The sequence below is a fragment of the Pleurodeles waltl genome, chromosome 2_2, assembly GCF_031143425.1.
Source record: "Pleurodeles waltl isolate 20211129_DDA chromosome 2_2, aPleWal1.hap1.20221129, whole genome shotgun sequence".
Taxonomy (NCBI): domain Eukaryota; kingdom Metazoa; phylum Chordata; class Amphibia; order Caudata; family Salamandridae; genus Pleurodeles; species Pleurodeles waltl.
In genome coordinates, this window is record NC_090439.1 from 855,750,059 (window position 1) to 855,894,237 (window position 144,179).

The 144,179-nt window shown below is 44.9% G+C and overlaps 1 protein-coding gene and 1 non-coding gene across 2 annotated transcripts; both read right to left on the bottom strand.

The window, feature by feature from the left end:
• Positions 1-21,960: 21,960 nt before the first annotated feature.
• CFAP418 (cilia and flagella associated protein 418) lies at positions 21,961-116,003 on the bottom strand. The gene is made up of 6 exons (XM_069220507.1): positions 115,839-116,003; positions 54,771-54,867; positions 33,573-33,631; positions 31,891-31,956; positions 27,270-27,365; positions 21,961-23,350 (listed from the first exon to the last, which is right to left on the bottom strand). Exons 1-6 carry the CDS (start codon positions 115,946-115,948, stop codon positions 23,191-23,193), a joined length of 588 nt encoding a protein of 195 aa, XP_069076608.1. The 5' UTR covers positions 115,949-116,003; the 3' UTR covers positions 21,961-23,190.
• A 549-nt stretch (positions 116,004-116,552) lies between these two features.
• On the bottom strand, positions 116,553-116,634 carry TRNAS-AGA (transfer RNA serine (anticodon AGA)). The gene has a single exon. It is a non-coding gene; the product is annotated as a tRNA-Ser (tRNA).
• Positions 116,635-144,179: the final 27,545 nt, after the last annotated feature.

Here is a 144,179-nt window from a genome sequence, read left to right on the forward strand (position 1 = left end):
TTAACCTGCAGATCAGATTCGACAGGCACAAAAAGGCCAGCAGCAAAGAAGACCCAAGACTCGCAAACTAAAGTTGTGCTGCACCAAGAGAAAGGCACCAAACCCTGTCTGCTGCACCCGGACTCGACAATCGCCACTACAGGGTTGACTGGACACTGGACGGGCTCTACACAAACCCAGAGGACCTCCATTCTCCTGAAAATCGTCAAAGATCTCCCTCCAGAGTGAAAGCATCACTCTCTGCAACCAAGAAGCAGAAACCAGTGAAGTCCATTTCCCTGACCGGCCATTGACCAAGGAACCAAACACAGCACCAGACCAAAATCCAACTGACCGACACGGAGGACAAACCCTGCAAGTCTGGTGGCACTGAAACCTTCAGTGGCTGAACCATGCAGTAGCTTGGGGTGCTGGACCCCCAATGTCTGACACCAGGAAGGAAAGTCCACTCTGGACTCTCCGCGGACCGGAAGGAAGGACAGGTCAAGGGACAAGTCGAGGGACAAGTCGAGGGACTTCAATAAACATAAGGACCACCCCCAGAGTGGCCCTGCTGACCTGCAATCCACCCTCCAAATGATCTGCCTCCTGCTGTCAAGGGAACCTTTGTGCACAGCTCTTGGGTGACCTATCTGCTCTGCACCCGGCCTTCCTGGCCCCCTCGTCCTAGAACTAGCTGTGCTCCAAGGATCCCCCATCCCTTGAGACCGCTACAGTTTCCCCCCCATCCCCCTCCCTGTTTTTCTCCTCCCCTCCCCCCACCCATAGCACATCTTAAGACAGGTATTTCATCCCCAGTAGACGCCCCCAGGCGACACTCTTTCCCTCTCTATCCCCCTCTCTCCTTTTCTGCCTGTGACAGGCTGAACAGTATAAACCAGAATGAAACTGAGTAGTGCAGTAAAGAAGGCTTTTTATTATTGTTCTTTTCCTAGTTTGTTTTGTTCAAAGGATTAGTGTAACTATATAGTCTTGGGTTATGGTTCTTCTCTTCGTTAAAGCTGTCGTTCTCCTTCCTCTCGCCTTCCAAGTATGTGGCTTCTGGGAAATGCGGGTGGCTCCAGTGGAATACCGGCAAGAGAAATATGAGAACGCCAAGGTAAGTAAAGGGGTTATTTCTGGGGTTTCTTTTCAGATAGGAAAAAGGGGAAGGGTAAGTAGGGATATAGAGGTAGAGTGTAGATACACCCGTGCAATGTACTAAAGGATTGTGATGTGGTCTATTTTACACACGGTGCTCCCGGGTAAGATGCGATAGTCAGACTCCTTTCTTAGTTCTGGAGTCTGCCCCTCCTTTCTTTTCCCCCTCCCTCCTCTCACTTCTCCCCAGTTCCCTTCCCCTGTGGGGTTTTCCCTTTACGGTCTATTGCCCCTAGCAGGGACCGTACCTTTGTAAGCCACGACCCTCCGGGGTCGTGGCTGGTTCCTGGGTTCCGTGACTCCGGCGCTCCTTGGTGGGGGTTCTCCTTCTCCTCTCCTCCGTCTTCGGTTTCCTCCTCCGGACTTTCGGCGCGCTGCTCCGTTTCTAACCGACTCGTCTCCGTCTCTCCTCCGACTCCCTCTCGCCTCCATTCGTGCACTGCCTCCTTTTCACCGCTGGCGGCCCGGAAGACCTTGAGCGTTTCCCTGGAAACAGGGAAACGCGACCGTGACTCCGCGAGCGTTCTCATGGGAACGTGGCAACGCGGATCTGACGTGTCGGGTTCACCCGACACGGAGTAGGCTGACTCTTCAGGCGTTGCGATCGGGGCTGCCCGATCACACACCCCATCCCAAGAACGGTCCTGATCGAGGACCGGAGAAGAGCAGGGAAACCGCGACAAGTAATCCGCAGGGCCCTGCTGCGACCCAGGGATATGGCGGACCTGGAAGGAAAAAGGTTGTAGCTCAAGGAACCAGCGCAAGATCCTAGAGTTGGAATCTTTGTGGGAGGCAAGCCAGGTAAGAGGAGCGTGATCTGTATACAGAATAAAAGGCCTACCCAAAAGGTAATACTGCAAGTTCTCCACCGCCCATTTAATGGCCAAACACTCTTTCTCTATGATGGGGTAATAACATTCTCGGGGAAGAAGTTTCCTACTGATGAATACAATCGGGTGATCCCTACCCTCAGAGTCAGGCTGAGCGAGCACCCCCCCAAGGCCCACATTAGACGCATCTGTATACAGATGGAAAGGTTTAGAGAAATCCGGACATTGTAAAACAGGTTCTGATGTAAGAGTGGATTTTAAATGTTCAAAACTAGCCATCTGACCCTTGTTAAAAGGCACTAACTTGTGAGGGTGATGTTTGGATAACAGATCAGTGAGGGGGGCCGCGATAGTGGAATATCCTGGTATAAATCTACAGTAGTAGCCCACTAAACCAAGGAAGGAACGCAGATCTTTTTTTGTTTTTGGGGTGGGGGTGTTTTTAATGGCTTCAACCTTCGTAGTTTGTGGTTGTAGCGTACCATTGCCTATCGTATAGCCCAGGTACGATATGTCAGTTTTCCCTAAGATACACTTCTTAGGATTAGCCGTCAAACCGGCATCGGCCAGTGTGGTCAAAATTTGGTTGAGATGGTGTAGATGGTCTACCCAGGTGTTACTAAAAATAACGACATCATCTAGATAAGCAGCAGAGAATGAGTGGAAGGGTTTAAGTAACCTATCCATTAATCTCTGGAAGGTTGCCGGAGCTCCATGGAGACCAAAGGGTAGCACTGTAAATTGATAAAGACCAGATTGAGTAGAGAAGGCTGTTTTCTCTTTATCTTCGGGGAAAAGAGGAATCTGCCAATAACCTTTAGTGAGATCCAACGTAGACAAATATTTAGCTCTACCTAGCTTCTCTAGGAAATCATCCACTCTGGGAATGGGATAAGTGTCGAACAAGGATATCGCATTGAGTTTGCGGAAGTCAATACAAAATCGAACTGATCCGTCAGGTTTTGGGACCAGGACTACTGGAGAGCACCAGGGACTAACAGAAGGCTCAATTACTCCTAAGTCTATCATTTTGTTTATTTCTTCTTCTATGATATGTTTCCTAGCCTCGGGAATGCGATAAGGTCGTAGTCGGATAGTTTGTCCTGGTGGTGTTCTGATTTGGTGACAGATCAGGGAGGTTCTTCCAGGTATGTCAGAAAAGACATGCGGATACTGGTTTAACAGGGAGTACAGTTGACCCTTCTCTGACATTGTCAGAGAAGCGTTGACACATGGCATTTTCTCCTTTTGTTGTTTTCCAAAGGGAAACACTTCTATGTCTAATTCTGTGCAGGGAGATACAAAACGGCTCATCTCTATTGTGCCGCTACCCTCGTCTACTGGTTCCCATTTCTTGAGGAGATTCACATGGTAAATTTGTTTTTTTTGGGGGTTGAAACTTAGTTCTATAAGGTAGGTGACAGGGGAGACTGCTTTAATCACCTTATAGGGCCCTTGCCATCTAGCCAATAATTTTTGTTCAGACGTGGGCCGCAGGATCAAGACTTGATCATTTGGAAGAAATGTGCGCAATTTACTTCCCTTATCATAATAATGTTTTTCGGTCTCTTGGGCCCTTTCCAGATGCTGTCGTACATTCTCCCATAGTTCTTGTAAGTGTGATTTAAGTTTTTGGACATACTCTAGCAATGGTCTTCCTTCCTCGTCCTCCTCTTCCTCCCAGGTCTCAACGGCCATATCCAATAGAGAACGGGGTTGCCTTCCGAACACCAGTTCGAACGGGCTATGTCCCGTTGAAGCCTGTTCCTGGGTTCTAATGGCATAAAGAACCAAAGGCAATTTCTGGTCCCAATCCCTCCCCGTCTCATCGACTATCTTCCTTAACAGTGTTTTAATGGTCCGATTATAGCGTTCAACTAGTCCGTCTGTCTGGGGATGATAAACTGCAGTTTTTATTTGAGTAATTCCTAGTACCCTACATATCTGTTTCATGAGGTTTGACATGAATGGTGTAACCTGGTCAGTGAGGATCTCTCGGGGAAACCCTGTCCGAGTGAATACCGTTATCATTGCCTGTGCTACTGTTTTAGTCGTCATGCTTGCAAGTGGAAGAGCCTCGGGGTATCTTGTCGCATAGTCTACGATAACCAAGATATAGGTGTGGCCTCTAGATGAGGGAAGTAGGGGTCCGATTAAATCCATTCCCACCCTGCTAAACGGAATATCAATGATGGGAAGAGGTAGGAGAGGTGCTTTTCTGGGTCGGCCGGGTTCTGTGAGTTGACATCTAGGGCATTGCAGGCAATATTTCCTAATGTGGGCAAAAACGCCTGGCCAGTAGAACTTCCTGAGGAGATATTCCTCTGTTTTTTCCCTGCCGAAATGTCCCCCTCCCGGTTGATTATGTGCTAGGAGGAGTACTTGGTCCCTATGGGATTCTGGAACTACTAATTGGTGTTTGCGTTCCCCTGACCGGGTAGTGGTCACCCTATAAAGAAGGTTTCTTTGTACTAGAAAATAGGGACCCACCTCGTCGGTTTCTTCAGTTTTTGCTGTTCTCCAAGCATGAGTGAGTGTAGGGTCTTCTCTCTGATGTTGACGGAAGCTGATGGGTGCTCTACAAGTCTCTGCTATAACTCTTGTGGGGTGGTTGTTTCCCTTGACCGCCCGAAACTTTAACTTCTCGTCTCTTTTCTCCCGACGGAACAGTTTCCTGCGGGATGGGGGACACTCAATGGGACTGCAAAAGAAGGGAGCCTCGTTCCACCATTCGAGGTTCTCCCTCTGGGTCTGGGTACCATTTAAGAGTTGCTGAAAATGTACGTAGTCTGTGCCTATAATACATTCTTCAATCAGTTGGTCCATAATGCCCACGGGAAGAAAGTCTCTGTGTTTACCCCATTCTATCTCTACTGTCTTAAGAGGGTATTGTTCCTTGTCGCCGTGTATGCAGCAGATGGTAACCCATCGATTGGCATTCCTGTCAACCAGGTCTACAAGATCTTGTCGAATGACGGACTGACTACAGCCTGAATCTATGAGGGCAAAGAGGAGGCGTCCATCGACTTTTATGGTCTGTTTAAATTTGGCGTTCCCCCCTCCTGTACATAGGACTCTGCGTCGGGTCACTCCTATCTCCATAGGTTCAACCCCCTCTGTTTTCCTGGGGCACCCACGAGCTATATGTCCCCATTCTCCACAGTTAAAACATTGAGGTCCCTGCATTGGATGGCCCTCCCCTTGTTTACGTGGAAACGGGTCTTCTAAGGGATATTTTTGTATGGGTTTTGGTGGTGGTGCGAGGGGTTTTATGTTGGGTCTGGGTTGTAGTGATCTCACATCGGTGGACCTGTGGTAAGCACAGGCCAGGTCTATAGCCAGGTCTGTATCCACATTTGGATGTTGCCTTATCCAAGTTTTGGTACTGGTGGGTAGGGAGTCCAAGTATTGTTCAAGGATGATTGTCTTTATAACATCCTCTCTGCTAGTTCCTATCGGTCCCAACCATTTTAATGCCAAATCTTTGACTCTAAAGTAAAAGGTTCGGGGGTCCTCACTCTGTCCCCACTTTACTTTTCAGAACTTTACTCTATAGTACTCGATATCGTGGCCAACCCGTTCCAAAATGCTCCTTTTTATGTCCCTGTAAGGTGTGGTCCCACCTGGGTTAGCCGCTTGATAAGCTGTCTGCATAAATCCTGTGAGTAGGGGAGCGATGTATTGTCCCCATCTTTCTTCCGGCCATTGGGCGGAGGAAGCTACCCTTTCAAAGTTGGTAAAGAAAGAGTCCGGGTCTTCCCCCTCCTGGTATCTTTGTAGGACCGAACTGGGGACATTAGGGTGAACTTTACTGGAGGCTATTGTCTCTGTTAACTTTTTCATCGCGGTTTCATGAACAAGTTGGTTATTCGCCAAGATAGTGGCTTGACTTTTTAGTGCGGACTGTAAGGCCTCCCTATCTTCCTTGGCCTCTCGCTGGTGAGCTTCCCACACCAACTGTAAATGGCGCTGGGCTTCGGCCAGTTGTTTGATCATGTCTTCCAGAGTAGGATTTTCACTCATGGTTTATACTGTTCCTTAGCCTTTGGGATAAAATCCCACTTCTGACACCACTGTGACAGGCTGAACAGTATAAACCAGACGGAAACGGAGTAGTGCGGTAAACAAGGCTTTTTATTATTGTTCTTTCCCTTGTTTGTTTTGTTCAAAGGATTAGTGTAACTATATAGTCTTGGGTTATGGTTCTTCTCTTCGTTAAAGCTGTCGTTCTCCTTCCTCTCGCCTTCCAAGTATGGGGCTTCTGGGAAATGCGGGTGGCACCAGTGGAATACCGGCAAGAGAAATATGAGAACGCCAAGGTAAGTAAAGGGGTTATTTCTGGGGTTTCTTTTCAGATAGGAAAAAGGGGAATGGTAAGTAGGGATATAGAGGTAGAGTGTAGATACACCCGTGCAATGTACTAAAGGATTGTGATGTGCTCTATTTTACACACGGTGCTCCCGGGTAAGATGCGATAGTCAGACTCCTTTCTTAGTTCTGGAGTCTGCCCCTCCTTTCTTTTCCCCCTCCCTCCTCTCACTTCTCCCCAGTTCCCTTCCCCTGTGGGGTTTTCCCTTTACGGTCTATTGCCCCTAGCAGGGACCGTACCTTTGTAAGCCACGACCCTCCGGGGTCGTGGCTGGCTCCTGTGTTCCGTGACTCCGGCGCTCCTTCGTGGGGGTTCTCCTTCTCCTCTCCTCCGTCTTCGGTTTCCTCCTCCGGAATTTTGACGCGCTGCTCCGTTTCTTCCCGACTCGTCTCCGTCTCTCCTCCGACTCCCTCTCGCCTCCATTCGTGTACTGCCTCTTTTTCACCGCCGGCGGCCCGGAAGACCTTGAGCGTTTCCCTGGAAACAGGGAAACGCGACCGTGACGCCGCGAGCGTTCCCATGGGAACGTGGCAACGCGGATCTGACGTGTCGGGTTCACCCGACACGGAGTAGGCTGACTCTTCAGGCGTTGCAATCGGGGCTGCCCGATCACACTGCCTCTTCTCTTTCTTTCTTCTTCCTCCCTCCCCTTTCCCTCTCCCAGTCTCTCCACTTCCTTCCCTCTCTCCTCCCCTCCCTACCACTCTATCTCCCCTACTTCACTCCCCCGCTTTCTCTTCCCTTCTATCACCTCTCCCCACTTTCTCCCCTCTTTATCTATCTCTTTCTCCCTACTTATCCATTACCCCCTCCCCCTTTCGGCCTCCGACCTCTCATGGATCTATCCCTCTATTTCCCTCCCCCCTCCGCACTTTCCTTCAAAACCCACCCCCTCATAGTCTATGGTATAACCGTATACATACCAAAATTAAACGTCCTATATAACACACACCTTCGTTCATACGATTTTACCAACATTGAGACGGCCGACCTGTAAGCAACCACGTTCTACAATGCTTCATGACACGACCTGCAGGTTTCCCCAATCTGCCCCGGTTCCATCCCTCCCTCCATCCCCCCCCCCTTACCACTACCCCCACGACTTTCCTCAGACTGGTTACCTCCTGAGAACATGATGGATGGTGTGATACTAAGATTATAGTCAACACCAGTTGAGTTATTCTTCTAAATGCTTCGAGATAAGAGTTAAGTATATGTATAAATATACACCATCTCCTTTTCTGTACAAAATGTTGAATAAGACTGCAAAGGATGACTCGTACTCATCCCCCCTTTCTGTATTGTTCTCTCTCTTTCGTGGATAATATAATAAATAAAAAAAATAAAAAAAAAAGAGACCTCTACAGTCCAAGGGGACCCACCGGACTCACCTTGAAGTCCACCTGTGTAGTGCTTTCCCAAGTGGTCCTCCTTGTCTGCCCTGCACCAGCTCCAAGACTTGCAGCAGCTGCTCCTGCTCGAACTGGGAACCGCCCGAACTTGTCCAGCTGGCCCACAGGACTCCTCAATGACCTCGACCTAAAAACAGAAGGAGACATTAATAAACGCATAGCCTGATTTTGTATGCATTTTTACATTTTTCTCCCATTGATTCCAATGGTGCGTAATTACGCACAAAAACATAATTTTTGCTAAACTTTGAAAATTCATAACTTAAAAAGTACTTATCCGATTTTGATAATCTTGGTCTTAAACAATTTATAAAAATCTCAAGAATATTTGTAAGTTGGTCTTGAGTTATTCTTTCAAGTATGTGTCCACCTTTACTGCTACTGTGAGTATGACTAATTCTTAGCACATCTCCAAGATTAGCCTAACTGCTTGACCAAGCTACCATAAAAATTAGAGCATTAGGTGGTCTAGTTTTTACATCTGTAAACCAAGATGTGGTTGCCTGGATTCTCTGCGCAGTGTGCATCATTTTTGCCCGCTATATAGAGAGCCAGCCTCTGACAGCAGTTTCTGACCCGAGTTGAAGTAAACCACTGGTGCCAAAAGGTCCTCCAGCCCCCCAGAGTCCAAGCACATCATAGTTTCAGCCCTTCTGGACTCCCCAACGACACATGCAGCCTCTGCATGCAGCCACCCTTTAACGTGACCGCTCTGGCCACAAAAACCTGATGCTTGCACACGTCTCCCATGAGCCGTGGAGAAGAGGCCCTAAGGTGCCTACCTGTGTCAGAGCTTCATAGGCCTGAGCCCTGCTGTTGGTTAATCCCAACTTGCCTTCTGGCCAGAGCCTACAGTCTCTTTCCACAGTGACCGATCTCCACTGAAACACATTGGGCATCCGATGTGGTTTTGCACACTGCACCCGGCCGCTCCTGCAAAGCTGGTGGTGTACTGATGGTGCTTCCGTGGACCTTACCCACCACTCACTTTAACTCCTGGAGATTGGTCTTGTAAGTCGTTGAACTCTACCTGGTTGTAGAACTTGTTTTTCTCTGATAGGATAACTTTGCAGAATTCGAATGGCAGTCCTGGAAACAGAAGTTTGTGACCTGAGGAGAGCCACAGACGACAATAGGGAGGCAATCCAACAAGTGAAACTGGGGGAGAAAACGATACTATTAAAACCTGAAATAATGGAGAATAATCTGAGGAGGAACAACTTGATTTTCCTAAAAGTCCCTGAAGGATTGGAAGGCAGTGATCTGAAGCATTTAGTGGTCCGCCTGATTAAACAAGGGGTGCAGGTCGAGGATGAAGAAGAAGACTTGGTAAAAGATATTCAGAGAGTGCATAGGGATCCTTTTAGAAAACCTCTGAATAGAGAGAAACCTAGACAGATTCTCGTTTGCTTCCATACTTATGCCATCAAGGAGTGTATCTTAGCGGCTGCATTAAAAAAAAAGACTCTAAGAGGTGGGGGGATTAGTTTTGAGATCAGATCTGACTTATCTAGTGTGACTTTAAAGAAACAATGGGAGCTAGGGAAAATAATTGATATTTTGAAGCGGTTAGGGGCCACGGCCCAATTGAAATTCCCCGCTTTCTTGAGAGTGATGGCAAATAATAAAATGTATACCTTTAGTGACGTCAGAGAGGTAGATGGTCTGATTAAGACGATGGATAGAGGATTATCAGTCATCGGGTTAAGGAGCACGGTAACCCCATTGTTGATTCTTATATACCGGGAGGAGCCTCCTAGGGCGGCTTAGCCTAGTGAGGAGACAGGGTGGGTTCTCTCAGGGGAATGGAGGTGGGGATGAGGGATTGTAGAGGGAGATGGAGGACTGGGAGGGTGGAAGGGTGCACAGGGTGGGAAGCATGGGGAGAAAAAAAGAAGAAAAAAAAAATCTGTCCTCATTCATTTGTACCTGATATAATTTGTGTTTTTTCCCCAACCTCAAGGGATTGTCGGCAGACTGTGTGTGTAGCTAGAAATGAAGATGAAGGGTAATGAATTGAGGCTTCTATCTTGGAATGTTAATGTTTTAAGGGTAAGTGGCATGCAGAAGAGGTTAATACAGTATTGTATGGATGTCGATGCAATGGTGATCATTTTGCAAGAAACGCACCTATCTAATGAGGTGTGTATTAAGTTGTTTAAGCCACATCGATAGATTCAGCATACTCTAAGTTCCACACAGGCCAGGGGTAGTAAAGGAGTGGCTATAATAGTTAAAAATCACCCAGAAATGTCTTTCCAGGAAGGACCAGAGGATAAAGCTGGTAGGTGGGCAATAGGGAAGTTGTGGGCTTTTAATCAGGTGTTTATTTTAGTGGGTTACTATGGTCCGAACAGGGATGATTTCAGCCCTTGTGAGACTTGCACCTGCTACAATATACGGACCCCATAATATGGGTAGGAGATTTTAATATAGTCGTAAACTACGATTTAGATAGGTCAAAAGGGAGTAGGTGAAAAATGAACGAGAAGATGCAATCTCAGCTGATTAATATGATGTCCCGTTTTGGGTTGCATGACATTTGGAGGGAGCGGATGGGATCAAGGCGGGGGTACACATATAATAATAAGAAGTATAGACATCAATCTAGGATTGACTATGTGTTAGTGGATGGGAGGTTGAGAGAGAGTGTCGAAAAGATTTCTCATGTTGGAGTGCACTTATCAGACCACTCAGCAATGAGGGTGAGCTTTAAGCTCAGAGGGAATAATGTGCAGAGCAGGTGGATGTTAGATAGAACTCTCCTTTTAGATGAAGCTTTTGTGGTAGGTTTGAAAAAGGATATAGAAGAATTCTTTAAGTTAAATGTCGGCTCGTCATCACCAGAGATGGTTTTGGATGTTTTTAAAGCCTTCTGGAGAGGTTGACTGATTAGAGCAGCTTCTTTTAAGAGGAAGATATATTAAAATAAGATTAGCGTCCTGGAAGAACATATACAATCAGTGGAAAACGAGCTGATTGGTAAAAAAGGGTCAGGAAGAAGAAATGGAAAGATTAGCTAGGGTTCTCCAAGACCTTCGAAATGAGCTCGTAGCTGAATTAGATAAGAAAGACAAGGAAATATGTGAAGCTATTGGGATGACTCTCTTTTTTTTTTGGATATTGGGAGAATTGTGGGAAAATATTAGCTTGGCAAATAAAATCAAAGCAGGTGAGAAATAAGGTGGTGGAAATTCAGGGAAAGAACTTAGGGGTAATCTACAGAGGGAATGAGGAAATAGGAGAGTCCTTTCGAGATTACTTTCAGGATCTCTATACAGAGAAGGTAGATATACCTCCAGGGATGGTTCAGAATTGGTTGCAAGGAGAAGATCTTATATTGCCCTGGGGGATGAGGATAGAGAGATTCTGAACAAAAGAATTAGCCGAGGTGAAGTGATCTGCTCTGGAAAATCAGGGAAGGCGCCAGGTCCAGATGGGTTACCCCCTTGAAGTCTATAAAAGTTTAGGTGACAGCATAACCAATGTTTTCTGGAGGGAGGCAACGATTACCTTAATATTAAAGCCTGAAAAGATCCCACAGGTTGTGACTCATATAGGCCAATCTCCTTGTTGAATAGTGATTATAACATTTTTGCTAACATTTTGGCAAAAAGATTGGGTATGGTGTTGGAGAAATTGACTCATGCAGATCAAAAGGGGTTTATAAAAGGTACAGATCTACATGAGCTAACTCAAGTTCTGATAGGTGCAATAGATCTGGCAAGTACATGTAAAGTACCTTTAGCAGTGGTGATGATCAATGCTGCTAAGGCATTTGATATGGTTAATTGATCTTACTTGATCATTCTTTGCGAGTCTCTCAATTTGGTGAGAAGGTTTGGAAGGATATTACGGCTGATAAATAACCCAGTGGCAAGAACATTGGTTAATGGCTCCTTAACCCGTCCCTTCAAGATTGGGAGAGGAACTAGACCGGGATGCCTGTTATCCCCCCTATTATTTAACCTATATAAAGAACCCCAGGCTTGTAAAATTAGAAGTGAGTTGTTGATACTCCCATTTCAATGTGGGAGTTGGTATAGGAAAGTAGCCATATACACAGATGACTTGATAGTCTACACAAGTAATTTAAAGCAATTGTTGCCTGTTTTGGAAGACCTGATAATGGAATTTGGGGGAATTGCGGGATATGTGGTGAATAAAGGTAAAACAGAAGTTGTGTTTTGGAATATGCCCGTGGATATGCCTGAGGGGAGTGTTAAGATTAGCAGAGAGTTGAAATATTTGGGCATCATGATAACACGTGATGTGGGGGAGATCGCAGAAAGAAATTTTGAGAGAGTTATGATTGAGTCCTGTAAGCAGATGAAGAGTTGGGCCAATCTACCTCTAACTATTCTAGGAAGGGCCAATTTAGTCAAAATGATGATTCTACCGAAAACGCTTTTTATTTTTAATGCACTTCCTTTGAGATTTGACAAAGAAAAGATTAATAAATTTCAAGGCAAGATCTGTAGTTTTATATGGGCCAATAGGGGAGCATGTATAGAATGGAAGAAGTTGAGGCAGAGGAGAGAGAAAGGTGGATTAGCATTACCAGATTTACAATCCTTTATAAAAAATATGAGGAGGGCTTTTGTTGGGTCAACAACCTCGGAATTGGGGCGGATTCTAAAAGTAATGATGAAATTTGAGAAGGTCGTGGAGGTGGGTTTCTTGTATAAATTTGGAGATCCAAAATTTTATAAGAAAGGGAGGCTCAGAGTATTGTTTGATACAGCAAAAGTTTGGTATGAGGTTAGCAGGGTCACAAATTTAGCGTATTATAGTAAATACGCCCCTATATGGTACTCACCGGGTTCGCCAGAATGGACTAAAGAAGTCCTAGCTGTATCTCTGAGGGAGGCCAGGTTTTTGCAATGGGGACAATTGTGTACAGTAGAGGGTTTGGCTGCCTATGAAGATCTTTTTAGAGACATAGGAGGAAACTTATCTAAATTTAAATATCTCCAAATAAAGGAGTTGGGTGAAAGAGATCAAAGGGGGAGTGGGCGATTCTAATGCGGTGGAAAGGCTACTTCAGAAGGGCGATATGAACAAAAAAGAACTATCAAGTTGGTATTGGACACTCCTGGATACGATAGACGGCCAATTTCTTATGCCAGAAGACATCTGGAAAGATCATCTCCCAGGAGTACAGATAAAAGAGCTATGGCAAGTATCTATAGCATTGTTGTGTCCTACAGTCAAACCGACGTGTTTAAGAAGGAATCATCTGTTTTTAATCCACAGGGTTTTTTGGACCCCTGAAAAGTTAACAAGAGTGAAGTCCGGTAATAAGGTTAGCTGTTGGAAATGTGGTGTGGAATCTGCAGGTGATTTGCATGTTCATGCAATGTCCTCGTCTTGGCTGGTTTTGGACAGAGTTTGGTGACTGTATTAATAAGATACTATCCATTAAATACAAGATAACTCCCTCTCTGATTATCTTTGGTTGTATATAGGAAGTTAATAGGGTAAATAAAGACAGTGCCAAGTTGCTGTTTTACATGTTACTGTTGGCCAGAAGATATGCAGGAAATGGACCAGCCCGTCTCCCCCAACGTTTGTGGAACGGAAAGACTCCTTAATGTATAATTTAGTGTGTGCCACTAAGGAGACGGAGATTAGTGAGAATAGGTTTGAGTTCTGGGGCCCACTAATCAACTGGTTTGCGGGGATATAGTGCCTGTCCTATGATTATACATTTATGAGTCCAAATGAACGAGGTGACACAGCGTTCCAGAGGGCTAACCCAGCCCAGAGACATTGGACTGCCCCCCGATCTGATAGTCTCATATGGCGAATGAATCGGAAGGAATTTATTCCTGGTGGTTCGTTCGATAGACGTTTCAGACTATGGGGTTAAGTAAATGAGGACAAAAAAAATAAAAAAATTGCAGAATTCAGAAATTTCACTGTGTCCACTTTTTAAAGTGAAAAGAATTCCTATTTAAAAACGTACTTACCTGAACGATTTTTCTCAAATGCCTAAACATATAACAAGATACTTGCTATTTTTATAAATTGGTGTGGATCTCTTTTTTGAGTCAAGTGTCTCATTTGTCGACTGTGTGTATTTGCAGCTGTCTTGCACTCCTCTGTGTTAAGGCTAAGGCTGCTCAACCACGCTAACCCCCTAAATAGACCACTTTGGGATTGCCTAGCAAGCCCTGTCCACTCAATGGGGACCTCTGGACTCTTTACATGGTATTGACCTACCAAATAAAGGGCCAGCTTCCTACATTTATCTATAGATGTATTACTGTAAACAAGGAAAAAAAATGACTCCAATGCACTACTCAGTCTCACCCTAGACGTCTCTCAATCTATCCTCTATCTCCACTCTCCGACTCATCCAAAACCTCATTCTACTACGATCTCCAATATAATCCTTCCTAGACTTTTCTCTCCTCTATCCCTCCTGCTCACCCCAAACCTGTTTACTATGATCTCCCAAACAACCCTACTAAATTCTCCCTCATTTATCTCTCCTTTGACTCATCCCAAACCTATTTTACTGATTTCTCTAATCCATTTTTACAGACTCTTCCCTCCTCCATTTCTCGTTTTATTAATCCCAAACCTAGTCTTACTACTATGATCCCCCAATTAACACTTTCTAGATTCTTCCCTCGTCTATCCCTCCTTTATTATAATCAATACAACTATCAGACTCATATGTCCACCGCTGATATTAAATCGTACTTCCCTGTAGTAATCCAATACTAATCCTTTTGGCTTCCACAGTAGTGTGCTGCACCAGAAAACGCTTCATAGTAAGTGCTATATAAATATAATTTCAATACAATACAATATAATTGTATCTGAAAGAAAATCAGCAGCAGGTGACATCTGAAAGAAAGTGGACTTTTATAATGATATATAACTACTTTCTAAGCCTTACCATGCATTTTAATGTTCAGGATTGTCGCATTCGTTTATATTGGGAGAGCCAATTACTTTGTTGTTTTTTGGATTATGTGCATGTTGATATTTGCAGCCATACAAACCAGTAGAATTTAGGACAACACATGTTAGTGTAGTTGCTACGACTGCCTGCACAGCTTTAAAAGTTGAAAAATCTAAGAAGTTGCAAAATAGAAGCATGTAATGCTTCCGCTGTATTTGGGAGTAGGATTTCCAGGTTTGTGTTGGCAACCTGTTGTTGGCTGTTCAATGCTTTGTTTTATTCTAATGTGGATTAACAAAAGCCCTGTGCTTTTGGTGGGTTGAGGGTTACCCTGTGCAGTTTTTTCAGGTTACTTGGGGGGGTTTACCTTGCTTTTATTTTATCCATATGGTACAATGTGGCTGTTCCTATGCTGGGGTGTCTGAATTGTCAAGCTGCCCTGTGGCAACGGGTTCATACCTAATGCATATTTCTTGTTACAAGGGTTTCACCCTGGTTGCAGTTGCATGATTCTTGTTCTCAATATTGCTAGGGTTTTACCAGTTTACTGTTCCAAGGGTCTAACTGTACCCCTGTTCTCAAAGTTGCAAGAGGTGCTGTTTCATGTCCCATTTTATTTTGCAAAATGTTAACCTTTTTTCAGGTGGAGGGGGGTCTAGATACTTCTTTCATTAGTGCACAGAGGTTTGGAAGTTATCAACTTTTCTTCCACCTGTTTGAAAAAATAATTTATGAGGTGTTGCAAGGCTCAATTTTCACCCTAGTTTCTGTATGGCAAAGACTGGAAACGTTACCGTTCCTGTGTCTCAAGGGTTGAAAGACACCCTTCTTTCTACTTTGGAATCATTCACCCATGGGGCCGATCAAGAATCCAAGTCAGTCCTGTATGGCTATGGAGGAATGGTACCTGATTTTTCGCACTATGTAGATTTTATATATATGAACGGCTTTTGTGTGCATGTTATATTTCTGAGTTAATCTTCTTGGTTCTCATGTGTACTATCCATCTCTGTTTCCTGGCATTCTTTTACTCAATTCTTCATCAAGCCAGTCAGGCCAACTGTCACGTTGGGTGTTATGTAAGTTGGCATTTTGGTTCATTTGCAGATGTTTGAGTGTGTGTTGGGTGGTTTTATGTGCTGTTCATGTTGGTTGTGTGTAGGTAGTAGTATAACTTTCACATGTTTTTTTTGTTAGTTTGCATTCCACTTCTGTGCAGTTGCAGGAGCTTCTTTTTTGTGGTTCATTTCGCCGGTCTTCTCAAGAGTGTGCATGTTTCTGGGTGTTTGGTTCTAATGAAAGGGGAGATGCGTGGTGACTTACAATGCAGGTCTCCCACGATGCCATTGAACACTAATGGATGGAGAGGTCACTAGGCAGATAGAGCTGGGCTGCAGTTCTTTTAATATCTTATCCAGGTGGGGTCTTTCCATATGTATATACTACTTATTATAACTGCCTGCATGAAATTAAATAACTCTTCCAGTTGTACTATAAGGTGTAAGCCTGCGTTCATGTATCCAATCACCACTTCTTTTCTGTCATAACAGCTCGCTGCGTAGTATTTCTTCTTCTGCTTAAGAAAGACTTTACAATACTCAAAATCAAAAATCACTGTCTTTGTCAATGTGCATTTGCCTTTCGTGTGGCCCTGGGCAGATACTCTAGCTAATCATCTGGTGTGGCACACGAAGAACAATCTCTTAATCTGTAAAGGAAACTTGTTGTTTTTCCACTCCCTGTTACAGTGTGTGTAGCAATGGATGGCTTATTTTATAATATCTTGTTTTTGTTTTCATATACTTTAGAGGTGTAAAGTACGCTGTAAAGAGGTAATTTGATTACATAATACCACCCAATTGCAATTCTTGCTGTACTATGGATGAACTGTGTTGGAAATTACCCTTCCTGCAGGGTCATCCCCAGACTTTTTGCCTTCCTCCTCCTCTTTTTCGGACCCTGTTTGTATTGGCTTTAGGACTCCGGGCACTTTACCACTGCTATCCAGTGCTAAAGTGCATGTGCTGTGTCTCTAACACACGGTAACACTGGAGTCTTCAGGATTGGCATATTTGATTTACTGGTAGGTCCCTAGTAGAGTGCACTATGCATGCCTAGGGTCTGTAAGTCAAATGCCACTAGTGGGCCTGCAGCACTGGTTGTGCCGCCCCTGCAGCAGCCTTTAAAACATGCCTCAGACTGCCACTACAGAGCCTCCCTGGTCAGTTTAAACTGACATTTTGACCTGGCAAGCGTACCCACTTGCAGGCCCAAACCTTCCTTTTCAATACATGTAAGTCACCCCTAAGGTAGGCCCTATTTAGCCTCAAGGGCAGGGTGCAGCGTATTTAAAAGGTTGGACATGTTCTTTTAAGTTTAACATGTCCAGGTAGTGAAAACACTTAAATTAGTTACAATTACACTTTTAAATGTGTTACTATTGCAAGGACTATCTCTCCCACAGGCTACCATTGGGTTGCCTTAAAACATCGTTGAAGTGTAATTTCCAATTGAGTAATGATAGAAATACAGAGTTTGGTGTCTCCGGGCTCACAGTTAAAAAATACATCTTTTAGTAAAGGTAATTTTTTAATTGCAGGTCTGAAAATACCACTTTTAGAAAATTGGCATTTTCTAACTTTAACCATTCTGTGCCATAGTCTATTCCTGAATATTCGTCTGGCTTTAGGTGACAGCTACATTTGTGCATTCTCTCCATACAGCCACAAATGGGAAGGGCTGGGTGTAACAGGAGATACTTCTGAATTCATCTGCATACGGATAGTCATCCTGGGCAGGGAGAGGCAGTTCACACTTATATCTGAATGCCTGTGTCCTGCCCACACAGAAAGGGCTGATTATCCCCTACTGGTAGTCTGGAGCCAGGGCTGGGTAGAAAGGGAGCCTTGTGTACTTTAGAGACTTTTTTAGAAGATATCCCTAATTCGGACTGAGGACACTCTACCAGAAAGAAGGACCGCTGTGCTGTCAGGAGGAACCACATCTTTGCTGTTCGCTCTGCTGTGTTGGCCTGCTGCTTTTTGCCTGGAGTGAGATGACTGAATAACTTGATAAGCCAAGGGGATGCCTTGAGACATTTCGACCTTTAGGAAGGTAAATACATAGTTATCCACCCTTCCCTTTCTCCATTCTTAACCATGCCAACTAGAGGCCAGAATAAATAATAGTTTCCCTACTAGGAAGGTATTTTTAAAGCTTTCTTTCCACATATAAGAACCCCCCACTCCTATTGTCATTATTTTACATCACCTTTGTCATTATATAAATGCTCCCTCATAATCCATGGGTTGGAGCATGTCTCGTTCCACAATGGAACAGGATGGGCCCAATGATGGAGCGTGGCACCAAGGGGCAACCCTGGTGGGTGAGGGTTATATAAGAAAACAAGTGTTTTGTCACTTTGTGGAGGGTTATTATTCGTTTTGTAGCAAACTGACTGGCTCTTGGTGTATGGTTAAATTTTGGATCTAACTCTCTACATCCTGCAATCTAAAGTGTCTCCAAGGGCATGACTGAGATTGCCTCCTGTTTCTGAAGTCTCAGGGATATCAAAGACTTCGCCTGCATCTTGCTTCCAGCACCTGGGCTCCTCTGAAGTGAGTCCTGCTCTGCCAAGTGGTGCTAAATCCAATCCTGGTCCCTTGGAGCGGAGTGTGGTGCTGCAACATAAGAAATGAGGAAATTACACTGGCGCGTCACTTCGAACTGATGCATTCCACTGCAGAAACGCTGCTTTGCCGCTGCCTGCACCAAAGCCGTGGACACCACTCACCGACTACGTGATTTACAACCCCGACTTACAAAGTCGCCCCAGCTTGGCCGACACAGCACAGTTGCATCAGAACCATGGACATCCATGCATCAACAACATTGCCGATCAGGAAACGATACATTGCCTGCCAGTGCAACGCTTCCCTTCCTCTGGATCAAAGTATCGTCACCCAGCATTAACACAACAAAGATACTGTCAGCGGGCCGTGTGACTCCTGTACCCAGCCCGCACTCCATCGCAATAAGATTGCGCTTTTGGATTTGTCCCAGTCCAGTGTGCTCAGATAGCCCCATTTGGAGCTATTGTCTTCTAAGCACTGCATTTTGATTTAATCTTTGAAAATTCATAACTTCTGTATGTTGGAATATTGTTGTTTTGGTCTTGTTTGACTCAGATAAATATTGACTATTTTTCTAAGTGTGTGTGTGTGCACAAATACTTTACACATTGGCACAGAGCAGTCAGGCTAAACAAAAGAGGCAAACTGCCAGAAGGTGAGCACAGCTAAACTTTTGTGTGTGTCTCACTTGCCCTGACTAGGATTGTGGTCACTACTTGGACAGAGTGCAAACCTCTGCCAACCAGAGACCCGATTTCTAACATACTGCTATTCCAATAATCAGTTTCCAAGTGCCATGTTGTGAAGCGCAACTTTACCCTGCGGAACAATCCCCAGGGCCAGTGTTTGGCATTTTTGTGGTGTTTTAGTTTTTGAGCAGTGACTAGCAGAGGTTGGATGGTGTTACAACCCATTCTCATTCAGAAAGGTTTTCTGTGGTCATACATATGCTAAACATTGTTACATCTTTTTCCCATTTCACGTCCATATAAAACTTTTCTTAAAGGTTTCCTCTCGTATCTTAAGACCGGAGGCTGATGCACTTTGATGTCCTTCCGATGGGATTAAATCAATTAAATATTTCCCACCATGGTCGATTTGGATGTAAGTCTTAGTTATTGATTAATATGTTTTTTAAAATATATCCTGCAGGTAGGGTGAAATTATATTTTTATTTTTTGGTACTGATAACACTTCATTTCTTGTTCTCCAAACAGTGTGTCAATTATGAAGGTGCATCCATTGTTTCCAAGTTAGCCCTCTCCATTAATTGTGATTTTCGTATTATGCTTAAAAGATGTGAGATGAGGTCTTATAGTCTTGTTCAATAAACTCAGCCATCAGATTGAAAATACAAGATTATTGAACAAAGGCTAAACATCAATGGGACAGCCAAGAGTGAGTAGGGTTTACATAAAGCTCTTTAATCCATACCCATATTGGTTGTGCTTTTCTATTCGTGAATCAGAGCAGTATCCCAACTAGTGCATTCTAAACGGAGTTTATTTCCTGAAATCTGAGAAATCGCCATTGACTTTATTTCTTTAAGTTTCCTTGCAGAAACTCTGGTTTCAGTAAGTGATATTGTTAGCGATTTGTAGACTTTCGCAGGGATGGGAAGCACGTTCACTAGCTATATTGATATGGAGAGCAACATTTTAACTGAGACAATATTAGAAGCCAAAGTGGTGATGGAAATTATATTTTTTGCTTTGTCAACTCATTTTTATCAGGTTTGATTAGGGACTATAAATGTTTACAGGTCTTAATGCCAAGAATCTTACAAAACTCTTACGATTCACATTTGCTAATGAAAAATAACATGCAATATTTGGGCAATGGTTTATCGGAGTTCAAGATTACAGTGATCACAGACCCTGTCTCATACCGACAAGGCAAAAGATAGAAAAGTTCAAATAATTGAAGCTTGCATTTTTCACTGAAGGTTTATTACAAATCACTGGGAATATAGTAAGGACCTGGGGTTTCAGTATTTTAAATATTCATATTGTACTGTGCAGCTTTGCAAGTGCTCCGTTTGAATACAACTTGAAGAGACAGGGGCCACAGTAGCACAGATTTTGATAGAACTCAGCCAAGAGACATAAGAGGTTTCAGAGTCTTTTGGCAACACAACGCTTGCTTTTTCTTTTATGAATGGTAAATATTTGCAAACATTTTGTCACCCTTTTGCACCCAATGACACTTTGCACATTTAATCTAACCTGGCATTTGTTAAATTTGAAACAGTTTTGAGTTTAAATATAAACATGACAATTTCCTTCAAATTTCTAAGAGAGCTACTTCCTATTGCCCAAATTCACTAAATGTTTTTAAAGTTGAGTACCTTTTAGGTGAGTAAAAAGTAAAATCTTGAGATGGAAATCCCAAATTCTGGTTTCCCATTTCACGTGTGAGCAGGGGAAATATTGAAGTTTGACAGATTATCCACAGTCATAGTGGTATTCTTGTTCTTTTCAAAAAATTAAATCAGCAAGTGTATGTAACCCTTAGTTGAACTGTGCCTGCCTGAAGTACATGAATACATTCAAGCATAAATGTGTGCATGCATTCACCCAGATAGACAGGCTTTCTCATCCTTGTGCCCCACTCAGCCAGTCCCTGGGAGCAAATATTCCAAGAGAACTAGAGGAGCTGCAGAGGTTAGTGGGGTGTAAGGAAGTGAGGTCCTGATCTGAAGGCTTCACTGCCACTGTCCTACCTCCTAGCTCCTGGCCAGAGCTGCCTCTTGGTGGACAAGTCTACCCCAACAATCATCACACATTATATGATTTACTGTCATTCACAGTGTAGAATCTGTTTAAAAAAAAAAAAAAAAAAAACATACCTACAGACTCATTGGAAGGAGCTCAGTTCAACGAATTGCAGTGGGGTCTGATTTCAAACTTGGCCAATCAATACTTCCAAGTATGATAATTAAGATCCTTATCCATTTTGATCAGAAATGAACAGATACAGAATTTTAATAACTTGTGCAACACTAACAAAATACTTACCTGATAATAAAATACTAATACAACTTCAATTTGATATGGACAGAAATATAGTCTATTAATGTATGTTTATCCATACCAATATTTTAAATACCAACAATATAAACATTTTACTTGATAATAAAATCTTACCTTAAGAACCACACCCTTTCTACATAGATTACGTTCTCTCTGTGGTAGTATTTGAACACCTGACACTGATGTCTGCAAGAGCAAGCCTCAAAGCAAACGCATGGCGTTAAAAAAAATCAAATGTGAACATAGCCAGTCCAATTCACGTGATGGAAATGTATAAAACAGAGCATCCATTTTTCCAACCTTAATTTAAGATAATGCAAACATCTTAGCCTACATCTCTCTCTAATGTATGGTATTAGAAATTGCTCTTCAGTAACATTGTACAATGCCCTCAAAACACAAGTTGCATTTTGGTTCTTTCACTTGAAAATCCCATCTGCTTAACTGTTAAAACATTAAAGCCAGCTATTGTACACATCGGGAAGGGGTATTAAAATCACATTTCTGATTTACATTTAATGATGTGCAGCACCTTAAAAAGTGGGAACATAAAAAAATTGTTGGGACCTACAGAGTCATTGGACTTCATACTTATAACAGAACATGTAAATTAAAAGCAGTCAACTTCATTGCAGATATAAAATATACTTTAATCTATAATATAAAATATGTGATTGTTTGTATATGAATGTTACAGTTTGGGGTTTCTCAGCCAAGGGTGATTTCCAGTCTGACTCAAACCAACATGCAGTATGTATGCACTGTCACCGACAACGAACTGCAAGGAAAGAATTATATGCAAATGCAGTCCAAGAACTTGCAAACACCTCTCCCCCCTGGAAATACCCTCTAATAGATATAACATAGGCCTATTACACTAGTAATTAATTCTAATTACATTTCTAAATTAACAAGCAAAACAGATATGTAAATCACATACTGCTCAGGTCCTTTGGTTGGCTCCATCGTTTGGAGAACTTTGTTAATTTAACAAGAAAGAAATAATCCTTACAGAAAAAGAGCATAGTGTGTGTCATCACATTAGAAAAACAAATAACTTGAAAATATTATTTTTACGTATTATCACACGTTACAATAACATTGTTGTTTCTGCATGACTTGCAGAAATACGTATAAAAAACAGAAAACCTAACAATTAAAAGTACAAACAAAATCTATAAAAGCCTATATAGAATCAACTATACAATATAATAAGGTACATTTTTAGTACACGCAGATACTGTTGGATATATGCGATTGCTCCAGATCATGATACAACACTGATGAAATGACTGAAAAATAATTCTACATGTCTGGTTTTTAAATTTTATAATTTGTGAGATAAGTTTCCTTTAAAAAAATACTGATTAAAGACAATCAAGCCATCTAATGGAGGCTAGTTTAGAAACCCCTGGCAGTATAGGACATGCAATTTCTTGATATCTGTTTTGCAGCAGCTACGCGTTGTCAGTTTCAGGACTTTCTGGGGTGTTTCTCTGGCATTCTTTGTATGTGCAATAAAGAGAGATCCCCAGTGAACCCTTCGAAATGTGGCTAACAAAAAGTCTTAAACAATTATAGTACTTACACCATGTGTCATATATAAATATTAGCTTAACTCAATGTGTCATTTTCTCAAGCAAAGTACAGTCATCCAGCCATGATAATTGTTACAACACAATTAGTTGGATATTAGGGATACATTTTGCCATTACCATTCTGTCACAATAATTTATGCTTGCAATTAATGTACCACCTTAATTCTGGTACACCACATATTTAATTGGTTTTCTTCCATGACATATTGCTGTATGGATTCTGGTAGAAATTTAAAGTGAAAGTCCACTAAATAAATGACTTCACTCGATATGCTTGCCACACACCCAGCGAAGCTGTTGATCTAGTTGGAGCTCAGTTAGCTGTTGAATGGACCTCCAGCTACACTGACAAGCATATGCACGGGATCCTCTTTTCCTGATCATTTTGCTTTTTAATTTGTCAAGCTCGGGCATGCTGTTCCTGCAAAGACAAATAAAAGTGTTAGCAAGATGCTAAAAGTGACGATTTCTAAAACATTACAAGATTAGCTGTCCACAAAAATCTACAAGAGAAGTGTGTTGTTTCAGATTCAAAAGATTCAAAAGATTGCAAGATGGTGGAATGGTGAAAGGAACTACCATATTAAAATAGAAGATCAATAACAGTAAAGGGGATATATCCAGGAAATAAGAGTAGTTACATCAAGATAAGGAACTCGCAAACATGATCTGCTCACATGGAACACCTACCAGACAGGTATCCCAGGGAGGGTCCACCAGAAAAAGTTGGTGCCTTCACCACTTCTTGGTGCTGTAGACTAAATTCCAATGCCAGAACAACTTTGGGTACTAGTCCACTTTTTAAAATTAATGAATTTCTCTTGAAATTGATGTGAGCAATTCACTGCTGATGGAAATTATTGCAAGCAGAAATTGGCAAATATTAAATGGCGTTTTTAGACTCTGTCATGATGAAGTAGGTTGATGGAAGATACTCTCATGGTGTTGAGTACCTCTGAAGTGTGAGTGAAGGTGTAGCAGGTGTAGACAGTCCTAAATAGTTGGACCTGCTGGAGTTTTAAATAATCTTAATGGATTAAGTAGGTCTCCAAGTCCACCAGTCAGGTTTCTGTACTCACCGAAATAGAGGTTTGATCCTCTTCAATAGCACAATATTGATTTCCAAAAGTACACAAAACTGTAGCGAATGCTGAGATGCATCAGAGAATCAGTATACCAACAGTACACTTGAGTTATCCAGCCCTCTTCCTTAACACAGCATCTGTAGTATGAGGTCCTAGATATGATCGGATATAGGTAGAAAAGGCTGACAGGCTATGGGAGTGGTTTAACTGAGTCAGCAGCTAGTGGTGATAGCTACATGTAGGCTAGTCAGGAAAAATATGAAAAGCTTGAGTCACATGGCATGAGGAACTCTGTGTTTAGGGCATTGTTACAGCCTGTGCGAAGTCTACTGAGGCAGAGCACCACTCCTCTATCTCACTGCGGTCCCTGATGCCAAAAACTTTCGTGCGCGTGCATGCGTGTGTGTTATATGCACAGCCAAGTTATAATATTTTCTTAATTCTATTGGGATTATGATGAAAAGAGCAGAGCAGATGTCATCTTTTGGGAGGCTCTCAGCACGAGTGAAGGGCTATGAATGTTGGTTAATACTCCCTTCCCTGCATCTAAAACATCCTGATTGGGGACCGCAACTGTTCCCATTATTGAAACTGTAGATTAGGAACTTTGAGGAGCGTTCCATTATTTTGTACTAGAAATTAAGGAATACAGCGCCACGGTTAGCTTACAAATATCAAGCTCATCCAGATGGTTCCTACATTGTTATTAGAACTTAGGAATTTGTGGTATTTGGTAGCCCCTGTTGAGGCATCCACAAGACATGGTCATCCCATCTGATACTGCAAGGATGTAGAACACTCTGTAATGCAAATGCAGAAAGGCAGTTGACAAGATCACATGGACTTTTCTGTGTTCACTTCTGCGTTTGCTCTGACTGACTTTTTTATTCAAATGATTCTGGCTTTATAAACTTATCCATCTGCCAGGGTAACTGGAACCCTGTCCTTCTGCTTTCAATTAGAACAAGGAACACAACAGGGATGTCCTCTAGTCCCACAGCTCCTAGCGATCTACCACCTACTGACAACGATCAGGAATGACCCAGAAATTATAGGAATATACTTAAATTTGGCACTTGCAAAACTGCAGGATATGTGTATGATATTATACCTTTTGCCTTAGAGACCCATAATTATTTACCAGCTTTACTGTGCACAAATTATATGCAGATGCTTTGGGTTAATCCCAGAGTAAGAATAACAAGTGGAAGTGAGAATTAACAGACTGTATTTCAGCATTGTTTTGTCCTATAGGTCTACAGTGACAGTCATCATATATAAAGTATCTTTGATGACCTACAGTGTTTAACTAGCCAAATAATAATTTGGTGGGAAATAATGAAACACTAAAAATTATGATAATCCACATGGTTACTTTTTATTTTTTGATTTCCAACAGGTTCTCTCAAGAATGCTTTGTAATCTACACACACTACTATGTTTGACTTTTTATGACTCTTGAAAAAGCCCAGGATCTTGCTAGTAAGCATCCAATTTAAGAAACAATAGGGTGCTCCAAATGTGGCCAACTGTTCTATATCAAATACTATTCTTCAATCTCTAAGGTACCCTCAGGTTGTATTATATGCACCCCTATTCAGAAAGAAGTGATGTAACCAATGATAATCTTGCTATTGACCATTAACAATATAGTTTTGATACTCTTTTTTTTTTATATTCATTTACTCATTTGTTTTACTTCGCCGACGCTGACATACTATTGTACTACACATTTAAAATACTATGTTTAACTGTCAGATCTGCAAAGGTATTTTCTAAAGCTCATTTCTCATCTTCTCTATGTATGGTAAGTGTCACATATTGCAAGTGCACCTTTGCATCATATTTGCATATTAGAAAAAATGCACCCATTACAATTCTCTGTGTGGAAAATGTTACACACGCTAATATCGCTGGGTCTCGGCAACAGTTACAGAATATTAGTACTCCTGGAATTCTTAGAGAATTAAAAAAAAAAGTCTATCTCCAAAATGTAGGCACATATTTACAGGTGGCAGTAACCAGCTTTTCTCCAGAGGTTTTTGTGATTCGGGCACTCTTTATGTGGGCGTAAGAAAAGGAGTGGCTTGATGTGTCATAAGGGTGCAGTAGCACAACATGACAACAGCATTATATGTAATCATGCTAAAGACCACGGACCAAACACAGATTTTGTATCTTAGCACAAGATAACAAGATGGTGGAGTCTGGACAATGGTCTGTCCCGGATTCAATATTAATTTATAAGTAAATACTTTCAAATTAACATGTTTTAGCTCCATTTACAAACCAAGACTCAATAAAATAAAAGGCAACAGACAAAAATACAATTGCATAAATGAAACACGGATGACAGGAAAGATGATGAATTTTTGGTAAGGCATACCTCTGGAGTAGGCCATTTGCCAAAGTGACGGGTCTTATTATGTACAATGACACATTTTAGGCAGTTTACAAAAAAACTAGGTGATCTTTGTGGTACACCCATGAATCCTGTTGTCTCTATAAAACTGTGCACAAGATCACCTCTCCCTTTAAGAGATTCAGGGCTTGGTCTTTCAAAGAAACGAATGGCACAGCTGCAAAAGATCCACAATGGCGCAGCCAGATTTTCTGCAAATACACTGAAGACAACTCTTGCCATTAATAATTAGTGGCAACATGATGAAAACTCTGAAAAACCAAACTTCATGGTAGTTCTTACAATGGAGACAATGCTCAACAGCTCAGTGAAGCATAGCAGCTTTGCAAACACATCCATAAAAGGAAGGGCTATCCTAAAATAATCAAGTACAGAATGATTGCTAAGCGTTGGCACCTCCTTTCTATTTAGCATTTCTACAAAACCTTATCACCAGTCCCAAACATGCTAACACTTACATTCATAGAATATGCAAACTTTACTAGTTAAAGTTCTTTATGACGAATTCACTACATAACATAGGGAAGAAGTTGCAGTGCTGTGGTTAGGTAGGTTATCAATCAATAGTATCATTGCCACCACTGTCCCCAAATCTCCACCGTGCACCACCAGAGCCTCTCAAGGCCATCACTGGGAAAAACATGAGATTCTCTTCAATTAAGTGAGCTTTCCTATGTGGAGAAAGGAACGTCCTTTCCGCGAGTCGATATAGAGGTGACGACTGCAAGTGAGCTTCTGACTAACAGCATCTAATAATAATTCAGCACTCAGAGGAAGGATGCCTCTTGGTTTCTTTTGCAATACAGTTCAATGCAAGTCTTTTTGCAACATACCTGAAGAATAAATAATCACACGATTTGTCCCACTGATAGTCATCGTAGGTTGCAACTGAGAAATCGCAGGCTGTGCAACGCAGACGGTTACATGTTCTGGACAAGGTAAAAGAAAAGGCAATTTACTCTCCAGCTTTCAAATGTACGCACAAAATCTCAAGTTGTTTTTTATTAAATGATTTAAGTAATCAAATTAATGTAGGTTAATAGTAAATATGATTGCACTATGATATGAATAGGATCAACTGACCAAAGATAATAAATAACTCAGTCAGGGGCGTAAACATGATGGGCCCCCCAGCAGAATGTGGCTCTGCCTCTGTGAGGCGCCCATTTCTAGATTGGGGTCGAAAAGGTACTCTCTGAAGTGTGTTACGCCTCTGACCTAAGTACTCAACAGCATAACTTGAAACAAGGACTAGTAATCAAATGAAGCAAGGGACAATAGAATGTTTGCTATTTATAAATTACATACAGAAAACTGCCTACAAAGCTATTTGCTGAGTGCATATATCACACTGGAGGTGAACAAAAACAATGAAATATAAATAGCAATGTGCGTGAAAAAGTATCGATTTAATAGATGGTTCAGTATTGCATACTACTACCTTTCCAGTTTTAATTCCAGGAAAGAGGGCAACCACCCTTACGGCACATAAAGCTGCTAACTTATTATTAAACATAAAAGTGTTCACATATGCAAGGTAAGTATCCATAACATCCATCTCATTACTACTTTAACTCACTATTGCAGCGATCTTTCCACCGACAAAGCAGCTGCCCTGGTGCATTCTTTACAAGTTGGACTGGACTACAGTCGGCAGCAATTACCACTGACTGCGATTGATTCGAGCATTCCATCCATCCTTCTATGCATCCATCAATTGTCTGCATTTTTCAGCTGCTACCAGCTTCACAAGTTGGTAAAAAAACTCTTCTGCCCTTTTCATACTCATCAGCAAAGTGTTGGGGTAAAACACCCCATGCTTAGCCAAGGCGGGGAAAGGAAATATCCACTCTCCCTCACTACTGGGAAAGATGTGGGGTTTAAACACCTCAGATCATTCCCTCCTTTCCTGTTGGGCAGGGTGGCAGAAAATAAAACACTCACCACCACACTTGGGCAAGGTGTGGTTGAGAAATAAATCTATCCCTGAGCACTTGGTCAAGAAGGGGAGATTCAGACACTAAGGGCCTCATGTAAAGCCATTTTTAGCAGTCGCAAATGGAGATTTGGCCCATTTGACACCGCTACAATGGCCTCTGGCATGTACAAACCCTAGTTTGTGAGTCTGTACCCTATTACCGACACGCAAAACAGGGTCTGCAAGTCACTATTAGGAATAAGCATGCCAAGGGCTTCCCTTCCTAATAGCGAGTCGCAGGGGGATGTACGACTGTTTTGTGACTGGAATGCAATTACAAAACAATTGTAGTTTATTGCCTACTTCAAGTAGGTGGTAAGCCAGTCGCAAATAGGAAGAGGTCCCAACGGACCCCTTCTCCTTTGTGAATGGTAGCGAAAATGTTTTTTTAAGAGCGGGCAGTTGTCCCACAGAGCACTGCCTACCCTTAAAAAATTAAAACATATTTTTGTTTTTGAAACGCTGCATTACAAAAATAGGTGCTTTATTTAAAAGCAAACACAGACATGGTGGTGTGCTGTGCCCAGCAGGACACCATCTCCGTTACTTCCCATTCCCAAAGGGTTGCAAATTGCGACCTGCCTTATGAATCATGAGGAGGCAGACCAATAGCAACCCCATTGGGAAATCGCTAAATGTGTCTGTAACACAGTAGTACATTTCCTTTTGTGACTCGCAAATTGCAAGCTGCAAAAGGAAACGGCTGTACATCTGACCCTAAATGCCACACTTCCCAGGTACAAAGGACTGGTGGGTGCTGTCCCAGAGTCCTGCTCGTAAATTGTAAATGACCCTGGACCAGCTGTAAACTGATCCCAACCTCCATCTCTGAAAAGCCCGGGACAATTGCCCATCTTCGTCTCTACCATAACATAACATGAGGAATACATTTATTGAACCCTCCCCCACACACACAAAATTCTCTGATAATCTAAAGGTGGAGCGAAGGTTGAGATTAGTGCTTATAGACCGGTCAGCACAAATGATAACAGAATCTAACACAGGACCATAACTTTATGTAAAACCCCTTGCCCTAAGCTCTTTCCAACAAGAAACAGACTGACAGGCGTGCAATAACACTTTACACAATATCCCACAACAGAATTATATAGATATAATTATTACACATGAAAATGTACAATACACAAAACACTACCACACTATCATATATGGAGGATGGTATAACATACGATAACATCTCCTACACATAAAACAACCAGTTGTGCCCCCAACATCCACCAAATGACAATAAATTTCTAGGAAAACAAATAATTACATAATCACCAATTCAAGTCCCAGTCATTGCACTTATTTAGTCACGCAGACCTTCTTATACACTCCTCTTCATATATAATTTGCCTTTAATTCACAATTCCTTTACACCTTACACAAGCAATAGCGGGGTGGGACGATAAAGCTGAGAGCAGGTAGGGGTGGGACATAAAGTTAAGGTACTACTTTAATTTGTGAATATCTTCTCATTTTAGATGTTTCTCTAAACGCTATTAACAATTCACCATAACTTCATATTAAAACCTTAGCTTTTGCATATACATTTGTGTGTATGATTGTGGTAGCCAAAATAAAGCAGTGTGTTGTTTAAAATTAACAAATATGCATTCTATTACATGAATTACATGATCTTTGTAGGAAAGAGCTTTTGGCACACCTTTAAAGACAACTACATCGTCATGCAACGCCAGACATATCATATGATGTAGTACTACCAGATGGTTGTTCCTTACTGGAACAAATTTGTGTTGAGTTTGGCGCAAACAGATCAGTCATCTTTGCTTAACCTGAAGACTTGTTTGTTGGTCTGTCCCTTACCATCCAAAAAAAGGATTAAATGGCAATAGATTCTTAAATATGGCCATCGTTCAAGCAAAAATAACTATTGCCACAGTCTGGAAGTTCCCCAGGGGCCCGAACACACAGAAATGGATTTGGCTAGTCGTACAATTGACCAAGGGTGAGTTGAAAGGCCTTATCAAGGTTCCCTGGTCCATAATACCACTCTTATCAGGCTCGCCCTCTCCCTGATAATGATCCCAGACCCCTCTGATGAGTAACTCTTGCTGAAATCAGAGACATTTGGTATGCACAGAGGATGCCCCGCTTTCCTTCGTTAAGTGTGTGTCTTCCCGCCTCAGCAATCAGGAATGCCAGAAATTCATATCTCTTGCCTGGGGGTTGCAGTCCTCACCTGCACTAGTCTTTCTAGGCCCTCTGTTTCCAAAATAGAACCCACAGACCTACATGTCATGTACCATCCACAGGCACAGATGCAGCACATGCTGTCGGGCATTACACACAATCCAGGCAGGCCTAGGGTGAATTAAGTACACAGCCACTGAACTTCAAGCGGGCCAGTAGGTACCACTCCAGTGACCCAGGGAAAAAGGCCTGTTCACACTACTGCTTTATACTGAACACAAATATGGTGTGCTGCCGCCGCCATGCATGTGTCACTTAACTCCCAGAAGGGCAGTAGCACCTTTACTATTATGAGGGTAGGACTTGGTGCACCTTCCCAGTCTAACAAGACTGCATTACTATGAGACAAGCCTAAGCGATGGCACACATGCGGGATCCGTTTTTGTTCATGACCAAAAATCATTAAGGGTCCAGAATTCCAGGCTGCTGGGGCACTCATGGCAGGCATGCATGTTCATCGTCATGCAGGGAATGTTTCCATCCCAACACACATGCATATCACCGCAGTTAATGTTAGACTTAGTTGCCTCATCAGCAAATACAAGTCACAAACTGAATTTTCCTTTTAGATGGGAATATCTGTGGTTGTTAATCAACTCTAAAACACTCACCTTGCCAATATCAGAAGAACAAAAAGCTAATTTGGCCCGTTGGGATTCAAACCTGGAACTCTCAAGGCAGATATCCATCTCAGTGAACTATCTAGTTGGTTTGTCTGCAAGTCTTCATTACTGCCCATAAAGCAAATATAAACATATGTAAGCAGAAAGGCTTTATTTTATGGTTGATTGGGCTCTAAGGATTGCCAAAGGCTTTCACACAACAATTTTAAAGAAAAATAGGAAAGCTAGAAATTAACTACATAGTTCAAGGGCTGTGACTTCCTTGTTGAAATACCTCTTACACAAACTATAAACTGTGTACTACATATGAAACACTAGTTTCACAATCAGTTTTCAATGTTTGCGCAATACAGACTTTAGCAAAATCTGTCCCAATCCATATCACACAAGCTGCAAAAAGTTTGAAAATGGACATGCCCATGTTTGTTTCCCCACACATGCTTACGTGGCCTCAGATGCAAAAGCAATGCATAAAGAGTGCATTGTTCACTATTCCAGTTTCACCTGAAGTTTTTGTCTAAATTTGTAGTTTTACTTGTCCGAGGTAAAACAATGGTAAACAGTTACAACCTAAGCATCTCTTCTAGTAGAAAGGTGCATGCCATAAAAAATGTATTTATACTTCAGATTTCATACCTCTGTGAAATATTTGTTCCAAGACCAAAAGGTGCAGAGCTTCCGCCAAGGTATGCTGGACAACACCTGAAATGATTCAACAAGACAAATTTAATAGAGGTAGGCCCAAACAGCTATTCTGTGGCTACGTTCTTATGGCGCTCCTCAATACAGTGAGGGTATGTCCTTCTCAGCCCTGTGAAGTCTAAGCTTTCGTCTCGGGTAACTTTTCATGTTCTTGATATAATCCCATAGCGGTAACGAACTACGGAGTGGGGAAAGTGGTTTTGGACTTCTAGGAAGATGGGTTGAAGGTCTACGAGTGTTAGACTCACTATGCTGAATTCCTTGGAATGCCTCCTACATACTACGCCTGCACCACCATACTAATGAGAAGATTTCCAAGACAGACACAATGTATGTACGAAGAATGTGAAGGAGAAACACAATACTCAAGAGTAAGTATTTCTCACAATGGCTTGCCAATTAGAGCTTCTACTCTTGGACTGATGTCCAAAGTGTATTTGCTACAAAACAATAGGAGGGAAAGTACGAATTCAAACAGAACTGTCCTCTAAGATGGACGACTTAGCCCAGCAGGCGATGGAAATTTTCAATACCAGCTACCTGGAATAGTATATTCATAGATTACAGTACAATTCTGCACAATCTAAACACAATTAACTACTATTATCTGATATGTATAAATATGTTTATTGGAGACATCAAAAAGGTGTTAACAGGGTCGATCCAGTTCAGGAATAGGGTGCAGGGGCCTACTGTGCAGCACTTCGGCAAACAGTGCAGCATAGCGCGTTAGCCAGGTACTCTTTCCGCATACACATGGACTTGACCAACTACAAATCCCATTAAGTCACATGATCTCAATCAATTACAAGCCCGGAAAAAATAAAGCGGAGTTGAAGGAAGCTCTCAAGAGTGTACATGGGAGAGTAAGTAAAAGTAAGCTGAATCAAGTAACTGGTTACATATACACGTTTAAGAAGAATTTAGAGAGCAGAGGGTTTACCTGAAACACATTTTCTATTCCTTATAATAAAGAAAAAGGAGTTTGGCCTCAATCTCTGTAGTTCCTAGTTTTGTTCCCCACAAAACATTACAACCACTAACCAAATCAATAGCTAAGTGGCTTGTTTATGGTGAACAAATTGCATGCATATTCATGTACAACGTGAACAGCCTAGGTGGAAGCAGTGCAAGTTTCAATAATGCACAGAGCAGGAACGTCTCTGTAAGGAGGAGGGCATGCTACTCGAGTCAAAACAAAACACAGTATAGACAGCAGTACAGGCTCCCTTCACACACAACACGTGCACACATACCTAATGCACAGGATATGTATGGCTCAAACAGTAGCTTTGCATGCTTCCCCCAGGCCTTACAAGTGTAATAAAACTAAAATCACATTTACCACGACTAAATATACTTGATGGACGTTGAACTATCTATTCTAGCTTGATGCATTTCTCTTCTTCCGTTCTCTGTTGTCGTTCCACTACGTGTATGGCAACATGTTTCCAACTAAGTGCTTAGTAAGTACAAACAAAAGGACAGTATAAAATATATAAATAAAATGCATAAATACAAATTATTTTGATACAGAAGATACCATCTCCAAGTATCAACTAATAGAACATTAGCAACTGACAGACATTTGTTAAGAGAAATAACCGTAAGTTTACTTTTTACTAGGAGTGTGAGTGAAACTTCCAACAGATGACTTATGCGATGCTCTTGGGTTCTGTAAAAAAAAAAAAAAAAGAGAGAATAATAATAAAAACACAAGAAAAAGACCACAGCTTACAAATTGCATCATGAGACTAAGATACAAGTTATTTTCTCTAATTAATTAGGTTTGGTACATTTGCAGCAAGCAGGTCCTTTCACAATCATTTTGATATGAAAGAATATAAGCATTCAAGGTCACTTGGCTTACACTGAACCCTTGACATCCAGCCAAATACATCACAATTTAACAAAATAGGGTCTAAAACATGGCTTAATAAAAGTAATTGATGCAAGAAAAAGGAGACATGAACGCCAGCCATTTCTAACAATGTTACTGCAAATGCCAGGTTTATCTTGCGATTTAAAATTTTAAACATTCATAAAAACAGGAAGTGACTTTCAAAATCAAGGCACTGGCACGGCTCAGACTGGGATTGCTCCTTTCCTAAAATACTGCAATTCAAGCCACGGCTATGATCATAAGAACATTAGATGCCATTCTGAGAGCTTCAACTGGTTGTGCACCCAGTCCTCACTGCTCTGCCTTGTGACCTGCGAGTCCACCGGCCATGTACCAGGAGTAAAACATCAGCTTAGGGTTCTTAATTACCACCTGTGAGTGAAAGTAGATCGTTTTGCATGTTGAGTGGATTCCTCCATGGTAAATTTTTGCCAAAACGGTTTCACTCACTCATGCAACCATGTCACTGTACCTAGCTGTATTTGTTTTGTTTTTTCCTGGGCTGCAACAGATACCAGACTCTGCGAAGGCATGGGCAAAGCAGGGCTGCATTATAATGCATCACACAACTGGGCCCAACCGCCTGCTCCTCACAGCTACACCTTGCTCTCAATACTTCCCTGGTTCCATATCAAGACATCTGGTCAATCCTTTCATCCATCCGATTGTTCTCAACCTCTCTCCTAAGGCATACAGGAAAGGGCTGAGGGGTTACGGGTACCTATCCTTTTATGGGCTATTAGGGCCAGATACGTCTTAGGTCAAAACACCTACCCGTGACCAATAGTCCACACTGTTCTTTAACAATACTATACAGCTTTGGAATTTTAGTTTGAGAGCTGACAAATGATACTTCTTCAGGTAAGTTGATGTACTAGGCATCCTATCCTTGCACAACTCATATCTGCCCTTTTAGTCGATCCCTCACAGCTCACAGTGGCTACCTTCTCCTGCTAACGAGTAGACACTATTTAGTCCTCAGTGGGCTATCCTTCTCCTGCTCCCGGGGTGACTCCATGTACCCCTAAGTGGGTTGTTGTCTTCTGCTCCTGGGTGCACCTTGCGTAGTCATCAGTAAACTGTGCATACCATGGTTGGAACCCATGCAGCTCTCAGTGGGTCCTACTTCTACTGATACAGAGTGCACTCGCTAAGTTGTACTGCCAGTCCGAGGGTGGAGCAACCAACCGTCTGAATGGGCTGTTCGACCCAAAAGGAAGCAATTTCTCCCAGCCCTAATTACTCATCAGCTGGTTGCTGTATTCCTTTTTGGCTATATTTCACAAAATGTCTCAATCCAGGAAAAAGCCATTAAAAATCGATTCAATGCTTTCACCAACACCTTCCTGTCAGACACATTTCCCACTTATTCCATACCTAGACAAGATATCTGAACAGAGCTATCCTTCCCTTTCCTGAGGTGCTAACCTTAGGACTGCCACCTGTCCACATAAAGGACATTAGGTCCGCCTGACTAGCCTTTATTTCATTTTTGGGAAGTGCTATGTGGGGCGTCTGGATAGCTAAAAGAGGCATGAATATACAGTCCTCTTGAGAACATTCGTGTGATCCAACCAAAAGATGTATTATGAGTTCCACCTAGATAGGTGTCTCTTCACTTGTTTCCTGTTGGCCTTAATCCATTTTGCTATGTTATTAGTTAAATGTGAGTCCAGATTTTTAGTTGAGGTTTTAGCACATCAAAAAGGGCATGTGATTCAGATGCAGCAATGAATCAGATCTTAAGTTACTCCTGTCCGAATGAGATTCCCTGAATTGTATCTTGCTTGAGAATTTCAATTGCTAAGGATTCCACTGCTACACAGATAAGAAAAAGTGGACTTCCTCGCCTAGTCCCCCCCCCCCTCTAGAGGGCAAACATGTGGGACGCCAGTCCACTGAGCTTTACCGTGGCACATAGACCCAGTAGTTTGCCATGATCCACCCTCTCATCTTTGGACCTAGTCCTACTTTCTTTAGGACTGCCTCCAGGTCCTTCTAACTTACTTTAGGGAATGCCTTTTCACTGTCATGACTCGATAGGAAAGACATAATTTTTCAGCGGAGGACCTTTGCAATAAGATTAGCCACTCATCTCACACAGTTTCTTCCTCCACTGCTTTCACATTGCCCTCTCCTTGTCTGCATTTCCCCAACATGTGATAGAGAGTGATATTGGCTCCTTTCATAAAAGACCCTGGCGCCAGAGTCGCTTGTCAAATGAATTGACGAGAAAAGCCAAATATTTTAGCAAGTTGAAGCAAAAAGATTTTAGAAAACAAAACCATAAAGCTGTATGGGCATGGGGATTTGTCTGTATTAATTTTACTTAACAGCCTTTTGAATTTCAGGGATCTCAATACCATGGTCCAGCTCCTCTCTCCAGATCTGCAGAAATTTCACAATTCTTCACAAAGCTACTGATTTCATTTATGTCCGACTGATCCTTAGAGTACAGCCCCCAAAAGAAAGTTTGAAAGATCTCCTGGATCTTTTCCTGTTTTAAGGCAATGTTCTCCTAGTTACCTTAATTTTCTTAGTATATCTCCAGGACTTCTGGAGTATAAACGTTTGGGCAATCAGGTTTCTACTTAATTACCCTTTTCATAACATGTATGTGCTAGTTTTAGAACAATCATTTCAATTTGTCCTGAGGAGATTTGGCTGACCACAAAGTATAGTACATTTATACATGTCCACTGTGAGTGTTTTTGTTATCTAGTCTTTCAAGATCTCAAGATGTCTCATTCAGACGTCTGGGAAAAGCCTCCTGAACTACTTTGGAAGAATTATGTGATTTTTGGGGGTCATTTCATTCTCTTGAACTATATATCTAAATAGTTTTGTACTGATTTGCATTGGTTTCTCTACCTGACTGTCCCACAATATTTTCTCATGTGCGTGATCTGCGATAGATATAACTGCTAAATGAAGCTTGCGTATCATGTTTTGTGACATATATATGAGGATGTAACCTTAAAAGGAGTATGTTTGTGTGAGCAAAAGGAAAACTCCCTTGTGTCAGGGTGCAAGGATCTTCTAGCTGAAATTAGCTCAACATCCTGTGTACACTCTTTCAAACCACTTCTGAAATTGACTCTTCCATGGATATTCTATCAGGGTTGGGGTCGCAGGCAAAGTGAAAATGTCCCCCTAATATTACCTCATCTGATACTACTTTCCATTTGCTTCCCTATTGTGCTTTAAAAACACCCATTTTGGGAACTGTTGGGTGAATAGATATTTAGGGTGAGTGACAAATGCACTTTTTATATCTGGACCTTAATTTATCGGCCCCCAGAATCTTTACCCCTTCCAGGATTCACTGCTCCTACATATGTGTTTTACATAGTATTACCGCCTCTACAGTTTTAAATGAGGCAAGGCCCAGTATTGTACACAATATCATCTGTATTTCATTCTGAATTGGTACTTATGTTACAAAGGGGACTACTGTAAGAATATGATGCCAGTATCATGCCCACACACACAATCCCAAATGTTTTGCATCTTGTTGAGGGTGGGTGGTCCCTCAACAATAAATGATAATAGTTAGAACAATATAGCTGACTGCAAAACATTGTGTTGTATTGCCTGTAGGACTCTTTACAGTGGTTGGTGAGAATAGTTTTCATGAGGTCTTGTTCGAACTACAAAAATAGAGAATTTTTTAAACCCGGTTCTAGGACCATTATAGCAATAACAATAAAGATAAAATAACAATTGAAGTTCAACCAATGGAAATAGTCACCTAAAAGGGTGAAATACATATTGAGTGTTACTCTTGCGTTAATCTAATCCAGCAATTGCTCCTAGAGAAATCTGGATGACTGCTCATGTCTTAACCCCTTTAGCAGACCACTGATTTGCTAGTTCGTCATTCAGACCCTTCCTTAATCTCTGTGTGGGGAGTCCCCATCTCCCTCCCACTTAACCACCGTAGGCCTTTAATTTGAAGGCATCCACCATTGAATGCCACATAAGGATTCCAAACCTCTTTCCTCTCACCTTCCACAGATAAGAGAGTCCTCTTAAGGGTAGTGTCTATGAGATTATAATCTTTCCTCTCACAGATCTGTCTCTGGGACTCTTTGGCAGATTTATATGTTTCAATCTTGCAGTGTCCTGGAGTCTTCCTTATTTTGTTTCCGTTTGATCTTTTCTTTGTGCTGATTCGTTGTCTGGCCTGAAAATTTTTATACCCTCTTCTAGAACATCATTCACTTTCTGTGCACCACCAGGTGAAGTGCTGAGCTGTTGGAAAGGACCATTTGAACATGATTTGTTTCACCTTTAGGAATTGGGTTATTGGCCTGTACTTTTCTCTTCTGGAGAGTGGCTGTTGCCAGGGCATGGCAGAAGAAAACCTTAGAACATTTGTATACTACCTGCCACACCTCCCTGGCATTTGTCATGATTTCTTCTACGGTTTTGAAGTCAGACAATTTTGCTACATTGTCTCTGGGACATGAAGTGGAGTCCTTAGATCATCTCCTGAGGTTGTTGGCTCTCACTACACTGACTTTGGCTGATAACCACTGATTAATTGATCATGATCATGCCTTATATCCCTCTCGTCTTTACACAGATAATTTCCTAAGGCCATTAATCAATCTGCAACAAAAAAAAATCCCCAGATCTGATTTCAAATCAGCTAGACATGATATTAGGTTCTCTTTAGTCAAAGGGATTGTGCTATGTTGCACAGGTTGAACTGACTTTGCACCTACTTATTGTCAAGTGTTTTGTATGTCTTTGCACCTACTTATTGTCAAGTATTTTGTATGTCTTTGACTTATGTATTTTGCTCTGTTTAGGCATGGGGTTTTGGACTAGTCAGTGCCCACTACAGTTCTTATTGGGCTTGGCTCAACTTTGTCCCACAAGATGATCTTTTTAACGCCTGCTTGGAGAGGCAGTCCTTTAGAGAGAGATTCTTCCATCCCTCCTAATTTTTGCTATGTTGTAAAATGCCTTTGTATTGGCATAGGCTAGCATTCTTGCATCTGACTTCCTTTAACAATCTTGTGGAGTATAGTCACAGAGTACTGCCCCTTCTGGGTTCACAACTGCCAATGATTTTTTTTATTTCAGGCCAGGTACCACAGCAGGATAGGGTCAGGCTCATTATATCACTATGTGTTCCTGCCCCTGTTGTGTCCCTTCATTAGTGCTCCAATATTACACTAAGACTTTTGGAATGTGTGTTAGCTTTACTCGATCAAGCCCCTGCCCCCCGAACCCGCTCACATTCTCTCCCGTAGGAGGCTTTGGCCTTCTCATTCACAAATCATGCCCCTCACACAACCTCGGGACTGAGCCTAGTCATGCCAAGTGTCTCAGGACACACTTCTAGGAGCAGCACTTAGCTGACTCCGTGTGGGCCCTTCGGTCTCCTCACTAGAGCTGTTGCTGAGGACCGTGTGGACCTCTCGCTCGCAGATAGGGGGCTTTTTGCTCTGAGGTTGCAGGGGTGTTGATGCAATGCCGGCAAGGAGCACCAGAGTAAACTGCACAGCATAAGTCAGTGCATTGAGCACTAGAGTAACAGAAGATACCCACCCTCCAAGCCCAACACATGTTGGCAACTTAAGAACAGAAAAAAATAATTATAGCATATCTTTAGAGTTATTTTCCGCAGTGGAGGATATTACTGCATTGTGCAAGCCATAAAGTGACGAATTTCTGCAAAACTTTTACTTACACAGCTTAGAGAGGAGGAGGTATTTTGCCTTGTGCTCATCTCTGCAGGCAAGTGCTGTGAAGCAGAAACATACACGGGGGTCTTTCAACATATCTCCCAAAAACGTAAGTGAAAAAGGTCCATTGAATTAGAGTAAAATATTGTCAACCTCACATAATCTTGTGTGGCTCTTTGAGCAAGTCTTTCCTCCTGAAATATACCGCTAGTAATCTTAAACTGATTTCTAACAGCTATGAATCAAAAGGAAAATGGTGCTCGACATTCGTTAAGCACAAAAAGGATCTTAACAGATCACTTATTTATCTCAATATTTAATAAAGATAATTATCTTGCAGTGCGCAAAAACAATGTGCTCAAAAAGGAATATAAGATACTAGTATTGGACTATCTATCACAGTAGGAAATTTCAGGAAACCAAGATTCTGGGAATTCATCAGGGTCTTGGATTCACCCAACAAACGTAATTTAAGTCTGTGAAGTGTCTCCATCTGATTTGATCAGGCGCATATATCTTTTTTTATATGTGGATGGAAAAGCGCCCTGGTCCTAGCTCCATCTCAGAATCCTCACCGGGGTTTCTCATACAGTAACCATCCCATAAGTGCTAACGATATTTATACAGGGACTGAAGTGGCCTTCCGGCAGCAATTTTTAAACCAGGTGTGGATTTTTGGGACGTTTGACTCAACTTTTTATACTCTGTGTTTTACGATTCCATCCTGTACTCATGAAAGAGACAGTTAGAGATTTATAGCCCTCTTGAGTGTTGAGGCAAACGATTACGGAACAAATTGACTGTCTGGCTTACACACTGGGCCAACAAGTGCAAATTGTCTCAGACAGACATTTGTCCTACTTTCCTCAGTACTTGGCATTACATTAGACATGCCGCTGAAGCTAGCATAAAAAACTGGCATTAAAGGAAATGCAGATCAACTCAGCTGACTGCAACTCAAGTTGGTATACTCACATACTACCAGTAACAAGCATTTGCAATGCAATAGGTCTCTCATTTTAGAGTTATTGGTGCTGCAAATGCATAACTGGACTTTTCTTGCCACATAAATTTGTCAACCCTGCCACATAATTTGGTCATCTCTGCCACATAATTCCAGTGGCCGTCAATATAACTAAAGCACTTCCATTTACATTCTTCCTCTGTCTGCAGCAAAAAATGAAAATATTGCTATTTCGCATCCTAATTTAAATTTGCCATGCTAATTAGAATGCCACTTTCACAGGCTTCAAATGTAAAAAAAATAATTAATTAAAAAAATAACAATCGAATTTAGGCCTTGAGATTTCAGGATTTAGGAAACACTTGTTTATGTATATGGCCACAGCAGTGTGGAATTCTCTGCCAGTGTCTCCGAGATTGGAATTTTTTCTAATGATTGTTCATAAAAAGTTGAAAACACAGCATTTACTGGTTTCCTATGATGATTTTTCTTGGTGATTTTTTTATTTCTTTAAATAATTTTGTAATGTGTTGTTTTTATGCGTTATTAGTGCTTATCAATAGGTTTTTGTTCCTTCCTGTTGTGCTTTATGGTACACGGCTACCGTGCCGTTAAGGCCATCCAACACTAATAAAAGTATTTATATTGAAAGAAACCATGCAACTTGTCACATCTGCAGAACTACCATTCATTGCCGACCGCATATAGTGTCATGCGTGCCCTGCACATGGTCTCCTGGTTCTGCATATATTTAACAAGCAAGCAGACCACAATTAACACACCACACCCACTCTTTGGAACACCAGTTATGAAGAACGAGTTGGAATTTACACCGAGATAGCCGCATTCCCATCAGAAGGGCTCACATCCTTCCTCTCTGGAAGAACCCAAAGAGTCCGCCTCCCCCCGTTCCTGTCTAAAGCCACCAAGACCATCTGCGGAGTCCCCCAGGGATCCTCACTCAGCCCCACCCTCTTCAATGTCTACAGGGCACCGCTTTCCAACATCGTCCGATCCCACGGCCTCAACATTATCTCCTATGCAGACGACACTCAGCTCATCCCCTCCCTCACGAAGGACCCCGCAACCGCTAAGACCAACCTCCAGAGTGGACTTCATGCCATCGCCAACTGGATGGAAGCAAGCCGCCTCAAACTGAACTCGGAGAAGACCGAGATCATCATCCTCGGCTCCAACAGATCAGCATGGGACAACTCGTGTTGGCCTGCCACTCTGGGGTCTGCCCCAACGCCCACCATCCACGCACGCAACGTCGGCTTCATACTGGACTCATCGCTCTCTATGACCCAGCAAGTCAACGCCATCTTATCCTCATGTTTTAACACCCTTTGCATGCTTCGCAAGGCCTTCAGATTGATCCCAGTTGAAACCAGAAGAACGGTCACCCACGCCCTCGTCAGCAACAGACTGGACTATGGCAATGCTCTCTACGTGGGAACAATGGCCAAGCTCCAGAGGAAACTCCAGCGCATCCAGAACGCCTCAGCACGACTCATCCTCAGCCCCCTCGCCTCGAACACATCTCACATGGAATAGCAGGAAAGAGGCAGTAGGGAGCAGTGAAGGGGCGTGGGACACTTCAAGTGCACCTCCTAACCTGCCCTGAAGTGGATAGTAAAAGCCAGCTGCCTACTGGATACCAGCTCAACAGGTCACAGAAAGGTCCTCTTTAAAAAAAAAAAAAAAAAAGAAAGCCACAACATATAAACGACATTGCAGAAACCAGACAGAAGCTATATCATGTCCAGCCTGCATCTGAGGGCCAGAAATTAAACAAACTGACAATGTCAGACTTCTGTCGGCTGTCAGGGGTGTGTGAACACCCTGGTTCTTAAATCCACACATGTTTCAAAGAAAGGGTAGCATCAAGGAACTGTGAAAGCTTGGGGGGGAGAGGGGGTCAGTCACATCAAGAGAAAAGTTGGCTGAAGTGGGTACAGGTTCTCCCTTTCAATATTGTTCCAGATGAACGAGTTACTTACCTTCGGTAACGACTTTTCTGGTGGATACATTAGCTACCTGTGGATTCCTCACCTCATGAATACTCCCATGGCGCCAGCATTCGACGGAAATCTTCTTACTAGTCTCTGCACGTCGACGAGGACGTCACTGTCTCGCACGCGACGCCGTCTGACGTCATACAGGCAATAAGAGGTCCTCGACGACGTGCGGACGTCAGTACCAATCATTTTTTACGTGCATGAGAACAACCAGGCAATGCAATGAAAGAACAAAGCAACATCCATTATATTGTAAAAATACACCACATTGTATGAATAACTGTAAATCTTTTTTATGTACATATATATATATATATATATATATATATATAAAACTCTTTCTTTTAAAAATATATACACACACCAAGTATATACATAAAGATATATACACATATACCCATATATATATAAATATATTATATATATACATCTATTGCACCCTCAAAGATCAAGAGGAGCGCACTCAAGGATTACTTGGCAAGACCATAAAGGCAACGGGGAGGCGGGTGGGACCGTGAGGAATCCACAGGTAGCTAATGTATCCACCAGAAAAGTTGTTACCGAAGGTAAGTAACTCGTTCTTCTGATGGATACAACTACCTGTGGATTCCTCACCTCATGAATAGAGTCCCAAAGCAGTACCACGCCCGGCGGTGGGTGCCTAAATGGTCAAACCAAGAAATCCTGCAGCACTGACCGTGCAAAATGGCCGTCCCTTCTAACCTCAGAATCTAAACAGTAATGTTTTGCAAAAGTGTGAAGGGACGACCAAGTTGCGGCCTTGCAGATGTCGACCACAGGAACACCTCTGGCTAAGGCCGAAGTGGCCGACTTAGCTCTGGTGGAATGAGCTCTAATGCCCTCAGGAGGATCCTTCTTTGCCAAAGAGTAACATATTTTAATGCAAAGAACAACCCACCTGGATAGTGTTCTCTTGTGGACTGCCTTTCCTCTCCTCTTGCCCACGTATCCAATAAACAGCTGATCCTCCAGCCTGAAATCCTTTGTTCTATCGATAAAGAAGCTCAACGCTCTCTTTGGATCCAGACGGTGCAGTCTTTCTTCCTCTTTGGAAGGATGAGGCGGAGGATAGAACGTGGACAAAGTAATTGCCTGAGCCAAATGGAAGGGTGAAACAACCTTCGGGAGGAAAGCAGCCTTGGTCCTCAACACCACCTTATCCCCATAAAAAGTTGTATAAGGGGGTTTTACTGATAAGGCCTGCAACTCACTCACTCTCCTTGCTGATGTTATAGCTATCAGGAAGACTGTTTTTAAAAACAAATACCTCAAGGGGCAAGAATGCATAGGTTCAAAAGGGGACCCCATAAGGAAAGTCAGGACTAAGGACAAATCCCATTGCGGCATAACGAATGGCTTTGGAGGATATTGATTTAGAAGACCTTTCAAGAATCTGATAACAATAGGGGATTTAAATAAAGATGGTTGGTCTGGAAGACATATGAAGGCTGACAAGGCCGATAAATAACCTTTAATGGTAGCCACTGCACAACCTTTCTGCGCCAGAGATAGAGCAAAAGACAAAACGTCCGATAGATGAGCTTGTAAAGGATCAATCTGCCTCTCTCCACACCACGCAACAAATTTAGACCACCTATTAGCGTAGATAGATTTAGTGGAGTGTCGCCTGGCCGCTAATATAACATCCACTACCTCAGGCGGGAGAGAGAAGGAACTCAGGTTGCCCCGTTCAATCTCCAGGCATGTAGGTGCAGACTCTGGAGGTTGGGGTGTAGAACCTGCCCCTGCGACTGCGAGAGGAGGTCTGCCCTGAAAGGGAGACGGAGCGGCGGGCACGTTGAGAGTTGGAGAAGGTCGGAGTACCACACCCTCCTTGGCCAATCCGGAGCTATTACGATTACTAGAGCCCGGTCTTGGCGAATCTTCCTCAATACTCGAGGAATCAAGGGTATGGGAGGAAACGCGTAAAGCAACTGGCCGCACCAGGTCATTTGAAACGCGTCCCCCAACGCTTCCTGCATCGGATACTGAAGGCTGCAGAACAACGGACAATGCGCGTTCTCTCGAGTGGGGAACAGATCTACCCGAGGAAACCCCCACTTCTGGAAGATTAAACGGACTTGATCTGGATGGAGACGCCACTCGTGGTCTGCCGAGAAGTGGCGACTGAGACTGTCCGCACGCACGTTCAAGACTCCGGCCAGATGGTTTGCTATCAAGCAAATCCGATGGTCCTTTGCCCAGGACCATAGTCGAAGAGCTTCTCTGCAGAGAAGGTACGACCCCACTCCTCCCTGCTTGTTTATGTACCACATCGTGGTAGTATTGTCCGTTAGGACCTGTACCGACTGACCACGAAGGGAAGGGAGGAAGGCCTTGAGAGCCAGACGTACAGCCCGTAACTCTAACAGATTGATGTGAAAAATCTGTTCCTCTGGAGACCAAAGACCTTTGATCTCCAGATCCCCCAGATGAGCTCCCCACCCTAGAGTGGAAGCATCCGTTATGACTGTGGCCACTGGTGGCGACTGCTGGAACGGTTTTCCTTGTGAAAGATTGTTGCTTGCAATCCACCACTTCAAATCCACAGCAGCATCTCTGGAGATCTTGACAGTACCCTCTAGATCCCCTCTGTGTTGAGACCACTGCCTTCGGAGGCACCACTGAAGAGCCCTCATGTGCCAGCGAGCATGCGTGACCAACAGAATGCAGGAGGCAAAAAGACCGAGCAGACGAAGGACCTTGAGGACTGGAACTACCGCTCCATTTCGAAACATTGGAACCAAATCCTGAATATCTTGAATCCGCTGAGGCGGAGGAAAGGCCCGACCCAATGTTGTATCCAGTACTGCCCCTATGAACAGGAGGCGCTGAGAGGGCTCTAGGTGAGATTTGGGCTCGTTCACCGAAAAGCCCAGGTCGAACAACAACTGGGTTGTTGACTGCAGATGACGCAACACAAGCTCCGGGGACTTGGCTTTGATTAACCAATCGTCCAAGTAAGGGAATACTGCTATCCCCTTCCTTCTGAGCTCTGCCGCAACCACCGACATCACCTTCGTGAAGACTCGAGGTGCTGAAGTAAGACCAAACGGAAGGACCGCAAACTGGTAGTGTTGCGATCCCACCACAAACCGGAGATACTTCCTGTGTGACTTGAGTATCGGGATATGAAAGTAAGCATCCTGCAAGTCGACAGACACCATCCAGTCTTCCATGTTCAACGCCAAAAGCACCTGTGCTAGGGTCAGCATCTTGAACTTTTCCTGCTTGAGGAACCAATTCAAGATCCTCAGGTCCAGAATTGGTCTCAAACGACCATCCTTCTTGGGAATCAGGAAATACCTTGAGTAAACTCCTTGACCCCTTTCCTGCTCCGGGACCAACTCCACCGCGCCCTTTAAAAGGAGGACTTCTACCTCCTGTTCTAGCAACAGGAGGTGTTCTTGTGAACAATACGAAGGGCGGGGCGGGATGAGGGGCGGAAACTCCCGAAAGGGAAGGGTGTAGCCTTTTCCCACAACACTGAGAACCCAAGTGTCCGACGTAACAGTCTCCCATTTGGTGAGAAAATGCTGTAATCTTCCCCCTACAGGAGAGGAGTGAGTGGGAAATGGTGGAAGCCTAAGGCTGCTTCCCCTGCTGCACCCCGCCAGAGGATGAGGAAGAGGCAGAGTGCTGCTGAGAGGCTCCCCTGGTGCGGACCCTACCCCTCCCCCTAAAAGATCTATAGGGGTGGGAAGAGGCAGGTTGCTGATATCTTCCCCGAAAGGAAGAGGAGGAAGAGCCACGCCCAAATCCACGAAACCTCCTGAAGAATCTGGAAGAGGCCGTGGAAGAAGGAGCTTGGAGTCCCAACGACTTAGCCGTGGCCCTGCTCTCCTTAAAACGTTCCAAGGCCGAATCAGCCTTAGCCCCAAACAGTTTGTCCCCATCAAACGGGAGATCCAACAATGTGGACTGTACATCTGCCGAAAAGCCCGAGTTACGTAGCCAGGCCTGTCTCCTTTCCACCACAGTTGTGCCCATTGCTCTGGCTACCGAGTCGGTGGTATCCAGTCCCGTCTGGATAATTTGGGTCGCAGCAGCCTGGGCATCAGAGACAAGATCCAAAAGACCCTGGGGAAGCTCTGTAAACGAAGAGGAGATGTCATCCATCAGAGCATGAATATACCTCCCCAGGATACAGGTCGCATTAGTGGCTTTTAACGCCAGACTGCAGGACGAAAAAATCTTCTTCGACTGCGCCTCTAGCTTTTTTGAGTCTCTGTCCCCAGGCACCGTCGGGAAAGAACCAGGCGCTGATTTGGACGAACAGGAGGCCTGCACAACCAAGCTCTCCGGCGTAGGGTGCCTAGATAGGAAACCAGGATCAGTTGGAGCCGTCCGATACCTCCTGGCCACGGCTCTGTGAACTGCTGGGGAAGATGCCGGCTTCTTCCACACCTCTAAAACCGGATCCAGCAGAGCGTCATTAAAAGGTAATAGAGGCTCCGCCGCGGCTGAGGCCGGATGCAACACCTCTGTCAAAAGGTTTTGTTTCGCCTCCACCACCGGCAAAGGCAGGTCCAAAAAACTAGCTGCCTTCCGTACCACTGTATGAAAGGAAGCAGCTTCCTCGGTATATTCCCCCGGGGACGAAAGGTCCCACTCAGGGGAAGTGTCCAGCCCACTGGCCGACTCCAGTCCACGCAGCCCATCACCCGAGTCCTCTAGCTCTCCTTCCTCTAGGGCTCGTTGGTACTCCTGCTCCTCTAGTACCCGGAGAGCACGCCTCCTTGAATGCAGTCGTTGCTCAATCCGCGGAGTCGACAACACCTCCGCCGAAGTCGGAGATCGGCGCCGATCTTCCAAAGCCACCGACGCCGCATCCGGCGCCACAGGTAACTTCGGCGCCGACTGAAGAGCAGATGAAACGGATGGACCCACCGGAGTCACAGGCCGAAATCTCGACGTCGACGGGATGGAAATCCCTGGGGCCAATCCCTCCGAAGCCATCGGAGCGGCCACCGGCGCCGACACTGGCGCCGAGCCCACGTTCCCAAACGGGAGAAAGGGCATAAAGGGTGCCGGCCGAAGAGGCGCAGGATCACCCAAAGAAAAGGCCAAAGGCCCAGCCGGAGCACCCCCTGGAGCCATCTGTTGGAAGATGGCATACATCGCATTCAAGAATGCGGAACTATCGGCTCCAGGGGTGGGAAAAGCCGGATACTGGGGTGCCTGACTCGGAGGCGACCCCGACGCCGGCCTCGGCGTCTGCGCCGGAGAAAACACCTGAGGCTCCAATACCTCAATCACCGACGCCTGTCCAGGCGAAGTTGGAGACGTCGGAGAGAGCAACGGCGTCGAAGGATGCGGCGTCACCGTGGGGCTGACCTCCCATGTCCTCCGGCGCCGATCCGGAGACCTGGAACGAGCCTCCCTTGAATGACGCCGAGATTCTCTACGGCGCCGGGAGTCTCGATGACGCCGATGTCTTGGAGAAGACTTTTTCTTGTGATGCTTCTCCTTTGACTTGGCCATAAACAGCTTCGCCTCGCGTTCTTTAATGGCCTTCGGATTCATGTGCTGACACGAATCACAAGTCGAGACGTCGTGGTCGGAGCTCAAACACCAAAGGCAATCGGAATGAGGATCCGTCACCGACATCTTGCCTCCACACTCACGACAAGGCTTAAATCCAGACTTTCTCTGCGACATTATTTCCACAGAGAAGAAGTACGCAGCAAGATATACACTGTAACCGCAAGAGTAACAGTTGCTCCCTCGAAGATAACCGTTTCGAATGCACGGAAAAAAGGGAACTGACGTCCGCACGTCGTCGAGGACCTCTTATTGCCTGTATGACGTCAGACGGCGTCGCGTGCGAGACAGTGACGTCCTCGTCGACGTGCAGAGACTAGTAAGAAGATTTCCGTCGAATGCTGGCGCCATGGGAGTATTCATGAGGTGAGGAATCCACAGGTAGTTGTATCCATCAGAAATCCCAGGTTAATCGAGATTATTTTGAGAGATTAACTTCCTCAACACCCCAAAACACCATGAAAGCTCCAGATCAAAATACGCAAAAGTATATTAAATTAATTATCCTTTCAAAATGGCTTACTACTTTCCTTTCTGCATGACAATGACAAGACAGCAGAAGTAAACGTGATCCAACATGTTCAGTATCAATACTTGATTGATATTTTTTTAAATAAGGAAGGTGGCACACCTTTTAGTCACTTTCCTGCAATCTCGTATCATAGTCTGCCAGTAAACCATTTTGGCAATTATTCCATAACGTCTTTATTGGTAAAACAATTTCAACTGTGCTATTAAATATTAGGTATGTAATGTAATACTGGATTTGATGCAGACGGATGTGTCTGCTACATCAAAATTAACTAGCATGGGAAAATAGCTTTAAAACCCTTTATGAAACAGGACGACTAGAGTGCTTCCAGAAAACAATATTGTGTGAATTAGGTGTACAAGAAGAGTAGTGACGAGGTTGATGACTGTAAACACATAAAACTGGTCTAAACCAAGCAAAAACAAAACTGCAGACCACTAAAGGCCTAAGGATTAAAACTAGCGTGGGCAAAGTTACTACAACACAATCTCACGTATACACCCCTCCATGCAGATTACTTCCATGCAGATTATCGCTTTAACGTTTATACTTCATTGGGAAAGAAAAACACATGTACCATATTTGGCAAAAAAAATCCACATTCTGCCCTCAGGCAGGTCGTCATCCTTATCTGCATAAAGTACAATTATTTACTCCCTCACAGGCCACTAATCTGTAGCCCCCATTCAGCCTCTTGCACATACGAATTAGTGGTGTGCTGGGATCCAGACAAACTACTCTTATAAACCGAGGCCTTTCACTTAAGAGTGCAATGCCACTGCAAGCTCCTCTACACCAGCTCCGCCACTTTGAAGTGCATGGATGGTAAATGCGTACAAGGCCTTAGACACTGATCAATCGCATGTTACTTCCCAAAAACCAAAGAGGATTGTGGCAAGGAACACTCCCCATCGCCCATTATACAGTAGTGCACACAGCTAAGGCATGCACAATGGAAAAAATACTAGTAAAACGGTTGTAGTTGTTTTCGTTACGTTCGGGCTCAGCCAGAACATGTCCATTTACAAGATGCCTATTATTTCATTAACACTTTCTCTGGAGCTAGTCCTTTCTATGTGTCTATCAAATGTAAGTTCTTTGAATGCGTCAAAGAACGTTCAGCGTGAATGATGAGGTCACTGACTTGATTTGCTTATCCATGACCTCGGAGATTTTCCTAAAACTGAGACAGTAATTTTATTCTACAGCATTTTTTCTCTTTCTGATACAAAAAATTACTTTGTGAAAAGTAGCAAAGAGGAAGTTCATAAACTGCCATTTTTGAAATTCCAAAAGCACTCTAACTTTAAAATCATGTGATATTCATCCTTTATATACCAGCATGCCACCATTGTATATCATGCGCGCTTTGCAGCAAATATACTAAAATTGGAAGGATACATGCAAATTTGTGAAGTGCCCCGAGCTGGAATTCCAAAGGCAGGGGGAGCAGCTGTGCAAATGAGAGCCTTTCCATGATGTGAGCACATTAGTGGGGTAACAATCCAGCTCAGGCAGGAAGCATTTAAAAAAAAAAAAAAAAAAAAAAAAAAAGGAGTTCCTGAAAACTACAGATAAACAATTCAAAGTGTAAGGAAACTATACTTGGCTTGTGTTCCTCTGCCAAGAACAGAAGTGAGGTGCTGGCTTTACAAACCTGCTAGGAGGCAGCAAAGAAGAGCGACAAGGCCTTTATTCAATACAACAAGTCTACCAGAAGGCAGCGCATGTGCCTAGGCTCGACCTAAAAATCCATCATTTACAAAAGTCTGAAATCAGTCACTGCCGCATTTGACTTTTACAAAGGTGGTGTCTGAACAGTTCAGAATCCATTCAAGACAAGCTGACCTGATTCTAATCCTGGAACATTATCCAAATATCACACCCCAGAAAATAATTTGCCCACAAAGTTTCACGCGCCCATTGTGCTCTCGAGCAATGTGGACTATCTTATGTTCGGATTGGGGCTATTACCACTAAGGAAATCTTTCTTGGGAATATCTGGACCTAGGTTTAGGCTGTAGGTTTTGTAACTGTATGGCACATATTCTCTGCTGTTGCCTGCCTTTTCCCACTGATCCATAAATGGTTGCTGAAACACTCATTCTCAAGACAACACATCCGCAGCTGTATTCCAACTGGCTCCTTTGATAGCAGTGATATGCTGCTACCCTGCGGCTTTACCAGGTTTACAGCTGTGGTCAATAATAAACTCAGTCTATTTACAATGTTCATTTTTAATACTTCCTCTTTGTACTTTCACATGTGAACATGGAAAATTTGCTTGAGCATTGTTTGCTAGATGAAGAGCTCACCTCTGCTGTGGCCTGCACTGCAGTTACGATCCTTTTAAGCGTACTGAATTTTTTATTGCATCAAGATTTTATTGTGCCTTTTCGTGTTATCATGATTGTTTGCTTTTATATTTGTTTTTTTCTACTACCTATTCAACAAGAAGAATTCTGATGAGAGAAGTAAACGATTCATGCAGTGTTTCTGATAGTAAATAGTTTTCTTATTTTTATTATTTGTATAACAACCTTGATGATGTGCAGATGACCACAGCTAAGTTGATGAATAAAGGTGACTATGGTATGGTATATTGCTGCAAGGTAGGTGGCTGTCCACCTCCCTTGGTGACCGATATAATCAAGTTGAGAGTGGTGAGGCACTATCATCCGTAAAGCAGATGTGTTTGGGCTCTTGTTTGTCATCGTCATTTAGTAGCTATGTCCAGCAACTACACCAATCAAATGGGGCGCATCAATGCACATATATGCTATCAATACCCAAATTAAGTTTCAATTAACAGGGGTTTTGAAAGAAGATGGATGCGATACTTAACACATTTCTGAGAATCCACTAAAGACTCACCTTAAAGACAAGGAAAATAGAGGTCTACTCGTCTCAAAAAGTCTGCAACATCCACAAGAGCGTTCACATTGGTGAAATAAACATCTCAGTGATAACTAAGGAATGGGGGCCAGAAGTACTTACATGGGATTCTCTAAAACTAACTGCAGTTTGTTCAAAGATTTTTAGCGAATTCAATGCTATTTTGCCATACGTGCCAAGTGTACACATTTCTATCATTCACTACTCGTCTTTGATTAGGTTTTCTGGTCAGCAGATAGGTAGCATTACTTATCCAGAGAGCAAGAGCAATTGTTTACAATTTGGGCTTGGAGATCGCCTATGACTAACCATTTGTTGGATTGTCACTCAAATGTTCTGCCTTGTAATTGAGCAGGACGTGCCAGCTTGAGTTCTGCTTCTTTCAGATGGAGCAAGTACAGATTGCTTCGGGTTGATTGCCATTGTTCCGCTGATCGTGTTTTGATTCAGGTATTATTTTTTCCGTGCTGTTTCTTCCCCCTCTCACCCAGCTTGTTTTCATATCATCCAGCTTTCACATCAGGGTGATTTCAGCAGAATGTTTAACTTATTTCAATGTTTAGCTGAAATTTCCTGGGAAGTGTTTGACACATGTAAGCACTGCTGCCAGTGGCGACTCGACGGAGGGAAAAGGGGCGTGAGCGTTGGGGGCGATGGGGCTTCTATTCATAATGTGGGAGGGGCTTAGTTGACAGTTAAGTCATAAACAGTGTTACCGATACTGCTTTTGGCACTCTGGTCCTTCAGGCAGGGAATATGTTGTACCTCCTCGCCCCCCCACTTTGGTTCATTAATTCCTTGCTAGTGTGGATTGGCTCAGGGGTTCTATTTCTGTTACATTGAGAGGTGTCCTGTGGTCGCTTTGTTGGCTATGGTAAAGTTGTAAGGTTGGGTAGTAGTGTGAGCTTCTTTTGTCGCACAATTAGGACAGGTGGGAGATAGTTAAAGGGCTCAGGCACTGATCCTGAAGGGCGGGTGCCATGCTTGACAAGGGGCAGGGCAGGGGGAGGCGAGGAGAGGTTTGAAAGATCGTAATTGTGAAGAAACGGGTTGTGCAGAAGGTTGAATTATTTACGTGGGGGGGGGGAAGGGGGAATTCTTGACAGGTTGTTCCATTTATTAGTGAGGTGGGGATTTTATGTTATGTAATGTTAAAAAGTTCAATTGCTCGCCTGTCCTAATAAAGCGCCCCTTTTACGCTACTTGGGGATCCTGTTTCTAATCGCATTACTGGCCTCCTCTCTGAGGATTTTTAGTTTGAAAGCCAGAAGGGCCAACCTCATCACTTAGAAGCAAGTTCAAAACAAACATCTATTGCACCTCAGGCCCGTGCAGCCCTCCGGCCCATAGACGGCGGTTTCACCTGGTTCAGGAGCTACTGTTTTATCTGCTTCTTAGTTACACAAAACACAGAAAATTAGGTTTACCAAACAGGGGCACTAATAATTCCAACAGACAATAGCCAAAACATACCTTACTTTGCAATACGGTTGGAACCACTGTAGTGGGGGTTGGTGACGAGGCCACTGTAAACACTGATCCCATGTCATTTGTGGCACCCTCAATCCACAGCTTTTACACAATAGCAGATACCATGCTAGCATGTTCCGCTACAACTTTCAATGTGAAAAGCGACAGTACAAGGCCCGGAATGCAATTTGCTATCGCCTGAAAAACAGGCAATACAAATGTACAGGAGGGCTGCCGGTGTCACCAAAGTAAAATTGCAGTCAACAGCCACTTAATGAGAGGCCAGGTCCTGACTGGCCAATAATAGCAGCTCAGTGAGAGGCATTTAGGGCAGTAGTTCCCAACCTGTGGCCTGGGGAACCATGGAGGTCCGTGGAAGCCTCCTCCGGGGAATCCGTGAATGATTAGAATTGAAATTGGAGGCTAAAAATTAAACAAGTATCCTCAAATTGATTCGTGGGAGCAGTGCAGGTGCATCAAACAGAATATAGTTTGGACGATATGTGCCTTCAACTGCATTTAGAAAAGCTCAATCCTTCCTACTAATTTTAAATTGATTTTATTTCATTTGTTTGCAAATTTTAAAATCTATGTTCTCATTTATGTATATATGTTTGATGAAATGCTTGTTTTTTTGTGTATTGTTTTGAGGTTCAAATCATCAACAATGTATAGGCCTGGGGCCCTGGCTTCCAGTATTGACTCAGTGAGGGGTCCCCTGAGTCCAATAATGATTCAGATGGGTCCCTGGGTTCCAGTAATGATAAAGTGGTTCCACAGAAGTCAAAAGGCTCTGAACCATTGATTTAGGGAGCCTTTGGTAGCAGGGGCAACAAGCTGTTGTTCATCTTCCCCTTCCAAAGATTTCTAGAACATACCACTTCACAGACAGGTAAGTGCCAGCAAATAAAGAGTTGCTGCAGAACAACAGGAACAATGCCAGAAACAGCAGAGGGGATGGACTGAACAAGCTTTAGCTGGGTATATCTTCTCTGTAAAAGCTTGACAAATGTACAGGAAGGCTCTTTGAGCCACCAGGCAGGAATTTCAAGATGACAGACCAACCATGACACACACTGGGGCAAATATACCGACTCACAAAGGACAGCAATGCGTTTTTCTAGGAAACCAAAGTTTCCACAAACACAGCACACAGCTTCTTAAAATGCAGCTGTCAAAATGTAACACATAGTTTGTGTGAGAGCTGCATAGTTGCTAAAGGAAGGAAGCAAGACAGAGGAGCGAGAGAGATGCCTTGTGGGAGACATCAAACCATCGATATGGACAACTGTATAGCAAACCCATTAAATCATTAAAGTACTTTTGCACATAAAGAAAAACACTTTTGCGGTTGCAAGCCATATGATTTTGCAAACTTCTGGTTTGTGATCGCAAACATGCTTCATGCATGAGGCTCAGAGTTGTGCATTTCTTCTAGAATTAGCTGCTAGCTAAAGAGGGGTGATGCATAAAATCTGCAGCAAGCGCTTTTTACAAATAATTCTTATTACAATTTAGATACAACGGTCAGGTTTGAACAAAAAGGATAAATAAATATTCTGTTTGCCTGCGCACAGCAAAATATTGGGTCATTGATCAGAAGATATTTGAAACTATTGCTAAAGGTATTCCTTAAGTACAAAGGAGCTGGAATTGTAAGACTATTTTAAAGTGCACACACAGGAATGTCTACATTTACTGATGCAAATCTGCGGTTCAGACATAAGCATAATCAATAAGTAGAGTGCACATTCAGTGTACTCACCACCAGTTCATCATCGAAGCTCGCATCTTCAAAAATATCTTTGATTAGGCCTTCTATATCATCATGTTTAGAAAGCTCTACACTTGCGTTGCTGGTTCTGCAAAACCAAAATATTAATTTTATTAAAGGAAAATATAAAAGGAGGTCAATCATAAATTTTATTTACCATTTAAAATAAAACGTGCATTATGACACCAATATCTGTTGTGGTAAGATTAGTGAATACAAGGAATGCTCACTTTAACAAATGGTGGCGATTACAAAATAAATTAAAAAAGCAATGTAAATCGAAAGAAGTTGGGCTATAGCGGCAAAAATCTGAACCGCAGTGGGGATGGACTCCTTTGTCTCTCCAGAGATGAAAATAATGTGACACTCCATCTTGAGCAGCTGACCTACTGCCTGAATTGGAGTGATGTGACCTTGCATGGATAGATAGTTTATCTCCCAACGTGGTATGTTCAGCTGAAGTAGTCTGCAATAACTGACAGGCTCAACAAAAAGCTTCATGACTGAGAAAAGCCAAGTTGTCCTAGTTTTGTAGTAGTTGTGCAGTTGTATTAACTTCGGTTCGAGACAAATGTAATGCAGACAGGCTTTTATTGACTAAGCCAAAGTATACCAATGCAGTGCTCCCTTCACCAGTCATCCAGTAACTGCTGGTGAATGGAACGCCACCAAAAGACGACAAAGCAGAAGGAATGCTTATGGTCATAGGCATTCTAAATATTAAAGCAACAGGTGAGTGCATTATTGCACAACACAAGCAAGTAAATTACAACACATCCTCCTTCGTTGCAAAACTAAGATAAACAATTGATGGACATATCATAAACTAGAGTCCTAAATAAACAAGCATTTGCAATGTAATAGGTCTTGCATTTTCTTGAGTTAGAGCTATTGGTATTGTACTTTCAGAACTGGACTTTTCTTGCGAGATAAATTTGTCAGCCCTGTGCTCATAATTTCATCTTTTCCTGCCATGTTTTGGTGGTCACTAGCAGCGACTGACATCAGAAGTCACAAGTCCTGGAGGAGAGACGAGATGACGACTGCTCTATCTCGCGTTGTGTAAACGTCTGAACAGAAATTAAAAATAAGGCTGGAAAATTATTTTCTTTTTATTATAACAGAATGAGAAGTCTTGTAAGCATTCTTGCCTCGCATTTCAATGTGCAGAGCAGCCTGAGAAGATTTATGGCCCCAATAAAGGTGATAATCAATGCCCTGTATGTGATGTTGTGAGTGCTGGCAGGGAAGGGACCTGGAGAGAGAGACTACAGATGCGAGGCTAAGCAAGTTTCACATCATTGCTTCTAGGGTCAGCCAAATTCTACCATGAAGGTCATATTGTGGCTTTCGTGGGCAGTGAGCTAAATGACTGGATGTCGAGGACAGTACTGGTATAAAGCCAAAACAAATGTCAGCTACATGAGGAGGAGATGGGAGGAACGGAATGCTGCAATAAAACTCAGGCAGCTTACAGCCTAAAACACTCACAGTGAAAAGGGAGTACCAATGAAATAACAAAAATAGTCCATCACAGCAACAGATAAAGAAGCCATAGTGGAATAATACAGTAGTTGGTCACTGCTCTGAAACAGAAAAAGGAGGGAGAAAAAGGCAGACCTGTCCACTAGCAAGTAAGATTTTTAAAGGACACTCCAACCAACAAACTAAATCGCTTTAAGCCATAAGAAGTATTCTAAAAGTATACACGAGGACAAGGTCCAAACACTTACACTCAACCGAAAAATGGAACAGTGTTACTCTATATTTGTAAAGCTATTAATACAAAAATTAAATTTATTTCACATAATCTCCTAGGTAACTAGGGGATCTTCTCAGTCCTGGAATTCTGCTAACCATTGTGCTACTTCTGTTAGACGTTGCGCTAATCATTGTGGAACTTCTGTTAGAAGTCACGTTAGTACCAATTTGACTGTGATCGCCATCATCCACCCTGATACTGTTTGAATAAGTATCACTTTGTGCATTGTGCATTGTTCATCAACATCTAACAGCTGCACCTCTCATTGACACTTCTCACATCCTTAAACTGCCCATACTTAGGAACTCTCCTCAAATTCCAATGCTCTCCATTTCTCGAGACTACATGCCACCTATGTACTTCTTTTACTTCAGATGGACCACAAAATGTTGATAGCCGCTTCTTCAGGAGTCCTGCCTTTACTTTTACAGGATCACCTGATACAACTTTTTTCTGGTAATCTAATGGCAAACGCTCTGCACTGGCCTGAACACTCCCTTCCTCTATCAAATTTTGTATCCATGAGGGATTGAGTTTGGTAATAGGTTTCCTTCCTCTCATCATCTTGAATGGAATTTACCCTGGAACAGAGTTTTTGGTGGTGCGATATGTCCAAACCAGATAATTAATTATGTTTTCCGTATCTAGTTTGTTTTCTACAGCCAATTGTGACACACCTTTAATAATGTGGTTAGCTCTTTCCACAATTCCATTGGCCTGGGGACGGTTTAAGGCTGTACGAGAATGTCTTATACCACACAGAACTAAAAATTCCTTTACATCATTTGATGTCAATTGAGTCCCATTATCTGGGATCAACACTACTGGAAAGCCCTCTTCATGGAACACCTCAAACAAAACATTTATGGTCTTTTTTGTGGAAATCTCAGCTAAAACGTTCACCACCATCCGTCTGGAATTAACATCTACCAACACCATGGCAAATCTCTTTATGCAGTTAAAATTTTACACTGGTCATATAAAGTCCATACACTATGCCAAGGAGTTCCTGGGTCATGTATACTACCAAAGTCTGACCTTGCTCCAATCCTCAATCTTTTCTCACTCTCTCTACACTCAGAGCATCTCTCCACCTACTGTACAATGTCGTTATCTATAGCTGGCCACCAAAACTCCATTTTCAACCTTTTCTTTGTGACAGTTTGTCCCAAGTGTCCTTAATGGGCTACCTCAAATTAAGTTTATGCTGTACTTCTGCTGGTGGCACTATTTTGTCACCTCGCCTTACCACTCTCCCTTCTACATCAGACAGCTCATCAATTATTTTACAGAATGGCCTTAGAGCCACAGGTAACATACTTTCTCTCCTTAATCCCTTTCCTATAATTTTCACAACACTTAAGCACAACATCATTGTCCACAGCCTCTTACCATTTTGCCTCACTTACAGCACCTTGCATCCAAGATGTTATATCTTCCACACTGGCTACAATACCCTATTGGTCACTACTAATGATTCCTCTCTACACATTTCCAGTTTACTGGCATACGAGACAATCTGCTTCAACATTTTTCCACCCAGAAATGTGATCAGTTCTGTGATTATGCTCTTGTAATCATGAAGCCAGTGCAGCCACTCTGGCTGAACCTTTGCCTGCCCCTCCTGGAGGTAATATCTTCTTGACTGGGTTCTGACCTGTACGTAAAATTATGTTGCTACCCCAAATATATGTTCTAAAGATTTCCAAATGTCGCACAGCTGCTACAGCCTCTTTTTCAATCATCACATAATGACGTTCAGTTGTTGTCAATGTACCTGAAGCAAAAGCTACTGTTTTCTCAGGAGGTCCATGCATTTGTTACAGCACTGCCCCTATACCTGCAGCACTGGCATCAACTGTAACAGTCATTTTTTTTGTGTGTTAAAAAGGAGCAAGTATGTCAGCTCTACACACTTTTCTCGAAACAGTCTTGTCTTCACTCCATACAAAATGTGCTCCTTTATGCATACTTTTTTTCTTCTTTTTTTTTTTTTTTAAACACTACGTTTTGCTAGCGAAGCTTCTGACAAATTTTGAGTAGAATTCTATTAAGCCGAGAAAGGAGCGAAGCTGACCTTTATTGCTGGGTGCGAATTTTATAGCAAGTAACAAATCTCTCTTGGGTTTTACACCATCAGCAGGCAAGGTATGTCCTAAATATTCTACCCCCAAGATCTCACATTTATCTTTGCGCAGTGTCATGCCTGCCTCAGATAACTTATCAAATGCCAATTTTAATGTAAACTTGGGGCTTTCCAAACCATCTCGAAAAAACAATACATCATCCTGGAAATAGATGGCCTTGTCCAAACCTCGAACTTCTTAATTTATCATCCTCTGGAAAACACTTGCCGCTGATGAAAACCCAAACTGCATTCTTGTGAACTGATATGTGCTTCCATTGTGATGAATGCTGTTAAGGGTATGGATTTTTCGTGAAGGCATATCTAGCAATATGCATGTTTTTATCTAATTTCGAAAATAATTTTGTCCCTTCGGCAGCAATATGAATTTATTGATGTTTGGTAATGGAAAATTGTTTGTCACAAAGTTCTGATTTAAACTTCTAAGGTCCACACAGAACCTCAATTTTCCATTACTCTTTTTCGTGATAACCACAGGAGCGATCCAGTCTGATGTTTCAATTGGTTCAATCACCCCACTATCAAGCATATTCCGTAATACTTTTTTAACCTCCTCTCTTACAAGAATGGGCACTCTCCTCGCTTTGCGTTGAGGGAACAGCTCCTTTTTTTTAACTTAATCTCATGAACATACCCCTTCTATGCTCCCAACTCTCCCATCTCTTCTCTGAAAATACTTTTTTGCTCTCGTAAAATGTTCTCACATGTGGTATCTTCCATCACTTGAGTGGGTGCCAATGGATTTATAATAATGTGTAGATCATATTGATGAAACTACCCTAAAATGGGGGGTGCGGACTCTGCTACTTACACCTTTCCCTTAATCTGTCCATCTTTAAAAACAATATCTGTTATCATGTACCCAATAATGACATTTTTTTTTTCTCCTTGGTATCCACCTGGGTTGATGTCTTTGTAAACTACCGAACCCTAGGCCGCTCACTTGTAAACAATTATTTTGGAATAATGGTATACAGGGACCCCAAGTCAACCATTGAGTCCACCGTCTTATTCCTGATGGTGATCTGCATTTTTGGTCTGTTCACCCATACAGTCATCTCATGCGGATTACTTATACGCAATACTTTATCTGTCACCATACCATATGCATCTGTAATATCTTCTGTTAACATAGCTACTTTTCCTTTCTTTGTGTCTCTGTCTCTACACATTTTGGCAAAATGTCCCTTACGACTGCACTTCCTGCATTCTTTTCCTATGGCATAAAATTTTTTTACTTCTGAATTGTGTTAACTACTTCCACATCTACTGCACATTTTGTTAAATGGTTTGCTATAGTTTTAGTTTTTTGTATTTTTAAAAACCCCTTTGTTGACCCTGTTGAAGCAACCTCTCAATCTATGGATGAAACTTCGCTTTCTCCTTTTAAGTCTTTTATCCTTTCTCCCCATTTCTCATGTACAGTATTCTTATTCCTCTATTACTTTCGCTATTTCTATGGCAGCTTTTAGAGAAGGATCTTTTGTGCCCCATAATCTTTCTTGTATTTTTCTGCTCCTGTACTGTGCTACGAGTTGATTTCTAATCATCTTGTCTGTCATAGCTCCAAATTTGCATTTGCTAGAAAACTCTTGTAATTATATCACAAACTCATCTATAGACTCACTTTTGCGATTGCGTGTAAAATCTAATAACTACATTTGTACTTTTTGCAAATCTTATTTCCAGTCTTTTCCCTGCTTCAACATATACCTTTTCTATTCCTTGTCATCCCTCACCTACTGCCACTGATAAATATTTAAACACATGCTGCCCTTCCTTTCCTCATGAGTTAATAATATAGCTTTCTTTTCTTTTTGAACTACATTTCTGACCATTCAAAGCTTCTAAGTAGTTATCAAAAAAGTCCACCCACACTTCAAACACTATACAGGAAATACCTGGCTGTGCTAAAAATTGTGGAGGTGGTGTTATTTCCATATTAGATTTGAATATCTCTGTACAAACGTATAACACAAATAAAATTCACAATAAGAGTAATAATGTGTAATTGTGTCCAATAATGTCCGATGTCCTTCTGTAAATAGCGATGGGAAAAAAAGCAAAAGAAAACAAGGTTTTGTACAAATTACACAGATCATCACTTTTCTCCCTTTTTGTTCCTAGAATATGCACACAATGTGTAATTTATGTTCACTTTGCATGAAAAGCTGTATCCAGTAGGTTGCTTGTAATTCAGTCCTCCCACTATGATTTCTGTAAGTCACTGTGGAGAGGAAACAACCAATAACTCGGAGATTGCTGGACTGTGATGTGCGTTGCAGGTGTGGCGATCGGTTACTATGGTAAGCACACTTGCCGACGCTGCCCAACAATAGTTTTGCTCCTTCCACACCTAATGTTTGATAGCTCTTTGTCCATCTTGCCATTTTTTATGCTGTGAAGATCTCTTCATTTCCACAGTAACCATACATGCAATTCCCAGCTTGCCAGACAGTGACGTCGAAGAGTATGAAAAGCCGCGCCCGCCCGTAAGTTCAATTTTCAAATAAAAGTAGCTTGCTTTCCTAGTACTCTTTACCAAAGCTTGCCGGGTCCATAAGCGCTTAATCCTCAAGCAGCATGCGCACTTAATCAAAGCAGGAGTTGCTCATAGAAAAGCATAGAAAGCTCCACTTAAACATAGCACAGTTTTTCCTTTTTTTAATGGGGTTCATCACATCCATGTTGGGTTAAAGGATGACTGCATGGATGAATTGTTGCCAAAATCTGTAATAACTTCAGTCAGAGACAAACGTAATGTGGAAAGACTTTTATTGAATAAGCCAAGGTAACCCAAGGCCATTCAACTGCCGGTGAATGGAATGCTACCAAAAGATCACAAAGCACAAAGAATGCCTGTAGTAATATACATTCTAGATATTAAAGCAACAGGTAAGTACACTATTTCACAGCCCAAGCAAGTACATTACAAAAGTAGTCTACAGAATATTACACCACAATAAGGCTAATCACACCTACATCTTCAGCAATGTGGCATTTGCATTTGCAGGTACTACAAGTACCCCAGGTTTGATATCTTTCCTACCCTGAGAGTTTCTGTGCCTCCACCGCTCCTCTTTGAGGTCAATGTTCTGTGCAAACTGTGGATCACCCCTCTAGGCAACTGAGACAATGCTGACACAGTCTGAGCAGAGAAATAAGAGACAACTTCCTGTACACGGATTACGTGGACCAGATCCATGCGGGCTCCCCACAAGCTGATCATGGACACTGGGAATGCACTGCCTACTCAAAACTAGACCATTCCTAGCACACAAACAGATGTAATCTTATTCCCCTCTCCTGTAGCTTTGGGTTTATCAAGACGTTGCTGGAAAAATCAAGGAACCTAAAGAGGAACATGACTTAAGAAGCATCTACCCAAGGGTCCGCAATAGATGGATAATCTTTCCAATGACTGAAATTGAAATCAACCCTAAAAAATGAGGAAGCAGAAGTGGAAGCTACATCGAACACTGTTACTCCAAAGGGAGCCACAGAAACATCATTTAACCCCTTCACTGCCAGGCCTTTTCCCCTCCTGTGCTGAGCCTTTTTTTTGGCTATTTGGGGCAGTTCGTGCTTAGGCCCTCATAACTTATTCTCCACATAAGCTACCCACACCAAATTGGTGTCCCCACCCCCACATCCTAGGGATTCTACAGGTACCCAGAGTTTTTGAGTTCCCTGGAGAAGACCAAGAAATTAGCCAAAATACAGCTACATTTTTGTTTAAAAAAATAAATTAGAAAAAAGGGCTGCAGGAGAAAGCTTGTATTTTCTTCCCTGAAAATGGCATCAACAAAGGGTTTGCGGTGCTAAGATCACCATCTTCCCAGCTTTCAGGAACTGACAGACTTGAATCGGAAAAGCACATTTATCAACACAATTTTGGCATTTTACTGGGAAACCAATGCTGGATCCTGGACAGCTACAATTTCTGAAAAGTAGACAAATTTCTGAATTCAGCAAGGGGTCATTTGCGTAGACCCTTCAAGGCTTTCCTAGAGAAAGTAACAGCTAAAATAAAACAATATTGAAATTGAAGTGAAAAAAGAGCCGTTTCTGTCCACGTTTTCTTCTATCACTTTTTCCAGCTATGGCAGATTTTTTAAAGCAATATACCATTACGTCTGCTGGACTGTTCTGGTTGCAGGGATGTATAGGGCTTGTAGGTTCATCAAGAACCCTGGGTACCCAGAGCCAATAAAGGAGCTGCACCTTGCAATGGGTTTTCATTGTATACAGCAATTCATTTGGTGGAATATAAAGAGTGAAAAATAAGACACCTTTGTATTTCCAATATGGGCACAAGATAAGGTGTTGAGAAGCAGTGGTTATTTGAACAGCTCTGAATTCCGGGGTCCCCATACTACTATGCGAATTACAGGGCATTTCTAAAATAAATGTCTTTTTTACACAATGTCTTACATTTGGAAGGAAAAAATTTAGAGAAAGAGAAGGGGCAATAACACTTGTTCTTCTATTCTGTGTTCACCCAACTGTCCCGATAAAAATGGTACCTCACTTGTGTGGGTGGCCTAATGCCCGCAACAGGAAACGCAATATGGACACATCACATCTTTACAATGAAATCTGACGTGTTTAATGGAAAGTGCCTAGCTGCGGATTTTGGCCTCTAGCTCAGCCGGCACCTAGAGAAACCTACCAACCCTGTGCATTTTTTTAAACTAGACACATAGGGGAATCCAGGATGGGATGACTTGTGGGGCTCTCACCAGGTTCTGTTACCCAGAATCATTTGCAAACCTCAATTTGGCAAAAAAACACTTTTTCCTCACATTTCGGTGATAGAAAGTTATGGAATCTGAGGAGAGCCACAAACTTCCTTCTACCCAGCGTTCCCCCAGGTCTCCTGATAAAAATGGTACCTCACTTGTGTGGGTAAGCCTAGTGCCTGCAACAGGAAATGCCCCAAAACACTACGTGGACACATCAAAATTATCAAATACAAAACTACCTGTTTTTGCGGGCGGGGGGACCTGAATTTTTGGTCCTGGGCTCAGCAGCTACCGAGTGGAACCTACCAAACCCAGGCATTTCTGAAAACTAGACTCCTAAAGGAGTCCACGTAGGTGTGACTTGCTTGGATTCCCCAGTGTTTACTTACCCTGAATCCTCAGCAACCTCAAATTTAGCTTAAAAAGAGAAGCTTACATCAAAAACCACTTTTGCACTGTTTTCTTGTTTTTGCTGTTTTATGTGTATAAATTGCGGCTAAAGGCAGTCAGTGTGTGGAGATCAGAAGAATTCTACCTAGCATATAAATGTTCGCAGTGATTACCAAACTATTGTACAATCTGACCCCTTTTCCTGTCCCCATGGCTAGCTGCCCTCTGTTCTCACTTTTGAACTGATATGTCTTATAGTGTCCCTGTGTCATCAAAGCCAATGTAACATCTTAAAAACATTGTTCCCCTACAGGCATATTCTACTTTGGGTTACTAATCAATCCACTCAAGCATCTCCTGTCTTGATTTGTTTGCGTCTTACCTGGTGGTGTGCTATGTTATGGATGAGTTCAGGATCTGGCAAAACCATGTTACATGCCTTAGCTCTATTATGGTGGATTCTAGTGCTAATATCTTTTAAATGTCTTTTCTTATACCTTCCTATATAGCTAACGCTCCTGCCCCTGATGTGTGCTTTAGAGGTTTGCCAAAGAGTTATTTTTGACTAGTAAGAACCAACGTTTTGTCCAAAATAACCCTTTGTTTATTCTTCTGTGTATATCTAAAACTTGGAATCCGTGAGCTACCGGGTGTGTAGGCGCCACCCAGTCGTGACGCCACTTCCCACATCCCTTATTGTCAATTTCACGGGCAAATGGATAGAAAGACCAGGTGCCAACAACTGCACAACCTCCTCATTTGTGCCTCAGGAATTAGAAGGTAATCTAGCTTCTGAATATGTGCCATGAAAAACAGAGTAAAAGGTATATCCCCCCCATAGTGTGGACAGAAACAGAGCCAGGAGCTGCAGAAGCCCACTAGAGCCACAAATTTCACCAGAGATGTAGTCCCCACCAAAGATGACCCCACAATTTATAAATCACCCACTCTGCTATTTCATTGAAACCCCCCACCAATGATCATCACTTTGCCAGCTGGGAGTTGCAAATTCAACCAATCAAATCAGGAAGATAGCTGGAAGGGATGAGCATCAATTACAGAAAGGAGCCTACTATGTGTTTAACTCCTACGACAGCTAGATATTGTGAGAAAGTATGTCAGGGTGTTTTCACTGTCTCACTGGGATCCTGCTAGCCAGGGCCCAGTGCTCATAGTGAAAACCCTATGTTTTCAGTATGTTTGTTATGTGTCACTGGGACCCTGCTAGTCAGGACCCCAGTGCTCATAAGTTTGTGGCCTATATGTATGTGTTCCCTGTGTGGTGCCTAACTGTCTCACTGAGGCTCTGCTAACCAGAACCTCAGTGGTTTTGCTCTCTCATTTATTTCAAATTGTCACTAACAGGCTAGTGACCAATTTTACCAATTTACATTGGCTTACTGGAACACCCTTATAATTCCCTAGTATATGGTACTGAGGTACCCAGGGTATTTGGGTTCCAGGAGATCCCTATGGGCTGCAGCATTTCTTTTGCCACCCATAGGGAGCTCTGACAATTCTTACACAGGCCTGCCACTGCAGCCTGAGTGAAATAACGTCCACGTTATTTCACAGCCATTTTACACTGCACTTAAGTAACTTATAAGTCACCTATATGTCTAACCTTTACCTGGTAAAGGTTAGGTGCAAAGTTACTTAGTGTGAGGGCACCCTGGCACTAGCCAAGGTGCCCCCACATTGTTCAGGGCCAATTCCCTGAACTTTGTGAGTGCGGGGACACCCTTACACGCGTGCACTACATATAGGTCACTACCTATATGTAGCTTCACAAGGGTAACTCCGAATATGGCCATGTAACATGTCTAAGATCATGGAATTGCCCCCTCTATGCCATCCTGGCATTGTTGGCACAATTCCATGATCCCAGTGGTCTGTAGCACAGACCCTGGTACTGCCAAACTGCCCTTCCTGGGGTTTCACTGCAGCTGCTGCTGCTGCCAACCCCTCAGACAGGCATCTGCCCTCCTGGGGTCCAGCCAGGCCTGGCCCAGGATGGCAGAACAAAGAACTTCCTCTGAGAGAGGGTGTGACACCCTCTCCCTTTGGAAAATGGTGTGAAGGCAGGGGAGGAGATGCCTCCCCCAGCCTCTGGAAATGCTTTGTTGGGCACAGATGTGCCCAATTCTGCATAAGCCAGTCTACACCGGTTCAGGGGACCCCTTAGCCCTGCTCTGGCGCGAAACTGGACAAAGGAAAGGGGAGTGACCACTCCCCTGACCTGCACCTCCCCTGGGAGGTGTCCAGAGCTCCTCCAGTGTGTTCCAGACCTCTGCCATCTTGGAAACAGAGGTGCTGCTGGCACACTGGACTGCTCTGAGTGGCCAGTGCCACCAGGTGACGTCAGAGACTCCTTCTGATAGGCTCCTTCAGGTGTTAGTAGCCTATCCTCTCTCCTAGGTAGCCAAACCCTCTTTTCTGGCTATTCAGGGTCTCTGTCTCTGGGGAATCTTTAGATAACGAATGCAAGAGCTCATCCGAGTTCCTCTGCATCTCTCTCTTCACCTTCTGCCAAGGAATCGACTGCTGACCGCGCTGGAAGCCTGCAAACCTGCAACATAGTAGCAAAGACGACTACTGCAACTCTGTAACGCTGATCCTGCCGCCTTCTCGACTGTTTTCCTGCTTGTGCATGCTGTGGGGGTAGCCTGCCTCCTCTCTGCACCAGAAGCTCCGAAGAAATCTCCTGTGGGTCGACGGAATCTTCCCCCTGCAACCGCAGGCACCAAAAAGCTGCATTACCGGTCCCTTGGGTCTCCTCTCAGCACGACGAGCGAGGTCCCTCGAATCCAGCGACTCTGTCCAAGTGACCCCCACAGTCCAGTGACTCTTCAGCCCAAGTTTGGTGGAGGTAAGTCCTTGCCTCACCTCGCTGGGCTGCATTGCTGGGAACCGCGACTTTTGCAGCTACTCCGGCCCCTGTGCACTTCCGGCGGAAATCCTGTGTGCACAGCCAAGCCTGGGTCCACGGCACTCTAACCTGCATTGCACGACTTTCTAAGTTGGTCTCCGGCGACGTGGGACTCCTTTGTGCAACTTCGGCGAGCACCGTTTCACGCATCCTCGTAGTGCCTGTTTCTGGCACTTCTCCGGGTGCTACCTGCTTCAGAGAGGGCTCCTTGTCTTGCTCGACATCCCCTCTCTCTGCTGGTCCAATTTGCGACCTCCTGGTCCCTCCTGGGCCTCAGCAGCGTCCAAAAACGCTAACCGCACGATTTGCAGCTAGCAAGGCTTGTTGGTGTTCTTTCGGCGGGAAAACACTTCTGCACGACTCTCCACGGCGAGAGGGATCCGTCCACCAAAGGGGAAGTCTCTAGCCCTTTTCGTTCCTGCAGAAACCTCAGCTTCTTCTGTCCAGTAGAAGCTTCTTTGCACCCGCAGCTGGCATTTCCTGGGCATCTGCCCATCTCCGACTTGCTTGTGACTTTTGGACTTGGTCCCCTTGTTCCACAGGTACCCTAGATTGGAAATCCACAGTTGTTGCATTGCTGGTTTGTGTCTTTCCTGCATTATTCCTCTAACACGACTTCTTTGTCCTTAGGGGAACTTTAGTGCACTTTGCACTCACTTTTCAGGGTCTTGGGGAGGGTTATTTTTCTAACTCTCACTATTTTCTAATAGTCCCAGCGACCCTCTACAAGGTCACATAGGTTTGGGGTCCATTCGTGGTTCGCATTCCACTTTTGGAGTATATGGTTTGTGTTGCCCCTATCCCTATGTTTCCCCATTGCATCCTATTGTAACTATACATTGTTTGCACTGTTTTCTAAGACTATACTGCCTATTTTTGCTATTGTGTATATATATCTTGTGTATATTTCCTATCCTCTCACTGAGGGTACACTCTAAGATACTTTGGCATATTGTCATAAAAATAAAGTACCTTTATTTTTAGTATAACTGTGTATTGTGTTTTCTTATGATATTGTGCATATGACACTAAGTGGTACAGTAGTAGCTTCACACGTCTCCTAGTTCAGCCTAAGCTGCTCTGCTAAGCTACCATTATCTATCAGCCTAAGCTGCTAGACACCCTATACACTAATAAGGGATACCTGGGCCTGGTGCAAGGTGTAAGTACCCCTTGGTACTCACTACAAGCCAGTCCAGCCTCCTACATTGGTTGTGCAGCGGTGGGATAAGTGCTTTGAGACTACTTACCACTCTTGTCATTGTACTTTTCATAAGAGAAAAATATACAAAACAAGGTCAGTGTATATACACATAGCCAAAAAGTTTTGCATTTCCTCTTTTCACTCTTTTCTAAGTGCTGAAAAGTACTTCTAACTTTCTAAAAAGTTCTAAAAAATTTAAAAAGTTTTTTTCTCAGTCTTTCTAAAAGCTCTGACAAACTTTTTCTCTTTTTCTATCACTTTAACTCTCTCTAAAAATGTCTGGCACAGGCCAAAATGTTGATCTGTCCAAACTTGCATATGATCACCTTAGCTGGAAAGGAGCAAGGAGTCTCTGCATAGAGAGAGGTTTGAGTGTAGGGAAGAATCCTTCCTTAGAACTGTTAATTAACATGCTTAGAGTACAGGATAAGGCCATAAGTGCCCAATCTGTTGAAAAAGTAGCTAATGGTTCTCAATCTGATCCAGGGACTCCCCCAGGAAAAGATTCAGGAAAGAAACTTCCTAGCCTGCCCATTACTAGACAGTCTAGCATAGTTGGTAATGATGATGAGCCACACCATATAAATAGTGTTGTCTCACATCATAGCAAAAGCATTTATTCTCACCATACTGGTAGTGATGTTTCTGTTAGCCAAGCTGTTAGGGTGGCTTCTGTAAGGGACAGGTCTCCTTCTGTCCATTCTCACCATACTTCTGTTTCAAGGCATGTCCCTCCCACCCACCCTGATGACAGATTGTTAGAAAGGGAGCTCAATAGATTGAGAGTGGAACAAACCAGACTGAAGCTCAAGAAGCAACAGCTGGATTTGGATAGACAGACTTTAGAAGTAGAGAAGGAGAGACAGAAACTGGGTTTAGAAACCCATGGTGGCAGCAGCAGTATTCCCCATAGTCATCCTGCAAAAGAGCATGATTCCAGGAATCTGCACAAGATAGTTCCCCCTTATAAGGAGGGGGATGACATTAACAAGTGGTTTGCTGCACTTGAGAGGGCCTGTGTTGTACAGGATGTCCCTCAAAGGCAGTGGGCTGCTATCCTATGGCTATCATTTAGTGGAAAAGGTAGGGATAGGCTCCTTACTGTGAAAGAAAGTGATGCCAATAATTTTACAGTTCTTAAGAATGCACTCCTGGATGGTTATGGCTTAACCACTGAACAATACAGGATAAAGTTCAGAGAGACCAAAAAGGAGTCTTCACAAGACTGGGTTGATTTCATTGACCATTCAGTGAAGGCCTTGGAGGGGTGGTTACATGGCAGTAAAGTTACTGATTATGAAAGCCTGTATAACACAATCCTGAGAGAGCATATACTTAATAATTGTGTGTCTGATTTGTTGCACCAGTACCTGGTAGACTCTGATCTGACCTCTCCCCAAGAATTGGGAAAGAAGGCAGACAAATGGGTCAGAACAAGGGTGAACAGAAAAGTTCATACAGGGGGTGACAAAGATGGCAATAAGAAGAAAGATGGTGAAAAATCTCAAGATAAGCATGGGGATAAGGGTAAAACCAAAGATCCCACTTCAAATCTTAAACACTCTTCAGGGGGTGGGGATAAAACAAATTCTTCCTCTTCTTCTCAACCTACACAAGTTAAAAAGCCTTGGTGCTTTGTGTGTAAAAATAGAGGCCATAGGCCAGGGGATAAGTCCTGTCCAGGTAAACCCCCTGAGCCTACCACCACTAATACATCAAGCTCTAGTGCCCCTAGCAGTAGTGGTACTAGTGGTGGGACTGCTGGCAACAGTCAAGCTAAGGGTGTAGTTGGGTTCACTTTTGGGTCCATAGTAGAAACTGGGGTAGTCAGTCCCAAGACAGTTTCTGTCACACCTAGTGGCATTGGCCTTGCCACACTGGCTGCTTGTCCCCTTACAATGGATAAGTACAGGCAGACAGTTTCAATAAATGGTGTTGAGGCCTTGGCCTACAGGGACACAGGTGCCAGTATCACTTTGGTGACTGAAAACCTAGTGCACCCTGATCAACACATCATTGGACAACAGTATAAGATTATTGATGTCCATAACTCCACTAAGTTTCTTCCCTTAGCTATAATTCAGTTTAGTTGGGGTGGAGTTACTGGCCCTAAGCAGGTGGTGGTATCACCTAGCTTACCTGTAGACTGTCTCTTAGGTAATGACCTAGAGGCCTCAGGTTGGGCTGATGTAGAGTTTTATGCCCATGCAGCCATGCTGGGCATCCCTGAGGAATTGTTCCCTCTCATTTCTACTGAAATGAAAAAGCAAAGGAGAGAAGGCCTGAAAACTCAGGATCCCTCTCCATCAACAGGTAAAAAGGGTATCACAGTATCCCCTAACCACCCTACCATTCAGGATACCATTCCTGTGGTGGGAGAAACCTCTCCTGGGGTGGCACCTGTTCCAAGGGAATCATCAGCTGGCAAAGCTGGACTCCCTGAGGTAGAAGTACCTCTCTGTGAGATAACTAACATTGGTGACAAAAAGAGCACCATTTTAGTTAACATGGAGCATCACTCCAACCCTCCCAGAGAAACTTTAGTGCAGAAACCCTGCACTGCCTCACAACACTTAGGACAGCATCCCTGCCCTAGTGTGGAGCTCATAGGACAGCATCCCTGCCCTGCTCCAACTCAAGAGAAACAGCATCCCTGTTCTCTCTTCCAGCCATATGGACAAAGTTTTTGCCCAGCTATGGCTTTTCTGAGACAGCATCCCTGTCTGGCATTTCCATCACTACAAATAGGTTCAGTGGACAATTCCCACTGCTCTAAACTAAAACTTACTGATAGAAACTCTGAAAATACATCTTCACATTGTTGCTTAGCTAAAAAACTTCAAACAGGGTGGTTTACATCCCCACAGGGAAGTAACCATAGAGTGGATGATAAAGGGAGTAACCAGTCTATTGCAGAGCTACTCTCTACTTATCACCACTTAGACAATAAAGTCTCAACTGGCCAAGGTTAGCCTTATTGTCCTTCGTTTGGGGGGGGGGGGGGGGGTTGTGTGAGAAAGTAGCCTCTTTCTAGCCTTGTTACCCCCACTTTTGGCCTGTTTGTGAGTGTATGTCAGGGTGTTTTCACTGTCTCACTGGGATCCTGCTAGCCAGGGCCCAGTGCTCATAGTGAAAACCCTATGTTTTCAGTATGTTTGTTATGTTTCACTGGGACCCTGCTAGTCAGGACCCCAGCGCTCATAAGTTTGTGGCCTATATGTATGTGTTCCCTGTGTGGTGCCTAACTGTCTCACTGAGGCTCTGCTAACCAGAACCTCAGTGGTTATGCTCTCTCATTTATTTCAAATTGTCACTAACAGGCTAGTGACCAATTTTACCAATTTACATTGGCTTACTGGAACACCCTTATAATTCCCTAGTATATGGTACTGAGGTACCCAGGGTATTGGGGTTCCAGGAGATCCCTATGGGCTGCAGCATTTCTTTTGCCACCCATAGGGAGCTCTGACAATTCTTACACAGGCCTGCCACTGCAGCCTGAGTGAAATAACGTCCACGTTATTTCACAGCCATTTTACACTGCACTTAAGTAACTTATAAGTCACCTATATGTCTAACCTTTACCTGGTAAAGGTTAGGTGCAAAGTTACTTAGTGTGAGGGCACCCTGGCACTAGCCAAGGTGCCCCCACATTGTTCAGGGCCAATTCCCTGAACTTTGTGAGTGCGGGGACACCCTTACACGCGTGCACTACATATAGGTCACTACCTATATGTAGCTTCACAAGGGTAACTCCGAATATGGCCATGTAACATGTCTAAGATCATGGAATTGCCCCCTCTATGCCATCCTGGCATTGTTGGCACAATTCCATGATCCCAGTGGTCTGTAGCACAGACCCTGGTACTGCCAAACTGCCCTTCCTGGGGTTTCACTGCAGCTGCTGCTGCTGCTGCCAACCCCTCAGACAGGCATCTGCCCTCCTGGGGTCCAGCCAGGCCTGGCCCAGGATGGCAGAACAAAGAACTTCCTCTGAGAGAGGGTGTGACACCCTCTCCCTTTGGAAAATGGTGTGAAGGCAGGGGAGGAGTAGCCTCCCCCAGCCTCTGGAAATGCTTTGTTGGGCACAGATGTGCCCAATTCTGCATAAGCCAGTCTACACCGGTTCAGGGGACCCCTTAGCCCTGCTCTGGCGCGAATCTGGACAAAGGAAAGGGGAGTGACCACTCCCCTGACCTGCACCTCCCCTGGGAGGTGTCCAGAGCTCCTCCAGTGTGTTCCAGACCTCTGCCATCTTGGAAACAGAGGTGCTGCTGGCACACTGGACTGCTCTGAGTGGCCAGTGCCACCAGGTGACGTCAGAGACTCCTTCTGATAGGCTCCTTCAGGTGTTAGTAGCCTATCCTCTCTCCTAGGTAGCCAAACCCTCTTTTCTGGCTATTTAGGGTCTCTGTCTCTGGGGAATCTTTAGATAACGAATGCAAGAGCTCATCCGAGTTCCTCTGCATCTCTCTCTTCACCTTCTGCCAAGGAATCGACTGCTGACCGCGCTGGAAGCCTGCAAACCTGCAACATAGTAGCAAAGACGACTACTGCAACTCTGTAACGCTGATCCTGCCGCCTTCTCGACTGTTTTCCTGCTTGTGCATGCTGTGGGGGTAGCCAGCCTCCTCTCTGCACCAGAAGCTCCGAAGAAATCACCCGTGGGTCGACGGAATCTTCCCCCTGCAACCGCAGGCACCAAAAAGCTGCATTACCGGTCCCTTGGGTCTCCTCTCAGCACGACGAGCGAGGTCCCTCGAATCCAGCGACTCTGTCCAAGTGACCCCCCCAGTCCAGTGACTCTTCAGCCCAAGTTTGGTGGAGGTAAGTCCTTGCCTCACCTCGCTGGGCTGCATTGCTGGGAACCGCGACTTTTGCAGCTACTCCGGCCCCTGTGCACTTCCGGCGGAAATCCTGTGTGCACAGCCAAGCCTGGGTCCACGGCACTCTAACCTACATTGCACGACTTTCTAAGTTGGTCTCCGGCGACGTGGGACTCCTTTGTGCAACTTCGGCGAGCACCGTTTCACGCATCCTCGTAGTGCCTGTTTCTGGCACTTCTCCGGGTGCTACCTGCTTCAGAGAGGGCTCCTTGTCTTGCTCGACGTCCCCTCTCTCTGCTGGTCCAATTTGCGACCTCCTGGTCCCTCCTGGGCCTCAGCAGCATCCAAAAACGCTAACCACACGATTTGCAGCTAGCAAGGCTTGTTGGCGTTCTGTCGGCGGGAAAACACTTCTGCACGACTCTCCACGGCGAGAGGGATCCGTCCACCAAAGGGGAAGTCTCTAGCCCTTTTCGTTCCTGCAGAAACCTCAGCTTCTTCTGTCCAGTAGAAGCTTCTTTGCACCCGCAGCTGGCATTTCCTGGGCATCTGCCCATCTCTGACTTGCTTGTGACTTTTGGACTTGGTCCCCTTGTTCCACAGGTACCCTAGATTGGAAATCCACAGTTGTTGCATTGCTGGTTTGTGTCTTTCCTGCATTATTCCTCTAACACGACTTCTTTGTCCTTAGGGGAACTTTAGTGCACTTTGCACTCACTTTTCAGGGTCTTGGGGAGGGTTATTTTTCTAACTCTCACTATTTTCTAATAGTCCCAGTGACCCTCTACAAGGTCACATAGGTTTGGGGTCCATTCGTGGTTCGCATTCCACTTTTGGAGTATATGGTTTGTGTTGCCCCTATCCCTATGTTTCCCCATTGCATCCTATTGTAACTATACATTGTTTGCACTGTTTTCTAAGACTATACTGCCTATTTTTGCTATTGTGTATATATATCTTGTGTATATTTCCTATCCTCTCACTGAGGGTACACTCTAAGATACTTTGGCATATTGTCATAAAAATAAAGTACCTTTATTTTTAGTATAACTGTGTATTGTGTTTTCTTATGATATTGTGCATATGACACTAAGTGGTACTGTAGTAGCTTCACACGTCTCCTAGTTCAGCCTAAGCTGCTCTGCTAAGCTACCATTATCTATCAGCCTAAGCTGCTAGACACCCTATACACTAATAAGGGATACCTGGGCCTGGTGCAAGGTGTAAGTACCCCTTGGTACTCACTACAAGCCAGTCCAGCCTCCTACAGATATCATCTGTGGGGGTCATGCCTTGTCTCCATGCTAACCCCTATTGAAGCCCACATGAAAGATATTGGCATAGCATATCTAGCCACAAAGGGGCATTTATTAACCATCAAGTGGTTTTCTTGAAAAAGAAGGCTATCATCGCTGTATCATTCAGCAGTTTTGAGTACAGTGCTACATTAACATTTACTAAGGAGTCCATTAAACATTCCAGGTAACAAAATGGCAGACACAATCAGAATGACCTTTTGTAGTGTGCCTAGAAAAGCAGTCTTTGAGGTGTCATGTATGCAGTGGAGCTTATCAGGATGTCTATTCAGCAATGCCAAGGTAGAAAATGAAAAAATTTAAATGAGTAACAGTTGTCCCCTCCCCACACAAGTAGAATTCAAAGCATCTGTCAAGTGGCATATGTGGAGGAGCCACAAACACAGTGAGATCTCTCAAAGGAACCATGCATCCATATTTTCCCAAATCACCCCAGTTAACACAAACACTTAATTTATACAGAAATATATAAAAGAAGACCCAGGATCTCTTTTAAGAGGGATGACCTGCTGCCTGATGCAATATATTCCAGCCCTCCTAGTGGTAGCCCTACAGCACGAGTCAAAAGCTTCCACTAGGTGGAAAGCAGTACAACAGGCAATAAGGCATGGTATCTTGCGCATATCCTACAAAGGCCAGTCGTTTGACTGGCATCAAGTAAGCAGCGTGTACAGAGACTTGCACAGATACAGAAGTTCAAGGGAAGGAACGAGGACAACAAAATGTAAGCATGCATAGCAATAATATTCAGCATATTGCAACAGACTTGGATTCTGTGTATGATGTAGGTTAAAAAAAAAGCCTACCTACAAGTAGCATTTACACAGGAATAATTGTATAATTATCCAATTATTAGACGTATTAATCTATAGATTGATCAAGCCTTCTTAGGTCTGATCCAATGAGTTATGTCAGCAGTCATCCATGGAGGCTGACTAGCAGGAAGTGGGGGGCAAAGAGTTCAAATGGGGGATGGGCCAGCAGGAGCACTCAGGACATCACAGCCAGGTAACAGAGCTTCACCCAGAAGCCATTGGCTACCCTCCAGCCCTGCTCTGGCCATGAAAACCCAACAGTCTCAGAATGGAGCTAGAATGGTCCTGCTCAGAGTACTTAGGGTGGAGGTCAACAGCTCTAACATAAAGGGAGAACCTATTTTCACTCTGCTCACCAAGGGGCTCTATGGTGCTTTATTATGGCAAGGGGCCTCTAAGGGTTAAGGAGGTGCACAGACCTCCGCCTCCACCCTCAGACAGGCTTGGGATGGTTGTTGCCTCACTAGTACAGCACAGCTCCTTTTCTCCTTGCACCAGCCAAGGTTGAAACTATCTCTTGTCTGTAAATATAGGTGGCACCATGGGCCATTGCAGTCTGGATCAGGCCGATTCACTCTGCCCACGCCTCACCACCACAAGCTTCACCTCACTGAGGGGCTCACTGTGTTTCCAATGTTTCAGTGCAAACCGGTTGACTCATCCATATAAACAAAAAGCAAGGGTACACCAGCTGCATCCAGTCCCTGTAGTTCTGGAAAAAGGATTGTGACAGATTTAAGCAGCAGGTCGAACAGAAGCATTAACTCTGTGCTGCTGCCATGATGGCCGGCATGCCACTAACCCCTATGAGGAATCTCCTTGAGGCCCAGATCATCTCAGACACATGCCAATACTGCAGCCGGCACCCTCCCCCCCCCACACACTCCACCTCCCCTTTCCTTCACCACATACCCTTCACTCCTCCCCTAAGAAATACTTCACAAATACCTGTACACCTGCAGCTCTACCTCATCCTCTGCATCAATGATAGGTGGCCAAAGATCTCCTCCATACACGTGTGATGATCTCTTTATTTAACCGCTGCTCCATCTTGACCACTGACTCCACTTTGTACTTAGCCAGCTGCACACCATCACATTGGTGACCACCAGCTTCATTTTGATTACTGACTCCATTTTGTGCTTAACTTAGCTTTAGCCACTGCCACGTTAGAGGTGCAGTCGCACAATATGTTTTTCGTTCATGTTTTCACTCTACGTGTTCTCTTCTCACCAAGGGCTAAGACATAATATGGGGGAGCAAAAGGACGATAAGGATGTACCAGGAGAATGTTCATGGTAGGGCAAGGAACAGCTTAGTTTTGAGAACACACCTTGGGATCTGGCCAGGAAGTAAGCGTATGAACAACAACTCATCAAATGGGTGTGGGTAATTTCTAGAATTCTCCTCTCCTGCTTGTTTAAGGTATATAATAGGCTGAAACCAGGTTATTCTCTCTTGAGGGTAGTTCTCTCTTAACGGTCGACCGGGTTCACGACCTGTTGCTGGCAAATAGAGATGAAGCAAGCACGCCCCATGGTGATGAATTCTTTTTGATTATTTCTAGCTTTGTATTGTACATGAATATATAATCACTGTATATGCAGATATATAATCCATGCTTAAAATAGTGTATTTTTATTGTTTGGTTTTATGCTCATGCATTGTTTGCATTGTTGGAAGAGCTTTGCATTGTTGGAACACTTATTTCACTGCTGTGATTTTCTTTAATGTGCACTCGGGTTGTACACCATTGAACTTTCTATTTAAATCTTGCAGAGTGCCTTGATAAATGTGTTTCTTGGACTGAGAGGGTTGCATGCCAGAAATTCCTTTCATTATTTGTGTGTTTCTTCTTAGTCTACAGTAAAGCAAAAAGAATTGGCGTAGTTTGGCAGTGAAAGGGGTATGTTAGAAGTGTAAAATGTAAAAGTGAAATATGTTTGGCAAAAAGTCAAAGGCAGCACCGCAAACCATTTCTAAAAATGCATGTGAAATTCCAGGATGGATGAGAGAGCCATATAATGTTTTAGAGAACAAGTTTTCTTGATTGTCAGGACTCTCTGAATTTTGGGATGAATGTTTGGGGGAGGTAGAATCACAAGATGTGGTTATTTGGAGGAAAATGGTCCCTGATGAACGGAAAGATGACCTTTCTGTTCTTCGCAGACAGGGTTGGATAATTCTGTCTGCCTACAGGAAAATGCATGAAAAGTGCAAGCAGTTAGAACAAGAAAAGGAGCAATTAGAAAAAACAACTTGTTGATACAAAAAATACGGTAACTATGCTGTCCTGTCAGAATAAGTTATTACAAGATAAGGCTGACACATACCAAACCATAGCTGAGCGTGCCGCTGTTAAAGTTGCCCAGAACAAATTTTGTAAATGTAGAGGTAGAATAAATCATAAAAAAGTTCATTTAGCCATTGCCCAAGCCGGTGTAAACTGGAATCCAGATTTGTGGGGTACCAACGTCTGGGACAGTAGTGATTTTTCAAGCTCTAGTGAGGAAGAAGTTAAAAAAGGTGGGGGCCAGTGTGAGCCAAATGAACAGAGCAAGAACATAGTTCACGCACAGCCAATATTCAGAAGAAAATTGCAGTACACACCACAGAATCCACATGGAATTGAAATACATTTCTTAGAAGATTATACCCAGCAAGAAGTTAATGATATCATAGACAGATTTAGACAGAGTTGGGGAAACATTACTCACTTGGATGGTGCGTTTATTCGATACCGGATCTTCTGGTGGCATGCTGGATGTAGGAGATGCTCCTAAAAGTCTGCTCTTAGCTCAGACCCTCTTATACAAGAACAATTTAGGAGTTATCAGGGACCCCAGAAGATTACCTTACTGCAGTTAGCAGTTGAGGGGGTGTAATCATAAATTATCCTACAAAATCAGATTAACCCCCAAAAGATAAACCCTGGTACACATTAAGGGATAAAATGCAAAGACTTAAAGAGGAAGTTATGAAGACAGCTATCTTTCTGAATGATGCACACCGTCTATTAGATGGACCACTCGCGGTCTCAGTGCGCAATATAATTATTTGTCTTGCTCCTCCAGCTTATAAGCAGGTTATCATGACTCTCCTAATTAATCAGACTGGGCAGCCATTAAAGGATGTGCTTGAAGCTGTGAGGGAGTTAAGAGATTTAGGGCAATGGGACAAACCAGAGAGAGCTTCACGTTCTGAGGGTCGCACAGATAACAGAGTGTCTAGGAGAGATATGTTTATGGCATTACTAAAGGATGGTGTCAGCAAGGATCATATTGACGGGATAGGTACCAAAAGCTTGTGGGAAATATATCGCAAAAGATGCTCGGATTGTAAGGAAGGTAGCAGAAAGGTAAACAAGCAAGACAATAAACGTGCAACTCAGAACCAGCCACAAGTGCAGGAAGATGGGAAGGAGAGGGAGAAAAAGGTTTCTTCACGAGGGACAGAGGATGAAGAGTTGGACAGCGAGTGGTTAACTTTGGAGAACAGGGACAGAGGAGAATCTACTCTCAGATAATCTGTCTTGGGCAAAAGTTGACAGGTTTAAATCAGATTAGGAAACTGGCCAAGCTTTGGTACAAAATTGGGCTCGTAAAGATAACAGACGACATGTTGATTTAAATATACAATGGAAAAAGAGAAATGTGCAAAACGTTAGAGCATTAGTCGATACTGTAGTGGAGGCCTCCTTAACTTATGGAAATCCTAACAAGTTTTCAGGTCAACAGTACACCAACACAGGGCTGGGGGGAAAGCAGACCCCCACCGTGCAAACTACGGTTCAAATGAAAATAGGAAGAACACCAAAAAGAGAATATACTGTTTTAATTGTGCCCCTTTTGGAGTACATACTGAGAATTGACATTTTGAAAGGAAAGACTTTGTATTTGGATGATAGTTGTTAACAGTTTGGGTCAAAAAGATACATTTCAATGGCGGCCATAAGAGTAGGCAATCTGAAGATACACCCAGTGAAGGTGCCCCCAACCACTAAGGTACTTCGCTTGAAGCAGTACTGCATTCCAAGAGGGCACGAAGAATTAAGTGAAACCAGAAAAGATATGATTGAAGCTGGTGTAATAGCTCCAACTTCCACTGAATGGAACAATCCCCTCTGGCCCATTTGTCGACCCGACGGGTGCTATAAAATGATGATGGATTACCGCGAGCTGAATAAAAATACACCTCCTTTGACAGCTTAGGTATGCAACCATTGATATAGCCAATGTGTTCTTTTTGATACCATTGGCCCCTGAGTGCCAAGATCAATGTTCCTTCTCGCATACTGGCAGACAATTCTGGATGCTAAGGCTCCCCCAAGGGTATTTAAATAGCCCCACCATGTGTCACCAGCTGGTGGCAGAACACCTAGTTGACGTATCTATCATTCCAGGCATGCAATTGACCCATTACATTGATGATGTGATGATTCAGAGAGAGACAGAAGAACAAGTGCAGACTCAGTTGGAGCGGGTTGTGGGACTCTTGCAGAGTAAAGGGTGAATTATTAATTCGGACAAGACACAAGGACCCTCTCAAAATAGGAAGTTTCTAGGGATTCAGTGGAATAAGGGACACAGAGAGGTGTTGCCGCAAGCGAAGCAAAAGATTCTAGAGTTTGCCAGTCCCCGCACTAAACAGGAGACACAGCGATTCATTGGATTGTTTGGTTTTTGAAGACAGCATAGTCCTCATTTGAGTCAGACCTTGGCCAGTGACAAGAAAGAAACATGAGTTTGAATGAGGTGAAGAGCAGCAGTGTGCATTTGATTTGGCAAAGGAGGCAATTCAACAAGCTTTAGATTTGTGGCCAGTACAGGATGGAGGCAATGAGTTGCATGTAACCATTCAGGGGCAATATGTCAATTGTAGCATGTGGCACAAGCAGGGAAGAACAAGGGTCCCCCTGGGGTTCTGGACTAAAAAAAATTAACTGAGGCTGGGGAGCGATACACTCCCTTTGAGAAACAACTGATAGCGTGTTATTGGGCTCTAGTGGATACTGAGCAAATAACCCTAGGTCATAATGTGCTTCTAAGACCTGAGATTCCAATAATGCAGTGGGTGGTGAGTTCACCCAAAACAAACCGCATAGGACATGCACAAGAAGCTAGTATCAAACGTTGGAAATGAGCTCGAGCTGGACCTGCAGGCACCACTGCTCTACATGAACAGGTGTCACGAGCCCCAGTGCAGGATGAGAAGAGGGTGCAGGAGGTACCACAGGAAAAAGTCACCAGTGAGATGGGGCGGGACATTTGAATCCTAACATAGAAAACATGTATGGTTCACAGATGGTTCAGCCAAATATGTGGTAGCTAAAAGACATTGGAAAGCAGTGTCCTATACTCCAGTCACCAAAAAGTTGTTGGCCCACTACAGGAGAAGGGAAAAGCAGTCAATATGCAGAATTGTATAATGTGTATCAGGCGCTGAAACAAGAGCTGCCTGGAACTTGTCATATTTACACTAATTCTTGGTCCACTGCCAATGGGTAAACAACCTGGCTTCCCACATGGCATGCACATAACTGGCAAATATATTCAAAGGAAGTGTGGGGCAAAGAGTTGTGGAAAGAAATTTGGGAAATGCTGGCGCAAAGTACTGTTACTGTATATCATGTAGATGCTCACTGTCCCATTGATTCACTAGAACGTTGGTTCAATTCCCTTGCAGAAGACAAAGCCAAAATCTCAGAGGCAGAAATGGCAACACAGGATTCTGACTTGGTGGGGATAGCTAAATGGGCGCACCAAAAATGTGGACACCTGGGAGAGAAATCCACATACAGGTGGGCAGAGATTAGAGGGATACTCATTCCCCTAGATTTGATCAAAACTGTGATATTGCAGTGTCCTATTTGTCAGCATACACAGCAGAGATCTGTTCCGCAAACTGTCAGAGGTCAACTGTGAAACAGGAGAGTTACCAGGATAGATATGGCAAATTACCGATTAGTCACTACCGATCAGTCGTGGGTGTCAATAAGCCTGCACAGTAGTGGACACTTACTATGGTTACGTGACTGCTGCTACCTGTAAACGTGCCACTCAGCACAATACTATCAGAACTCTGGACTTGTTAATGTTATATTATAGAGTACCACTCCAGGTCCAGAGTGACAATGGGTCACACTTTAAAGGAAAATTGGCGCAGGACTACTGTTTACAGCACAATACTGAATGGATATATCATATCCCGTATTAACCACAAGCCTCAGGACTGACTGAGAGAATGAATGGTTTGCTGAAAGCTCAATTGCGAAAATTGTCTGACGTAACTCTGAAAAACTGGCGATAGCATTTAAATGAAGCCCCCCAGTTTCTGAATAACAGACCATTAACAAATGTGAAACCCCCCCTGATGTGAATGTTAACTCCAGCTTTACAAATACAACCACATGTGGCCAACAACACCATCATGTATTGGGAAATAAAGCCAGGAGCTTTAGCTCCTTACAGAGCCACACCCAAATCTGCAGGTCTTGACCTACATGCTTTAAAGGCGTACACATTGAAACCGAGAGACATGACACTCTGTGAAACAAGTGTTGGAATACAGATTCCCCCGGAGCATTTCTGACTGGTTGCTCCCAGATCTGGGTTAGCCCTTGTGGCGGTGGGTTGGTGATAATAAGGACTATGAGGCTTGGGTGTGTGAGAATCAATGATTTCATTTAGGGTTCTTTAAGGATATGTGATTTGTTCCCAAATATATGGATGGCGTGCTTTTCAAAAATGTCTCTTCTCTGTCTTTTTCAGGTCCCCCTCTTGACTGGCGAAGATTTCTCCTCGGGCTCCCAGGCGTACCGGAAAAGAGGAACAGATATAAGGGTAAGTCGGGATGGTGTAGAGGTACGGGTCTTTAATAGTAGTCTAGGAGAGAGGGAGAGAGAGGGGAAGATTGGGGGAGAGAGGGAGGGAAGGAGGGAGGGAGGGAAGGAGAGAGGGAGAGAGAGAGAGAGGGAGGGAGAGAGAAAGGGAGAGAGAAAGAGAGAGAGAGAGATTGTGGGCCCCCTTCGGAAAGTGTGCTGAGTTGGAAAATAGTGGGTATAGAAACCGTCACCTCCTCGTGTTCTCTCAGACTTAGGTTTTGTTACTGGGTGTTCTTAAAAAAAAATACTAAGCAGTGTTCTTCTACCTGTGATTTAACTCCTTTTTTTTTCTTAGAATATCCTTCAATTGTTCAGAGTATTCTACTCCTTTATAATGCCCTTCTTTCCCCCTGTCCTCTCCAGATTCTCCCCTCCCGTCTCCCAGCCTCCACCCTCCCCTCTTTACTCTTTCCCTTCGGTAAGACTTTGTCCTTTAGGAAGGACCGTACCTTTGTTAGCCACGTCCCTCCGGGGACGTGGCGGATTTTGCATTCTTAGGCTCCCTTGTCGGCCCCCGCGCACAAAGTCCGTTCTCTTTTTCACTTCTCTCGGGAACCCGGATATCCGGGTTCCCTATGCAGTTTCCGGCGTCTGCGTTGCCCTGACACCAGGGCGAGGCGTCATCCCCGCCATAGAATCGGGGTATTGTTGCCGATTCTGGGACGCCTGGAGCCGAGTGATCGGACAGCCGGCTACACACCCCATCCCAAGATCGGGACTGATACAGCGCCGAAGAACCTGGAAAGCGAGACAGGTAGTCAGCCGGTCCCTGGAGAGAACCCGGAATATGACGGATCTGAAAAGAGAAGGGCTGAAGTTCCATAAACCACCGAAGTATTCGGGAGTTGGAATCCTTATTGGATGCTAACCAAGTCAAAGGAGCATGGTCTGTAAACAGCACAAAAGGGCGGCCCAGTAAATAATATCTCAGATTGTCCACAGCCCACTTGATAGTCAAACACTCACGTTCGATAATCGGATAATTACATTCTCTGGGTAGTAACTTTCTACTAATGTAAACAATGGGGTGGTCCTGTCCATTGTCGTCTGGTTGTGAGAGTACTGCCCCTAACCCCACATCCGAGGCATCAGTGTGTAGATGGAAAACCTTGGAAAAGTCGGGACATCGTAAGACTGGTTCTGTAGTGAGACATGCTTTCAAGTGGCAGAAACTAATCAACTGTTTGTCCGATAGGGAAGGTATTTTTGAAGGGCAGTTTTTCTTGAGGAGATCAGTGAGAGGGGCGGCTAGGGTAGAATATTGAGGTATAAAGTGACAATAGTACCCAATTAACCCTGGGAAGGAGCGAAGGTCTCGCTTAGTAGCTGGTATGGGAACTTGCTGAATGGCCTCGATCTTGCTTTTCTGTGGTCTGAGCTGGCCCTTTCCTATATAATACCCCAGGTACGCAATGTGGTTATATCCCAAATTGCATTTCTTTGGGTTGGCTGTGAGACCGGCCCTATGTAGTGCTCGAAATATCTCATGGAGGTGGGTAAGATGGTCTCCCCAGGTGTTGCTGAATACCACAATATCATCTAAATATGCTGCAGCAAATCTTTGAAAAGGTCTCAAAAGGTGGTCCCTTAGTCTTTGGAATGTGGCTGGGGCCCCGTGGAGCCCGAAGGGAAGCACTGTAAATTGGTAGAGGCCTGATTGGGTGGAGAAAGCTGTTTTTTCTTTGTCAGCTGGTGCGAGGGGTATTTTCCAGTACCTCTTTGTTAAATCCAGGGTCGACATATAGCGGGCTTTTCCCAGCTTTTCTAGTAAGTCATCTACTCTGGGTATAGGATATGTGTCGAAGAGGGAGATTTCGTTTAGTTTGCGGAAGTCGATACAGAATCGTATTGAACCGTCAGGTTTTGGGACTATGACAACAGGGGAGCACCACGGGCTGGTCGACGGTTCTATTACTTTCAATTTTAGCATAGTTTGCACTTCTTCTTCAATTACATGTCGACGGGCTTCGGGAATATGGTAGGGTCGTAACCTTATTACTTTCCCCTCAGGGGTTCTTATATGATGTTGGACTAGATTGGTTTTCCCCGGAATTTCCGAGAAAAACTGTTTATGATGGTTTAGCAAGTTCTCTAGTTGGTTCTTCTGGTCTCCTGTGAGGTCGGAATTAATATGGGGAGTCTCTAATTTATCCTTGGCGTCTGTAGGATACAATTCTATGTCTAGTGGTTCCTCAGGGGTTACTAGGAAGCCTGTAGCTGTTTGATTGTGTGTTATTGTAGGTTCTTCCCATTTTTTTAACAGGTTAACATGGTAAATCTGAGTTCTTTTGGGGTGTTTGGATAACTCTATCAGGTAAGTAACAGGGGATATGATCTTTAAGATAGTGTACGGACCCTGCCATCTAGCTAGGAGTTTATTATCGGAACAGGGTCTTAATATAAGAACCTTATCGTTCGGTTGGAAATACCGGTGTTTTGTTCCTTGATCATAGTACTTCTTTTGGATACTTTGAGATTTTTCTAGATGGTTGCGCACGTCTTCCCACACGGATTGTAGGTGAGTTTTAAGTTTATGGACGTACTCTAATAGAGGTTTTTCCTCCTCCCCCTCTTCTTCCCATAACTCCGCTGCCATGTCTAACAGACTACGGGGTTGTCGCCCGAATACCAGCTCGAAGGGGCTATGTCCTGTTGAAGCCTGTTCATGTGTTCTTATGGCATATAGAACTAAAGGGAGCTTTTGATCCCAATCGCGCCCAGATTCAGAGACTGTTTTCCTTAACAGTGTCTTTATAGTACGGTTATACCGCTCAACTAACCCATCCGTCTGGGGGTGATAAACTGAGGTCTTGATTTGTTTGATCCCAAGGATCTTACAAATATTATTCATAAGTGAGGACATAAATGGCGTTCCCTGATCAGTCAGGATTTCCTTAGGAAACCCGACTCTAGAAAAGAAAGTGATCATCGCCTGTGCTACTGTTTTAGAGGTCATACTAGAGACGTGAAGTGAGAGCATTTTGTAAAGTGTAATAGGCCCCAAGAAAAAGAAAGAAGGCCCACTCTGGTCAACACATGGCTTAGAAGGAAAACATGCAGAAGTGTATATTGTGTGAGACAAGTACAGGCCTCAAACTGGGTACATGTTAGACTGGAATGCAAGGACAGGAAGGAAAATGAAGAGAGAGGCCAGGTGCAGGGCAGAGCAGTTACAGCCGGTCCTCGCATACCACAGATAATTTAGAAGGTCACACACTCACTCAGGAGCACGGAGCAGGGGCAGGTGTCTACCAGTGAGTGGGCACGCTGGAGAAACACAGACCAGCGTGGACCACTGAAGCTTGCTATCCCGGTGGGGGCCCATCCTGCAATACAGCGAGGGTTTCCTGTGACATGCCCAACTTTAGGCTTTATGCAATATAAGGATTAGATAGGTTTGCTTCTGATGAATCGCACTGATCTGTACTTACTTTAAAAGCAAGAAACATGTTGACCTATTTCTCTTGAGGTAGTATAGGGATTTCTATACTCGCACTCTACACATTATCTGACTATAGGGACTGTATCTTTTTGACACTGCTTTTATTAGGGTCGATTAGACATTGAAACTAATCTTTTCCCCTACATTATCATTTTTTTATTCATGACAGAGGTCTAATTTTCATTAAATACCTATTTTTGTATTCCTCTAGCCATTTATAGTCAGTACATTTCTTTGTCCTAATCCCACATTCTAGCATTCATCAACTGGCAATTCTTATCAAAAGATCTCCGGCAAAGAGCCCCCATGAGGGGCCGGTCAGGCATTGCAGTGCCGGCCTGACAAGGAGCAAAAGCCCAATGATGAAGCATGTCACCAACTGGTGAGTGAGGGCTCTTGTTCCAATTTGATCAGATTCACAAGGATCGTTTTTCCTTCTTACTTCTGTTTTCCTTTGGGATTTCTCTCCTTTCCGCATTGGAACTGTGTACACTTTTTGTATTGTCGCACAAATGAGAGCCTGGGCCACTTTCTGATACCAGTGTTAGGAGGAGGTGTAAATCATGGCAGATCTGAAGGGGAGACACAAGATGTTTGTGTAAGGCAAGGTTGGTAGAGGGAGGAGGACAGGCAATAAAACTTCAGGGCATGGAAATAGCGTAGGAGGATATGCAGATAAAATTCCAAGGGTGAGATCAAAAAACACTGCTCGTTAGGGGATATATATGTATATTATCTAAGCCACAGCAGCATTTTAGTGACAAGTAGATGCTTTTAAGAGAATTACTGCTTTTGCTAAAATGAATAAAGATAACAGAGTGTTGCTCTACTGTGCTAATTGGGAATGTGATAAATGATGTGGACCTTCAATTGAGGACCAAGAGTATAAAAGATGCTATTTATAAGAGCTGAATTGAGTGTGGTTTCAGTTACAGAACTGTGCTATACTCCGGCCGTATTGTATTGGATAAATATACTGCATTGCCATCAGTCGTGTCACTTCTTTATTTCTTGAAATTCAACTACATTTTGGCGAGCCAGCCTGGACTGCGGCTGAAGGAAACACCGCCTGCGACGCTTGAATACAACACTGCGTGCAAACCTGCCTATTCGAGCGGACGGTCGGAGTATTAGAGGCCGCTGTCCCAAAGGGTGAGGAGGGGCTGGGCTTCAAAATGTATTTAAAGTGCATAATTTTGTGGCAATTGTAGTATGGGGGAATAAGTGCATGTGGGATTTGTGTGGTTTTTTAAATACAATATTGATGTAGAAATGAAATGTGATTCTCCGCCTGGGCCGGAAGACTAGCAAGTGGGAATTTCCTTTTGTAATAGAAAGGAGGAAAGAAGTATTTGTGCATTACCCAGGAGACAGGTCCAGGAAGACATTAGTGAATTACCTAGGAGGCAGCTCCTAGAAGACATAGGGGGTCATTCTGACCTCGGCGGTAAAAGGCGCCTACCGCCGGTCAGAAATCCTCCATAATCCCGCCGCGGTCGCGGAAACCCGCCACGGTCATTCTGACCCGCAGAAGGCAAACCTCCGAAAATCCGACCGCCACAACAGACCGCCAGACCAGCGGTCGGCGGAAAGGTGGAGGTGACCAAACCTCCACCGCCACGCCAACAGAAATACGCCCATCCCATTACGACCCACGAATCCACGCGGCGGTCATTCAAACGCGGTATTCCATTGGCGGGACACACCGGCGCGGTCAGAATACCCACCCACGAACAAAACTCACCCACATTGGACGATTTGAATCCCACACACCTGATACACATACACACACCACTCCCACACACACAATACAATATAAAACACCCACCCACATCACCCACAAACCCCTACGCTTACAAAATCGTAAAGAAGGCAAGAGCGAGACACCAGCATCCAAAACATAACAGCCACAGCCACTCAACACCATCACCCACACACTATCCACACACAAAACAACACACACCACCACACTCAACTCACTTAAATACACATACTCCACCCCACACATCATACACACCACCCCATGGCACCCCAAAGACAACCCCGCTTCACAGACGAAGAACTCAGGGTTATGGTGGAGGAAATCGTTCGTGTAGAGCCCCAGCTGTTCGGCACACAGGTCCAATACACCAGCATTGCCCGGAGGACGGAGCTATGGCAGAGGATTGTCGACAGGGTGAACGCAGTGGGACAGCACCCCAGAAATCGGGAAGACATCAGGAAGCGATGGAACGACCTACGGGGGAAGGTGCGTTCCATGGTATCCAGGCACAACATCGCCGTGCAGAAGACTGGCGGAGGACCCCCACCTCAACCCCCACAATTCACATCATGGGAGGAGGAAGTCTTGAACATCCTGCATCCTGACGGCCTCGCAGGAGTCGGCGGAGGAATGGATACTGGTAAGTTGAAGCTTCAATACTGCTTCCCCCCCACCTGCATGCCAAATCAGACCCCAACCCTCACCCCCATCCTCGAACCCCACCCTCACCCCCACCCCCATCCTCACCCCCACCCTCACCCCCACCACCATCCTCACCCCCACCACCATCCTCACCCCCACCACCATCCTCACCCCCACCCCCAGCACACCTATTCCCCGCCAATGTCTCACCATCACAACCCACACATCCCAAAACCTAGGCCTGCATGCGTCCACTAAGCATGGACACCCATCACCAAAGCATGCCCAATGCATATACACATCCCCCCCACAAGCCACCCTCACCAAAGCCCCCACACACGAATGCCAGCACTTGGGGACACGGGAACCCACAGATACACCCATATGCCACACATTGAAACTATAACCATACCTCTATACCCCTGCAGGACCCGACCGTCAACACACCGCGGCGGAGGGGCCAGAATTATCCACACCCCCCACCCAAGAGGCCGTCAGCGATGACAGCAGCTCTGTCGATCTGGACACCGATGACCAGCCCGGACCATCGGGGACCTCTGGACAGTCGGTTCCCCTCACACAGGCACAGGCCACTATAGACCCTAACCCCTCTGGGAACACCAGCACAGCTCCCACCCAGCGGGCCCATGCCTCTGTCTCCAGGGCGCGTCAATCTGCGGTGTGTCTACCACTACAGGGCACCCAGGATAACCCACCACCCCAACAACAACAGGGACCTGGGGGCAGTGGTAGTGGGCACACCGGCCAGGGGGCAGAGGCCCAGGGAAACAGGGCAACTCGGCGGGCAGCTGTGCGACAGGGGGGGGAGGAGAGGCCCAGGGAACCCACTCTCCACGAGGTCCTCACCACCATCATGGGAGCATACAACCGCTCCCAGGAGACGATGGCGACGGTACTGGCCCGGTTCCAGGAGATCCAGGTGCTGCAGGAGGAACACTATCGGGGGTACAGGGAGGACATCCGAGCCATCAACACCACCCTGGTTACCATGGTAGGGCTGCTGCAGGACCTCGTAAACAGCAGGGCGGACACTGAACAACACCCAAGGGCCCCTGCCACTAGCCGGGACCAAGAACAGCCATCCACCTCCGCCGGCGCTAGTGGACAGGAGGCCCCCGCACAGCAGCAGCCCACCAGACCCCCACCTCCTGCAGGAGAAGAACCACCCCGCAAGAGGGCCCTGAGATCTCGCAAGACAGAGTAGGATGTCAAGACCCCCGCCAGCAATGGATACCACCTGATGTCATCCCACTGTCCCACATTGTCACCCTGTCCATCCTCGAACTGCCCATGCTCCATCTCTCCACAGGCCTCTGGACAATGCACCTGTGTGACTGTTACTCTGGACTCTGCCATGGACATTCCTTCACCATAGCCCCCACCCACTTGAAACCACCCATCCCATTTTGAGCACTTCAATAAACACCTATTTTGCACCAAAATATCAGGAGTCTGGCTGTGATTTCAATAGATTGTAATTGACATGACAGTGCAAATATGTCCTTGTACATGGTGAAGTCAACAAACAGCTGCCACAAAGCTGTAGTCCATGGGGAAACGAAGCACAGGACTCGTAGTGGGGACCCCAGATCTGAAATAGGGAGGGAAAAGCCAAAACTCAGTCATCATACACTGGGGCAAATAGACAGGCAGCAGAGATGCTGCAGAGTAGTTAACTTTTACTAAATTATCTTTGAAATGTTACCTGTGTCCTATTGGAAGTACTGTTCAATGATTCTGTCCCTGTTGTCTGTTTCAGCCCCGTCGTCTTCCTCCTCGTCACTCTCCTCAGGTTCCACCGCTGCCACAACACCACCGTCTCGACCATCCTCCTGCAGGAAAGGCACCTGGCGGCGCAAAGCCAGGTTGTGAAGCATGCAGCAGGCCACGATGATGTGACACACCTTCTTAGGTGAGTACATTAGGGATCCACCGGTCATATGCAGGCAGCGAAACCTGGCCTTTAGGAGGCCAAAGGTGCGTTCGATCACCCTCCTAGTACGCCCATGGGCCTCATTGTACCGTTCCTCTGCCCTGGTCCGGGGATTCCTTACTGGGGTCAGTAGCCACGACAGGTTGGGGTACCCAGAGTCCCCCACTAGCCATACACGGTGTCTCTGTAGCTGTTCCATCACGTAAGGGATGCTGCTATTCCTGAGGATGTAGGCGTCATGCACTGACCCTGGGAATTTGGCATTTACATGCGAGATGTACTGGTCAGCCAAACACACCACCTGGATGTTCATTGAATGGTAACTTTTTCTGTTCCTGTACACCTGCTCCCTGTCTCTTGGGGGAACCAAAGCCACATGGGTCCCATCAATGGCACCAATTACGTTGGGAATATGTCCAAGGGCGTAGAAATCACCCTTCACTGTAGCCAGTTCGCCCACCTCAGGGAAAATGATGTAGTTCCTCACGGATTTCATCAGGGCAGACAACACTCTGGATAACACCTTTGAAAACATGGGCTGAGACATCCCAGAAGCAATTCCCACGGTTGTCTGAAATGACCCACTTGCCAAGAAATGGAGTACTGACATGACCTGCACCAGAGGGGGAATCCCTGTGGGTTGGCGGATGGGGGACATCAGGTCGGGCTCCAGCCGGGCACACAGTTCATGGATAGTGGCACGGTTAAGACGGTAGGTCAGGATAATGTGGCGTTCTTCCATTGTCGACAGGTCCACCAGCGGTCGGTACACGGGAGGATTCATCCGTCTCCTCGCCCAACCCAGCGGACGGTGCCTAGGAAGGACAACATGGAGCACACAGTCAGGCAACCCACAGGTACGTACTCACAGCTAGCACAGTATACGATTCTCTATGCAGTGAATGGCGTGTATGAGTGGCTATGCAAGGCCTAGGCCTGTGTGACGCAGTTGAAATTGAGCCATGTGGGCCCTGAAAATGGCGGCTGCCTGACCTGTGAAGTGTGACAATGGGATGTGAGGTCAATGCGCTGGCGTGGCACACCGCGGCGGGCGGCGGGCCAAGACCGCGGCGCGAAGCCGCATTGGTTAACATTGAAGCCTATGGGTTTCAGGAGCCAATGGCGAAGGGCGCCGGCGGTGGCGGGACGCACCGCCGCGGTACGCACCGCCGCGGACGTGACCGCCATTTTCTATCTACTTATCCACTTGCGACTTGAACTTTCACAGGAGAGGACCTATACTGCAAGTGTTGCTGTGACCTCGGTCTGGAAGGGACAATGGCTGCTGCGACTGGGGAAAGGGCCCCTGCCTTCACTGGAGAGGAGTTGGAGAAACTTGTGGATGGGGTCCTCCCCCAGTATGCGCTACTCTACGGTCCTCCAGACCAACAAGTGAGTTTAATTCTATCTGGATTTGGGGCCACTGGCTGGCTTGGGGGCCTGGCGGGGATGGGGGGCATGTTGGGGCTGGCGGGGGGCCTGGCGGGGATGGGGTGCATGTTGGGGCTGGCGGGGGGCCTGGCGGGGATGGGGTGCATGTTGGGCATGGCGGGGGGCCTGGCGGGGGGCCTGGCGGGGATGGGGGGCATGTTGGGCATGGCGGGGGGCCTGGCGGGGGGCCTGGCGGGGATGGGGGGCATGTTGGGCATGGCGGGGGGCCTGGCGGGGGGCCTGGCGGGGATGGGGGGCATGTTGGGGCTGGCGGGGGGCCTGGCGGGGATGGGGTGCATGTTGGGGCTGGCGGGGGGCCTGGCGGGGATGGGGTGCATGTTGGGCATGGCGGGGGGCCTGGCGGGGATGGGGGGCATGTTGGGCATGGCGGGGGGCCTGGCGGGGGGCCTGGCGGGGATGGGGTGCATGTTGGGCATGGCGGGGGGCCTGGCGGGGGGCCTGGCGGGGATGGGGGGCATGTTGGGCATGGCGGGGGGCCTGGCGGGGGGCCTGGCGGGGATGGGGGCGTTGGGCCACTGGAAAGGAAAATGCTGAGTAACTTGAACGTGGTATTTCTCCCTCCCTGTACGTGTCACATAGGTCCGCGCCCATGAGAAGATCGGGATTTGGCGTGCCATCGCCAAGGAAGTCCGGGGCCTGGGGGTCCACCATCGACGGGGCACCCACTGCCGCAAGAGGTGGGAGGACATCCGCCGCGGGACCAAGAAGACCGCCGAGTCTCTGCTGGGGATGGCCTCCCAACGTAGGCGGGGTGCCTGCCGTCAACTGAGCCCCCTGATGTTCCGGATCCTGGCGGTGGCCTACCCTGATTTGGATGGGCGCGTGAGGGCAGCACAGCAGACACAAGGGGGTGAGTACAATCATCATCTACTCTGTTGTCGTGCAGTGGAGGTGTCTGGGTGGGGGAGGAGGGCTGTGGGTCCCCCTAGGCCAGGGCGATATCTGTAGGCTGGGCACCCCCGTAAGCCCCTGTGTCCCCAGCCACCACCCTCAGTAGTGTGTCAGTACAGCCATCCCTGGGCCGTGTCATCCATGGGTGCAGTTGACAACTCTAGGCGTGTAGGGCATGTTCCACGGAATGCGTAGCGGACCCCAAGTGCGCAACTTAGTGCAGGGGGCATCTGTGTCTGTCATGTCCGCTAACTGTACCGGAGATCCATGTACTCAATATCCCTTTATTTCTCTCTCCCCCCCCCTTTTTGTTTGTCTTTCTGTGCTTGTGTGCATCAGCATCATCAGGCGGAGGAGAAGTGGCATCGGGGCAGGAGGGAGCTGCATCTCACATGGCCCAGGAGGGCCATGCCACAGAGTCAGACTGGACCAGTGAGACGGAGGGCGAGGGGAGCTCCACGACGGGGACGACTGGAGCCTGCAGCGACACGGACACGTCCTCGGAAGGGGGCTCCCTTGCGGGGGTGGCACCATCCGTGCCCCCCGCCATTACAGGTACAGCCGCCACCCAGCGCACCATCTCCGCCCTCCCAGCAGCCCCTCCGCGTTCGCCCCGTGCCCGCTCTGCCAGGAAGCCGGGCATCTCCTTCGCCCCAGGCACCTCAGGCCCTGCCCCTGTTACCCCCGCTGCCCTCAGTGAGGAGGTCATTGACCTCCTCCGAACGCTCATTGTTGGGCAGACTACCCTTTTGAATGCCATCCAGGGGGTGGAGAGGGAGGTTCATCGCAGCAATGCGTACCTGGAGGGCATTCATTCGGGTCAGGCTGCCCATCAGCGATCGTTCCAGGCTCTGGCTTCAGCACTGACGGCAGCCATTGTCCCTGTCTCCTGCCTGCCTCTACTAACTCCCTCCTCCCAGTCTCCTGTTCCTCTGCCTGTCCCACCCACACCATCAGACCAGCCTGCACACACCTCAACACCCAAGAGAAGCTCATCCAAACATAAGCACCACAGATCACCCAGACATTCACACACGCAACATTCCGATGCAGACATGCCAACAGTCACTACCACCTCTGTGACCCCCACCTCCTCGTCTCCCTCCTCCCTCCCTGTGACGTCTACACTCACACCTCCATTCACCTCACCATCAGCCAGTGTTTCCATCACCAGCACACCCTCCACTCCAGTCCGCACACGTGCAGTCACCATCCCCACTGCCATTTACACGTCCCCTGTGTCCTCTCCCACTGTGTCTGTCACCCCCTCTTCCACACCACACAAACGCAGCCACCCACCCACCCAACAGCCATCCACCTCACGACAGCCTATCCCTCCTGCACCTGCACCCAAAGACAGCAAACGTGACTCACCTACAACCACATCCTCTCCCTCCACTCCCATTCCCACTGTACCTACCACTCTCCATTGTCCCAAGAAGCTCTTCCTCGCCACTACTAACTTCTTTCCTGACCCTGAGCCCCCCCCTCCTTCTCGTCGGGGTAAGAAGAGCACCTCAGCCACCACCAGCCCTGCAGCCCCCTTGACAAGGGTGCAGGGGTATTGGAGCCCGCCAGCCCGCATGTCTGGATCTTCGCCCAGCAGCAAGGGGACAGCCAGCCCACCCCCTGGGAAGAGGAGCAGAAGGCGGAAGGGGCGCCGCAGGAGCCCGCCTTCTACATCCCCCCCGGACACCACCCAGAGACAGTCACCAGCCACAGCTCCAAAGGGAGGCAAGGGCCACAGGCCGACGACTAAGGAGGGCAAGGGCAGCAAGTTGGAGAGGTCAGGCAGCAGGCCTGCTGCCCAGGAGGAGCCCACAACCCCCATAGCCGCTGCCCCGGGAGGAACCGGCACAGCTGCCCCGGGAGAGCCCACCACCCCCATAGCCGCTGCCCAGGGAGGACCCAGCCCAGCTGGCCAGGAGGGCCCCACCACCCACAGCCCAGGTGGGCAGTGAAGGAGCACCATCCCCGCTGCCCAGGAGGGCACCACCAGGCAATTAGCAGTTGGCCATAGACCGTCCGCCGTCTCAAGAACCGCTGAACTGGGCCCCGCCGTCTCAAGAACCGCTGAACTGGGCCCTTCAAGGCAAGAACCGCTGAACTGGGCCCGCCGTCTCAAGAACCGCTGAACTGGGCCCTTCAAGGCAAGAACCGCTGAACTGGGCCCTTCAAGGCAAGAACCGCTGAACTGGGCCCTTCAAGGCAAGAACCGCTGAACTGGGCCCCGCCGTCTCAAGAACCGCTGAACTGGGCCCCGCCGTCTCAAGAACCGCTGAACTGGGCCCTTCAAGGCAAGAACCGCTGAACTGGGCCCGCCGTCTCAAGAACCGCTGAACTGGGCCCTTCAAGGCAAGAACCGCTGAACTGGGCCCTTCAAGGCAAGAACCGCTGAACTGGGCCCCGCCGTCTCAAGAACCGCTGAACTGGGCCCTTCAGGGCAAGAACCGCTGAACTGGGCCCCGCCGTCTCAAGAACCGCTGAACTGGGCCCTTCAGGGCAAGAACCGCTGAACTGGGCCCCGCCGTCTCAAGAACCGCTGAACTGGGCCCTTCAGGGCAAGAACCGCTGGCCCTTTGGCAGACGTGGCAGGGCAGGATCTATCTCGGGCAGGGCTGCAGGATGTCCTCTGGCCAACTTGCCTCCTCCAGTGGCAGTGGGGTCTGTTATGGACTGTATGGACTGTGGCTTTGCCCTCCCCAGGATGGCCCAGTGGGCAGGCCACCCACTGTATGGACTGTATGGACTGTGGCTTTGCTCTCCCCAGGATGGCCCAGTGGGCAGGCCACCCACTGTATGGACTGTGGCTTTGCTCTCCCCAGGATGGCCCAGTGGGCAGGCCACCCACTGTATGGACTGTTTGGACTGTGGCTTTGCTCTCCCCAGGATGGCCCAGTGGGCAGGCCACCCACTGTATGGACTGTGGCTTTGCTCTCCCCAGGATGGCCCAGTGGGCAGGCCACCCACTGTATGGACTGTTTGGACTGTGGCTTTGCTCTCCCCAGGATGGCCCAGTGGGCAGGCCACCCACTGTATGGACTGTATGGACTGTGGCTTTGCTCTCCCCAGGATGGCCCAGTGGGCAGGCCACCCACTGTATGGACTGTATGGACTGTGGCTTTGCTCTCCCCAGGATGGCCCAGTGGGCAGGCCACCCACTGTATGGACTGTATGGACTGTGGCTTTGCTCTCCCCAGGATGGCCCAGTGGGCAGGCCACCCACTGTATGGACTGTATGGACTGTGGCTTTGCTCTCCCCAGGATGGCCCAGTGGGCAGGCCACCCACTGTATGGACTGTATGGACTGTGGCTTTGCTCTCCCCAGGATGGCCCAGTGGGCAGGCCACCCACTGTATGGACTGTATGGACTGTGGCTTTGCACTCCCCAGGATGGGCCAGTGGTCATGGAGTCCCCTCGTGGATCTGGCGTCGTGTACTCAAGTGGCTGAGGTGCCCCCCCTTCCCTTCCCCCTGAGGTGCCTGTCCTATTTTCTTTCTGATGCCCCTGCAGTGTTCTCTCCGTGGAGTTCTTGTCGTGGGACTGGGCCTTGCCCCTTTGCACAGGACCCCTGTGATCCACGGACAGTGGTTGGACTACATTTAGTAGCTGTATATATTTTGTACATAGTTTATTTATTTATTTGGATTACTGGTGTCCATATTTCAATATATCTGGCCGTTTATGATCTCTTCTTTTGGTCTTTGCATTATTTCGGAAGGGGGGGGTTTGTGGGTTGTGACAGTGATCTGTGGGAATGCATTGATGTGTGTGTTGTAGTGGGTGTGGGTGGGTGGGTGTGTGCCGGTAATCTTTTCCCTCCCCTGTGTCGTAGGTGCAGTACTCACTGATGTCTTCCGCGCCGCCGGGCGTGCTCCTGGTATATGAGGAGGAATAGGAGTGCGGGGATGACCTGTAACTCTGGCTCCATACTGCCGGAATCTCGTGTGGAGTGCGTAGAGGTGAGCGTTTTCCCGTTCGTAGTCTGTTTCCGCCGTGTTCTTATCGGCGGTGCTCCCGCCCCGGAAAAGGTGGCAGATTGGTGGGTCGTAATAGGGTGGGCGGTACTTTGTCTGCCGCCGGGCTGTTGGCGGGAACCGCCGCGCTGTTTGTTTGTACCGCTGTGGCGGTCGGAGTGTTAAGTTGGCGGGCTGTGTTGGCGGTTCCCGCCAGGGTCAGAATGCCATTTTTAATACCGCCGGTCTGTTCGCGGTCCGACCGCCGCCTCTCCGCCGACCGCCAGGGTCAGAATGAGGGCCATAGTGTGTATTAGAGTAGTACCCAGGAGACAGCTCCTGGAAAAGATAGTTTTATAGTAGTGTATTACCAAGGAGACAGCTCCTGAATGACATAGCTCTGTATTAGAGCATTACCCAGGGGGCAGCTCCTGGAAGACATAGGTTTATATTAGAGTATTAGCCAGGGTATAGCGCCTGGAAGAAATAGATTTACATCAGTGGATTACCCAGGAGGCAGCTCCTGAAAAACATACTTTATGTTAGTGGATTACCTAGGAGACAGCTCCTGGAAGACATATTTTGTGTTAGAGTATTACCTAGAAGGCAGCTCCTGTAAGACATAGATAAGTACTAGTAGATTACCCAGGAAAACAGTTCCTGGAAGGGCCAGTTTGTGTCCATCAGGTATCCCGGTTAGATCCAGAGGGCTAGAGTAGAGAAAGTGGGGTGAATCAGTCTGACATGCCAGGAGACGGTCACTTTATCGGCGCCGGCAGGCCTCACTCTGAAAAAGTCAGATGCCTGGTTCACTAATTCCTCGATTTAAAATATTGGGAAGGCATCTTTGAGGGAGAGCAGTCGAGGCTGAGGCATCAGTGAAGAGTCTGACGTTTAGGTAAGCAGATGACTGAATGGTCGGTGTCATTAGACTTTACCCTGAGCACGGTCAGAACCTTGGTTGCAAACCTGAAAAAGCACAACAGCAATGAATACATATTTGGTGTAGATAATGAGTAGTAAGGGTGATAAGAAGAGTGTGATCCTTCATAACCATAACGGTCAAATTATAGAAAAAAGGCAAGGGTTCTCGCGATTTCTCATACAATCAGAAATAGGTGAGGAAGAAAGGGTGTGAGATCTCTGCCATATTTTTGATACCCCAATAGAAAAACTCAAAGGGTCCTGGGAGGGGGGAAAACACTAGTGCAGATAAAACACAAGAATTAAAAATAGATGATACCAAAACTAGTGGGAATAAATAAAATATTTTATGAGTGAGATTGATAATTCCCTGTGGCAGGAAACAGACTCCCTTGACCTAGTTATAACATTTAAATGGGCTCATGGCCAACCCCATGCCCGTGTGACACCCCTCGGTTTGACAAAATAACGCAGGAATCTATTGTATTAGAAGCCCCTGTTGATGCATTTTTCACAGCCCTGTATGATTCTGGGGCTTTAAATGATGGAAGGGATGCCACATCCCCAGACACCACTCCTAATAATTTTCATTCATACGTTATAACTCGTATTGCATCTGGCAACAATACACTTTGCCCCCCCATAAATGCACCTGTAGCAGATATCGGGATAGAAGCAGTGCTGCACAGGTTAGCGATTAGTATCGCTGATGTTCACCAATATGGCCTTAAAATGATGTATGTCAAGTCAGGCAACACTCCATGAGAATACCTCTTCGCTAAGCACTCTGCTATAGGTTAGCAACATTGATAAAGACACATACATACTAGTGAGGGAGACGAAGAGCAGAGAAGGGACACAAAGAGTGGACAGTAATAAAAAGTATATAGTATGTCCTGGGGGAACCATGGATGACCCCTGGAACATATGATAAAAACCTTCCCGTCAGAAAAAATAAAATACGGAAACATTGTAAGCAATGGCACAGAGATACTTAAGACCATGCCCAGCCATGACCAAAGGAAGGGGCAGTTGACGAAGACATAGTTGAACATACACTGACTTACATTAAATCTAAATATCAGACAAAAAGGAGAAAGAAGAGGGAAGCCATTCTGTCGTTATGGTGGGTCTTCTGTGATACGAAGACAAAATTAAAAGTGACAGAGCCTTAAGAGACAGCGACACAGACACAAGAGAAACCCCCAGAAAAGGCTATAGAGTAGCCCCCGCAGTATGGTCTCTACCCTATTCTGCCAGATGCAGGACATCAGGATCCAGTATGGGTTGAACCCAAGGAGGATGGGACAGATATGAAGGGGGCTGGGGGAACAGCCAGTCCCGTCCCAACAGCTCCGCGGGCAGGCCATGAACAGTAGATAAGAGACAGGGCAACACCTAAGTTGCAGCACACTAGAATACAGGCAGAAAGATCCAGGAGCCATGACCCTCTATGAGGGCAATGGACTACTGGGCAGGTCATTCAAATGTTGGGAGACATATCTGCGGAAACACAGAGAGGCAGCTGGGGATTGGATGCTGGAAGAAAGGGATTAGGAAGAAGAAATAGAGATCACAATATGATGAACACCTAGAGGAGATGGAAAAGGGAGCAAGGGCAGAAGCGGAAGACGAGGATTGAAATGAAGGGTCTGATATGAATGAGGATGCACAAAGAAATGACAGAAGCCTGTATAATTTTCGACCTCTGCCTATACGAAGGCTTCAATGATAGCAAGAGACCCAGTAGAGACAAAGAGAAGGTCAATTTTAAAAACAACAGAATTGAGTCTAACAATCATTGAAATGATAGAACAAGAGGGTAGTTATTATTGTCACCCCTTCTCAGAGGAACTGGCAACATGGACTGAAAGAGACGGGAGAAAACCGTGGCCCCGACAGGGGTCTTTCCAACCCTATGACTTAGCAGGGACGGGGTGGCCCGGGCTGGAACTATCCATACATGCAGGAGTGCCTTGCAGTCTGGGAGATGTATGCCAAAGACAAACCAAATTAAGTAATACCTAGTAACAGACCAGACACGAGGTTAAGCCACAGGTCAACGGGTCCCCCACCCATCACTCAACTGCCCCTCATTTTTAAGGGAGGGTAAGTACCAACATACGTGTCCTGGCCACAGATGGACAAAGAACTTAAAGAGAGCACTGCCCCCACTGTCTGTAGGTGCAGGAAACTGGATAAGGTGTTGTGAAAAGCACACTGCTGGAGTTAACCTCGCTCTGGGCGACGTTAAAAATTTGCTGAGTTCTCTAGTAGGAGATAAGGTAAATACTATTTTTGCGAGAGCAGGATTCCCTCAAGTCACATTGACAAACAAGCAGTTTGACGGGTCTTCCTTCCAAGAATGTCCACCAGCATGTTTGGGATGCGCTTCGGCGGACATACCCAGACAGACCAGATATTGGAGCTCTTAGGGCAGAAAGCATTAAGCTGACTGAGGACATTGCAGAGTTTATCACGAGAATGAAAGAACGGTGCGTACAGGATGTAATTGGGAAAAACAGAGGAGGAAATGCACTTTTATTTTACAATGTGTTAAAGTGAGGCCTTCCCACCGAAATACAGTCAAATTTAGATGGGGTAGTGGGAATTGAGGCTAAACCATGGCCAGAAATACAGGCTCACATAATACATTATTTTAAACGAAAGCAAGAAAAGGATAAAGAGAGAACAGAGCAGGTAGAGAGGGCCAGAGCCAAGTTGGTGCAACAGAACTTAAGAAACCGAGCACGGAAGGGGCACTTGTGATAGCATCACCAGCAACAGTCACAACGCCAGTGCAAGGGCAGGCACCAGGAGGGCAGATAGCAAGTGATAAAGGGAGGAGACAAGGAGGTCCGTCAGGAGAGCAAGGAACAATGCAGGGGAGAAGACAAGGAGGATACAGAGTGGAACAGCAGTGTTATTATTGTGGCAAGATAGGTCATTTTGCAAGAGAATACAGGACCAAGAGAATTGATGAACGCATGCAAGTGTGGCTTACCCCCCAAAGACAGGTGGCGAGGCTGCCACAGATGCAATGGGGACCACAACAATATGTGAGACAAGAATACCCTCAGACCCCTGAAGCTCAGTGGGTGGCCCCACAGGGGCCACTGCCCAAAATGGCCCCCAGGGTGGCAGCAACACCACGGGAGGACAAGCACATTCAGAAAGGAGGAGTATTGGTGCAAGGAGGTAATGCCTTTTACGCATCACCACAAGTATCTAGTGGGTTGCTGACACCTAACTATGTCCAATAACAACACCCAAAGGTAACAACAATGTGTCCAATAAAATCGGTAAACCACATGTCAGAAGAGGAACCCACTGTGATGGTAGCCATAGAAGGTCGCCCCAATCAGTTTTTAATCGACACTGGGGCCACCAAATCTTGCATAAATGAAAGAACACTACCACTTTTGTGCAACTCAATGGACACACTGGAGTTTTCTGGGGCTGTCAGACGAGTTCCTTCCACAAGATTAGTAAACATGACTGTGGGTGACGCACAAATTGACGGGCCATTGTTATATTCCACAGAGTCACCCGTCAATCTTCTTGGGAGAGATATAATGAGCAAATTGAATATGACCATCTCGTTCCTGGAAGATTGATGGTGTGTTATACACCGGGTGTCACACCAGGCAGGATATTGTCCCTCATAGCTCATAAGAAATCGGGGCAGCAGGTTAGAGCAGTGCCAGTTGATACAGAGGCATTCTTGCGTGGCATATACACTCTGATAGTGCACACACCAGCGCTGCAAGGGAAAACAGTGCAGTTACCAAAATAATTATTGTTTAGACTTTGCGAACCCGGGGACCTGAGGACAGAAAGAGAGATGATACTGCACATATCAGTTCTCAAAATAAGATCAACATATGCGGTGCTCATCACATTTGACAGAAGGCAGGAAATGTGGGCATCAATAGTGTTTACAGATCCCGAGGTCAAATTAAGGGATATCTCAGATGAGGAATTGTTCAGTGAACCCCCCCTGATTGGAACAGTTGTGTGTGAAATGGGCATCTCCATTAGAATGCAGTTGCAATAAAGAACAGTGCCAAAACATGCACAATACACTACAATTAAGAGAGAGAGATCTGGCAAAAGTACCGGAAGTACTGTGGACAAAGGGGCCACATGACGTGGGACTGATCAAAGAAGCTGAGCCTGTGAAAATTACATTGAACCCTGGAGCTATATTGCCCAGGATACAGCAGTACGCCTTGCCCAAAGAAGTGGAAGAAGGTATATTACCTACAATTCAGGCGTTACTTGAGCAAGGAGTGATATATGAAAGATCGACAACATGTAATATACCAATTTCCTGATAAAAAAAGGCCAAAGTAGGAACTTGGAGAATGATTCAAGATTTGCGCTCTCTGAATGACAGTCATTCCAGAGTTCCTGGTAGTACCTGATCCATCAGTTATGCTGACAAATATCCCCAAAGATGCCACTTTCTTCTCTGTAATTGAATTGAAAAATGTGTTTTTCAACATTACATTACATTCAGATAGCCAATACTTGACAGGATTCGTATTTAAAGATACGCAAAATTGCTACAGAAGGCTCCCACAAGGTTATTGGGAGTCTTCAATGCAAGGAGTATGCTTTTCCAATGTGTAGACAACATTCTGGTTTGTAGCACCACGGAAGACATATGTAGAGACAACTCCACTGGCCTCCTCCGCACACTTGCATACAAAGGATACAAAGTTGACAAATATAAATTACAATATGTGCAGACAGAGGTCCACTACTTGGGACAACTAATATCTAAAGACGGGAGAAAGGTGACACCTGAAAGAGTAGAAAGCATTAGAAACATGCCCAAGCCCACTACTACCAAACAAATGCAGCAATCCTTAGGACTCTAATTATGTGAGTCAGTGGGTATTTGATTATGCTACGTTGACAGTACCACTTCTCACTGCATTAAAGGAGTCCCACGCAACTGCAAACAAAATACACTGGACAGATGACGGAGAGACAGCTTTCCTGGAGCTAAAGAAAGCGATCACGAATGCCCCAGTGTTAGGTACAGCCGACTACAACAAAAATTCTACTTTTTTGTCTTTGTAAAGGAATGACAATGACTGCAGTACTGACTCAAAAGACATCTATGGGACATAAGCCAATTGCCTACTACAGTGGGCTGCTAGATCCTGTCATGAAAGGTCACTATCCATCTGAGCAAGCCCTGGCTCCAGCAGCCTTTGCAGTCCAGAAGAGCACCACTATCGGATGGGATCACCTTTAACACTGTATGTAAAGCATGCGGTATTCGCTATCTTGCAAAGAGGCAAAAGCACTCTCATAACTCGAAGAGTATCTGGGTATGAAGTACTACTTTCATTACCATCCTTGCAAGTGGTCAGATGTCACACAGTTAATCCAGCAACATTCATTGGCCACCCAGTTACTGGCAACGAACAAGTACATGACTGTGCCAATTATGTGCCAGAAGAAGAGAGCAATGTGGGAGAGGACCCCATCCCCGGGAACATGCTGCTCTTTGTGGATGGATCCTCTTTCATAGCTCAAGAAACAGGGATTAGACATTCAGGAGCACTAGTTGTAAGAGCCGAACAGCAGGGATCATCTGACACATTGCAGATAGTGAGCCACATACAACTACCCTCTCATTTTTCAGTACAAGCTGCAGAACTAGTGACCATTATTGAAGCACTGCATCATGCTGAGGGGTTAGAAGTCACCATTTATTGAGATTCAGCATATGTCACCACCACTGTGCATTCTAGCATTCACAAGTGGGAGAGGAGGAGGTTTCTTAAATATAATGGGTCCCCTGTGATCCACAGAGACTTACTGGCAGAATTGATACATGCTTTAAAACTCTACCATCCAAGGTAGCAGTGATAAAATGTGCGGCACATACAAACAAGCAAGACCTTGTCTCTAGGTGTAATGCTCTGGCAGACTGGGCAGCCAAGGAGGCAGCCAAAACATCTCCAAATTATATTGGACCAGAAGAGCACACATTGGAGATGATGATGAGTAAGCAACAGAATGATACTGAATTACAACCCCGTACAGAGAAACAGCACAGTTACTTCTACGTGAGCTGCAAGATCAGGCAAAACCACATGAGATGGAGCTGTGGGAACAGCAAGGGTGCATACAATCACCAACAGATTTCATCTATAGGAAGGAAAGTACAGGGAAACCAGTAATGCCACAAGCCCTGTTGTATACAGCACTGGAGCAACTGCATCTACCCGCGCACACAGCCAAAGAATATATTCTTGCTACATTACAGGCAGATTGGTTTATCCCACAACTACCTGAAATGATTACTATGAATATTGCTGAATGTGCAGCATGCCAACAATACAGCTCAAGACCCACACTAAAAGTTATTACATCACCAATTCCCCACCCAACAGGTCCATTAAAACATCTGCATTTAGATTTTGTTGACATGATTGATAGATGTAACAACTATAGATATCTAATAGTTGAGGTCTGTCCTTTCTCAAGGTAGATCGAGGCAGGACCTTGTGCACATAATGATGCCAAAGCAGCAGCTAACCTTTTGATACGATAAGTAATACCTAAATGGGGAATCGCAGAAGAGATCCGTTCAGATAACGGGACTCATTTCGTTAATGCTGTTTTCCAGCACATCTGCACCTCCCTAGGGATAAAACATAAATTGTCATCTGTCTATCATTCCCAAAGTAACAGTATAGTGGAGAGCCTCAACGGCCTACTGAAAAACAAAATAAGCAAATTGCGTGCTACACTGCATAAGAATTGGCTCTAAAGCCTTCTGTGAGTCTTGTACGCTCTTATAAATCAGCCAGGAAGTGATCATCACTTAACCCAGCATCAAATAGTGGCAGGACGCCCTATGCTGAATCCCTTAACAATAGCAGGGCAGAGGACAGATGCTCATAAAACAGCTGATGTTTTGGGGGGTGAGATGGGGTGTTATCTGTCTCAATCGTTGAAGTCTGCTAAGTTCTTCTCTAAACAGGTAACCCAACAGCAGAAGTGCACCACCGCAGCCCAGCAGATCAGTCCAATTCCTGTGGGTCAACAAGTGTACATTCATAGTTTTGTGAGGCGATGGAAAGACAGCAAGTTCGAGGGACCTTATCCGGTCATTCATAGTACCCCCACTGCAGTGAAAGTGGAGGGCAGGAAACCATGGATACATTTGTCGGACATTCGATTGGCCCCTGCTCTGCGTCAAACATCCCCAGTGTTATAGGAACCTTTAGAGGAAAGCAAAGAGAAGGAGGAGTGACACTGTTTTCTTTTAAAGAGCTGGCAGAGTACCTTATGGGCTCTGCCAACAGACATTTAGGGGTCATTGTTTTGTTTTCTAGTTTATGTTTTATCATATTTACATTGGTATTACAATGTTATTTTTATATATGTGCGGTATCATTATCATGCTCAAACGTGCGCTTGCAAAGAGAAGCATATGAATATAAGAATGTATCTCACAATATTCATGGTGGTCTTTTAGATAATATGTGGTACCAGCATATGACAGAAGTAGGTATGCAAAGCACTAACAAATCTTGCCTAGTATGCTCTTTAATTCCACATGCCAGTGATTCAGATAGATTACATTTATCTAAAGAAGTATCTCCTAATTTCACACAGTGTCTTTTACATCTTTTCCTGTGTAGAATGAGAGCACGGATGCAACCTTCACAGGTACAACAGGGAACATTTTTAGTAAACATCACACAGTATGAGAAAGAGATAGCTGACATAACTGATGTCTTTACTGATCGTAAACAAATAGAAGTGAAGCTGGAGGCAATGGCTGGGACAGGGGTTGTAAGGTACAAAGGGGATAGATGGAAGGCTAGAATATTAGAACTGGGATTTCTAGGGGTACCACGACCTACTCTTTTTTGTAAGGACTATTCAGCCACACCTAGGCCCAATGATTGGCAGGAGAGGCCATATCTCAAGGTAAATGGCTCAGTATACGTCCATGGTCAATGGCACCATGGCGCAACATTTGCATGCAGAGCCCTCTCCTTTTGGAGAGGTAGTAAAACCAACACTAACACACAACAGAACTGACAGGCTATATAGGATGAGAATATACAGAGCCTAACATGGGTAGAAGCACCTTCAACTCTTCGAGTGGGCCGAACACCCATTGTCTTTTCTCTATGTTTCACAGGAAACAGAACGGTCTCGGTAGGGAGAAACATCAATTGCATCACTACAAAGTATAATGCTGACATGCAATGAGGCACCTTCAGTCTGATGGACTACTATTGGCAGTGTGGAGAATGGCTATACACGCGACTTTCTGCAGGATGGAGAGGTCTCTGTTCTTTAGTTACTGTTCACACCCCCTCCTTAGTGATTCCAGGAGTGCACATTTCAAAGCTACACGACCATCCCATGAGCCGTCCAACGACCTTGTTACATCATCACCAGAGGGGAAGAGCTGCTGAGTATTTTGGCACTGCAACTTGGGCAGACATTCCGCAGGATTATCAGTTGTTCAACGATGCACAGTTGTTTTTTGGAAGCATCCTCCCAGTCATCCAGTATCCTCCCATTCATCCAGGCGAAAGCCACTGCTCGTTGGTTGCAAATAACACAATGGGAACTGATGAAAGCCATCAATGCCACAGAAGATGGTTTCAATGCAGTCAAAGAAGAGTTGCACGCAGTGTGAGTAATGCTTATGCAACATAGGTATGTGTTAGACTTGGTGACGGCTATGGAAGGAGGTGTTTGTGCCAAGATCGGTATGGCCTGCTGCACATACATGCCAGCTAACGATGCGGACAATGGAACAATAACAGAGGCCATACAGACTTTGCATAATCTGTAGAAGGGAATGTTGAAGGAAGGGGGTGCCCCGACGAGTGGTTTCCAGGGTTGTTTTCGTGGATGCCGTCCGGGTTACCAGAATTTCTTAAAGGACTTCTTCCAATACTTATGGTGCTACTCTTGATGTATTGTTTGGTTCAGATTATCGTAGGATGTTGTAAATCTAGTAGTCGGAAGTTGGGAGGGATGTTTACAAGTAGATTAGTTAGTAGAGTGTGGAAGGAGAAGCAGAATGCATACACTAAGATAGGTATATTGGACAAGACAGGTGAGCAAATAGTTGAAAATTCAACTAGAGAGGGGGGAATGTAATAGGCCTCAAGAAAAAGAAAGAAGGTCCACTCTGGTCAACACATGGCTTAGAAGGCAAACGTGCAGAAGTGCATATTGTGCGAGACAAGTACAGGCCTCAAACTGGGTACGATGTTAGACTGGAATGCAAGGGCAGGAAGGAAAATGAAGAGAGAGGCCAGGTGCAGGGCAGAGCAGTTACAGCCAGTCCTTGCATACCACAGATAATTTAGAAGGTCACACACATGAGAACCTGAGCCACTTTCTGATACCAGTGTTAGGAGGAGGTGTAAATCAGGGCAGATCTGAAGGGGAGGCACAAAATGTTTGTGTAAGTCAAGGTTGGTAGAGGGAAGAGGACAGGCCATAAAACTTCAAAGCATGGAAATAGCATAGGGAGGATACACAGATAGAATTCCAAGGGTAAGATCAAAAGACACTGTACTCGTTAGGGGATGTATAGGTATATTATCTATGCCACAGCTACATTTTAGTGACAAGTAGATGCTTTTTAGAGAATTATTTATTTTGCTAATATGAATAAAGATAACAGAGAGTTACTCTACTGTGCTAATTGGGAATGTGATAAGTGATGTGGAACTTCAATTGCGGACCAAGAGTATAAAAGATGCTGTTTGTAAGAGCTGAGTTGAGTGTGGTTTCAGTTACAGAACTGTGCTATACTCCCAGCCATATGGTATTGGATAAATATACTGCATTGCCATCAGAGTCGTGTCACTTCTTTATTTCTTGAAATCTACAACAAAAGTGAACTATGTGACAATCTTGCTGGGACAGAGGTAGTGAGAAAGATAATATTGTAGGGAGTCATTTTTTTTTCTGGCACACAAAAAAAACGTAATTACCTCTAAATGAACTGGACAAATTATTCAAACAGATCAGCAGTTTGGAAAGCTCAAATTAAACACCTTTTTGTATTTCTGAACTATAACATACGATTTTAATCTGATCAGAACCAAGGCACTTTACTTTGTGCAAATGATAATTATTTCTTTCCCATACTTTATCATTTATGTGCTATTCAGTGTTATCAATAACAATGCATGGCTGTGCAAATGTATTGGCCATTTCAAAGGATGATATGTAGTCTATAAATGGGTGTGCAGTACCACACCATTTTTTAAATATTTTACAGGGTTAAGAAACTGCTACAGAGATAATTGTGTGGAAATTTTGAGGGCGTAACAGCAGTATGATGAATCTAATAATGATCAACAGACTTCTGGGAGTTCTGTGTTTTGTTCAATCACAGTTTTGACTCAAAGTAGCAGAGAGGGTTAATGTGCCTGCTGCAAAGCACATCATATAACAACCAGATCACAGATTTATATTATATTCAGAAAGGTTAAGTGGGCTACTGATTTTGACACTGATATCATTTTGTTACATCCAGTTTATTAGTAACAAACCATCTAATTTAGCACAGAAATGTATTTACTGTCATCAAGGAGCTGCTACAAACTGTAAGCCATGGGTTAAGATCCTTATTGTTCTTTTCTCAATCTGTTGTTATTCTAAGCTTGCAAAGAAGGATTCCTTTAGGGAGTAATAAAGTGTTGTTAGTACAGACACTGCAATCACTGCATTATGTTTTATATCCCTACTTTGACTTTTTCTCAGCCATTCACTAATGTATGGTGTCTACAAGTATGTACAATGTGTGATTCCTACATCTTATAGCCCTCAATGTCTTAAGTAATATTTCCTGTACACTGATTTACAAACTTGTATAATTTATTGTGCCCCTGTGTGTGATGTAAACTACTCTGACATCTTATGCTGGGACGAATAGCTCTATAAAAGAATCAAATCAAATAAATCAGTAGGTGCCCCTTAACTCAATATTTATGCGATTGCTCATAAAGATAGAAACTTTTGTGTTCTTACAGTTCATGCACATATCTTACATAAAGGGTTGAACAAAGTCAAAAACATGCCTCCAAGTCATAGTTTCTCTTAAGTACTTGTGAAGTGATAAGATGTGCACATTAGTTTCCTTCCATTGCATTGGAATCTAGGTGTTAGGCTCCATATGCCTCCCGGTTAATACAAGCCTGAACAAAAGAAGGGCCGATGGCATTTAAATCAAGCCTTTGTTTTTGGACCAGCTGGAAGTGAAAATAGGAAAGCCCCATTGGTGCTTGCAGGTTGCTGCTCTGAATGGAATGCAAACACCATGAGGGTGCTGCCAAATTATGTCCCCGTTTTGAAAATTGACCCATGAAAAATTAAGCATGTTTCCCTGGGTCAGCCAGAAATGGGTTCTGGAGGGTCCCCTCCTACTTTCTAAAATGCTATAGTTGTTCTTAGTGTGACGCTTAAGTTTTAACACAGTCCCTATGACTTCAATGAGACAATATTGATAGCAGCACCCTACTCTGAAAATTGTTCCAGCACCATCTTGTCGAAGTGCTAAGCTTTCCTGCAGACATGCTTTTCAACTGCCAAAAAATGTAACGCTGACATTTTATAAACGCTGATTTTATGAAAGCGCTCACTGTACCTTTGTTTTGCAGATACTGGATTTTAAAAGCTGTATTAAGGATGAAAAAGGTAATGCCTTGGATGCCACTCTATCTTTTTGAACAAGCAAGTTTCATAGTCGAGGTCCGAGCTAGAGCCAAACATTTGGCCCAAGCCATTCTTCAACCTTTCTTAGCTTGAGTCCTATATGTCGGACTATATTGAGGAAAAAAAAAAAAAGTGTTGCATCATATCACTTTATTATGTATTTCATGATGCTTTGTACAGGTTGAACAACTTTAAAAAAGCATTGGTAAATGCAGTAGGTTTCGCCTTTGTGAATAATAATACTTTTTTTGTTGTAAACTTTAGCTTGGCGGGCAGTTGTGCAATATAAGCCTTATTGACCAGCAGAGTTACCAAGGAAACCATGTAAACACGAACAAGACCCTCCTACTTCCTGCCTCTATGACCCAGTGCTCAAGTGGCAGACGGAGCTCTAGGTCAAAGGTTACTGTAGGTAGAGCTAGCTGAAATTCCACTAAAAGAAACCAAGCAGTTCACGTACGTCTAAATAACCTCTGCATATCTCATAGCTGAGACAGCACTAGTTCTACAAGTGTCAGCATACGGAGGACAGTTAGGAACTTTTAGCCATGCTCCCCTCATACCACAAATGTACCACATTAACATAGCAGTGCACAAGCAGAGGTTTGTGCTCTTGGGTAATGTACTTATCATGATGAGAGGGGCTTTCTTCTCCAGTTAATGACTGAGCAGCAGAGGGTGCAACCAGGGACCATCCCCTCTTAAACCTCTCTTTAACACATTACCTTGAGCATAGTACATCAGCGATTTGATCTCATTCTAGAGTATATGCAGAGATCAGTTAAAAAGCCTGGCAGCAAACCTAAAAGAAGCTAAATAATTCAACAAGTAACCAAATAATTAAAAGAAAGTTCAGATAGTATAGTAAAGTAAAAAATGCTGCAGAAGCTCAGGAAAGTACAAGCATTCCAGGAACATCAGCACCCACAGGGTACATGAAATACCTAACACTGAAAATTCCATAAACTGCAGACACACAGCATAAAAGCACCATATGCATTGAAAACGCACACGAGTAGGTGACATGCACACTATGAAAATAAAATAAATCTGAGAGGCCAATTGTTTCATCAACACTTTCCAAGAATGCCTGAGCCATCCCCACACTCCTTTATCTTCAGCATTTTAATAGTGTAGGCACAGCCATAAGCTGAAGACTTTGGTGACACCTTGATGCTCTGCGAATTCATGTAGTCACCCAATCTTATCACATTGGAAGAAAATAAGACAAACCCTTGAAATGTTCCTCAGCAAAGTCCTTGGTGAGATCAATAAATCTAGGGTTCACAAAAGGCATGCAAGTCATAATTTAACGTACAAACTCAATAATAATGTACTTGCCAGAAAGGTTTGAGAAACACCAACATTTACAGAACCATATGGGCTAACTGTGATGGTACAAAAGTACTGTAATGAAATCTACAATGGTACAGCAAGGGAGAAAACTGCCTGACAGAACTTTTTGATTTGCCTGGGTGACCGAACTATGGTCTTTAAAATCGAGTACCTGTAGAAACACAGCACAATCATTCACACATGGCTACAAAGAATGCAGAACAGCATCAAACACATGTACAATCAGTATGGGCAGGCGAAGTTCAACCTTTGCTGGGTGGTTGAGAAACTCCACCCTTCATAGTGGCGGGTGAAGTTTCTTGACTTTGAGGTGACTAGTCAATAAACAGATATATGACAGCACCCAACCTCACCCAAATGTACACCTATGAACAACCCAAGCAGTTTTTATTCACCACATTCTACTACACAACAGCTATCAGATAAGATAAAACCATAAAACTTCACTCACTCAAAATGTTGTCTATTGATACATCTGTCCCTAACTGCCGACAGGCCATTCACCATACCAAACTCCATCCTCACCCACACAACAAAAAGGCAAACTTACCTCTATCACCTAAAACACAGCAACAATGCCATCTACCAATCACTAAAACAGCCTGGCAGTACCTTACAGATCAGATTTCCACAACATGTGCCTATTTTGAAGAAAGTTATTTTGTTTGGGTGAGGCAATAGGTTGGGGGACTGACTCAGAGAATCACTAAACACTAGTACTGAATGGCAGTTTATTAAAAAGGGTTAAAGTTGCCAAGCTGTATCTGAAGAACAACTGGCTGTATGAATCTGGCCTCGCTGTTCTTCTTTGAACAAAACCACACCAGACAGAATGATAAACCAATTTGTTTTTGAATTATTAGAACATGCTCTTTCTGGACATGATGCTCGAATGCATTAAATATTACAGTATTTCTCGATCTCAAAGGCCAACGGTGCAGATTTCATTGGTCCACAAAGCCATGTTCATGTATAACCAAGTTAAGCCTGGCAGTCCCCTGACTGGAAGAGCAGAATGAAATAATTCACATTTAGGTTTCTGTTCCCTCTCATTAAGGGTAATATTGGGAAGCACAGACAGTGGGTAGCATTGTTCAACAGAAATAGATTTAGCCATGAAAATCTGATTATCGACATATCAGAAGCCACACGATATTACACCTTAGCATTCATTGGGACATTGTCTTCAATCGAAAGATAATTACTAATTTGTTAGGGTTTACATAAGTGTATCTATACCCCTGCAATGCCTGAATAGTAAAATGCATTGCTTATTGTGCAAGAAATGGCTAGCCCCATCAGGGTAACTTCATTAACTACAAAAATAAAATTATTGATGTGAAAGGACAGTGTCTTGAAGTGCAGCGAACTGAGCATGTGAAATTAAAACTACACTGCACAATCAGAGAGAGCTGTGTTTTTTGGTTGTGAAAGAGACCTGTATTTAAGCTGTACAGCGAGGCTGCTATCTTGATGCGGCTGATCATCTCTGACATAAAAACCCAAATTAGCACACAAGTCTAAACCCTCACCAGTGTCAGTGACCACAAAGTGTCAGAAAAAGATCTGTGACTTCAGTGGGAGACGCATTGCGCATGTGGACATCCAGGGCTTCTTCAACACCACCCTCAGTAACACAACAATTATTAAAGAGATTGCCCAGTGTACGGTGCTCAGAATCCCAGCGTCTCACACCACAGTTGTGGTCCTGCAGGTGGGGAGATATACAGAAGTTGGAGGCACAGTAAAAATAATTCAAGATTTATTCTGGACAGGAGAAGAGCAGTACAAGTTCTTAGAATCTGCATACGTGCGCTCTTTGAGAAGCACAGACACTGGGGCATACTAGCAGCATGCCCAAATGCACAGGAGTCATTCCACTGAGAAGGGAGCCTTAGAGTGGGCTCCTGCTTCGGCCCAGGGGGACTGGTTAGTGTGAGTTGCGATCGGAGCATTGGGTTTCCAGCAGAGGTGCTAATACACATAAAAGAAGTTCCAGCAAAGTGCATGATAACAGTACCTGGGCCACAAACACTGAAAAGAGAAACACATGAGGAACAGGAAATAGTCAGCCAATAGAAAAGTAAGTGGCAAGCACACAAGCCAATAAAAAGCAAGGGCAGGATTTAAGCCCCTTTTAAGATTTATATTAAATACAATATATTTCACAAGTACAGCGCAACCACTGTGCAGGCGGAAATTAAAAAAGGAAAGGGGTCAGTAAAGGCAGAGAAGCTTCTTATCGAAGGCCTTGTTGGTTTGAGTAAACCTCGTCAAGTGATGAGGAGTACGAGGGACGTAGAGGCAATGGCCTGATTACTTATCATAATCTTCGTTACTCTTAATACTACTTGTCCTCGTCCCAGTCATCACCTACCTACCAACCCTCTGTATCAGGCTTTTGACACGGCTGGGTATTACAGGAATAGCCTTTGTAGCTCCCAGTTCAGGGTGGGTGTGGTTATGGCTAGCATTTCCAGCTTTTGTGTCCTGTCCTGTGTTTGGAGCACACTTCATCAAGTGATGACTGGGGCGAGTAGGACTAGGAGTAATGAAGATTACCGGAAGTAATCGGACCATTAAGTGTGGAGTAAAGTAATTTTCTGACATATACGCAACGATTAACCTTTGATTAGAAAAAAAAACGATGAAGAGAAAGAGTAGATGGCAAGAAGGTAATGCTGCACCAAAAAAGTCTCCATAAGTATGTCCAGGTAGGAAACTTTGAAACAAGTGGAAAGCAAAAATGTCCGTCAGACACACAGGTACAATAAAATGTCCTACATCCTAGTCACTCACTACATGTCACTGTAATCAGACATTTCTATTTCATGCAACTTGGTGGGTTACCAGGTGGCTTCATGCCACGGAGTAGCCAATGCTCCAGTCTTAGGCTTTTCTTTTACAGCACCTTTCATGAATTAAGAAAGAAATAGAAGAAAGGGGAAGCAAAGCAGGCACACATAGATCAGGAATGGATCAGAATTGTGGAAGCCACCAAAGAAAAGAACAGCCTGCCGCTGTGGTCCATTGTCAATCAACTGGGGCGCAGGACAACCGGGATCCAAAGTAACGCGGATCCGGAGAGAAAGTGGATTGAACACATCTCCAACCTCTACGGCAGCCCTAACATAGAGAAACCATTTCCTACCTCAAGCTGTGAGTCCAAGCCATTATCCTTCGCAGTACAAAACACTGAGGAACAACTATGATGCTGTAGACAGAGTGGGGCACCCGGGCCAAACAGCCTCCCAGCAGGAATACTGAAACACGACCCTGCCCTCTGGACAAGCCTGCTCTGCAATCTGTTCAATGTTAGCAGCACGGAAAACAAAACCCCAGACTCTTGGAAAAGGGCAATTTTTCACCCAATCTACAAGAAGGGTCCCTACGGGAACCCAGACAACTACAGACTTACGTGGAGCGCAAAAATATTTGTGGGTCTCCTGCTTGAGGAACTCAAAGAATGGGCTAGCAAACTCAATCTAACACCTCTAAATCAAACCAGCTTCCGGCCCTTGGCGAGCACTTCTGACAACCTGATAACTCTAGCCATGCTCGATGAAAAATATACAAACAAAAATATGGCCCTGCACACCTGCTTCATGGACCTGTCAAAAGCCTTTGACTCAGTGGACTGGAACAAGTTGTGGGGGAAACTAGCAAACCTCAAAATCCCACCAGGACGGCTAAAAGGAATACAGCTTCTGTACTCAGAAAATTGGGCACAGGTGAAAGTAGGAAATAATGGAACAGTGTCTGCCAGAATTCCGATAGACAGAGGTGTCAAGCAGGGCTGTGTTCTGGGCATATGCTCTCCAACATTTATTTGGCAGATCTGTGCACACAACTGAACACTACTAACTCCCATCGCCCAAACTGAGCAACCACCCTCTAACAGCATTATTACATGCAGATGACATTGTTCTTCTGAATCTCTCGGGTGCAGGACTCAAAAAAGTGCTAAACACCTTCAATCAATATTGCACGACTGATGAGCTGATGGTAAACACAGAGAAAACCAAGGTAGTCATCTTTGGCAAACAGATAATTAAGAAAAACAAATGGCTCTGTGGGAATAAATCTGTGGAAAGAAGCTGAAGCTACAAATACATTGGCACCTGGCTACAGCAGTGCTGGTCGCATCACCTGCACCCCCTGAAAGCTAGGTTGGCATCTTTACTCACATCAGTCCTATCCCCGGCTTCAAAACTACAAAGCCCAAATCTGGTGTCCACTCCTTACAGTGATCAAAGCAAACTTCCGGCCGGCCCCGACATACAGTTTGGAAGTATTTCCAGGTAAACTAAACGACTTCATGAATATTACACAGAGCAAAGTCTTTCACCTTCTCTTCCTCCTTCCATACTGCTCCTCTCCAGTGCAGATTAGGTTGGAATTCGGATTACAAGACTAAGCATTAGCACAAGACGAGGCACTCCTCAAATATGACTCCATGTTAAGACAGGCCCAACCAAACACATCAAAGGCACTGATTTGGGAGGAAATCAACACAAACCAGGCGGAAGTCTCAAATCCATGGCCAAAGACAATCGCTTTAGCCATAAAGCATCTGCAGGCAGAAGAGCTATGGCAAAAGTCTTTAACCCATAAAAATTTCAAGCAATTACTAAACAAACAAATCAAGACGCTCTCCTGGAGCAATGACAAAGATAAATTCAGAAATCGGTCACACTCTTGGATGACAATTAACACATTTAAGGCTCCGACAGCACAGCCTTACATGGCAGAAATATTAAAAACATCACTAAAAATAAAGGTGCTACAGGCCAGACTCGGACTACTACCTTCATTGGAGGCCGCACCAAAATGGCTTAGACCCACAAACAACAGAAGATGCAGACTTTGTGCACATCACGGGGAAGACTTCATACACATCCTCTGTATTTGCCCTGCTCTGCTACCCTGGAGAAAGCTGTATCTGAAAAACATCTTCAATGGTATCAGAACATGCCGGCAGGCTATCCTTTTTAGTCTGAAAGGATTGACTCCGCAACACATGGCCTGTTTTGCTAAATTTATTTTAAAAACTGAACACTCCTTAAAACATGCTACAAAAAAACAGGATGATAAAACAAGCCTTTAGCTGGCATAGGAAATGAACACTGTCAGCTCCGGGCTTAAGAGCAATGGCCGCAGCATTTCCACCAACTGCACTTCGCATACCCCACCTGTGGACTGGAAAACGTATATTTTATTAGTAAAAAAAAATGCTTTCTGATGTTTATCACCTAGAGCCCCTGTGAGCAGGTCTAATTTGCCAGTCAGTGACTCAGTGTTGATCCAGTAAGCATTATTATACATCTCAAGGCGATCAACACGTGAATAGGGCTTATCTAGTCAAGCAATTCTAAAGAAAGCAGGAATATATTAACGGTTTTAAGGTATTCTTAAGGTCTCCTTTTGTACAGTAATTGCAATGATTTTAATTAATTACACAATAAAGTATAAACATCAAACTGAAAAAAAGCTGTAAGGACTGCAAAGTGCCGTTAGTATTTATTTATTTTACAGTCCGCTTACTTCATGTGAATTCGTGCAATGGGAACATATAAATGCCCCAGGATTACGAAACCCAGAATCCGCAAGGATGTTAAATTGAGCCATGGGAGATGAGCCCTGCCTCCTAGGTGTCGAGGAGTCACTGGAAAAATTAGCAAAACGTGAAGTTAAAAATAAAGTAAATTAAGCCCCTAGGGGCGGCCATGTTGATTGAGGACAAATAGAATTAATTTCCCTAAGCAAAGTTGTGGCCCTAAAACCGAGCTCCCCCCTACACAAGGCGGCAGACCGTAGACACAAACGACTAGATGACATAAACGCAGCTTAGTGCGATTAACGTTACAGTGAGTTGGCGATTATACTAATATTGAATGACACGATTCTAAAAGGGGCTGATGCACATAGACAACCTGTTGGTCTTGGATCTCGTCTTCGACACTCGTGTGGGGTTGGTATCGCTGGTAGAGCCGCAGAACCGAGATTCTACTTCGTCCAGGAGCTGGTCCAGATCGTCTGCCATACTGCGCTATGAGACATGGAATGGGCGGGGCTAGTAAAGTGACGACTGGACTGTTGCCTAGGAACCGCGTCGGAGGCTGTACATAATCTATGGACCCTAAAACTTTTATAACCTAGAGGACGACGGACCACTTCGCCTGTTTTAGCCTTATTGAACGCATTAACGGGAAGGAAGTGCTGTAAGGACAGGCTCCTAAACACAGTAACCTTTTGAAACAGTTTTCATTCTAATTATTCAGGGGTATCAATTATTATTACTAGACGTGAATACGTGCATCCTGTGCACACACGCCTTAACCCGGTATGTGCTCTCGGTAATTTTTTACGCTACGTTAACAACGCCTTTTAAAAAATGTTTTCGATTCCATTTCGGGTCCTTCAATGGCGAATATTAACGTTCTCTTTTAAGATGGCTGCCTTGTGTGCATTTCCTGCAGTGTGTCTACAATGCTCTAACGAGGTTCGCATGGTTAGGGGATGAACCAATGATACCTTTATAATAGTAATTACATGTATTGATAGTGAAGGCGAAATACACCTGATTGGTACGTGTACTTTAGTTAGTTAAACTACTTATTTATGAGGCGTTGAAGAAGAAAATATTTCGTAGTCGGCAGGATTCGAACCTGCGCGGGGAGACCCCAATGGATTTCTAGTCCATCGCCTTAACCACTCGGCCACGACTACATATATTTTAAAGTGGAGACACTATCGATAGAATTCATGATAAACTGTCTTCATTGTGACATATGTGAAATGGTACTTTTGGTTAAAGTGTTAAAAGATAAGAGCTAGCAAGGGAAGTACTGTTTAATTATACAAGCAATATTTGATAATTACCAATTGATTCATTTTTTGAGTGCCATTGATTACTATTTTCAGATGTCTAATAATATATAATTTGCTCTCTACATTTGAAGGTCCGTAGATGTACAAAGGTGTGTTTACCTCTCATATTACGCACTGTATACAATTGGCCCCGCGGGCATTGGAGACACTAATTTTCCAGAGTGTTTGGGGTACAGGGACAGCTTTGGGGATTTAAGAATGACCATATACAAACTGCCCTTGGCCTGTGAGCCGCAGACTCCAATAAATATATACACACTTCTGCCAAGTGCCACGCATCTGGTGTTCGTCTAAGGGAAATGGAACGTATGCCCGCATCAACGCATGTGCTATAATTTTATTAGAAGACCGGAGGCTCATATTATGCAGTCTTTTCTTGCTTTAATTTTCAATAGCAGCCAAGTAAAAACTACAGTTCCCAGTGAAAACAAACTGCAATAATGACATCATAGATGAACAACCAATAGGACATCGAACACCAGTACTAATATATAACTGCGAGCAACAAGCCCTCTTTTCTTGCTGCTCGCAGTCAAGATAAGTAACACCATTTTTTCCTCACTTTGTAATATTGTCTAAATGCATTATCATAATCTTATTTATTGAATAACAATGCTTAGTGTTTAAAACGTGTATGCCGCTTGTACGCGCGTTTTGTTTCTCGTGGGCAGCGCGTCTTTCAACGGTCATTTTCGGCCGTTGTAGACGCGCGCGCATTCTCTACATTCCTGTCATTCGCGACGAACCTGTTATCGCGTCGCCTGGAGCAGCATTTCGAGCGTATTTTCGCTCGTTTTTCCCTCAGCCGGCCGCCACATTTCGATCAGTGCAGCTCCCGGCTTCCACACGTTCCCTTCGGAGACTGTCCTTTTCAGGAACCGCCCCAAATCTTTGCTCCTGCCCCCCTTTAGCCACTCCCTCTCTCTTCTCCTCACAGTTAACCCCTGTTTAACCAGTTACTTTCCACATCCTAGTATAAATTGTTACCCCCCCCTTGGTGTTTCTTTTCAGATCAAGAGACGTACTAAAACTAATTTGGCTTGTGTCAATTATCAATTTTTTCCCTCTCAACCCAAGTTGTGTGTTGGAAATTGTTTGAAAAGTTATGTGACTCGTACTGCAGATTTGAGATCATCCTCTGCCTCCCAATTACTTATTTCCTTTCAGAAACCCCATAACCCTGTTTCTTCCCCTACTCTGCCTCGTTGGGTCAAATGGATCATGTCCCTAGCTGGCATTGATGTAGGGTCTTTCGGTGCCCATTCTGCTAGAGGGGCTATGGCCTCTCGCGCTTTCTGGGCAGGATCCTCTTTACAGGATATCCTCAAGTCTGCAGATTGGTCTAATGAAAGTACTTTTAGAACTTTTTATTGTAAGCCAATTTCTCATGTTTCAGATTCAGTTATTGCTATGCTTTGAACATTCATAATATGAGCCTCCGGTCTTGTAATAAAATTGAGTTTTTCCTAGCCTTGGTGTCTGAAAGGCTAGATTTTATTAAAGACAAGGAGGCGAGTATTATCCCGCCACTGTTTCTAACCCACCCTATATCTTTATTTCAGTGCCAACTCCCTCTTCCAGCATTGGCTCGTCATGATTCACATGGACAACTTTTACCAGCATTGGATTCAGCCATCAGCGTCCACTCTTCCCAGGCTTCACTCCACACTCGCCATCTTCGGGATTGTTTCATGGACATTGTGACATTGGTTTCTATTTTTTATGTCATTTTGTTTGTTACTTCTCCCCTTTAGTTTTGCATCAAGAAAAGAGGGCTTGTTGCTCGCAGTTAAGATATTAGTACTGGTGTTCGATGTCCTATTGGTTGTTCATCTATGATGTCATTATTGTTTTCACTGGGAACTGTAGTTTTTACTTGGCTGCTATTGAAAATTAAAGCAAGAAAAGACTGCATAATACTCGCCTCCGTGTCTTTAATAAAATCTAGCCTTTCAGACACCAAGGCTAGGAAAATCTCAATTAGTTATGCATACCAGCTTTTAGATGGCAGCACACAGTACTATTTTGCAAGTAATACATTACTTATCTGCCAAAGTGCTTAATGACATCAATTGATGTTGCTATTGACCTCTCTGCAGCTTTGTCTTGGCTTTATACTGCTGAATGGAGGAAGTCTGGTGCTTACCCAGAATGGCCAACCAGGGTGCCTGCTGGGTCAAGTTGCCTTTCACGTTTTATTTCTCAGACTTGCGCCCGCGGTGCAGTCACCGACACCCAAGCAGAATAAAATAAACATTCATATTCTTATGTAAGATTTATAATTAGCTCACTAACCGCTCTGCTTTGCAGTGCCGTTGTGAAGTCACAAGTCTTTTTTCCTAACCACGACAGAAGCCAGTGGTGAGGCTAAGGGAGTGGGAGGAGGCGTGTACGTACGTGCATGCCTGTGTATGCAGCGCACTCACACGATTCAATAGTAGCATATGAGACGTGTTTATATCCATCTCAATTTCTTCCTGTTGCGATGTACTATCCGACCCCAGGCAGGAGAATATCAGCATTTGATCTTAGGATTGTGGCCACTGTGAGTTGCTCCGTTTATTATTTGGACATCAGAAGCAGTTCTCTGCTCATCCGGACTACATTGACCTTAGTGAGGTGGTGTCATTAATAAATTCCTGCATTATATTCTTATGTTCATGTCAATGAAGGTGTCTTCCGGTGAAAGTGTTACTAAGGGAGTGAGGAGAGGATGTCTCTTGATTCTGCAAAGGCCCAGACCTAACTCTTAAGTTAAACATTATATGAAATGCTCTGCATTCATGTTTATCATGGCCTTTCTATCTTTTTTACATAAATGATCAGTCAGGTGTCACTAAGCCAACTACAGAACACATTTTAAGGTGTTTTCTTCCTAAATTTACTGTTTAAAGTATGCACTGATAAGGGGGAAAATACCTGTGTGGTAACAAAACTGTACCCCAAAATTCAGAGCAGCAAAAACTTACCTCAGAACGTTCTCCCCCTACTTGATCTTGCATAAAAAGTCACCCTCCCCAACATTAATTTAGCAGAATAGTATTACTAAGTATCAGGGCAAGGGAAAGTTAAAGGATTCAATTAGAAAAATCTCAAAATTAGTTATGCAGAATAAATGCCCCAAAGGTTCAAATGCAAAAGTACACATAATCAAAATCAGAAAACATTTTTAAGTCCCAAATGAGCAACAAAATCAGAAAAAAAACTAAACAGCATCATTAGTAGTATAGTAATGTCTTCTGGCTCACCCCCAAAACACGGAGTTCTTATAAACAATTCTTGTAAAACAAATTAGTACAAGCAGCTTAATTATTATGGTTTCATTGAAAGTAACCACCCTTTAGCAAATTAGAAGTGAAAATGTCATTTACTTAAGGTAGTGGCTATTTACCTGGTCGCTGGGTAAATAGTGAATTTATTCTGATATTTCCACAGCCACTGGCTAAATGGTAGAAATTATTTACTTTTTGTCCAGAGGCATTTAAAATAGCAGAGGAACTTCATAATTTATCTGGCCACTGGTTAATTAATAGAGATTCTGCACTCTTTGGCGGACAGCTGTGCAAATAGCAGAAAAACGTCACTATTTACCCGACCTCTGGCTAAGTAGTAGAGATTGTGCACTGATCATCTGGCGGCCATGCAAATAGCAGACAAGCTAAATTATTTATCTGGCTGCTGTGTAAATAGTAGAGATTCTAAACTGTTTGGCCAGCGGCCTTGCAAACAGAAGGAAATCTTCACTATTTACCCAGCCGCTGGCTAAACAGTAGGGATTCTGAACCGTTCGACTGTCAGCCGTGTAAATAGCAGGAAAAACGTCACTATTTTCCCATTCACTAGTTAAATAATAGAGATTCTTCACTCTCTGGCTGATAGCCGTATAGATAGCAGGAAAACTTGAATGTTTACCCGGCTGCTGACTAAATAGTAGAGATTTTGTGCTGTCCAGCTGCCAGCCGTACAAATAGCAGAAAAACCTCACTATTTACCCAACTGATGGCTAAACAGTAGAGATTCTACACTGTTTGGCTGGCATCTGTGCAAATAGCAGAAAAACATCGCTATTTACCCAATCACTGTCTAAATAGTAGAGATTCTGCACCTCTTGGCTGGCAGTTTTTGAAAGCTTCTACCCCAAGGGTGAAAACATTCTGTCTTAAGTGGACCCATTCCCGTTTGCAAATTAGTTTACACCTAAACATGGGTGTCGTTAGCCCATCAATGGTTTGTGACAGCAATTGCAGTCAAGCTGTGAGAATTTGGATGTACTATATTATATGGCTGGGTAATCCTATTGGGCAGTATACTCTCAAATACTGTCTTGGGTTCAGTCAGGTTGGCTTGCTTAACCTTAACCTCAACCCTGGGTAGCTGTGGCTACAATCAGTATGGCTTAGCAGAGGAACAATGTGTAAAGCATTTAACAGCACCAAATAACAAAATAAGAAAGCCACACAACATGAAAGAAACAATACACTATTTTTTTTAAAATAGAGCTTATTTTAATGAATTTTTAGAGACCTTGATCATTAAAACCCACCCAGAGGGTTCCAGAGATACAGAATTTATAATCAATAAATAACTTTTAAATCAGCCACAACCAAGTATTGGCCAACAAAAGTTTGGAAAAAGTTACATCCTTGATCCCAGGAATCTTGAAAGGCTCCTGTTCTTCTGCAGTCTCAGGGACATCAAAGACTTCTTGCAACTGTACTGGGGCTGCTGGACTCTGCCATCCATGAGTCCTGCCTTTGCCCGAGGTGCCTCCCTCCAGTTTTGGGCCTCAGAAGTGGGCCTTTGCAGCTAAAACCTACAAAAAGTGATGCGTCACCCGAGTGCAGGAGAAAAATTGTTGCATCGCTCATCAACGGTGAAGCATGGGCTGCCTGAAAACAGTGGATTCACAGACTGTGCAGACCAATGGCAATGCTTGCATGGCCCGACAAGAACGCATTGCGTTCACTTTCATGGAGCTCGACGACAGCGCAGTGGCCTGAGTGCAGTACAGTATCGACGTGTCGCGTCCTCAACATCAATGCATTGCTCCATCAAAGGTACTGTTTTAGCGGCCCATGCATGAGTTCTGTAGCCAGCCTACCCTCCATTGTGGTCAGGCAGGATTTTGGATTTGCACCGGTCCCTCGGGACCTCAATAACCTTGTGACCGCTAGTGACTCCTAAGCACTGTTTTCAAATGTAATCTTTAAAAAAACATATCTCAACTTCTACTTATTGGATGTTTGTCATTTTGGTCTTGTTCTACTTAGATAACTATTCTCTTTTTTAAAACTGATGTGAAGTTTTTGTGGTGTCTGTAATTTAAGTGTTGCACAAGTACTTTACACATTGCCTCTTAAGTTAAGCCTGACTGTTCTGTACCAACCTGCTACAGGGTGAGCACAGGTTAATTTAGGGTGTATATCTGACTTACTCTGACTAGGACTGTGTTCCCTACTTGAACAGGATGCATACCTCTGCCAACTATAGACCCAATTCTAACATTGGTGATCAGCGTTGGGATAGGACTTGTATATGTGCAGTGACTTACAGTAATTTAGTGTACATTAATACTCACACCTAGACCAATTCAAATCAATTGTTTCTGATCCCTACTGGCATTTATTCCCTCCTCTCTTCATTTGGTATTTTTGATTTTTCAATTCTCTCTGATCAGCATTTTTGCTTTTTGTAGGAGGCTGGCCTGGCTTATAGTGGGGTACCTTGTGGTACTTACACCTTGTGCCAGGTCCAGTTATCCCTTATTAGTAGATTAGTAGTGTTCTAGCAGCTTAGGCTGATAGAGGTAGCTATAGCAGAGCAGCTTAGGCTGATCTAGGAGACATGCAAAGCTCCTACTTTACCACTTATATCATATAGCACTATATCATAAGAAACACAATACTCAGAGTTACTAAAAATAAAGGTACTTTATTTTAGTGACAATATGCTAAAAGTATCTCAGAGGATATACTCCCTTAGGAGGTAAGTAAAATACACAAAATATACACACAAACCAAAATCAGGTAAGTAAAACACTTAGAAAAGTAGTGCAAACACTGTAGAACACAATAGAATGCTATAGGAGACAATAGGCCTAGGGGGTAACACAAACCATATACTCCAAAAGTGGAATGCGAACCACGAATGGACCCCAGGCCTAGTGTAGTGTGTAGAGGGTCGCTGGGAGTGTAAGAAAACACTAAGGGTGTCCAAGATACCCCACCCCAAGACCCTGAAAAGTAGGAGTAAATTTACCCTACTTCCCCAGAAAGACAGTAAAGTCGAGATAGGGGATTCTGCAAAGACAGCAACTGACTGTAAAGCACTGAAGATGGATTCCTGGACCTGAGGACCTGCAAAGGAAGGAGACCAAGTCCAAGAGTCACGCAAGTGTCCGGGGGGGGCAGGAGCCCACTAAACCCCAGATGAAGGTGCAAAAGGTCTGCCTCCGGGTGGAAGAAGCCGAAGATTCTGCAACAACGGAAAGTGCCAGGAACTTCTCCTTTGGTCAGAAGATGTCCCACGGCGTGCTGGAGGATGCAGAGTTGTTTCCACGCAGAAAGACCGCAAACAAGCCTTGCTAGCTGGAAGAGTCATGGTTGAAGATTATGGGTGCTGCCAGGGCCCAGGAAGGACCAGGAGGTCGCCCCTTGGAGGAGGATACAGAGGGGGTGCTCAGCAACAGAGAGAGCCCACGCAGAAGCTGCCCAGGCCCCAGGAGGCCAGAAACCTGTCTGAGGGTTGGCAGCAGCAGTAGCTGCTGAGAAAACTCCAGAGAGCTAGTTTGGCAGTACCCGGGGTCCATGCTGGAGCCCCGGGTATGCATGGGATTGACACCCCAATACCAGATTGGTATTGGGGGGACAATTCCATGATCTTAAACATGTTACATGGCCTTGTTCGGAGTTACCATTGTGAAGCTACACATAGGTATTAACCTATATGTAGTTCACACGTGTAATGGTGTCCCCGCCCTCACAAAGTCCGGGGAAATTGCCCTGAACAATGTGGGGGCACCTTGGCTAGTGCCAGGGTGCCCTCACACTTAGTAACGTTGCACCTAACCTTCACTAAGTTAGGGTTAGACATATAGGTGACTTATAAGTTACTTAAGTGCAGTGTAAAATGGCTGTGAAATAACATGGACGTTATTTCACTCAAGCTGCAGTGGCAGTCCTGTGTAAGAATTGTCTGAGCTCCCCATGGGTGACAAAATAAATGCTGTAGCCCATAGGGATCTCCTGGAACCCCAATAACCTGGGTACCTAGGTACCATATACTAGGGGATTATAAGGGTGTTCCAGTGTGCCAATCAGGATTGGTAAAATTAGTCACTAGCCTGCAGTGACAGTCTTAAAAGCAGAGAGAGTATAAACACTGAGGTTCTGGTTATCAGAGCCTCAGTTATACAGTTAGGCACCACACAGGGCACACATACAGGGCACAACTTATGAGCATTGGTGTCCTGGCTAGCAGGATCCCAGTGACACAGGCAAAAACAAATATACATATAAGTAAAAAATGGAGGTAACATGCCAGGCAAGATGGTAATTTCCTACACAACCCCCCAAACGAGGGACAATAAGGGGAACCTTGCCCAGATGAGTCTTCATTGTCTAAGTGGAAATATCTGGAGAGTCCATCTGCATTGGAGTGGGTACTCCCAGGTCTATGTTCCACTGTATAGTCCATTCCCTGTAGGAAGATGGACCACCTCAACAATTTAGGGTTTTCACCTTTCATTTGTTTTAGCCAAAGTAGAGGTTTGTGGTCCGTCTGAACAATACAGTGAGTACCAAACAGGTATGGTCTCAACTTTTTCAGTGCCCAGACCACAGCAAAGGCCTCCCTCTCTATGGCAAACCAACGCTTTTCCCTAGGGGTCAACCTCCTGCTGATAAAAGCAACAGGTTGATCCTGGCCCTCAGTATTAAGCTGTGATAGCACTGCCCCAACCCCCAATTCAGAAGCATCAGTCTGGACTATGAACTTTTTGGAGTAGCAAGGGCTTTTTAGGACAGGTGCAGAGCACGTGGCCTGTTTGAGCTCATCAAAAGCTTTTTGCAGCTAGCTGTCCACAATACTTTTTTAGGCATTTTCTTACTAGTGAGGTCATTAAGAGGAGCTGCAATGGAGCCATAATTCTTGATGAACCTCCTATAATACCCTGTGAGGCCTCACCTGGGTTTGAGTTGTAGGGGGAGCCCATTCCATAATGCCTGGATCTTCCCCTGCAGTGGTGAAATCTGTTCGCCCACCTACCAGGTAGCCCCGATAAACCACTTTCCCCTGCCCTATCTGGCACTTTGAGGCCTTGATAGTGAGGCCTGCCTTTTGCAGGGCCTCCAAAACATTCCACAGGTGGACCAGGTGATCATCCGAGGGAAAGCTAAAGACATCTCTATCATCCAGATATGCTGCACTAAAAGTTTCCAACCCTTGCAGGACTGTGTTCACCAACCTTTGAAAAGTGGCAGGTGCATTCGTCAGACCAAAGGGCATCACAGTGAATTGATAGTGCCCTCCAATGGTTGAAAATTCAGTCTTGGGTTTAACAACTTCTGATAATTTAATCTGCCAATACCCTGAAGTTAAATCAAAAGAGCTTAGATACTTGTCAGAAGCCAGTGTATCTATGAGCTCATCTGCCCTGGGTATAGGGTGAGCATCTGTCTTGGTTACTTGGATGAGCCCGCTATAGTCAAAACAAAACTTCACCTCTCTTTTACCATCCTTACTGTGAGGTTTTGGGACAAGCACCACTGGACTAGCCCATGGGCTTTCTGAAGGCTCAATCACTCCTAAGTCTAACATTTTCTGAACTTCTTGTTTAATGAGGTCCCTGCCTGTCAACACCAGGACAGTGCGCGCTCTACGGGCATCTAGAATGCAAAAACCCAACACTCGCAAGATAAAGTAATTTATGCATTGTGATGATATGTTATTGTTTAACCTTTTGCATTGCAGAATTCCATCCAAAAGATTCATTTTTAAGGTGTTTATAAATACTGTACATTTACAATGTGTTGCTGCAGACATTCAGAGTGTGTTAGGGTGTGGTCCCTTTCCAGGGCCTTCTGGAGACTTTCCCTGCAACATGCCTGGGCGTGGTTCTGGGCTGGGCCAAGACTCTATAAAAGAGAGTCAGCCCAACTTCCAGCGCTCACTATTCAGAGGTCCCGGTGCAGAGCAGCAGCTTCTTCCTGAGCTCCTGTCCCGGCGGCCTATTTGGATTTTCCAGTCTTCTGCACTCATCTCTCATTGGTGATCACTGTTTCCAGGCGGTAAGACGGTGTTTGGACATTTCCCAACACCGTAATTGAGAATCTTCATATTCTTGATTTTAATTCTTAAATGAATAACAGATTACTTGTGCGCTGCCATTTTTTGACATTTGTATGGTGGTTTGCAAATAGGGAGGACGCGCAATTTATTCCATAAAGATTTGACTTCGTTATTACATTATTGTTCATTGCGCGCTGATATTTCTTGACATTTACATGATGTTTTACGAGTTGGCAAGACGTGCAACTCGTTTCATGAGCATTTAACTTTGTTGTTCATTGCGCGCTATCTTTTTTTGACATTTACATGGTGGCATTCGAATCGGCGAAACGCGCAATTCACTTCTCGTGTGTAATTCATGCTGTTCATTGTGCGCTACCATTTTCTGGCATTTACATGGTGGCATTCGAATCGGCAACACGCGCAATTCTTTCCTTGAGTGTTTTTTCATGTTATTCATTGTGCGCTACTATTTCTTGGCTTTTGTATGGTGGCATTTGAATCGGCAAGACGCGCAATTCTTTCCTCGTGTATAAATAATGTAAGTTACTGTGCGCTACCATTCTAAGACATTTTCTTGGTAGCATTTCAAGTTGACACGTCGCGTGATTTATTCCTTGAATCTACGTTGTGTGATTTCATGGTGCACAAACCTTTATGGTGTTTAATACTCATATAAAAATCTGCAGTGTGCGCAATTTACTTCCCAATGTTTTTTCTGAGATGAACACAACACAATATCAGAATTCTAGAGGTAATTCTGTGTGTTCCTGATATGTATTCCTAAAAGGAGATTCATATGGTTGTTAGAAAATGCTCAGAGTGTTTCCTGATTCTCATGCTAAAGAAAGTACTTGAATCTGAAAGTCCTATTTAACTTTTCCTGTTTCCTCCTCAGGTATTCGGTCATCTAAAGCCTAGTCAGTTTTAGGATTATTCTAGGGTTGTTCATGTTTTTCGGAAAAGACGAAGCTTAGTGTTGTAGCATGGTACTGATTTTATGAGATGTAATTTTGATGTTGTGTTTTAACCTTTTGCTTCCTACAGGTCTCCTTCCCAGCTGTTCCCGTCCTAATCCCCTTTTCCCCACTTGGACTCTCTTAGACTCTGTGATAAATCTAATCAGAGTATTGGAGCTGTCTTGTGGTGGAAGTGTTGGGAACGTGCACGGACCCCGAGGATCTGGTGACTCTGACAGAATAGTGAGCCCACAAATTATTATCCTCCTGGTTTGTGTAGGTTCTCAGCATGGCCACACTGGACGAGCTAGTCAAGGCTATCACCCAGCTCCAGTCAGAAGTGGTATCATCAAAGGATTTGACAAATAGTCTAGCTGAGAGGGTGAGTCAGTTACAGAATAAGGGGCCAGATGTAGCAAAGGTTTGCGACTCGCAAACGGGCCGAATCGCAATTTGCGACAGTGCAAAATCGGAAATGGGATGCAAAAAGCCCATTTCCGACTCGCAAAAAGCGATGGGACCCGTTTGCGAGTCACATCCCTTGCGACCCCATTTTGCGACCCGCAAATAGCAAGTCGCAATTTGCGAGTCGCAAACCTTATGCAATTGCAACTCGCAAATTGCGACTAGTCGCAAAAAGCCCAGTTTGCATGTCCCATTTACCACTAACTCAGAGCAGGTGGTAACCATTACCAAAGTATAAAAGGGGACCCAGAAGCCATCTGGGTTACTCAAGATGGCGGAGATATACCTGATAGCAGTGAGGAGGAGAGTCTACGCAGCCCAGCAGAGGAGGAGGAGGGGCCACAGACAGGAGAAGATATATAGAACCAGGCAGACTCTTTTTCAGCAAACTGAAGAGGAGATCTATGACAAATACCGCCTTACCAGCGCAGCCATTCTAGAATTAATAGATTTACTCAAACCACAGCTAGAACACCAGACTCTGCGTGGCTGCGCCATTCCTACGCATGTGCAAGTACTATGCTCACTGCACCTCTTGGCCTTAGGGAGCTATCAGGGGGTCATTGCTGTGGCAGGTGGGGTATCCCAAAGTGCAGTGTCAAGGTTCCTCAGGGCCTTCCTAGATGCTTTAGTCATGCACATGTCTCACTTCATATACTTACCAAGGAATGAGGCAGAAATGAACAGCACCAAGCTGGACTTTTACCGCATTGCCCACTTTCCCCATGTCATAGGGTGTGTAGATGGGACACACATTCAAATATGCCCCCCTGCAAATCTGGAACACATTTTCCGCAACAGGAAGTGTACCCACTCACTCAAAATACAGGTTGTGTGCCATGCCCATTATGTCATCACGGACATCGTAGCTAAGTTTCCAGGCAGTACCCATGACTCATACATTTTTAGGCATAGTGGGATACATCAACGCCTGGAACGTGGGGAATTCGGAGACGGTTACCTCCTAGGTAGAGCCACAGACACTTGCAGACATACACACAGGTCACTGTGCACGACTATCTGGACTTCCTAACAGTGTACTTTTGTGCCCAACAGGTGACAGTGCCTATGCTCTCAGGCCTTGGATCACGACTCAGTTTTTAACACCCAGAACTGAATCTGAGAGGCAATACAACAGTGCGCATAAGAGGACCAGGAACCTGATAGAGCGCACCTTCGGACTCCTGAAGGCAAGATTCAGATGCCTCCACCGCAGTGGAGGCGCCCTCCAATACACCCCCATTACCGCATTCAAAATTGTGGTCGCATGCGCCATCCTCCACAACATAGCCACCCGACGTGGGCTACCTCTCACCCCGGCAGACCCAGATCCTGATGATGAAGAGCAAGAACAACCACATCGCCATCATGGGGATAGGAGTCTAGCTAATCAAGGCAGACTGAGACGGGAACACATTGCAGCACAATATTTTGGACGGTACGTGTCAACTCCCACCATACTCACCTATTAACCAAAAGACCCATTTGTTAAGTGGAACAAAAATAACTGTTTTATTACTGTAATTAAGAACTATATACAAGTAGAAATTGTCCATGGGCAGGAAAATGCCAACCAGTCATGTGGCACATTAACGCCATGTGCCACAGTTAATCGTCCTGGGTGTTATCTATGTTCTCCTGCCCCTCCTGCCAGCCTGGCTGGTCCCTGCTGCGTCCATGGTGCTCTGCCTACCACTCCTCAGCACCCTGCTGTCAGTGGCAGAGACACTGCTCACTGTTGAGCCCTCTTCACTGTCTTGGGGTGTTTCCCCTGTGGCCCTTGACATTTCCTGTGTCTCCATAAGTTCTATTATGTGGGTGAGACGTCCCAGGCCCCTGGCAACATCCCCAGCAAAATGGCCCATCTCTATTTGCAGGCCAACTGTCCTCCTCGACAGGCCTGTTGTATTAATGGCGAGCCTGCCGATCGATGTGGCCATCCTGTCCAGTCGTTGCATTATTTGGCGATCTCTGCGCCGCCCAGCCTCTGCCTGGGCCAGCAGTCCTCCCGCCAGTTCCCTAATGGCAAGGGCAATGTCCCCAGTGTTCTGGCACATCATGTCCATGCGTCTGTTGAGGTGCTGCATGCTTGCATGGTTGGTTCTCACAAAGCGGTGCAGCACACCACTAATCCTGCCCAAAATTCTGTTCTGCAGGCGCTGACCCCGCAGCAGATGTGCCTCACTGTTGGTTGGAGGAAGTCTCCTGGATGCAGACAGCAGCCCAGATGGTCTTGCCCTGCGACGCCTGCGCAGCGGTGGCTGCTCTGTGCTCCCACCTGTGTCCTCCCTGCCTGTTGCTGGGGCAGCTTCTGGCGTGAAAGTTGCAGCAGGTGTTACTACTGCAGGGATGCTGCTGACGGTGCAGGTGGGGGTGCTGGCGGGTCCTGGGGTGTCCTCCTGGGCCTGGGTGCTTGGGGTGTTGGGGGTGTCTTGCTGGAGACCTGTGGGACATGGGGAACAGACTGTCAGTGTCTACTATCTATTGCACACAACCTATTAAACATTTGTCTATGAACTGCCTATTTGACTACATTTCCCATAATGCATCATTCTGGCAATTTCTACCCTCAAATGGAGCTATTTTGGTTGTGCATGCACCTGTGTACATGGTGGGTGGGGGTTGACATTGATAGGGGTACAGGCTTATCACATGGTACTCACCGGTTGATGTGCTGGGCTCTGAGGTGTCCAGGTCCCCAAATCCACACACTGCCTCCTGCTCCAATGTTTCTTCCACCCTTTCTTCCAGGGGTGTGGGTGGTGGCACAGATGATGGTCCCCCTCCAGTGCCTCTCATCTCCCGGAGCCTTTCAGCCACCCTCTCCTTGGTCCGGGAGCGGAGGTCATACCACCTCTTCTTAATGTCCTCGATTGTCCTGTGGCTCACACACAGGGAATTGATTTTATCTTGGATGTCCTGCCAGAGTCTTTTTTTGGTGGCCTCAGGAACATTGAGGGCTGCTCTCCCAAAAAGCTCATCATGGTGCTGACAGCATTCCTCTGTCAGCACCTCCAGCTCCCTCTCAGAAAATTTGAGTTTTCTTTTTCGTGGGGTTCCCTCCATGGCAGCTGCTGTTTGTTCTGTGTGAAGACTGGCAGTTATAAAAGGGTGTGGTCCTCCCTCCTCCCAGGTGTATTAGTAAACTTCCTGGCTGTGATGTCATCATCATGTGCCAGGAAGTGTTTCCAGAGTGTTCTGGTGTGCTTTCTGGAGTGTTCTGCTGCACCTGCAAGCAATTTTTGAGGTAATCGCAATTTGCGACATCTACTCGCTAATTGCGAGTTCGTTTTTTGCACACTCGCAAAAAGCGACCTCGCAATCTGCGGACTTGCACAATGCGTTGCGAGTCCGGCTGCGAGTCGCAAAATCAGATCGTTTTTTTTTCTGGCATTCCAAATTGCGACTCGCAAAATGCGAGTCGCAATTTTTATTTTTGCTACATCTGCCCTAAGGTCGAGAAGAAAGAACAAAGTCCCACAGGTGTGTCTTGGCCAGGTACTTCTTCTCAGACTTCTGGAGGTAGTCCGACTAACATTTCCCTCAATGTTCCTTCAGCCATTCCGTTAGCTCCCCCAGAACGCTTCTCAGGTGATCCCTTGAAAGCGCAATCTTTTCTGGTTCAAGTGGAACTTCACTTCACCTGCAGACCACATACTTTCCCCGATGCCCAGTCTAAGTAGCTTTCTTGTTGTCATATCTGTCTGGAGATGCAGCTACCTGGGCTATTCCTCTTGTGCGTAAAAATAGTCCCCTGTTGTACAACTGGAAAAAATGTATTCGTGAATTTGAGAGAGTTTTCGATCGTAGAACTGTAACACAGTCAGCAGATCGTGAATTATTAGACTTACGCCAAGGGAATCAGGACTTAGGCCCTCATTCTGACCTTGGCGGTCTTTTCGCAAGACCGCTGAGTTACCGCCGCGGTGAAGACCGCCGACCGCGGCGGTGTGCCGCTGTGCGCATTCTGACCGCTGGGAGCGTTCCGCCGGAAAACCGCCAGCAGCCACACTGGCGGTCGGCGGGAAAGTGGAGACTGGTCAACCTCCACCGCCACGCCAGCAGAACACCGCCCACAGAATTACGACCCACATTTCCGTGTGGCGGTCTTCTGTTGGCGGTCTTCTGTTGGCGGTCACGTCCCTATGGCTCCCGTCGCCTCCCGGAGGACCAACGCACAAGGTAAGGTGTTGTGTGATGTGGGCGTGCATGGGGGTGTGCGTGTGAGTGTGTAGAGGGGGTGTGTGAGTGCGTGTATGCGGGCGGGGGGTGCTGCTGTGTCTATGGGTAATGTGTGCTGTTCGGCAGGTGCGCATGTCGGCATGTATGTGTGCGGGTATGTGTCCCCGTTGTGTATGTGTGTGTAGGGGGTGTGTATATGTGCATGTTGGGGTGTGTGCATGTCGGGGTACATGTATGTGCATGTCGGGGTGGGGGTGGGGAGGGGGTTCGTACCACCTCTGGGGGGTGCCAGGGGGGTGGAGGGTGTGGGGGGAGGACTCGGGTGGGTAGTGGGGGGTGGGGGAGACCCCTATCAGTGCCAGGGAAGGAATTCCCTGGCCCCGATAGTGCTTACCGCCATGGTTCGCACGGCGGTTCCCGCCCGCAAGAAACCGCGGCGGTAGGCAGGGTCATAATACCCTTGGCGGTCTTGGGACGACCGCCGGGCCGGAGTGCGCAAACTCCAGCCCCGCGGTCATGACCGCCGTGGCGGTCGGAGTGGAGAAGTAGCGGTCGGTCGCGGCGGGGACCGCCGCGGTCAGAATGCCATTTTTAATACCGCCGGTCTGTTCGCGGTCCGACCGCCGTCTCTCCGCCGACCGCCAGGGTCAGAATGAGGGCCTTAGTGTCATATTTAGCCAACTTTAATCGGCTGGTCGCTGAGACATCCTGGCCTGAAGAAAAGCAAGCGGCCTTGTTTTACAGGGGACTCAAAGAGGAGCTAAAAGACATCTTAGCGCGAATCGACCCACAACCTGCAAACTGTCAAGATTTAATAAACCTTGTCTTGAGGCTTGATCATCGTTTAAATGAACGAAAAGGAACGCGGAAAAAGACTGAAAAACATTCTTGGCATGCTCATGATAACAAAGACTCAAGAACTCCGAGAGAAAGAACGCCGGAACCGATGGAAATTGGAACCATCAGGAGACCTTTGACCAAAGACGAAAAGGATCTACGTAGAAAAAATGGGCAATGTCTCTATTGTGGGCGGAAAGGTAATTTCGCCAAAGATTGTCCAATCAAAACAAAGAGCAAGCGAGGCCCAGTTCAGAAAGTTGCAACCAATGCATCAGTCGAGTCGGAAAATCTAAAGCACCCAAGTTGCAGAGAAGGGTTGCTCTTGGGTGTCACCGTGGATCCTTCACAATCCAAACATCTAAAATTGGGAATAAGAGTTCAGGTCAAGAAAAAGACCTATTTCAAGAAGGCTCTAGTCGACTCTGGGGCTACCGGAAACTTTGTTGACGCCCAATTGGTTTGTGCATGGGGGATCTCATGTATTGAAAAGAAGACTCCGGAAACCATCCAGGCAGTTGATGGAAAACTCTTGACTGGAGGTCCGATAACTCTTCAGACTGTCCCCTTGACAATAATTTGTGAAGGTAAAAATCAAAGAAAGAAACATAAAGAGGAACTCATCCTTGACGTGATCCATGCTCCCCAGTATGGGATCATCCTTGGCTTGCCATGGTTAACTCATCACAATCCAGAGATTAATTGGGCTGAACGAAAGATCGTGTTCTCATCAGTGCTATGTAAAGAACATTGTCTCCAAAGGACTCAAGAATCGGAAGTTCGCCATTCTTACATAGCTACCGCCGCAGAGAAAGAAGTTCAGTTGCCCAAACAGTATTCGTCTTATGAAGATGTATTTGATGAGAAGGAAGCAGAGAACTTACCTCCTCATAGATCTTATGACTGTCAAATTGATCTAGTCCCAGGGGGAATACTTCCCAACTGTTGTGTGTATGCCCTGTCAGAACATGAAAATCAACATTTACGAAAATACTTGGATAAATTCTGAGAGAATGGTTTCATCCGCCCCTCTAAGTCTCCCACAGCTTCTCCTTTGTTTTTTGTTCCAAAAGCGAACGGAGAGCTTTGAACTTGTATCGACTATAGGGGCTTGAATAAAATCACCATCAAGAACAAATATCCTTTGCCTCTAATTCCGGTCTTACTGGAACAAGTAAAGAAAGCAAAAATCGACACGAAACTTGATCTTCGAGGTGCTTACCATTTGGTCAGAATGAGAGAGGGTGACGAATGGAAAACGGCATTCAAAACAAGATATGGCCTTTTTGAATACACCGTCATGCCTTTTGGTCTGTGCAATGCTCCAGCAGCATTTCAATTTTTCTTAAATGACGTTCTTAGAGAGTACCTTGATATCTTTGCCATAGTTTACATTGATGACATTTTGATCTACTCAGACAATGAGAATGAACATGTTCAACATGTCAAGAAAATTTTGGCAGCCCTTCATAAACACCATTTATATTGCAAGCTAACCAAGTGTGAGTTTCATGTTACCACAGTTGAGTTTTTAGGGGTTATCCTTACCCCTCAAGGTATGGTGATGGCAGAAAGGAAAGTAAAAGCTGTATCTGAATGGCCCATCCCAAAGTCTGTTCGTGATGTACAATGTTTCCTGGGCTTCGCAAATTTTTACCGGAGGTTCATCAATCATTTCTCCCAGACAGTGGCTCCAATTACTAAGTTATTAAGAAAGAAAGAAAAATTTGCATGGTCCCCAGAAGCAGACCAAGCCTTTTCAACTTTGAAAGAAGCTTTCTCCACTGCCCCAGTCTTGACTCATCCAGATGCGGATCGACCTTTCATAGTGGAAGCTGATGCTTCAGATGTAGCGATAGGAGCAGTCTTGTCACAACGAAACAAAGACACTGGTCAGCTTCATCCTGTAGCTTACATGTCTCGGAAGTTGAACGAAGCCGAACAGAACTATGTCATTGCTGAAAAAGAGCTTCTGGCGATTCGTGACGCCTTTAAAGAATGGAGACATCATTTGTTGGGAGCTAAATATACTGTCACAGTATATACTGATCACCGCAATCTTCAATTCATGAGTTCTGTCAGACTTTTGACTCCTCGGCAATTACGCTGGATGCTGTTTTTTGCAGAGTATGATTTTGTGGTAACCTTCCGGCCTGGTAAAGATAATCGCAAAGCTGACGCCTTGTCCCGCCAAGAGTCTACCACATTGCCTGCAGTTCAAACCTCCAGAGCTATCATTGCTCCTGACAAGGTCCTATGTATCATAAAAACAGAAGATTTCTTTGAAGACACCCGCAATACATTCACTGTTGAAAAATGGCAGGCGTGGGCCCAAGCAGATCCGAAAAGATCAATCAAGCAAGGATTACCCTTTTACGATGCTCGTTTGTTTGTGCCCACTACCAAACTTCGCAAGATAGTGTTTCATTGGTTGCATGTTATACCTACAGCAGGTCACCCTGGTACTCCTAAAACTCTTGAATTAATCCAACGCTATTTTTGGTGGCCTACCTTAACAAAGGATGTAAAAACAATGGTAAACAACTGCGAAGTCTGTGCTCGCACTAAAACAAGTCATTCAAAACCGAAAGGGTTGTTACACCCACTCCCAACCCCAAGTCGTCCGTGGGAACACATCTCTTTAGACTTTATTACAGGTCTGCCAGTGGTACAACAGCATTCAGTAATTCTGGTGGTAGTAGATAGTCTCACGAAATATGGACATTTCATTGCCTGTAAGAAATTACCCACCTCTAGTGAACTGGCAACTATCTTACTGAATAGAGTGGTTCGTTATCATGGACTGCCAAAAGTGATCCTCTCCGATCGGGGATCGCAATTTGCCTCCAACTTCTGGAAGACATGGTGTAAAACACTCCAAGTGACATCTACCCTATCTACTAGCCACCATCCTCAAACAGATGGTCAAACGGAGAGACTAAATCAGACTTTGAAGCAATACCTACGTGCTTACGCTGAAAAAGCACTTAATTCATGGACATCAATGCTCTGGTTAGCTGAGTTAGCCTACAACAACTCCTTCCACACTTCTACTGGCGTTACACCCTTCTTTGGTTTGTTTGGCTATTATCCTGACACCTTGCCCATCACAATTCCTCAAGAAAGCTCTCTCACTCCAGCTGTGTCAGAAATCATTCAACATTTGCATCAAACTCAGAAATCGATTCAACAACATTTAGAAAAAGCCAAACAAAAATACAAAAAGCATTATGACAAGAAACATTGTGAGGGACTGCAGTATCAACCTGGTGACAAAGTGTGGCTTTTCACAAAACATATAGACTTCAAGACGAAGCACATGTTCAACCCCAAATTTATAGGTCCTTACACTGTTCTTCAGCAAATCAATCCTGTGACCTATAAACTACAATTGCCAAAATCATTACGGATTCATCCAGTGTTCCATACTTCCCTCTTAAAAAAGGCAGTCCAAAAGGTCCGCCCTCATCCAGCTCCTGTTCTAGTACAGGGGGAAGAAGAATATGAAGTCAAGAAAGTGTTGGACTCTAAACTGAGAGGGCGTAACCTATGGTACTTAATCTCATGGAAAGGTTATGGCCCTGAAAGTAATTCATGGGTGTCCGCATCTGATGTTCATGCTCCAGTACTTGTGAGACGCTTTCATCGTCTCAATCCAGATAAACCAGGCCCTAGAGCGCGCCTGGGAGAGGGGAGTACTGTCAACACCAGGACAGTGCGCGCTCTACGGGCATCTAGAATGCAAAAACCCAACACTCGCAAGATAAAGTAATTTATGCATTGTGATGATATGTTATTGTTTAACCTTTTGCATTGCAGAATTCCATCCAAAAGATTCATTTTTAAGGTGTTTATAAATACTGTACATTTACAATGTGTTGCTGCAGACATTCAGAGTGTGTTAGGGTGTGGTCCCTTTCCAGGGCATTCTGGAGACTTTCCCTGCAACATGCCTGGGCGTGGTTCTGGGCTGGGCCAAGACTCTATAAAAGAGAGTCTGCCCAACTTCCAGTGCTCACTATTCAGAGGTCCTGGTGCAGAGCAGCAGCTTCTTCCTGAGCTCCTGTCCCGGCGGCCTATTTGGATTTTCCAGTCTTCTGCACTCATCTCTCATTGGTGATCACTGTTTCCAGGCGGTAAGACGGTGTTTGGACATTTCCCAACACCGTAATTGAGAATCTTCATATTCTTGATTTTAATTCTTAAATGAATAACAGATTACTTGTGCACTGCCATTTTTTGACATTTGTATGGTGGTTTGCAAATAGGGAGGACGCGCAATTTATTCCATAAAGATTTGACTTCGTTATTACATTATTGTTCATTGCGCGCTGATATTTCTTGACATTTACATGATGTTTTACGAGTTGGCAAGACGTGCAACTCGTTTCATGAGCATTTAACTTTGTTGTTCATTGCGCGCTATCTTTTTTTGACATTTACATAGTGGCATTCGAATCGGCGAAACGCGCAATTCACTTCTCGTGTGTAATTCATGCTGTTCATTGTGCGCTACCGTTTTCTGGCATTTACATGGTGGCATTCGAATCGGCAACACGCGCAATTCTTTCCTTGAGTGTTTTTTCATGTTATTCATTGTGCGCTACTATTTCTTGGCTTTTTTATGGTGGCATTTGAATCGGCAAGACGCGCAATTCTTTCCTCATGTATAAATAATGTAAGTTACTGTGCGCTACCATTCTAAGACATTTTCTTGGTAGCATTTCAAGTTGACACGTCGCGTGATTTATTCCTTGAATCTACGTTGTGTGATTTCATGGTGCACAAACCTTTAAGGTGTTTAATACTCATATAATAATCTGCAGTGTGCGCAATTTACTTCCCAATGTTTTTTCTGAGATGAACACAACACAATACCAAAATTCTAGAGGTAATTCTGTGTGTTCCTGATATGTATTCCTAAAAGGAGATTCATATGGTTGTTAGAAAATGCTCAGAGTGTTTCCTGATTCTCATGCTAAAGAAAGTACTTGAATCTGAAAGTCCTATTTAACTTTTCCTGTTTCCTCCTCAGGTATTCGGTCATCTAAAGCCTAGTCAGTTTTAGGATTATTCTAGGGTTGTTCATGTTTTTCGGAAAAGACGAAGCTTAGTGTTGTAGCATGGTACTGATTTCATGAGATGTAATTTTGATGTTGTGTTTTAACCTTTTGCTTCCTACAGGTCTCCTTCCCAGCTGTTCCCGTCCTAATCCCCTTTTCCCCACTTGGACTCTCTTAGACTCTGTGATAAATCTAATCAGAGTATTGGAGCTGTCTTGTGGTGGAAGTGTTGGGAACGTGCACGGACCCCGAGGATCTGGTGACTCTGACACTGACATGGTCAGGCTGCCTATAAATCTTACTTTTGACAGGTAAACTGTCTCCAGTATTGATTGTATGCTCACACCAAGTAGTGATACCTGGTGTCAGTGAGAAGAGTTCAGAAAACTGACTTAAAAGATTTACACAGTTGTCCTTCTGTTCTGCAGTAAGACAATCTGCAAGTACTACTGCCTCCACTAAGCCATCAGCTTCAGTGGTAGAGAAGAGATCAGGGAGAGGGTCACTCTCTTCTTCCTGTCCCTCATCAGTTGCCATGAGCAGGGTGAGATCAGCCCTGTCATAGTAGGGGTTTAGGCGGTTGACATGGAGCACCCTAAGGGGACTCCTAGCAGTGCCCAGGTCTACCAAGTAGGTAACCTCACCCTTTTTCTAAAAAATTAAATGGGGTCCACTCCATTTGTCCTGGAGTGCTCTTGGGGCCACAGGCTCCAATACCCACACCTTCTGTCCTGGGTGGTACTGGGTCAGGAGAGCCTTCTGGTCATGCCATTACTTTTGCAGCTCCTGTCTGGCCTGAAGGTTTTTACTGGCCTTTTTCATGTACTCAGCCATTCTTGATCTTAGGCCAAGTACATAGTTCACAATGTCCTGTTTAGGAGCTTTTAAAGGTTATTCCCAACCCTCCTTAACAAGTGCAAGGGGACCTCTCACAGGGTGCCCAAAGAGGAGTTTGAAGGGGCTAAAGCCCACTCCTTTTGGGGTACCTCCCTGTAAGAAAAAAGGAGGCAAGGTAACAGGACATCCCATCTCCTTCTGAGTTTTTCAGGAAGTCCCATTATCATACTTTTGAGAGTTGTATTAAACCTCTCAACCAGACCATTTATTTGTGGGTGATAAGGAGTAGTGAACTTGTATGTTATACCACACTCCTTCCACATTGCTTTGAGGTAGACATATATGAATTTACTACCTCTGTCTGACACCACTTCCTTAGGGAAGCCCACTCTGAAAAATATTCCCAGGAGGGCCTTTGCCACTACAGGAGCTGTAGTGGTTCTTAAGGGGATTGCTCTAGGGTACCAAGTTGCATGGTCCACTACCACTAGGATAAACCTATTGCCTGGAGCTGTTGGAGGGTCAAGGGGGCCAACTATGTCAACCCCCACCCTTATAAAGGGCATCCCAACCACAGGAAGTTGAATTAAGGGGGCCTTTGGAGTGCCACCAGTCTTGCCACTGGCTTGGCAAATCACACAAGAGCAACAAAACTCTTTGGTGTCTTCTGACATATGAGGACAATGAAACAGGGTAACAAGTCTGTCCCAAGTTTTACTTTGGCCCAAATGCCCAGCCAAAGGAATGTCAAGTGCCAAGGTAAGAAGAATCTCCCTGTACTGCAAAAGGATGACCAATCTCTTGTTAGCTCCAGGTTTAGGGTCCCTCGATTCAGTATACAGGAGGTTGTCTTCCCAGTACACCTTATGGCTATCACTGACATCCCCATTCTGCTGTTTGACAGCTTGCTGTCTCAAACCCTCTAGTGTGGGACAGGTCTGCTGTGCCACACTCAGCTCTTCCCTAGCAGGCCCCTTGCACCCAAAAGCTCAGCAGTGTCTGCTGCCAGCTCATCTGGTATAGGGTCTGCACAGGGAGAGGATTCCTCTTCCTCAAAGGGGGAATCTTCTGGTGAGGGAGGGATAGTGGGCAAGGATTTACCCTTCCTACCCCAAGCTTTTGGGAACACTTGGTCCATTGCTCCAGGATTCAAGTTTCCCTGTTCTTTTTTCTTTTTTTGCCTGAGCCCTTGTCAAAGCAAAAATATGCCCAGGAATGCCCAGCATTGCTGCATGAGCCTCCAACTCCACTTCAGCCCAAGCTGATGTCTCCAAATCATTGCCTAGTAAGCAATCAACAGGTAATTCAGTGGCTACCAGAACTTTCTTTGGACCAGTAACCCCCCTCAGTTGAGATTCACAACAGCCATGGGGTGGCTAAGTGTGTTATTGTGAGCATCAGTCACTTGGTACTGCTGACCAAGTAGGTGTTGATCAGGGTGAACCAGTTCCTCTATAACCATAGTTACACTGGCTCCTGTGTCCCTGTAGGCCTCAACCTCAACACCATTAATTAGGGCTAGTTGCTTGTACTTACCCATATTAAGGGGACAAGCAACCAAGGTGGCATAGTCAATGCCACCATCAGAGACTAAAACAGCCTCTGTGGTCTCCCGAACAAGACCAACCCCAACTACTCTGCCAATAGTGAGCCCAGCTACACCCTTGGATTGGCTATTTGTAGTAGACTTCCCACCACCACTGCTATTACTAGGGGCACTAGAGGTTGCAGTTGGGGTTGTGGTAGTGGGAGCCTTGTTATTTTTCTTTGGACAAGTGGCATCACTTGCCCAATGGCCTTTTACTTTACATAAATAACACCATGACTTTTTCTGATTGTGAGAAGAGGATTTAGACCCACCATGCCCAGAGGATTTTGGTGTGCCTGATGAAGACCCAGAATGTTTTTTATCTTTGTCCCCACCCTTGTCAGAAGACTTGCCATCCTTCTTCTTGCCATCCTTGTCACTCCCTGTATGAACGTTTCTGTTCACTCTTGTTCTGACCCATTTGTCTGCCTTCTTTCCCAATTCTTGGGGAGAGGTCAGATCTGAGTCTACCAAGTACTGGTGCAACAAATCAGACACACAATTGTTCAAAATATGCTCTCTCAGGATTAGATTATACAGGTTTTCATAGTCAGTAACCTTACTGCCATGTAACCAACCCTCCAAGGCCTTCACTGAACAGTCTACAAAGTCTGTCCAGTCTTGAGAGGACTCTTTTCTGGTGTCTCTGAACTTAATCCTGTATTGTTCAGTGGTTAAGCCAAATCCGCCCAAGAGTGCATCCTTCAAAACTTTGTAATTGTTAACATCACTTTCTCTGACAGTAAGGAGCCTATCCCAACCCTTACCAGTGAAAGATAGCCACAAGATAGCAGCCCACTGCCTTTGAGGGCCCAACTGTACCATGCAGGCCCTCTCAAGTGCAGCAAACCACTTGTTAATGTCATCCCCCTCCTTGTAAGGGGGGACTATCTTATGCAGGTTTCTGGAATCATGCTCTCTAACAGGATTACTATCAAAAACACTGCTGCTGCCACCATGGGGAACTAACCCCAACCTCTGCCTTTCCCTTTCCACGTCCAAAGATTCCCCGTCTAAGGCCAGCTGCTTCTGTTTAAGCTTCAGCCTGGCCTCTTCCAACCTCAGCTTTCTGAGTTCCCTTTCCATTAAGTTATCCTCAGGGTGGGAGGCTTGGGAATTGTGAGACACAGAAGAAATGTGGGAATTGGCGGAGTTGGACCTATCCCTAACTGGCTGGACCCTAGTAACCTGGCCTTTAGGAGTGAAAGGTTCCCTACTAGTGTGTGACCCCCTCCCACTACCAGTGCCACTAGGTGGCCTGTTAGCTGGCAGGTCATTGGAAGAACCCTCCTCAGCATCCTCAGTGGACTCCTCTGAGTCTGGCTGGGTACCCCCCTCCTCTACCTCCTGATCCTGGGATGGGTCAGACTGGTTCTGGCCACTTTCTAGGAGAAGGCTAAGGAGACGATCTTCTGTAGGATTCTTACCAATTGCTAAACCTCTTTCAATGCAAAGACCCCTCAAACTTTTAAAGTTTAGATTCCCATATGTTGCCTGGACAACTGTGGGAGTAAGCTCTACTGCAGACATGACAGAAAAGGTTTAGGACAGAGAGAGAAAAAAGTTTTTGGAACTTTTTAAAGAACAGAAAAAAACTTTTTCAAACTTTTGAAAACTTTAAAAAGTTTTCAGAAATTTTCAGAAACGTTTTAGAAAGTTTTAGAGAAGGAAAGTTAAACTGTTTAGGTTACTGTGTATATTCTGAAGTATTTGGTATGTGTTTTTCTTATGAAAAGCACCAATGACAAAGTGGTAAAGCAGTTACAAGTACTTATCCCACCACTGCACCACCAATGTAGGAGGCTGGCCTGGCTTATAGTGGGTACCTTGTGGTACTTACACTTTGTGCCAGGTCCAATTATCCCTTATTAGTAGATTAATAGTGTTCTAGCATCTTAGGCTGATAGAGGTATCTATAGCAGAGCAGCTTAGGATGAACTAGGAGACATGCAAAGCTCCTAATATAATATAGCACTATATCATAAGAAACACAATACTCAGAGTTACTAAAAATAAAGGTACTTTATTTTAGTGACAATATACCAGAAGTATCTCAGAGGATATACTCCCTTAGGAGGTAAGCAAAATACACAAAATATACACACAAACCAAAATCAGGTAAGTAAAACACTTAGAAAAGTAGTACAAACACTGTAGAACACAATAGAATGCAATAGGAGACAATAGGCCTAGGGGCAACACAAACCATATACTCCAAAAGTGGAATGCGAGCCACAAATGGACCCCAGGCCTAGTGTAGTGGGTAGAGGGTCGTGTCAGAAAACACTAAGGGTGTCCAAGATACCCCACCCCAGGACCCTGAAAAGTGGGAGTAAAGTTACCCTACTACCCCAGAAAGACAGTAAAGTCGAGATAGGGGATTCTGCAAAGACAACAACCAACTGCAAAGCACTGAAGACGGATTCCTGGACCTGAGGACCTGCAAAGGGAGGGGACCAAGTCCAAGAGACACGCAAGTGTCCGGGTGGGGCAGGAGCCCACAAAACCCCGGATGAAGGTGCTAAAAGGGCTGCCTACGGGTGGAAGAAGCCGAAGATTCTGCAACAACAGAAGGTGCCAGGAACTTCTCCTTTGGTCAGAAGATGTCCCACGGCGGGCTGGAGGATGCAGAGTTGTTTCCACGCAGAAAGAACACAAACAAGCCTTGCTAGCTGCAAGAGTCATGGTTGAAGATTATGGGTGCTGCCAGGGCCCAGGAAGGACCAGGAGGTCGCCCCTTGGAGGAGGAGACAAAGGGGGCACTCAGCAATACAGAGAGCCCATGCAGAAGCAGGCAGCACCCGCAGAAGCACCTGAGCAGGCATTCAGGAAATCTGAGCACAGCAGTCATCTCAGCACAATAAAAGAGGGTCCCACGAAGTCGGAGGTCAACTCAGCGAGTTGGGCAATGCAGGACGGAGTGCTGAGGACCTGGGCTGTGCTGTGCACAAAGGAAGTCTTGCAAAAGTGCACAGAAGCCCTAGCAGCTGCAGATCACGCAGTACACAGGACTACTAACTGGCGTGGGGAGGCAAGGACTTACCTCCACCAAATTTGGAAAGAAGGACCACTGGACTGTTGGGGTCGCTTGGATCCAGCTCCTATGTTCCAGGGACCACGCTCGTCAAGATGAGAGGGGACCCAGAGGACTGGTGATGCAGAAGTTTGGTGCCTGCGTTAGCAGGGGGAAGATTCCGTCAACCCACAGGAGATTTCTTCTTGGCTTCCAGTGCAGGGTGAAGGCAGACAGCCCTCAGAGCATGCACCACCAGGAAACAGTCGAGAAAGCCGGCAGGATTAGGCGCTACTATGTTGCTGGTAGTTTTCTTGCTACTTTTTTTGCAGTTTTGCAGGCGTCCTGGAGCAGTCAGCAGTCGATCCTTGGCAGAAGTCGAAGAGGGAAGTGCAGAGGAACTCTGGTGAGCTCTTGCATTCGTTATCTGAAGAGAAACCCACAGGAGAGACCCTAAATAGCCCTTAGAGGAGGATTGGCTACCTAACCAGGTAAGAGCCTATCAGGAGGGGTCTCTGATGTCACCTGCTGGCACTGGCCACTCAGAGGTCTCCATTGTGCCCTCACACCTCTGCATTCAAGATGGCAGAGGTCTGGGACACACTGGAGGAGCTCTGGTCACCACCCTGGGGTGGTGATGGACAGGGGAGTGGTCACTCCCCTTTCCTTTGTCCAGTTTCGCAACAGAGCAGGGGCTGGGGGATCCCTGAACCGGTGTAGACTGGTTTATGCAAGGAGGGCACCATCTGTGCCCTTCAAAGCATTTCCAGAGGCCAGGAGAGGCTACTCCTTTCAGGCCCTTAACACCTATTTCCAAAGGAAGAGGGTGTAACACCCTTTCTCAGAGGAAATCCTTTGTTCTGCCTTCCTGGGACTGGGCTGCCCAGGCCCCAGGGAGGCAGAAACCTGCCTGAGGGTTGGCAGCAGTGGTAGCTGCAGAGAAAACCCTAGAGAGCTTTTTTGGCAGTACCCGGGGTCCATGCTGGAGCCCCGGGGATGCATGGGATTGACACCCCAATACCAGATTGGTATTGGGGGGACAATTCCATGATCTTAGACATGTTACATGGCCATGTTCAGAGTTACCATTGTGAAGCTACACATAGTTATTGACCTATATGTAGTTCACGCGTGTAATGGTGTCCCCGCAC

Excerpts from the sequence above, each read along its gene's own strand:
- CFAP418 (XM_069220507.1), bottom strand. The coding sequence starts at position 115,948 with ATGGCAGACGATCTGGACCAGCTCCTGGACGAAGTAGAATCTCGGTTC. Across the intron at positions 27,366-31,890 it reads GGAACAAATATTTCACAGAG|AACATGTAACCGTCTGCGTT; the intron begins GTATGAAATCTG and ends TACCTTGTCCAG. Across the intron at positions 23,351-27,269 it reads TGTGATTATTTATTCTTCAG|GAACAGCATGCCCGAGCTTG; the intron begins GTATGTTGCAAA and ends TTGTCTTTGCAG.